This window comes from Leptosomus discolor, chromosome 10, assembly GCF_034619465.1.
Source record: "Leptosomus discolor isolate bLepDis1 chromosome 10, bLepDis1.hap2, whole genome shotgun sequence".
NCBI classification, from domain to species: Eukaryota; Metazoa; Chordata; class Aves; order Leptosomiformes; family Leptosomidae; genus Leptosomus; species Leptosomus discolor.
The window spans coordinates 25,271,468-25,415,646 of NC_141400.1; the positions used below are offsets into that span (position 1 = coordinate 25,271,468).

Sequence of the window (144,179 nt, forward strand, 5' to 3'; positions counted from 1 at the left end):
CCACTTGAAACTTTCCCTTTGTTCCTTTGTACCGGTTATCTGCATGGAGTCAGCTGAGGGCCCAGCCGGACTCCAGGAAATGGGGTTTTAAGGTAAGAGGAAACCAGAAATTCATTTCCACTGTCCTCATGGAGGTGAGATGAGCGTTACTGAAGTTCAGACATTCTTCCACAGAGAACCTTCTCACAGTGAAGTCAAAACCATCGTAGTCAAAATTCACATCTCCCGGGTTCTGCTTCTGCAGGTCTTGGATTTCTTTCTAGCCTGTATCACTGTGTGCCTTACAGTGCCTGGTTGCTTTTGAAGAGCTTTGTAAGGATTTCTGTGTCTGTGGACGTAGTTTGGGCAATGCCTGGTGAGTGCAGCTGGTTCAGCACAACCACTAGCAGCATTCTTGGTGACAGGTCAACTGTGGGGTGAGATAGTCCCAAAACGAGGACCGCAGAAGTGAGACTCCTGTCTGTATCAGGTTTTGTAAATAACAGAGGATGATAGGAGGAAAACAAAACTTAATGTTCATGAAGGTAATCAAACACTTGCTCTTAATGAACACTCAAAAAAATGAAGACTTGCATACAGTTGTCTCATTGAAATAGGAACGTATGCTGTAAAAAACCTGAACAATTATTCTTCTCCCCTGCTCCACCCCACCATCCAGCTCTTTTGTTAAGGAATCTTATTTTTTTTCTCTCTGAAGCCCTATTAGGTATACGTATTTCTGAGTCATCCAATAAAACTGTCATTCTTTGGTTATTGTTTCCAGGACTAGAAAGGAAATAATACAGCCAGCACACACACACACACAAAAAAGAAATGAAATTGTTATTTTTTACTGGTGTAATATCTCTCTTCTATTCGATCTGTATCTGCACCAAAGGGAGGTGTAGAACATCACCCTGAAGGTATCTCTTGCTGTCAGTGGATCATGAATGTCAGCCTTGACAAGCATCCTCTGGTGCTGTTATAAAGCATCTATGGCTTCCTGTAAGCAAAGCTGTCCGTACTTTTGTCTTGTCTTGTTGGAGTATTCCTACTTTTTCCATAGCATCTCTCCCTTGTCGTCCTTACGCTGAGAAATGTCTTGTAAAATCTCGTTAGCTGGTTTTAATTGTCTGCCCTCCTGCTAACTTTTAAAAGCCATTGCGTCTGCCTTAAAAGATACATGGTATTTTTACTCGTACTGTAGAAGAAAAGACTTTTTTTGTGATCTGGTTCATAAATTCCAGTTATTGCAGACTTTGCACTGTGGGTGTTGTGTATCCTTGTCTACATTGAGCCTGTACCCGGGGCTAAGCTGTAACAGTCACTCTGTCACCTGGTGAACCCTCACCAGCCAGGGAGGGGAATTGGGAAAAAGGAGAGCAGACCTGGGGTAGAAGTGCAGCAGATTTAGTGAAAACACCACCAATACCGCCAGTGACGTGCTTAGCCAAGGGAATATGCAGCTGTCCCCATTGGCCAGAGGGCAGTCCTGAGGAGAAGCCAGAGGAACCCCACAGGAGCTCCCTCTCCTCAGCAAACCTTCCCCCTTTAGAATGACCATGCCATCATGGTGTGGGCTACCCCTGGAGCTAACTCAGGTCGGCTGCCCTGGCTGCCCTGGAACTGCCTAGCGTGGCTGGGCTGTGATTCTGTGCCAGCCAAACCGGGACAAGCTTCTATACTTTTAAGCCCCAAATCCTACAAAGACTCTGACTTTCTAGGGAACTATTTAATCGCCAAGCTTAAACGCATGCTTCGGTTCTGGTACAGTCCAGGTCCAGCTCTCTTTCCAAAAGCCTGCTGCTAGGGATGCTTGCCAGCACTCAGGGATCCCTGAGAGGGAGAGCAGGAGTTGGTATTTTGGCTTGCTTCTGTCTGCCAGCTTCCCATCTCCCGTACAAAACAAGCGACTAACATGGTACTGATGATGTGTTGAGGGGAAAAAAAATCAGGTAAACAAATAGAGTCTGAAAAGTCCTCTAAATGGATTCCACTGATGTTTTGCCATTCAAAAAGTAAATAATGCCAGTAAAACTTGTGCTGTCATATAATCATATGTGCATTCACGTGACCATGGAGTGCCTTGTCTAAGTAGTTACGCTGTGTCTTGCCAAAATCTTCCATACAAAAGAAATGAATGCAAGTGTCTGTTAGCTGTGTTATGCATTTGATTTGATTTATTTTTTTTATGGAACAGCTTCTCTCATAATTATATTAATAGTATGTGAATATATCAACAATTATGACAGAAATGCCCATGAAGCGTGGTAGCAATATGGTAGATGAAGCAATCCAAAGGAAAACAAGTTCATCACACTGTGTCAGCATCCCTTTTTCAAAAGGAAAAGTCCTATGCGATGTAATAGAGAATTAGAACATTTTTCATTATGCCAATCCCACATTTGACTGAGAGAGGCATCAGCAACAAGTGAATCCCAAAAAAGTCTCTGAAATGCAGGTCAAAACTTAGAACTTGAATAAGCAAAAATGGAGGAAAAAGATTTGGAAACACAGATTTATTAAAATATGGAGGCTGAAATATTTCACCTGTTCATGTTATGAATGACCCCCCCTGTTTTATAGGAGAGAAGAGAGGGCACAGAGGATAGATTATGTAGCTCGACATACTTAAGGGGCGAGGGGCTTCCAGGCCATGCTGCAAAGGTAAAGTGTGAAGTCAGTCTGTGGCCTCAGTCCTTCCATCAGTGGGGCTAAATCCTGAGGATTTTTGTGGTTGACCATTGCAGAGATTCACTCCAAAGTTGAAGCAAAGAGCGACCGTGTGTCTTCCTGTAGTAAGTGGTGCCTGTGTAACAGCCAGGATCTGACTTACTCTGTGTCTTGGATCTCCTAAATGTGTGTTCAGCCTAGAGGATGATGACCCATCTTGCTAAAAAGCCTCTTTAGAGTAGAACTGCTGCTTCAGGGTGATGACTCAGGTTAAATGGTTCACAATTTAAGAAAACAACCTTCGGAACACCACTTGAATTCTTGGAGCTGAGCATACATTTTTATTTCCGCACTAATGTGCAGTAAGCTTTGGTTCATTTATTTTAGGGGAGAGAGCGGCTTTGCAATGGCATCCGCCAGCTCCCTCAACACTTGTGGGTGCATCCCATCAGGGCCCATGGATTTGTGGGTGTCTAGTTTACCTAGAAGATCCCTAACCCAATCCTTCTCGACCAAGGGGTAGTCTTCCTTTCTTCTGACTTCTTTCCCTAGTGCCAGGGTCAGGGACTCCTGAGGGTCAGCTTTATTAGTAAAGACTGAGGCAAAGGCACCATTCAACAACTCCACCTTCTCCATATCCTCCGTCACCAGGGCACCCGCCTCATTCAGCAATGGGCCCACAGTTTCCCTCGTCTTTCTTTTACTGCCAATGTATTTGAAGAAGCCCTTCTTGTTGTTTTTGACATCCTTGGCTAGCTTTAAGTCCTGGTTGCATCCCTGTGCTCTCTGGCAGTGTTTCTATATCCCTCCCAAGTGACTAGCCCCTTTTTCCACCTGCTGTACATTTCTTTCTTCCCTTTGAGTTCTACCAGAAGCTCCTTGCCCATCCAAGCAGGCCTCCTGCCTCCTTTGCTCCACTTCTTCCTCATAGGAATGCACCCATCTTGAGCTTGGAGGAAGTGCTGCTTGAATAGCAACCAGCTCTCTTGGGCCCCTCTGCTTTCTAGAGCCCCAGCCCACAGGATTCTTCCAAGTAGGTTTTTGAGGAGGCTGAAGTTGGCTCTCCAAGTCCAGGGTTGCCATCCTACTTAGTGCCCTGCTTCTTCCATGCAGGACCCTAAACTCCACCATCTCGTGGTCACTACAGCAAGGGTGCCCCCAACCTTCACATCTCCAACCAATCCTTCTTTGTTTGTCAGTATGAGGTCAAGCAGCGCCCCTCTCCTCATTGGTTCCTCCACCACCTGTGTCAGAAAGTATCCTCAGTGCTCTGTAGGAACCTCTTGGACTGTGGCTCCTTGACTGGGTTGCTTTTCCAGCAAATGTCAGGGTAGTTGAAGTCCCCCATGAGACCCAGAGCCTGTGATTGTGAGGCCACTTTCAGCTGGCTGTAGAAGGCCTCATCAACTTCCTCCTCCTGGTCAGGTGGCCTGTAGTAAACACCCACAATAGTGTCACCCACATTAGCCTGCCCCTTAAGTCTCACCCGTAAGCTCTCAACTTGTTCCTCCCCTAGGCAAAGCTCGATACATTCCAGATCCTTTTTCACAGAGGGCAACTCCCCCACCTCACCTGGCTGGCCTGTCTTTCCTGAAGAGCCCGTAGCCATCCATGACAGTGTTCCCGTCATTGAGCTGTCCCACCATGTCTCCGTTAGTGCTATGAGATCACGGCCCTGCAGCCGCACACAGATCTCTAACTCCTCCTGTTTGCTCCCCGTGCTGTGTGCGTTGGTGTACAGGCATTTTGGGGAGGTAACTGAGCACGCAGGTTTCCCTGGAGGGACGGAGGAGGATCTACCATAGCTAGACATGCCCTGGAGGCAGCTGGCCTTCTGGTTTTCTTCTGGAGAGGCAGCTGTGGGACACTTGTTGTTGCTCTGCTTCGCCTGGTCTATTCCCCAGTCAAATGAAACGGCAGGGGCATTGCCACCCTGGACCCCATGCCTGGGCACATTCAGTTTGAAGCTCTCCTTACCAAGCTAGCCAGCCTTTTACCAAAGATACCCTTGCCTCTGCCAGACAGGTAAACTCCATCCCTCCCCAATAGGTTAATGTCAAAGGATGCCCCACTGTCATACACCCCAAACCCCTCACAACGGCACCATCCGCACAACCAAGAGTTGATGTGCATTATCTGTTGATTTGCGGCTGCCTCTTTCCCCCCCTAACTGGTAAAATGCAGGAAAAGGTAACTCGGGCACCTGAATTTTGCACTGTTGACCCCAGGACTTTGTAGTCTTCTTTGATTCTACACAGGTTGTGACTTGTTAGGTCATTCATGCCCACATGAAAGAGGAACAGTGGGTAGCAGTCCATGCTCTTGACAAGCTGTGGTACCTTCTCAGCTCCGTCTCGGATCTCACCCCTTCCCTTTTGTTGCTGCTAGGTGTCACTCCTTGGCGCAGATGGTTTAGAGCGGGATGCTGATGGAACCGAAGAGAAGTCCTCAGAGCAACGAGCTCGCCGACCAGTGAATGCGTTTTTCTTGTTCTGCAAACACCATTGCGCTCTCGTGCATAAAGAACACCCTTGGCTCAATAGCCGTGATGCAACCAAGGTCCTGACGGGTCGGTGGGCTGTTGTAGAGACAGAAGAAGAGCAGAAATACACTAACATGGCCAAGGAGGTGTGTTCTGCCGGGATGTAAAGGGAGTTCATTACCTATTTGCCTGTTTTCTGTTTCTCTGTGTATTCAATGTTTTCTGTGAGGTCTTTCTCTTCCCTGAGTTCCTCAGCTTCCCCAGTGGGATTCTGGTGGCCAGAGCAGCTGCTGTTCTTGCTTTGAATCACGTGGTCCTTCGGACCAGAATGAAAAGAAATTGGTCTGTGTACACAAACTAACCTGGCTCTAGTAGTCATTGGCACAAATCTACGTATTTTGTGGTAGATATCACCTGGTAATTCCTGCGGTACGAGCATTATCACGGGGACAGTGCATGGGCAGGGGCCACTGAACACAGTAACATACAGTTCAGTGTCAGCTGACCAGTGATCCTTCGCTCAGGCTGTGCATTTGCTATCGGTAATACAGGTTGCTGTTATAATACAGGTGGACAAAAGAAAAAGCGTAGTCAACAAATGTAGTTGCTTTTTACTTTTGATGCTAAAGAATTTAAAAATTCTTAGTGTTTCATGAAGTACTCTCCCTATGTATTGTTCCCCAGTTTCCGACAGAGCAACGTTTCGTGAGGCAGAGTCCGGTGTCTGAATCAGAGAGCAACCCATTGTCAGAGTCCTTTAACTGGGAGCAAGGAAAAGAGATTTATCCCCATATTTCACAAAGTATCTTTAGGTCAACTTCAAATTTAAATGAGGCTTTTTAAGAAATAGCTTGCTTGGTAAGCTGGCCCCAAGAAGGCTGCAGATCTCAGTAGCAGAGTGAGGGGGACACAGCCAGGTACTCAGGCTGATAACATCACCCGAGAACAGATCCCTGTAGTTACCCACGTGATGTAGATTGTGGGTAACCACTGAACTCGATCTTAGGAAAAATGATGGAGGGCCAGTCAGAAGGAAGGACATCTCTCATTTGTCCAGTAAGGGTGGAGCGCTACGAGAAGCACAGAGAGCTGTGAAATGATGGAGAAACCATTCTCTGTACCTGTACCTGTCACCCGAAGTTGTCTGTTACTGTTAACACACGGGTACAAGGTTTGGCGGTTCAGTACTTTGTGTGAGCACGGAAGAGCCCACAGGGAAAATGAAGTGTTCTGCATGGCAGGTCATTTTTGAAGCGGGGTCTGTAATGCCTCTGTAGTTCCCTGTCTGTGACACAGTGTAGAAATACCTGAGTATCAGCTTTGTCCAGCTGTTCCTGGTTTGTTCTGCATTCGCACTCACAAATTGGTGATGCTTTCTGAAAGGTGTGGGAAAAGGGCAGTTAGGAGATCCTTCACTATTTTTCTTAGCCTTTTGTCTTGAATGAAGGAAACTCATTCATTAACAAGGAAAATAATTGCAGGAGTTCTGCATGGAGTGACAGATTTGAAACTATTAATGATACTGCTGTAGAAATCATTGCTCCCGTAGCGATTTATTTCTTTTTCTTGGCATGAAGAACAAATTGCATACTCAAAGCCAAAGCAAAACAATAAAACTAAGTAGTTTGCATCGTTACAACTGGTTCCAAGAACATGTAGAAGAGAGATAGCATATAACTTTTATTTTTTAAACAGGTCTATGTTGCAACAATAATTAGCAGCTATAATGTGCTATTGAATATATTTGGGCCTTCTTCACCACCAGCCCTGTTCCGTGTGTGTGGATCGGTTGCTTTGCTTTCACTCTCCCTTTTGTAGTTGCGCTGACTGCTGAGACTGTCAAAAAGCTGTCAGTGAGCTCTAGTGCGAGCCCTTTATTGGTATTTTTCCTAAGGAGAGCTCATTTAAAAGCCAAGAAGGTGAATGCCTTTGGAAGGCCATAAAAATACCGTAGTACCAGTAATCTTCTGTTGGACTACCTATATGTATAAGCTCACTGAGGTTTAAAATATAGTGGATGAGCTTCTGTAGCTTAAACGTAGCTTTTCAGTGCCCTTTGGCTTCCAGTTTTCAGCGCACAGCCTCGAGCTGCCGTCCTGTCAGGGCACACATCTCCCAAAGGACCCTGTGCCATGTCTGCTACCCCTACAACATGTCTTGTGTACCCTGAGCATCCGGATTGCTCTTCCAGTGATACAAATGGGCCTGACAGAAGTGGTCCCTGCTGCAGTTGGTTTACAGTCTCGAGAATGTTTTCACTACTTGAAGCCATAGCTTACAAAGCCAGTTAGCTTGGATCAAGCAAACAAGCAAGAAGCTTTCAGTTTCTTACCTGCTTAGTACCAGCCAGGATATTATCTCAGCAGTGTGCAAATCAAGGCATTTGTATGTTTACTTACGTGTGTCTAGCTAGATGTAAGACCTAGGATTTTGGAAGATAGCGAGGCACTCAGACTTTTTGCCAAGTGGAATTACAAGAAATTTCCTAGGGGGTTGGACATCTATCCCTGATTCCGACTGAGGGTCTATAGTTCATTTAGGCACTTTTGGAAAATCCCATTCTGTACCTGTCTGCACCTTGGAGTGTCTTAATCACCTAGAAAAACTGGCCCCGTGCTCCCTCTCTTTTCAGTCTTGTGGTTTATGGTCTATTGTAGCTACACCTGCCCTGGAGAGCTCGTGCTGTGCCTGTAGAACTCAGTGTTGGCTTCTGCTGGGGGTTTCCTTAGCAGCAGGCTTTCTAATTGTATCCTGCAGATTCCCTTGATCAACTTAACTTTTAAAGTTCCACGATCTAGGATATAAGCCCATTAGCTGAGAGAATTTATCAAGTGGAACCACAAGCGTTCCTGCCGTTCGTTAGCCTTTCCCTTCACCGAGGGGAAAATGAAATCTGGCCACTCATAAACGTGCTCCAGCGTTTTTAGTTACTCCCATAACAGGGGTAGTGTTCTTCTGTTAACTCTCGCAGGCCTTACTGGGAATATCCAGCTGCCTTGGAAAATCGCCAGCCAGGTTACGGTTGCTCAAGCCCCGTTTCCCTTGCGAGAAAGGCCGTCGTTTATAAACACGGCCGTGCGTCAGCAAGACCCCGGCAGTGGGGATTGTTCCTGCAGGGAGCAGCCTGATGAATCCCGGCTGCTGCTGCTGCTCAGTGACGGAGCTGGACGGGTCTGCCCGTGAGTGCTCGGCCAGCGGGGAGCTCCTGTCCTTGCTGTGCTGCTGCTTTGGCAGCCGCCTGCGGTAAGAGGGGACAAGTGTTGCCCTCCCGCAGTTTGCTCCCTCCCCTTTGGGGAGGGCGGTTAATGTTCAGCCCTGGCTTTGCAGAGCAAATCCATTCATACAGCAGCTCACGTGAACTGCTCCTGTTGGGGACCGACGAAAAGCTGATCGCTGCCTTGTCTGGCGAACGGCAGGCGTTCCGGTTCTCCTGTGATAGACAGCCTGTCAGCTCGTCGAATTTCTCTGTGGAACAGTTCGGTTACTCGAAGCAGCAAGGCTGATATGAAGAGCTCACACACCTCATTGCTAGCGGTTCTGTGCTTTCCACTCTGCAGGCTGGAAACGTGATTCCTGCGTGGGCTGTGGCTTTAGCGAGTGGAGGCAAAGCTGCTTTGCTGTGTATTTCCCTCCCACCTCTTCCCTTACCCCCTTCTCTTCCCTTCCCTCCACCAGGCTATTTTTGTGGCGTACTGAGCTCCCAAACTGAACTGAGGGAAAGGGGAAAGGGGCGAGGTGAGAAGTGTTGCAGTCCTCAGGCTGCAGATTAAAGACACGGGCCCTATTCAGAAAAGGCGGGGGGTGTGGGGGGGTCAGCGGGCCCTGCAGGGTTTTGTTGTTTACAGCCATTCCTGTAAATCCAGGCTTTCACACGGCGGGTTCACTCGGCGCTGAGCTGCTTGGCCATTGAATAGTTTTACCCCTTGCTGCAGCCTGCAGGCAGCAAATGCCGGCTGGCAGGTTCAGATGGAAATGGAAGCAAGCGACGAACGTGCGATGGTGATCCTGCCGCAAGGCGTGCGGGGTGTTGGGCTGGGAACCACTGCAGGGACTTCCATCAGAGGGCCAGGTTCCCGGAGCTGTTTCTGTGTGGGACACCCAAGGGGTTTTCTTCCTTCTACGCGTGTTTCTGTGCAGGCACACGCGTGAAACGTAGGTGCTTCTCTGTGCCGTGGTGGGGCCTGGCGGCAGCTGGTGGGTGGGAACATGTGCAAGCCCAGGAGAACTTCCTGCAGCTGCCCTGCCGTGTGCTTCAGGGTGAAACAGCTCTTCTGGTCCTTTGCTGCCATCGAGAGCTGCTGAGTGCTCGGGAAGGTGTTGGGTGTTGGGTTCCTCCTCCCTGGGGTCAGCACTGGTCCTTGCTGGGTGGCCTCCCACATCAGCCAGTGCTGTACACCCCTGTCAGCCGTCAGGCAGACATCTGCAGCAAGATCAGCAAGATACTTGGAAAACATCACTGTTGCATTTTGTGAACGAAATAGGTCCCCATCCTTCCCCTACTCCCCAAACTGTTGAGAATCCAGAGCTTTTCCCCCACCCTGCTACGTGTAGCCTGGCTTTGTTTTGGTGCCTGCTACCAAGAATATAGCAAACAAGTGAGATGTGTGCTGTGTGCTCTGGGCCAAAGAAAGTTTTAAATGGTCCCAGTTTATTGTATGCAGCCATGCAGCACGGTACATTTGGAAGGAATGCTGGGATCATGTATCAGAAATTACTGAAAACGAAATGATACAGGTAGTGGTTTACATTTGGTGCCTGGTTTGGGAAAGCATATACTCAACTATTCTAAAATACAGATCTCCTAGAGAACAATGAGTGCAAGTTAGGGAGCATCATGCTGCATTTATTGCTAAATGTATGTTTTAATTGCATTCAAACTAGAAAGTAAACCAAGATTGTACCTGCAAAAGAACTGGAATGGTGTCTGTTTCCCAGAGTGAGCGTACAAGCACTAGAGAGCAGCTTGCAGGACCAGAACTTCAGCCTGCTCTGGGTAATAGAGCCTCAGGAGAGGTAAGAGAAAACCCACTTTTTTAAATACAGCTCTACTGATCTTATTATTTCTTCTTATTAAATTGTGTTGTCAGTGAGACTCTCGGCATGTGATTGAACTGTTAAAAATCAAGATATTTAAGGATTATTTACTGTATTAAATCCTCTTACAAGGGGTGCGCTCTGTTGCCCTGTGAATAGTATAATGCCATGACTGGCATAACGGGTCCTTTTCCTTTTCTTTTCTAGCACAAGGATGAATTTATGAAGGCAAATCCCAGGTACAAGTGGTGCCCAACAGCAAACCAACCTGTGAAAACCAAGACATCCGCTGTTAGAAACAGGAAAAAGCTGCGGGCCTTGGCGTCAGACTCTGCAAAAGATTTACCAAGCCAGAGGGAAGTGACAGAAAGTGAAGAAATGCCCCAGTTTAACTTGGGGATGGCAGGTGAGATTTCCATCCATGTTACTCAGACGCAGTGTCCTTGTTTTGTTGGAGGGTGGGTGCGGCATTGAAACGGAACTGTGACACCGCTTTGCCTTACTGCACATGGGACTGCCGTGCAAATACCTTTCCTGTCCCTAATTAAGCTGCCAGGCTCTGGTTAAACCTCTGCATAACAACTTTCTAAAATTTTCCTTCGTGCATGATTGCTGTCGGGTGTCGAGTCCAGATCTATGGCGGCATATCATAACCCACACTGCCTTTGGGGTCCAGATTTGGTTGATTTTTAATCCCAGCTTGTCTGTTAGAGATGTTCATTTTCTCATCAAAAAGGGAAATGCTGGTTGTGTGCATTCTGTTTCACTGTCACAGAGCGGTGTTCTGTCGTTAGGAATTTGCGTTTACGAAAAGAGCTTATGGGTGTCTGTGAAGTTGGAGGTGTTGACATTCTTGTGGATGAATGTACAGGTGGAGCTAACCTTTATTTAACCTGTATTTAAATCAAGAGAAATGTAATTTAATTTCACTTACACTATGCTCTTTTCCCCATTATACCTTGGAGGGGCAGATTCGAACCTTTGAAACATTTAAAAAAAAATAATAATCTGTGAATAAGTGTAGGTGAAGTGCCTGAACTGGTGAAAGGCAGATCATCTCTCACTGATACCCACAAATAGAACTGTTGCAACCACGACCTGGAAATACAGAGACATTAATGTTAAATACTGTCAGCTTAAGAACGTAACGGTCAAGGTAGAATATAATTTTTCCCCCACCATCCTTTTTTCTTTTTTTCTTTTTTTTTTTTTTGTGCTTTAAAGTTTCTAATTTTATAAATACTGATGTATTTGAAACTTTGATGTATCCTGCCCGGTTTATGACAGCTTATGTGGCAGATAGGACATTTCTGCTTAGAGAGGTCATGGGCTGGAGGGTGGAAAATGCTTTTCTGGAATAGGTGTAAAAGGATAAAAAGGCTTGTAAGCCTTTTTGCTAGTATATTGGTTGTGAAAATGCCAGTCATGAAATTCCTTCTGGCTATGAAGGAACTGGGAAATGTGATCAAAATAACGTTTTTCATGATACCTAGTTATGATATATGGGAGACCCATTCTAAAAATCGCAGTCCCCTTCATCAGGCCTGCTTTTGCTCTCAGAGAGTGACATCTATGGTCCTTAAGGTTTATTGGCATAACACAAAGAACAAGGAATAGGTCCTGATCTGCCGGTCTGCCGTTCCCCACTGCTCCTGCTGGGCTATCCCAGTGTAGAGTTTCTGAGTACAGAGAGGTCTTGAATCAAAGTAGAGGACAGAGAACGTCAGAATTAATTAGAAACTAATCTTATCCCTTGTTTTATCTACAGAGCCATTCACTTCTGAAGACGGCCCTTTTGTGCTACATGTGATTTAATTGATTGATTGATTGATTGATTGATTGATTGATTTACTGCAGGCTGAGTCAGTGAGTGTAGTAATTGCCAGGGTCTCACCCCAGCCCTAATGCCAATGAGTGCTGGCTACTGCTTAAGGATAACAACAGCTCCTGAAGTCACAGCAGCTCCTGACAGAGATGTTGGCACATCCAAATCACGACCAGCCTGCCACGCCAAAGGGATGAGTGTTTTGTCAGCTGTGTGCCAGTTCATGCTGAATCTGGTTTGTGGTGTTCTGCTCCCCTCAGCTTCCTGTGATAGTGCAACTCAACGCTGACTCTTCTATCCAGCACAACCTCTTTTAAAACCCAGGCTGTATACCAGCTGATGAGCTAAAAGGTAGCTGAACTACCTCAGAAACACTTTCACCTTTGACATGTCACTGGCTGTCTTGCACCTTCAAGGCATGTAGCTTCCTTAGGACAGGGATTATATGATTCCAGAATAATTCCAGGAAATTTGTTTTACTTGTTGGTAACTGTTAATCCTGTCTTGATTGCTTTTTGCATATTGCATTTCATTTTGTAAAATGGAATAGAGGGAGAGTAAGATCTTGCTTTCTTTTTTTAAAATCCCCCAGAGGCCAGATCTCTCCTCTATTTTGGCATTCCAACAGGAACCACTCCACCTTTAAGTTTCTCATGCTGACTTATCATTGTGTCAAGAACCTGAGGTGTGGCACCAGCACTGGGCTTCTCACCTGCAGACCTGCTGGTGGTGTCCTTGCTCGTCCGGCCCAGGAGTTGTAACTGAGCAGGTTTTCCTCATGACGTGGCTCACCTGTGATGCATTGGGGCAGAAGGCAAAGCCCATTGCTGTTTGCAGGGGGGTGTTATCGGTGCAGCATCTGCCCTCACAGCTGCAGAGCTAAGTGGGCAACAGCTTTCCCATATGAATGTGCAAGATTCCCAGTGCTTTCACATTTCTGCATCAGGAGAAAACCTTCTGGGCCAAAAAGCTTTCTAGTGAGGCAAAGAGTGGAAAAAACACACTTCCCAGAATAGCCAATATCCTGAGAGAGATGCAGTTTTTGTTTGTAGAGAGAAGCTTCATTCTGCTCCCAGGAGGAAGTTAGTTGAAACTGGTACCTGCTGGCCTTCTTTCTGCATAGTTCTTCCTCGGTTCTTTCTTTCCTCTGATGGAAAACCTGCCGTGATGGACAAGCCATCCTGCCGAGTTTCTAACCAGACCAACACTAACCGAGTATGTCATTCCCAAACAGTGAGATGCTTCCAAGCTTCATCAGTAGGAAAAGCTGTTGAGAAAGTCACGAATCATTTACCATTCTGCCACTCAAATTCTTGACTATTTTCTCACTACTGTTGCTTTAACTGTGAATTGCTTTAAAACAGCACTTAAAGCTTGTAATTTTTCATACCAGTAAGTTCTTGGTGCCATAAGAGAAACGTTGTGCTGAGACGGCCCTACAAACAGGTGGCAATGTTGGTATGTATGCGTTTTGTCTTCTCTTAGATGAAGTTACTGTGTCATTTGAAACCTTAGTGGAAGGATGTTTGGTTCTCTCAGGATCAGACATCTAAGTGCCAGCCCTCTGCTACAGCTGCAGCAGAAGTATTCAAGTTGCTTACGCACCAAAATAAACTTTCCCTTTCCACTTAGCTGTCATTTTTTTCTCCCTTCCTCTTAATTTTTATATTTAAATTAACAGTTTAAGTGTTTGCTTACTTGGGGAGACCCCCAGTGCTATCTTTGTCCTGTTACAATAAGCTACTTACTTGAAGGGCAGAGACCCCCGAGAAAACATTTAGAAGGGGGAAAGAATTTTAGAGCCCTAAGCTGGATGTGCTTCAGCTGGCCAGAACAGAGGAGGGGGGAGGAGACCTGCAGGTAGCTGAAGGGAAGCACTTGAGAGCAGCTGGGAGACACCAGTGTGCTGTGGGGATAAGAAAGTGCTGCCCTGCAGTGTGTCAGGGCGAGTGTTTTCAGGAGCCCTTGAGAAGAGTTATTGCCCCTGAACAGCGCCCAGCTGGGCTGATGTGGTTTCCCTGCTGACCCTTCACGTACCAGCAAGACGAACTCCCCCTGGAAAAACTGGAGAGGAGAGCTGCAGGGATCGCTGGGACATGGGGGGTGGACCTGTGTGATGACACCAGGAGTTCTTGATTTGCTTAGGCTAGAAAAGCAAGTGGAAGAAGAGTGGGGTGAGTGCTGTAAATGCAGACGAGGGAAATAACACTTTGGGGAGAACAGTTACTAAGCTGAAAGGTATGGGCACCAGAAAAAATGTGTACCGCCTGGCCCTGAGTGAACTTAAGCTGAAAACTACAAGAAGACTCATAATGGTTAGAAGATTTGGGTTCTGCAACGGCCTTCCAATGGGAATAAAGAAAGGAGAAAGCAACCAGCCAACCCCTTCTTGCTTAATACGGAGTTCAGTAAGTCTATGATGAGCCTGGAGGTCTCTTCCAATCTCTCCTTCCTCCGAAAGAACTGCCTCTTCAGGCATTGTCTTTCAAGATACGTGTTCCCTTTTCACTTTTTCATTGCTCGGATGTCCCTTGTTTGAAGGACTGAACTATTTGCCGATCAAGTATTTTGATGGCAAAAAGTGCTCTGCTGACAGGATCACTTCACTTGTGGATCGTGCTTCGGGACTTGCTGAGCCTTCCCATTTTCTGTCTCTATTTCTTCCATCACTGCTTGTTACTAGATCCTACTCTTCTGACAGTGCCTTGTCTCTTTGTAGACACGTAATACCTTTTGTTCCCTTTTTTATTTAAAAGTAAAAGGTTTAAAAAACCAAACCAAACCAACAAAAACCTGCACACCTTCTACCTGTTCATCACAGCAGCGGTTTGAAGCCAGATGCTCTTTAGGCTGTGTTCTTAAGAGGATGAGCTGCTCTTCTGTCCTTGAGACAATGGATGAGCTTGGGTTACTCACATGGCCTTCCTCTGCTGCTGTTCACCGCTGCTCTAAGAGGGTATGGAAGAACCTACCCAGTGTCTGTGAGCGTGAGGTGCTGTCTGAGGGAGCCCTTTTGGCAGCATCTCTGCTATTGAATTAAACAGCACCAGCGAGTGCTCCCGTGAACTGGACCTTGGTCATCTGCAGTGCTAAATCATTTGGAGGTTTACAGTTACAGGTTTGGCCAATGTCATTTAAAAAGCTCAACAAATTCCCTGGCACCACTGACGAGTGGGAAGGGGCCTGGGGATTTCCCAGGGGGCATTTTCAGCGCAGCTACTCTGCACCCAAATTTTGCACAACAAAATGCCACCAAATGGACAAGAGTAACACCTTCAGGAATGTCAGGCATCACGAGTTGCAGTACTGAAGGGGTACACAAGTTCCTTCTGAGCCCACATTGTCTGGGTGCCTTTTCTAAAGATGAGAAAAAATGTTCTGCCTTCATCCCAGGAAAAAGAAGCTCAGGAAAAGGCAAATCCTCAAATCGTGAAGAAAAGTGGCCTTTTCCACGAAGTGGACCGAGTGGGAACAAAAACCAGGAAAAGCCATTCGGATTCAGTCGAGTTGCGGATTAACACTGTCCGAAGCTTTAGTTAGGTCAGTGTGGTAACTGAAGCGTGAGCTCTCTTCATTGCAGCCGAGGGAACTGCATCCAACACTCAAATAATCACAGTTAGTCAGAATTCCTGAAAATTACCGACCCCACTGGGCTGAGCCATGTTCTGGGTACCTGCTGCTTGTGTACCAAAGTAGTTCCTTTGACAACTTTCCTGGGTTACGCTACCATAAACAGATTTAAATGACATTATTTACTCACTTTTAAAAAAAAAAAAAAGCACAATATTTACCCACTCAAGAGGTGGTGAAGAGGGTTACTTATATTTTGAGAGCACTTTGCAAGCAGCATTTAACGTTCTGTGTAGGTGTTCAGTCATCCTGAACAGAATTAGACTAGAAAGAATGATCTCTCTGCCTGCTTGGAGAGATTGCATATGGAGGAAGAGTAAACAGCTTTCTAATACTGACAAATAATTGTGATAAATATATAATTTTTCCATTGTAGAGACAAGATGTTTAAACTGCTCGCATTCACTGTGAAGAAATTCAATATATTGGAAGAATAATTAATGATTACAAATGCATTAAAACTTAGCAAAGCTCCACAGAATTGCTTTTCCATTATCTAACTTCTCCGGGATGTTAAGTGAATAAAAGCAGAGCCATGTTTTTGTTTGTTGGTTTTGGGGTGGTGTTCCTCGCCGTCCCCCCCAACTAGGTCTGTATGCTTTAGTGTGGTATATTTTGGAGTAAATGGTGCCAGAACAAATACAAAGCTAATTCCCACCCCAAAGCATCAGGTTTTAGAATATCCGCAGAAGATTGAATCATTTGACATTTTCCTTCTGGTTTGAATTGTTGTTTTCTTTCTGGTGTAAGGACTTGTGTGTGAGGTTTATTTACTGGGTTTATTGTTCTTCTTTGTTTGTTTCCCTCGCAGAACAGACACATTTCCTGTATGAATCTGTGCAGCGAACAGAGCTGAAGTCACCAGTCTGACATTGATTTTTTTTTCCCTAATTTTAATGTGTGCAGCTGATGTAATCCATGTGTACTGACTGAGGAAGGCAGAGGCTGCAGTGTACGTTCTCATCACAAAGCTGGATTAACATATACCAGTTTGGTGCTTACAGTGTGTTTGCGCTGCTTCTTTCCCAGACTCATCCCAGAAGGGTTTGGGCTGGAAGGGGCCTCCAAGGCCACCCAGTGCCACCCGCTGCCCTGGGCAGGGACACCTCCCACCAAACCAGTCGCTCCCAGCCCCGTCCAGCCTGGCCTGGAGCCCTGCCAGGCAGGGGCAGCCCCAGCCGCTCCGGGCAGCCTGTGCCAGCGCCTCGCCGCCCTCCCGGGAAGAGTTTCCTCCCCGTATCTCACGGCAGGGAAGCGCCCCGCAGCCCCCGGCCCCGCCGCTGTCCCACAGGGCAAACGCCCCCGCAGCGGCCCCGGCCCCGCGCCCGGCGCCCCGCTCCGGTCCGGGGGGCCGCGGGAAGGGGCTGCCAGGCCGGGCGGCGGTGCCGCCGCGGGGGAACCCCCAGAGCGCCCGGCCCGCCCCCGGCCCCGGCCCGCCCGTGCCTTGGCCGAGCTGGGCTCTGCCCACGGGGCGGGGGGAGAGAGCCCGGGAAGGGGCAGTGTCCTCCTTCCCTCTCACGCCGCTTTCGCCGCTCCTGCTCCTTCCCCCGGCCCCTCCTTGCCCTCCTCCGGAGCGGCAGGACCCGGGCAACAGGGCCAGAGCCCCTTCCCGGAGGGGCCCGGATAGCGGGCACAGCGGAGCGGAGCGGGGAGGTCGGAGCGAGGGGGCGGGGAGCCGCGGGGCCGCCGGCTGCGGCGCGGGGGAGAGGGGAGAGGGGCCCGACTGCTCCCCTCTCCCGCGGGGAAACCAGTGCCGGGGAGACGGGGCGAGGAGGGGAGGGGGGGAGCGTCGCGAGCCCCCGCGAAAATCAAGTCCCGGAGCTGTCTGGGGATCGGGCGCGCAGCAGCCCACCCACCCTCCGCGGCCCGGCCCGGCCCCCGGCCATTGCCCCTCGAGACATTTCCCGAGCCGGCCCAGGGTAATCTGCGGTGGGGCCGGGAAGAGGGGACGAGCGGGCGGGGAAGCGCCGCTGCCGCTAAAGCTCGTCACAGCGGAGCGCCGGGTCGGCACGACAGCGCCGGCGAAGCGCTGCCAGCGGGAGGGGAGAGCTTCGGCCGGCAAGTCGCGGCCGGACGGGATCGGGCCCCTCGCCGGTCCCGGGGAGGCCAGCGGCCGCCCGGCAGCAGTCGCCACTCGCTCGGGTGCACCCGCGCCCGTCCCCGCCGCACCCCCTGCAGAGCTCCGCCTTCTACGGCGGCGCCGGGGGGTCAAAGAAAAGAGGGGGTTTGCGGGGGGTGCAGGGGCGGAGAGCGCACCCGCCCCGGGCACGGCGGGACCGGGGCGCGGCGGGAGCATCCCCGGCACCGGGCAGCCCTGGCGGATGGTGTCCGTCCGTCCGCCCCGCAAACGCCCGGGGAGGGCAGGGTGGGCAGCAGCGGCAGCCCCGAACCCGCCCGCAGCCGTCCCGGGGCGGGCGAGCCCCGCCGGCGCTGACCGGGGATGGGGAGGCGGGGATGGGCGGGTCCCTCCGCGGGAGCTCGGCCGCCGCCGGCCCCGCCGCCCCCCCCCCCCCCCCCCCCCCCCCCCCCGCGGAGCGTGATGTGGATGGATGGAGAGACTCACCCCAAGCCCAAACGAGCCGGTTTATAAACACCACCGCCTGAAGGGCTCCGTTTATACTTTGTCAAAACGAGAAAACGGTGGAGACACGCGGGGACAGCGCGATGGCGGGACCGCAGGAAAGGTCCTGTAAGAGCACGACCGGCTTGTTAATCGATTAACGTTTATTGAGTGTAAATATTTGGTAAAGTTTTTAGGAATACTAGCGATTCTAAATGATTAGACCAGTCAGCAGGGCTTTTGAATAATGCATCCCATTAAATACATCTAAATATCTCTGTAGCGATTGCTTTATTCGCAGGGCATTCCCCACAGATGCATGGGGGATCGCTCCACCACAAACATGAGTTGTTTATGAATGTCTTTATATGTTAGTTGAAGCTTCCTGCGACTGTAATTCCTGTCTTTACTATCAAACTGTCCGGACATTCTGAGTGTATGAGTGAGTGAGACGTACCCTCGGTACGAAGCGAGTGAAAAGCTCTATCCGTGGGTCCGACCTCGGGCGACTGAGGCAGCTGGAGAAGAGCAAAGCGAGTGTAATAACTTGAAGCATGAATAAGGAGTGCCATGCCCATCCTTGATATGTCTGTGTAACATGTGGATATTGATAAGTAGTAAAGTTGGTACGTGGAAAGTAGAGTTGTGCGGAGAAGGAAGGAAAAGATAAGCGAAGGGTTCAGGTTTGAAAAACGAAAGATGGGGGGAGGAAAGAGTAAGCCTTATGAAGAATCCCCTTTAGGATGTGTTCTGATGCATTGGAAAGATAGAGCAGGACAAGGGGGCACAGAAAATAAGAAAAAGTTGATTAAGTATTGCAATCAATGGTGGCCGCTTTATAAGCTGGAAGATGGGGCAAAGTGGCACAAGGAAGGCAGCACATTAGACTGTAACACGCTCTTGCAGTTAATGTTGTTTCTGAGGAGAGAAGGGAAATGGGATGAAGTAACATATGCTGATATGTTCTTTGTTCTCCAGGACAACCCTGAGTGGCAAAGGGATTGCGGATTAGTACCCTCACGAGACCCCATGGTCCTCGCATTAGAGAAAGAAAACAAAAAGAAGAACAAAAATAAACTAAAAAGATGCTGTTTGGCTTGTAGCATTGGCCAAAGGTGTACAGAGAAAAGTCAAACTAACCCTGGATCAGAACAAGATCTAAGTGATCTATTTAGGCCCCCTCAGCAGCCACAAGGGCAAGATGAGGACTTAGAAAGGGTCCGTACCCCTCCACATCCTCCCTCCTCCCCACCAGATAGCCCGATATCTTCCCGAAGCCAGGGAAGGCAGACAACAGAAACAGTTTTCCAAGCTCCTCTCCGGGACGCAGTCAGACCGATGGAGAAACAGCAAGAGTCAAAATACCATTCTCTTATAATGATCTGAAGGAATGGAAAGATGCTGCCCAAAAATATCGCAGTGACCCAGTAGGCGTTACTCAAATTCTCCAGTTCCTAATAAGACAGTACAGCCCTGATTGGAATGACATGCAACTGTTATTGGACTGCTTAACCAGAACGGAAAAACAATAGATTATAAAAACTGCAGGGGATTTGGCAAAGGAATTTTATGAGATAAAAGGGGTTGATGTTAAAGAATACTTTCCCCTGCAGGACCCAAACTGGGACCCTAATCGACCAGCTGATGTGGAGAGATTACGAGCATATCAAGGATGGGTAGTGAAAGGAATGGAGAAAGGAATTTGAAAAACTATAAATTGGGCAGTGCTATATGCAGTGAAACAAGGTGCCTCTGAATCCCCTTCTGAATTTCTGGATAGACTAAGGGACACGATGTGTCATTATACATCACTGGACCCTGGGTCAGAAGTGGTAATACAACACCTGATGTCCCTATTTCTAGGAAAATCCCAGAGTGATATCAGACATAAATTACAAAAATTACGTCCAACAGATAGTTGAAACCTGGAAGTGTTATTGGAAGAGGCTTGGAGGGTGTTTAGCAACAGAGAGGACAATCATAAGCAGAGTCTAGGCAAATTGGTGGCAGTAGTTGGAGAAGAGAGAGAATGGAAACCTAAACCCAGGATGGGACGCGGACCGACGCCCCTGAGCAGGGATCAATGTGTTGTACGTAAAAAGCCTGGTCATTGGAAAAGGGAATGTCTGGAGCGACAGGGTCAGGGGAACGCTAGGTGGCGGGATAACCCAAGAAAAACGATTGCACAAGTGGAAGAGGACTGACTAGAGGATCCATTGATTACAATGAAATTAGGAGAAAAACAAGAAAAAATGGAGTTTCCAGTTGATACGGGGGCAACATACTCAGTTTTGAATCAAGCTTTAACGCCTTTAGGAAATGACTATGTCATGGTAAAAGGAGCGACTGGCCAGAGTGAAAAAGCTTATTTTTTGGAACCATTAAAATATAAACTGGTCAAGCAGGTAGGCATCCATAAATTTTTGTCTATGCCAAACTCCCCGAATTCCCTGTTGGGAAAAGACCTACTGGAACAGCTGGGGGCCACCATAAAATTCAAAAAGGGTGAGATTACTCTGGGTGTAAAAGATGATCAATATATACAAATAATGAGCTTGTCTTTGGTTAATATTCCCATAGAAGGACAAATCGACAAAGAGATCATTGATCAGGTCTACCCCAGGGTTTGGGTGACTGATGTACCAGGACATGCCAAGAATGCCCAACCAATAATAATAAATTTGAAGGATGGACAGAGAGCGGTAAGAATTAAACAATACCCACTAAAGAAAGAAGACAGGGAAAGGATTCGACCGAAAATAGAGCGATTCCTAGAATTGGGCTTATTGAGAGAATGCGAATCGGAGTTCAATACCCCCATTCTCCCGGTCCGAAAACCAGATGGGTCCTATCGAATAGTCCAGGATCTGAGGGACATTAACAAAATAACCGAGGATCTATACCCCGTGGTTGCCAACCCATATACCTCGCTAATCACCTTAACCCCTGATTTAATTTGGTTTACAGTTTTAGATGTAAAAGATGCCTTCTTTTGCCTCCCTCTCCATGAAGCCAGTCAGAAAAGTTTTGCATTCGAGTGGGAAAACCCTAAGAGTGGTCGGAAGACCCAGCTCACGTGGACGGTGTTGCCACAAGGTTTCAAGAACAGCCCTACCATCTTTGGGAACCAACTAGCAAAAGATTTGGGATTATGGGAACCACCATCGGAAGAAGGAAAGGTACTACAGTACGCGGATGACATCCTCATTGCAACTAAACCCAGAGAAGCCTGTGTCACCTGGACTGCAAGTTTATTAAATTTCTTGGGCTTCAGGGGTACCGAGTGTCCCAAACAAGGCACAAGTGACTTTGCAGCAGGTTACATACCTAGGGTATGAGATCAGTGCAGGGCAATGGTCCTTGGGGCAAGCCCGGAAAGAAGCCCTATGCCAGACCCCTTGGCCACAGACTGTAAAAGAACTGCGGACCTTCCTGGGAATGACAGGGTAGTGCCGGCTCTGGATACATGACTATGGCCTGCTGGCCAAACCACTGTATTCCTTGATAACATCCAGCCAAAGTCACCTCCAGTGGGATGCTGAGTCAGATCGGGCATTCCGCCAGCTGAAGAAGGCCCTGATGTCAGCACCTGCACTGGGACTCCCTGATGTGAGTAGACCATTTCTCCTATTTTCCCATGAAAAGCAGGGAATAGCGTTAGGAGTACTGGCACAAGACCTGGGATCATACAGACGAGCTGTGGCGTACTTCTCCAAACAACTGGATGCTGCTGCCAAAGGGTGGCCTGGCTGCCTAAGGGCGGTAGCAGCAGTCATCCTGAATGTTCAGGAAGCTCGGAAGTTTACCCTGGGTCAGAAAATGACTGTTTTAGTATCCCACACAGTGTCTACAGTCCTTGAAGTGAAAGGGGGACATTGGCTCTCCCCACAGAGGTTCCTGAAATATCAAGCTATCATGGTCGAGCAGGATGATGTTGAAATTGTGACCACTAACATTGTCAACCCAGCTTCATTTCTTAGTGGGAAGACTGGAGAACCAGTGGACCACGACTGCCTCGAGACGATTGAGGCCAAGTACTCTAGCCGCATTGACCTCAAAGATGCCCCCATGGATGGGGTAGAGCACTGCTTCACAGATGGGAGCAGCTATGTTCTAGGCGGAAAACAACATTCCGGGTACGCCATCACCACTACTGAAAAGGTAATAGAATCTGGACCACTACCGGCTGACACCTCAGCGCAAAAGGCCGAGATCATAGCCCTCACTCGGGCCCTGGAGAGGGCCGAAGGAAAGGCTGTGAATATTTGGACTGATTCTAAATACACCTTTGGAGTGGTAGATGCCCACGGAGCAATTTGGAAGGAGTGAGGACTGTTGAACTCCCAAGGAAAGACTATCAAGCATGCAAAGGAAATTTTAAGACTTTTAAATGCAGTCCAACTTCCTGAAAAGGTGGCAATTAGGCACATCAGGGCACACCAGAAAGTGAGCACCGAATTGGAAAGAGGAAACGAACTGGCGGACAGAGAGGCAAAACAGGCAGCTAAAGAAATGGTAAAGGTGGGGAGGGAGCACTAGTCCCAGATGGACAGATAACCCTAGAAGGTAAGCCAGAATACACTAAGGAGGATCAAAAGTTAATCACAGATTTGGAAGGAACATCCAATGAGGATGGGTGGGCCGTAACATCACATGGGAAACTCATAGTCCCCTCTTAGATGGTTTGGCCATTGGTCCGGGAGGAACACAAGAAGGGACACTGGGGGGCGGAGGCATTACACAAATACCTTATCAGACACGTGACGGCTCGAAATTTATACACCACTGTCAGACAAGTGACTCAGCAATGCGACCTTTGCCTCCAGACTAATCCAAAAATTGTCCCCAAACCAGAAATGGGCCAAATTGGGAAAGGGAATTGTCCGGGACAACACTGGCAAACTGATTTTGCGGAACTTCCTAGAAAAGGAGGGTGTAAATACTTGCTTGTACTAACTGATACCTTTTCAGGCTGGCCAGAAGCCTTCCCATGCAGAACAGCCAAAGCTCGAGAGGTGACCAAGGTGTTGCTACAAGAAATCATATCCAGGTTTGGAGTCCCAGCAGTGACGTCCTCAGATAGAGGGCTGCACTTTATCTCCAAAATAGTGCAACAAATAAGCCACCATCTAGGGACAGACTGGCAACTACACACTCCATACCGGCCACAATCCAGTGGCCAGGTGGAGAAAATGAATCACTTGATTAAACAACAGATTGTTACATTAGGACAAGAAACCAATTGGGCCTGGCCACAATCTCTACCCCTAGCAATGCTATGGATACGAACTAGACCCCGAGCTAAGGAAGGGCTAAGCCCATTTGAAATTCTATATGGACGACCCTATGCGGTACAAAAGGGAACCTCTTCACAAATTGGTGAAGAACTGATGACTTCCTATATGGTGGCATTAGGGAAACAGCTTTGTAAATCTGGGAAACCGCTGTTTGGAACCCGATGCAGGGGTTTGGATGGGCCAGTGCCTAACATACAGCCTGGAGACTATGTGTGTGTTAAGTTTCTTACAGAGAAAACTTTGGAGCCACAGTGGGAAGGACCATATCAAGTGCTTCTCACCTCTTTCACGGCAATTAGGATCAGAGAACAAAGCGCCTGGATTCACTACAGCTGTGTGAAGAAAGCACCTCCTGGGATTTTTCTAAGCTGTGGGAAAAGCTAACCTCTTGGTTGTCAAATCTAACATGATTAAAGCAATTGTTTGTCACAATGATAACAATTATCCTTTTGTTTATAGTCCTTTGTATAACAGTCTGATGTAGTTTATGGTGTTTTCAAAAGACAGGGGATTCCTACAATGAATTGAAAAAGAACCAATTACGACGGAAATTTGAGTCTAGTCAGTATTTTAAAAATGTTAGATAGAGGAACATTGTGTTCGGCTGTAGTAAAAGAATTCACTTAACAGAAAAGGGGGGAATTGATAGGGGGCCATATAGAAAATATATTTTATAACCAAAGATATATCGAAAATATTAATAGGGAGCTACATAGAAAAAGCTAAAACTATTAAAACTTGCTTCCCAGAACTAACATACAGGCAAGTAAGCAATTAGTCACTAACCCCTGCAAATTGCTTGAGAAAGAAGCTGATAAGGGAAACAGAAAGGACAGAAACAAGGACATAATTCATGGTTTAAAAGCGTCAAAGGCAGGAGGAGCTAAGGGCTAAGGAGGGCTCGCTAACATCCATCTCTAAACAAGAACAAAGAGGAGATAGCCAGGTGTGCACACAAGGACAGACCAGGCTGAAACCGGTCTGGGACTGCAAGCTCAGCCAAATTAGAGATTCCAGGGGAGAGGCGAGGAGTACACAGCGAGGAAGACCTATGGCCTTCATCCCTGAAGACCCCTGCCCAGAACCACCAGGAGGAACTGCGCAAGCGCCCCGAGGAGGAGCCCTAGGCGGAGATTATGGAAATGGAGTGACAGGAAGGAACTGCCTTTTCGGGGATAGATCATGAATATGTACAGGCATTTCGAAATAGGTGATGTTTTAACTGTATAAATCCTGGACAAGCGGCCACAGTGGGTATGCCCGTGTGTGGAGGAGCGATCCCCCGTGCATCTGCGCGCAATAAACACACCTACTGTGTAACCTTGCAGGTTGTAGAGTCTTTTCCGCACGTCATGTATCACTTTCCTTATTATCATTTTAAAAAAAAACAAACCTAAACAGGACTTGCTTATTGATGATCATGAAAGGGACTTAGCCCGGCATTGGCTACGAGCTGCCGTTCAGGACTGCCAGGAACTGCCCCCCCAAGCCCCTCCCAGCTGTGACTGAGCGCAGGTCTCACTGCTGCAAGCTGGGGTGCCCCTGGGGTAACAATGCACGGGCCCAGTGAGGGCAGAGCTCGCTTGCCCTGAGGAGGAGCAGGGGGACAAGGGGAAGGAAGCCAGTGCCTTCTGCCGGGCGAGAGCATGGCATTTCCCAGCACCCACTGCACCGGAGAGCTGGAGCAGACACTGGCAGCAGCACTGAGCTTGTAGGTACTGCAGGAGTTCAGAAGACAGGTCAGCTTCAAAGTGCCCGTGAGGTGGAAGAAGGGTCTGAGCTGAGCTGTGCTGTGCTTCCTCCCCCGTTGCTGAGAAGCTCGGAGCATGAACCTGTCCTCCCGTCTCTCCTGTCCTGGCTCATGAACATAGAAGAGCGGTTGGCAGAGCAGACTTTGGGGGCTGCTAATGCTGTTGCCTCTGAACTCCGAGGGGGAGAGAAAATCAGATGAGGAGGGAAGAAGAATGGCTTGAGGCGAACTGCAGAGGAAGTCAAGCACCAAGTAAACCGACAGCCACACTCTTAAAGCCAGCCCTCTGCTGTGTTTCACCACGGCAGGGATTCCAACAGCACAACCTTTTACCTTGAAGATTCTTTTTTCTTAGATGACTAAAATAAGGTAATCTACCTCAGCTGTTTGATGGATTTTTCACTGACAGCTGAGGATTTGAAACCCCCCTCTAAACTACAGAGCACTGAACTAATAAACTGCTGCTTGAAAGTGGAAATGGGAAAAAGATTAGAAAAGGCTCCGATCGATTAACACTGTGTTGTAGCGCGGTGCTCGACTGCCTTGAGTCATCCACGCCAAGGTGTGAGGCAATGGATGAAGGTTCACAAAGCCTGAATGCTGCCTACAGCAAGGAATCACAGAACTAATTCAGCTCTTTACAAGGTGCTTGTGCCTGGGGCAGCGACAGCCCCAGACGAGCGCTTGCTTGGGGGGGGGGGTCAGGAGTTTGGGGAGCACAAGGGGGACCCAGCATCCCCATGTCCTGGAGGTACCTACAAACCGGACGGAGCAGCCGCTCAGAACGGGGATTTATTCCCACCCCACGCAGCCAGCACTCCACCAGAGTGCAGTACAGCTCGGGGTCAGCTGGGAATATCACACTCCACGGCTTGGCCCAAGAATGCCCAAGTTTCACCATCGATCCTTTTGGCACGATGACCCCACTCACAGAGGGGGAACTGGCCCACGCCCAGTGCCCCGACCCTGCAACCACTCACCGACGGGCGAGGGCTTGCACACGGACAGAATCTGCGGGGTCTCCACTCACCCAAGGCCCCCGGGGGGTGAGGGCCCTCAGCCCCGGGCAGCGTCCTCGGGCACGTCCCAGCCCCCGGGAGAGTCCCTGGCCACAGCCCCGCTGCTCCCCGGAGGCCCAGAGTGGCTCCCAGCACCTCTTGGTTGGGCTCCGGCTGCGCCCCCTCGGCTCGGGCTGGGGTTAGCTCTCATGAGCTGGGGCCAAGTGCCAAAACCGTGAGGTAAACGCCATGATCAGATCTTACCTGCTGAACTCCGATCGTTGTCTTTGGCAAGTCCCTGTCAATGTTGGCTCTTTGCCAGGGTGGGTGCATCTGCCACAACCCACCCATGACCACAGCCGTTACTCAACTGGTTTCCTGGGAGCGGTCGTGCAGCCACCTCTTGCCTCCAGCGTTAAAAGCGAGTGTGACCTCGGGGAGCTTTCGTGCTCGCTGTGGATCGTCATTCCTCAATTATCCTTCTGTCCAACACGGACAGAACAGGTTTCAAGGGGGTGCACTCTACCATTAACAGGTTTCAGTACTGCACGCCTACTCTGGCTTATTACAATACAAATTACAATAATCATAACTGCAGTCACCTATTAAAATCCAAACATGCCAAAACTTTCCCCGACCCATTAGTCCCTGGTACAGCAACAACTGCCTCCCAGCCTTTTACCACTTTCTTCATTTCGTTGGTCTGATCCCGAGGTGGCATCGACACATCTCGGATGTGGATGCAGCCCTATTCCACACACTCCTTCTCCTTTGGTCACACAGCATTGTGTTCCACTGAGCACCACACTCAGCTGTTGCCCTGGGAATGCTGAAACGCAGGGTAGTGCCATTCCAGTCCCCACCCCACGGTGTCATGAGCAGGTAGGAAGGAATAAGTTCATTGCTCAGGTGAATCCCACTGGCATTTTTGCCAACACATGGTCATCCAGGTCCTGGTTGTCACCATGGCCAGCAGGGACACCAGGGCGATCCGCTGTCCCTGTAAGACAACACGGCTGGCCTCAGCTTGGAAACTGGGCTTCAGGGTTAGAAGTCAGGGATTATCCACCGGCACCAATACGGTGGATTTCCCACTCCCATCCAGGGCTTCCCAGGCAAATATGCCTCTGGGTTTCGCCAGGGTCATGGGCACAATGCCGAGGGAGGGCAGCCTCACCATTACAGGTTGGCCCACGTATGTCCACAGTGTCCCTTTTATCATCTGGTACAGGGGCGATGCCCATCAATGGTCCCATAGGACAAAACGCTCAAATTTTGGGGTTTCCATGACGCCCCCAGCGGTTCTTGTCAATAAAGACCGCCTGTGGTGGCTGTACATCCCAGTTACGGTGTCAGACATCGGTACATCTTTCAATCAAACCACGGGTTCATTCGACTGCATGGTCAGCCTGAGTATGAGACCGTGGATGAACACCCACCTGATGCCCTCCCCTCGAGCCCAGTGCTGCACCGCTGTGGCCATAAAGTGTGGCCCATTGTCACTTCGGATGCACTCAGGAGTGGGTAAAATACTAAACCACTTTCTCTGGGCTTGCCCTGCCTGGTCTCCAGAGGCAGTTCTAACAGCTGTAGCCATGGTCAGTCCACACACCACCTCCACTGCTACCAAGAGAGATCCCTTTCCATGCGATGGCTGCAAAGGACCAGTACAACCACCTCTTCTCTTACAGGAATCATAAAAACCAGGTCCTTACCACCCAAAGTGGCCACCCACCAACAGGCAGCGGCCTGTATTGCTGTTACCACTGAGGGTACCCTCAGGATGGAGCTGTCAGGGACGGGCTATTACCGGTCAGTTTGCTATAACCGTTAATTAAACACCACCATCCATCAGGCTTACGGACTGGCCAGACTGGAGCATTACGGGGTGAATGGGTGCAGCTTATGGTCTTTCTCTTCTCCAGGTCGCCAGTCCCTTCAGTGATGCCCTGCTTGGCTGCGGCTGGCAGCGGGCCCTGAGCCGTGCTGGGCACATTCGATTGCAGCAGCGCAGGAGCGAGCTGCAGGGGCCTGATCCACCCCCAGCTCCCGAAACCCCAACGCTGAGAAAAAATGTGGATTAGAAGGAGAGATGTTAATGCCATGTGCGGAGGAAAAGGAGAAAAAGGAAAAGAAACATCTGCCTGGATGTTGTGGGGTGACGAACAAGAGGATGGGCAGTTGTGAGTCCCTTCTTCCCCTCCCCCATGTGACCCCGGTCCAAAGGGGAAGAGAGGCAGGAAAACCCAGACAGAGCAGAAAGGACAGAGAAGAAATGAGGAGTTCGGGGCTGTTTCAAGCGGCACTAGAGGGCACTCAGCACACACACACCCCCACACAGGTGCCGCTGAGCCAGGCTGTCGGGGTGGACGCTGCGGCATCTTTGTTTCTCCCATCCCTGCACCCCAAAATCTGGTTATATTCCCACCTGCACCCCCAAGTCCAGTTAAATCCCCCACCCTGCACCCCTAAATATGGTTAACTCCACAACTTGCACCCCCAAACCAGGGTGTATCTCTCATCCTGCACCCCCACATCCATGGGTGCCTTGGTGCTGGGGGACCACCCAGGCAGGGTGAGACACAAAAGATGACGCGGAGGCCACGGCCTCGCAGGACGCAGCGTTTATTGTTGGCAGGGGAAACTGAGGCACGGGGACGCGGACAGACCTGTGTCCCACCCCCTGCCACCCCAGCCCGGGGGATGCACCCGTGCCTCAGCAGGCAGGGCCACTGCCCCCTTGGGTTAAATAGCTTAAAAAACAACCAACGAAACCAAAACAAGCCCAAACAAAAAAAAAAAAAAAAAAAAGGGAGATTTTAAGGGAAATAAAAGGGTGAGAAGCCCCAGAGCTCAGTGGGGACCAAGGCCGGGGCTCCCAGGAGCCTTGCAGGGGAAACTGAGGCACGCGGCGGTGTCACGGCCAGCACCCCACGGGATGCGGCACCACACCTTCCCTGAGAGCTTGTTTAGTGTTAAACTGGGCAGACCGGAGGCTGCTGGCTGGACCTCCTCAGAATTAGCCCTTGGGGTGGGGTCTGCCCCATGGTCAAGGGGAAACTGAGGCATGGGGTGGGAGGAAAAGTCAGTCCCTCATCCCTGCAAATGGGATCCTACTTTGCTGTCAGCAGGGGAAACTGAGGCACGGACTCATCCTCCACCTCTCCAAGGTGCCTCAAACCAGCTCCCAACTGGAGAAACTGAGGCACGGACCCACTGGTGCTTCCCCCCCAAAACCCCAGCCCTGCTCAGCAGGGGAAACCAAGTCACAGATCCACCTCCCCCTCACCTCCCCGCCCCCTCCCCCAACAACTCCAGCAGCCCCACTTCTCCCAGTCGCGCCTTGGAGTGCTCCCCCCAGCCCCGGCTGGTTTCGGGGCTTGGGCGGGGATGACCCCTCGCCGCGGAGGGCCGGGCCGGCGGCTGCCACTCGCCGTAACGCCCCCGCCCGCCCCCCGAACACCCCCGGCCCGGCCACGTTGGGCGGGGGCAGGTTCGGGCCGCGGAGGCGAGCGGAGAGGCGGGGCGGGGGCCGCAGAAGGGACGGTGCTGGCGGCGGGGGCGGTGGTCGCGGCAGAGGGTCTGGGCAGGGCGGGGCAGGGCCCGCACCGGGCGCTCGGGGGCGGCTTCTTCGCCCCGCGACGGCCCGCGGCCACCTCCGCGCGTGCCAGGCGCCGCCGGAGGGCACCGGCCGGACGGGGGTGGGGGGCGGGGGGGCTGGTGGTCGCCCCCCCGGGCGCGGTTTCTCCTCCCTCATGAGCGGGGGGCAAGTGCCAAACGGGCTACTGAGCCCTGCGATCAGGCTTTTGCAGCCGAGGCCGGTTGGTGGGGGGTTGGCCGCGCTGGGATGACCTGATCTCCGCCACACTTTGGCAACCCCTGGCCGCTGCCGGGGCTTTTCAGGGCAGGGCCACGAGCCACAGCGGGGGATCGGTGAAACCCCCCACTCGATCGCTCTTCCCTTCCGACCAAAGCTCCCGTCATACCGCCGGGTGGGGGGCTGCTCCAGGCGCAGTGATTTGCCACAGAAGAGTAAAATCATTTTGGACATTGATACAACGGGGAGGAGTCGGTCCAGCTCGGCAGTCAGGAGCGCTGACCAGGATGATGCTGGACTCCCAGTTCACGGGGAGCGTGTGAGCAACCACGCTCAGCTCAGTGTGGGCACTTGCATCATTTAAAGGTCAGGCTCGCTGAAACACTTCCCTGAACCGAAGCTGCACTGGGTTGTGCCCTAAAAAGCCCCGGGACCGCCCCGCTGCACCAAGCCCAGGCATCTCCACCGGCGCGCAGTTCCTTGCAGGCTGGCCCGCTCCTGCCAGCGCAAGCCCCGATCCCTGCTGGCTCCTTGGGACGAGGCGGGTCACCCCACTGCCGCCAGCAGCACCTGCCCCAGCAGCGGGGCCGTGTGCCCAAACCTGGTGTTTCCCCGGCCATGGAAGTGCAGCTGGAGTGAGGGCCGAGGGCCAGTGGGGACTGCCAGCGCCCACGACACCCCTCTCGTCCGAAGGGTCTTTGCTGGGGCAGTGCTGAGGGACAGGCTCTACTTAGACCATGCACAAGGTGTATTTATTTTTAATCAACTTCCTTGCTGACAGGTGCACACTTCAGTGAGAAAAGATCATTAAACAGCTTTCTGTACCACGGAAGTCTAACCATGCAAAAGAAAGATTATTCTGTTTTTCCCGGAAGAAAACATAAACTCCGAAAACAAGTCTCAGCACTGAAAGCAAATTATTAATTTAATAGCACTGTAAAACCAGATCACAAAACCACACATGCAAGACATATGATTAGGATGTCTAACTTGGAGTCTCTTTCCCTTGAGAATCAAGACAAAAACAATTTTACTAGAACGGATGGGTTATTTCTGTTACAGCAGCAGTATTTGGACAAGGCAGGTGTTACCATTCTTACAGCTACAAAAGCAGTGCCCTTCAGGCTTGACAGCTCCCCACTACTGTTAAGGCCAGAGGACAAGTTCATAGAAACCTCTAAATTGGGCATTACAAGAACTAAAACCCCTCATATGTGTGATTTTCCCCCTATGCCTATGCAGAAGAATCAAAGCCCAGACAACGACCATCAGAAACAGCAACCGCATTAAACAAGACTTCGTGAGGAATTTGTGAAGTAAAATTCTTCACTTTTTTTTTTTTTTATTTTTTCTTTTGGCAGTATACAAAGAGCCAAACCAAACCAAACCCCAACAGACTTATTTTGAGACCTGACTCTAAGATCTTAAAGTAAAATCAATTATTTTTTCCATTCTCTTTTTTTTTCTTCTTTATTTTAATTTTGCAAGCAAAGGCCTGTAACGTTACACGAACAATCCCTTTTCGATGTGACATCACGTGGCTATGTACTTCCCAGACTAATGCTCAGGAGCAACCACAGCTCAAACACCACCCCGGGGTTTTGTTGGGTTGGTTTGTTTTCAAAAACATTTTATATTCCTCTCCGGTAAGAAAACAACAACAACTTGCCTGGGGTCCTGTGATCAAAACCCCCAAAATTCTGCCAGTGACACAGGGCTCGGAGCCAGGTATTCATCTGATGGCTGTTCCTGTCTCTTCCCTCGTCACTCCCTGCAACTGGAAGGAAAGGAGAACACTACTTGTGTTCCTGATCCCTTCACCGCTCCTCCCAAGACCCTGAAGTCTCTCTTGATTGCCCTTGGACTTCTGGTTACAACTTCATCGCTGCCTACCTGGAAAATCAATCCCGGATAATGTACAGGGTACTAACGGATAGGCACACCCTAGGCCATCCCCCCCGCCCCCAAATACTTATAGTCACGCGAATTGGTGGGGTGAATTTCTGTTAGGCCATGATGCTGAATTTAAAGCAATCACTTAGACGTAAAATACAACTGTAACAGGCAGAAAATGTTCACCTCACTCTACAATGTTCCAGTAATTTAACCTTTGAAGGACAAGGAAGAGATAAATCACCATTGTTCCACCAAGTGAAAATCCAATGACCTATTTTCTGATGATACAAGGTAAGCACCAGACTGCAGTACTGTAATTCTTAAAGTTACCTTTTCAGGGAAACGGTCAGTATTTCTCCGCCCTCACTGAAGAGGGTATTTCAAGCAAGAGTTCATGCAGACAGCTGCAGTGCACAACCATCTGCATCAACAACTCAGCAGCCTTTTGCCACCTTACCCACTGTTTTCTATCACCTAAAACTGTTAGCTGTCCCGCCCTTTTCACCAGCAGGGCGGGACTGCAACATTTCCTGACTGCAACAGATCCAAGATGTTCACAAAACGTACCTCCTCAGGGGACACCACATGGGTGACTCTGACAGGAAAGGGATCTCCTGGACCAGGTAGCGGTGGCAACAGGTACGAAGGCAAACCAGGAACGTCTTCTTCGAGTAGCTCCTAGACCACGAGAGGTTTTGGTCAGGCATCACGTTTAGTAACAAAATGGAAACTAGCTTTGGTATGATTCCTGGCACAAAGGAGTTATCTGAGAATGTAAACAGCGTGTCCTTGATGAAAAAGATATTAATCAACGTTTCCAACAAAAACTTAAGCTAAAAGATAACAGAAGAGAACTAGTTAATTAACACTTTTAAAATAGAAAGCATCTATCTTTGAAATGGTCCTAACACACTGACTTGCTAACTTGGCTGCTGTTAATTCAAAAGTGCACTGAATATGGCATTCCCTTTAAAGAGAGAAAATATTTAGAAAGAAAAACAAAGATAACAGCAATTTATTGGCACGGATTAACCCGAATGCCGTGCCCAAGGCTACTGCAGTTTGCCAGAGCAAGCTATCCCTTACGAGAAAGGCAAAGGATAATTTGACTCCTTAGCCGCCAGCATCATCCCACGTTCAAAACAGATCACAGACTTTGCAGGGTACAGATACCCATTGTCTGGGCAGCACAGCACGCTCCGGTCTGTCATCTTCTAGACCCTCATATTGTACAGGTTCAGCTCTACGTGCCGTGCGCTCACTTGGCTCAGGACAAAATCAACCTTGGCACATTCCATTATGCCTTTAAAGTAAGGATGGATAGCACATAGCTCAGCTGGACCATAGCTCCGGGGTACAGCTCCTGTCCTCTCTCGTACTTTAATGTCATACGTAACAAAAGGCACAATTTCTCTGAAATAATTTATTTTTCACACATCTACTTCTGCCCAAAACAAAAAGTGGAAGCAATCAGATACTGATAACTGCAAAATAAAACAGCTTAAAAAACCCAACAAACCCATCTTGATAAATACCGGTAAAGAAAGGACATCTAACTAGATCACAGACACACACAAAGTGCCAGATTTCTGCCAAACCACCAAGAATATTGTGACGGGCCACCTGACTGCACCTGGCTCTGAAGATTCCTCTGAAATTCCTGCTTGTTCCCAACAGAGCACTGCACATCGCCCAGCCGGGCACCTTGGTCACCTCTCGTGCGCGTCTTTGAAAGAAAAACTGCCCTCGCAGCTCTGCTGTTGTGTTACCAGCCCTTCCTCGCTGCCAGCAGGGTGCTTACTGCCAGATCTGCCACACGGGGGCGTGGACAGCCCAGTTGCAAACACTGACCCTAAAAAGGTGTCCTGCCAAGACCTCTCAAGGAGCTACCCGTTTCAAACGGCTGTCCCTCTGCCTTTCCGCCTTTCCGCCTGTTCTTGAAACACCTGAAAAGGTCTCACATTCCTTAATGCATCTTTGAAGCCACAGCCAAACCCCTGAATGTTTAATAGATAATTCACACATCACCTAACACTGCACACTTAATAAGGCAACACAGGAGCACTTTTCAGCACGAGGAATTCAATCCAAAGAAAGCAAAGGGCAGGCTGCAGGGCAGCGTGTCACCTCGTACCTCCTTCACCACACGCAAAGCTTTGGCCATGAGCAGCCTACATGAGCCCAGCCAGTAGGCTGAGGCATTAAAGACGTCTTTAGGGTGAGGAAGATTGAAGTGACAGTCCGGCAAGTCTCAGATTCTGTACTTCCCCGACACGGACAGGGTACCGTAGACTTCCCTCTCCTGTTGACAAAAGGAAAGCAGAAAGGGCTTTCTACCCAGGTGTTTGCAGAACGCCTTTCCACTGGACTTGTTGCAAACATCAGCCACAGAACAGGTCTTCTTGGTGTCACAGATGGCGGGACCCACGACCCACACAGCTGGCCTTCAGCATACGGCCACAGTCACGTGACAGCCCCGTCCTTCATCCAGGCCTGGCCTGATAAATTTCTAACAAGGAAACAACAGCTCAGGGGATCGGGCAGGTCTTTCAGTCGTACAGATCACCGGTTCCAGAGGGAATTAACTGCCTGTGTAAAAGTGGGGAACAGGGACAGGAGGAATAAGCCTTCCTGCAAGCCGCAGGGCCCAACCACCTCGCAGTCCCAGTGCTGGGATCTGCAACGCTGCCGGCAGTGCTGCAACACCAACTGCAGCATCTGCTCTCCCTTCCATGGAAGCCCACGTGGAATCAGAGGAGAAGGAACCAGCCCTTCGCACGCTGCTGCTTCTGCCTAAAGGGTTCTCCCTCTGCCTGAGGAGACGCTGGTCCCTCCTAGAACGGCTGGTGGCTGAACAGCTCCTGGTGAGGCTGGAAGCGCTCAGACGACTACAAGTCAGTCCCATCACAAACGGCTGTGCGTCAAGTCTGTTCAGCACGGCCTTGGCTGTCATTCAGAAGGCAGGGGCTCACTGAATGAACGTGCCCAGGGTGTCAACAGCAGTTTGAAGCGCAGCTCTCCTCCGACCCGAGCTGACGGACTGTTCCAAAAGCCAGCATTGCCATTTCCAGGGGCAGATTACAAGGGACCAGGCTGGCCAAGGGCTCGCTCAGATCATGAGCTTAAAACCTGCAGACCTCAAGTACCTCCCTACGGAGGGGCTGACAGGCAGCACGGTTAAATACAAAAACAGGCCGTAGGAGGAACTGGGGACTTATTTTGGCTCAGACGCTTGGAAAGGGTTTGTCGTCAACTGCTGTAGAAAAAGTAATTCTAGAAATGACGGTTAGTTAAACCTCAGCTCAGAACAAAGAGATTAAAAACTCGTCTGTCAAATGAAGCAAGGTCACAGTCCCCCAGGCCTGAATCTAGGAGCACAAGGCAGCACCTGTACCTACGCGTATGCACACGAAGACACGTTCATGTGCACACGTTCACCCAGAACGAGACTCGCTGCCGTGAGCTCACCACGCCTGGGGTTCTGGGGTGCTCTCCAACACCCTAGTGCTTGCCAGGGAATCTCCTGGCTAATGACTAAGCTGGGATGGTGCTACGGTAACAAAGACCAGCTCCTGAACTCGCCTGTCAGCTCAGCAGAAGCGCATTTCGCAGACAGGAACACACTCTGAAGCAAGACACCAGTGTAGCGGCTCTGCATAAGCAGCTCATTACCACTGTTAACAGCACGACAACACTCCCAGAACAGACCACAGTCCTTACCAGGTTACCTACCCGAAAACACGCATGTGAAGCAAGGAAGTAAAGTTATTATAAAATAATAACATGGGTAATGGCTGTACTTTACATAGTAACGGTATCCTTCAGCCAACGCAGCGTAGCAGCTGGCTTGTGAGGATGGAGGGCTGCTGAGCCTCTCTGCAGCTAAACCCAGAGCTGATCGCGGCTGAACATTCTCAGAGCTGCAGGCTTCCCCCTTCTGCTGTTCCCAAGGCTCTGCTCCCGGAACCAGCTCGAGCTCTGGACGCCTTGCTCCTTTTCTGGTCCACAAATGAACACCTCCAACACTCATTTTCTTACACATTCTTCTGAACCGCTTATTTCTGGATCGGGTCTGCTTAATGCTACATGCCTTGCGGAGAGCATTCCGGGCTTTCCGAACGCTCCTTGCTTACAACTGCCTTACGCAGCTTGGTGGCTGTTTTCCAAATTTCATTTTTGTTCTAAGGGTACAATCCCATTTCAAGACAGTTTGCAGAAAGTTGCGTGTCACGTGCTGACTTTACCAAAACGCAACAAGAGACTGATTCACCATTGGGGTTTCACCGTTACTCAGTTCTAACGCACGCTGAGAGATTCTTCTAACTGCATCACTGCCATGCACGCCACGATTACATCAGCAGTGACAGCGGCGTCCTCTGAAGGGGAAAACGATCCTCTGAAGCAGAGACGAGCAACTGAGCAGTCTTTTTAATGTCAGAGGGACAGCAGTAAGAGACACACCTACACACACAAAAAAGCTCACCAGCTTTGTTATGTCCTGACCCTCTTCAGCAACACAGAACTTCTGACGTGCCATGAAGGAAGAAAGCGACGTTCCACCAAAACACAGGCTGACGGACAATTTGCCCCACGGGTTATCTGGTAATTCCTACTTAGACAGGACAAAATAAGATTAGAACAGGCACAGTGTGACTGAGGTTTTAGAAACAGCGACCCAGAAGTTCCAACCTGTCAGTCCTACGCGCGCCCCACTCATTCGCCAACAGGACGAAACCCCCAGGGATGGTCGTTAACGTCAGGTAACGACACAAATGGGAACGTGCCCGTCCCTGGAACGGCAGCCCCGACCACTCGGTCCAACACCGAAACACCATCCCACGTTCGCTCACTCAGCGATAAACCCTTCTCTTCCACAATATACCATTAGAAATTAAATTATCTGAAATTGCAGGTTTTCAGACAATACAGATTATCTGTTTCCCTGTAGTGTCATACATTAATTTAAGCATGTCCATACTCGATTACGCCCAATTTTAATAACTTAAAATTGAATTGACAAGAATTTATGCTGTGGTAGGTAGGATGCTTGTCAGAACGACAACACAGAATACAAACAGCACCATAAAGCATTTTTGACCTCTAAAGGACGCATTTCGGGCCTGAAAATTATAACAAAGGTAGTCACGGGAGAAAACTTTAGTTTGGGATTTTGATCTTTCTACGCAACACATTTACTGCTGTACTCCTTCACCTATTATTCCTGATGCAAGTTAAAAGGAAATTAAAGCAAGATAACAGAAAGTAAGCCTCATTCCACACCCGTGAATACATTAAGCTACCTGAACATGGATTTCAACCTCCTCATGTGTAAGTAGTTCTTGAAGGCAATCCACTGCACCTTGCTGCCAAAAACTGCCGATCTGTTGGGTGAAAGCAAGAAATCGCCACACGTTAAGACGCTGACACTAAGCCCCACACCATCCTCAACACAGGGGCATGAAAATAGGTGGCTACCATTGAAAAACTTGGTTGAAAACACCCATCACTGCTTTGATTTGTCTACAACAGTTTAAACGTTACCTGCTCTTTGGGACACTAAAACTTTCCGTGTGACAAAGCCCACCAGCCAGTTCAGACGTTGAAGTGGCTTAGAAAGAGACGCTGCTTGCCAAGGCTGACCTTTACCCCAGGCATAACAAGGTCTGTGTGCACAATCACCCAAAGCAGAACCCAAAGACACAGAATTACACTCGGAGATAACAGACAACAGGAAACACAGGACACTTTAAAGACTTCTGTGTTTCCCTGCAATATCTGTCTGCGTCCCAACCCGCAGGCCGATAAGCCTGTCTGTCTGAATCTATCCGTTGAACTGCTCCCAGCAATAAAAAGGTTTTCTTTAAGAACAAGTTCAAAAGTGACCCAGTCATTTCAGTAATTCACCTTTACTAAATGCACCATTCAAATGGGACTAAGGTGTGATGACACCCGAGAACGTTGTTTACGTACCAATTACCGACTAACAAAACCCCTAAACCACTCACTCCCATGAGTTGAGCAGCGGTAACAGAGGGTTTCCCTCACAGCTACCTGCAGAATGACAGAAACTTTTGCAGGACTTGAAGACTGACAATTTTCTGGCTATTTTGCATTAAGAAATCCAGGCCCCCCTTCTTCTCGCTGCTACTGCAAAACAAACTACCACTCCTGAGTATCATCCTGCCAACTACCGCAGCGTCCCCTCTCACAAAGATTTAATTCCAAGGACAGCTGCTTCTGAAGCATGGTCACTTCATAAAGTAATCCAGCGGCTCCTGGTAAAAGCCTGCCTTGCTGAAACCATCCTCCAGCTGTTCTCCCCATCCTCGCAGGCAAGAAAACACGCCAGCAACTAGCCTCAACCTTGGTGGGACTCAACAGCGTACCAGTTTGAGTAACTATCAGCTAAAACCTCTTCCAAGTCATCGTTGCTCACTGGTACTGTCTTGTGCAGCTCACAGGGTATGCAAAACGCAGGAACACCAGCATACAGTGCAGCTGGATACAGAAGACACGGAATAACCCTCTCCATGTAACCATGGTCTATGTACTGTACCTATAGGAAAAGAAAAGCTTTCCTGAAATAATTCAGTCAAGTTTACTCAGAGAACGCGTTCATTGACAGCATTCACTTCTCTGGGGGAAAAAATAACGGTCTGCTGAGAGCAGGTGATGTGATGAGGTGGAAATGAAGGAAAGGATTAAAAAACTGCTATGGCAGGTCAGAAGTTCACTTTCCAAACTTGTCTTGCAAGAGACCCCACGTGTTGTGCAATAACCCACAGCAGTTTAGAAGTGAAAGACATAAAGAATGCGTGAACCAGGCTGGAGTCAGACTTGCAAATCTACGTTGAAAGAGGGCAAGCAGACTCAAGAGTTTAGGTAGGATTAACTGCTCATTCGAAAAAGGAGCTCTGTACCTGTGCAGCAGAAAGCATTCAAAACACACAGCCAGCCCCGACTCTCTGGGTGGGGGGAAGCTAAACCCAAGTATTTTCAAAGCGTTCCACACATGGTAACACCAACAGCAAAAGAAGAAAAAACCTGCAAGGGATTACTTACAGGGGATCAAGGGGAGCTTTTTACTTAAGAACATTTATCATCACCAGGAAAACTACGGGAAAGATTGTGACAACTGAGATAGGTACGTAGAATTCATCTTTAACAGAAACGTTAACATCCGGACAGTTACCACACTTTTAAGCAGAATGAGCATCTGGATAGTCAGGTCAGCTGAATGAAAAAAAGGTGTGATCATAAACTGACGGTAGACGACTGGATTATTTGCCTTTTTTTTTTTTTTTTAACATACACGTGCGCCTGTTCATACGCACATGCCCCCTCCCCCCATATAATCAAACTTACCTGGAGATAGGCACTGCTGAGTCCTACAACTCTACCTCGATACCACATGGCACCTGGTCCTCTTACAACACAAGCTTCTCCCTTTGCCCAGCAGTACGGTTGCAGAAGACCAAGGCACTGGAAGTTACTTTGTATGTCAGTCATCAATCGGTTTAGTGCCGTTTCTGGGGGTGGGGGGAGGAATAAAAAAAATCAATTAAAAATGGTCTGTAACATAGTAGTGCAAATGATTTCAGTCACCAAACCCCAGCAGATTCAGGTGAAGACCTGTATAAACAGAAACCACACGTGCTGCTCCAAAGAATATTTTCCAACACTGATACAATCTGTATGTTTGACGTCCAGCATATGCAAACACGCTACTGCTCAAAACAAAAAGCAAACTGCATTCTAATTGGGAAGCCATTAGTATTTCTGGACTCTCATCTCAGAGAAGGAGAGTCTGTAAATTTTGCAATCGACACCTTGACAGCACTAGTACAAGAGCCTCTCCATGAGCAATGCAACAGATTGCCAGAGACAGCAGCAGGACACTATGAACCACCACCAAACACATGTCCAGATGACCCTCTGGAGACCGGGAAACTGGGTACTGAGCTCACGCGGAAAGGGGAAAGTCCAGCAGTAGCTGAGAACCAGGCTAACTCCCAAGCATCTTTAGGCCTGCACCTTCCTCAACAGCGGCAAAGCATGCCACCAGCTTCGCGTTCCAAAGCCAAGCACTCGTGGCTGCACCCCAGACTGCCCAGAGAAACATTGTCAAACACATTTGACATTTTTGTCTGCTGCCTGAGCAGCAGTTGCTGATCCTGGGAAGGGAATGCCAGGCCTGTGAGGTCATTGTGCCCCGGACAGAGCAAGGACGAGAGCTGAGCAACTTGTTCATCTGGCAGAAAACAGCAAAAGGATAAGAGATGCTGGTATCTGCTTCTCCCTTCTAGAAACCTTGTGGGGGTAGATAACAGCCAAAGGAGGGAGCCTTGCCGGAGGCAAGAGGGCTCTGTTTGTCTCACGAGTGCTGTGCTGTTTTCCGGTGCCAGGGACGAGCCTGAGAACCGTAATCAAGAAGGATCGATCAGCATCGATGGAGCCAAGAAGAGGCGGAGATATAGAGGAGGAGCAAGGGCTGCTGCTGGACATAAAAAAGGGCTCCTCAGCACCCGAACTTTGGAAGCTCCCCCCACCAAGGATCATGATGATCGTTAGGACCAGCAGGATGCTGTCTGGACCTGGGACCATAGGGACGCCTTGGAACCGTGGTGGTAGCTATCCATCTCTGTCCTCTTTTCACTTTATTTTCCCCTTTCCTTTCACCCTCTTTCCCTATCACACACTACTTTATGGGCAAACAATAAAGTTTCGCTGTCTGATTTTAGCAAACCCCTTTGGCATGGTCACCTTAATTTTGGACTTTCAGATCACAGCAAACGAACCATCACGAGTCCACGGAGTGGACCGTGACACACCAATTGCAGCGAGAGAGAGGAGTGAGAATATGGGAGAGGAACAGCCCTGCAGGCACCAAGGTCAGTGCAGAAGGAGGGGCAGGAGATGCTGCAGGTGCTGGAGCAGTGATTCCCCTGTGGCCTGTGGTGAAGACCACGGTGAGGCAGGCTGTCCCCCTGCAGCCCGTGGGCGGTGGAGCAGATGACTGCCTACACCCCGTGGAGGGCCCCCACGCTGGAGTAGGTGGGTTCCTGAAGGAGGCTGTGACCCCGGGGGAAGCCCTTACCGGAGCAGGCTCCTGGCAGGACCTGTGGCCTGGGGAGAGAGAGAAGCCCACGCTGGAGCAGGTTTGCTGCTGGTGACCCCATGAGGGGGCTCACGCTGGAGCAGTCGGTTCCTGAAGGACGGCACCCCATGGAGGAGACCCACGTTGGAGCAGTTCATGGAGAACTGCAGCCCCTGGGAAGGACTCACGCTGGAGAAGTCATGGAGGACTGTCTGCCGTTGAGAGGGGACCCCACACCGGAGCAGGGGAAGTGTGTGAGGAGTCCTCCCTCTGAGGAGGAAAGAGCAGCAGGAACAACAGTGATGAACTGACCACAACCCCCATTCCCTGTTCCCTCCCGCCCCGTGCCGCTGGGGGGGAGGAGGGAGAGAAATTGGGATCAAAGTTAAGCCCCGGAAAGAAGGGAGGGGTGGGGGGAAGGTGTTTTAAGATTTAGTTTTATTTCTCAGTGCTTCTCTCTGAGTTAATTGGTAATAAGTGACATTCGTTCTCCCATGTCAAGTCTGTTTTGCCCATGAGGGTAAATGCCGAGTGATCTCCCTGTCCTGATCTCAACCCACAAACCTGTTGTTCTATTTTTCTCTCCCCTGTCCAGTTGAGGAGGGGGAGAGTGATAGTGGCTTTGGTGGGCACCTGCCATCTAACCAGGGTCATACCACCCCAGCCAGGCCCTAAGCACGGGCTTGCGTGCCTTAACGCGTGCCCCCACAGCTGTCTGCGTGGCACGTTGTTGTCTCCTGTCCTCTTGCGAGCCTCGGTGACCCATCTTCTCCATCCCATGGGGGCTCCCAGCCTCCTCCCCTCTGTCCAGGCACCGTTTCAGCCCTTTGGTGTGACGCTTCCCCTTTGTGCCCGACTTGTCTGCCCGCAGCCTCCTGCCGCAAGGGCCTGCCGTGGAAGTCCTTGCCTTGCACAGGAGACTGAACTGGACTGAAGCGTGGTCAACTGTGACAACTGGTGACTTTATTTCAAGAACTAAGTCGAGCGCAGCAAGTGTGTGCCCGGAGAGGAGCGTGGGCAGGACAGAGCAGGCCTCTGGCACTGCGGCTGCCTTTGGATCTCAGCAGGCTTTGCCCCGGGAGGAAAGGGTGGTGCTACCCTGCAGTCTGCACTGGCTCCTGTTCCTCCTGCTGCTCAAGCCTTTATCCCCCTTAGGACCTGCAGGAGCTCCTGCAGCAGGTTAAAGAATTCCAGCAGCTTCTGCCGTGGAAACTGACAGGGCCTAAACCTGCCCGACTGGGTTGGGATCGGCCTTGGCCTCTGCACGGGGGCTGAGGTGAAGACTGGCTGTGGCGTTGGAGCAGCCGTTCCTGCTGGGCGCAGTCCCATATGCGCCAGGATCCAGTCGTAGAAGTGCTGCGTGGAGGTGTAGACTCCGGGCCGCTTGGCTCTGGCGCAGCCTTTCCCCCAGCTGGTCACCCCCACGAGCCAGAAGTAGGCAGCGTGCTTGTCTTGGCAGACGAGAGGACCACCGCTGTCCCCCTGCAGCGGAGCGGAGGAGAGAGAGGGGGTTCCAGTGTTGTTGGGTGGCCCCGGCAGCACTGTGGCTGGCCCCTTCTCTCTCCCAGCACCTGCCAGAGCTGTACCCACTGCCCAGAAAGGCTCTGCTCAGGTGCTGGAGCCTGTAGGACCTTGTCTGGGAGGGGCTGGTGGGCCTGCAAGGTCGGGCGCTCTCCTGTCTGCCCCAGTGGATCCTGGAGGTGTGGAAGGGGGACGTTCCAGGACTGGGATCCGGAGCTCTGGGCTGGGGCAAGAGCACTGGGTGGCCTTTCTGGGCAGAGTGCCGGGGCTCTGGGACAAGGCGGGCGCTGGGCAAGGGCCTGCAGACGGGGAAGGGGAGGCAAGCCCCGACAGCGGTGGGGACCCAGCGGCGGGAGGGTGACTTGCCGAGCGCAGCACGCGCCAGGGGACGTTTGGGCGCTGGCGACAGGGCTGCCTGTGCTGCTGGGGGCTGGCGCGGAGCACACTCCTACCTGGCAGGTGTCGATGCCACCCTGCGGATAGCCGGCACACACGTTGTGGGGGTGGATGGCCCCTCTGTACCAGCGGCTGCTGTTGCAGAGCTTGGCATCGATGAGGGGGACCTGGGCCTCCTGCAGGACAGCGGTCGATCCTCCAGCTGTGAGCATAGGAAGGAGTTAGCAGCCAGCAGCCCTTCTGTTCCCACTTCTCCTCCCCTGTGTGGGCGAAGCCCTTCCCTAGGGCTCGCCTTTGCCGCTGCAGAGGCCTTGTGCCGGGCTTGCCCTTCCATCTCGCCTTGGCTAATGGCTCGGGCCCATCTCTCCATGGCCGTACATCCCCACAGCCTGACTCTGGCTTTCGCCGCCACTGCTGCCATAAGCCCAGCCCATCTCCCCAGCGTGCCGAGCTTGCCCTCGGGACACGAGCACTGTTTGGGAACTCACATCTTGCCGTGGTGGCACCCCACCCGCTGACGTAGCAGTTTGTCAGCTCTGACACTCTCAGCGAGGCGTCGGGCACGCAGGCCAGCTGTACGTAGTAGCCGCACTGGACAGGCTGGTCCAGTTCCAGCAAGGCGATGTCGTTCCTCTCCGTGCCGTTACGGTAGTGTTCGTGAACCACCAGCTGCTTGATGTTGCGCACTTGGGTCTCAGGGCCCGGCTGAGCCAAGTGGGTGGCCCCGATCACCACGCGCCACATGGTGACGTGCCTGGAAGGCAGATGGAGAGAGCGGTGAGAGGGAGCGGAGCCACGTGCTGCAGCAGCCCCGCGGTTCCCTGCCTTCTGCTTCCCAAGGCAGGGAGGAAAGCAGCGCTGCGGAGGGTGCCACTGCCCTAGCACGCCTTGGGCACCAGGAATGTGGAGCTGGAGGCTGCTAGGAAGCGGTGGCATGAGCCCAGCCTTCTGCGGAGCAGTCTCTCAGCTGGGCTCACCAGTGCCCTGGCACTGGGCGTACTGCAAGGCACCGGGATGGTAGGAGCTCGTGGGGCTGCGGACACGGCGCCTGCTGGTGCTGTGGGGATAGCCCCCTTCCCTGCTCCTCCTTACCTGGCCCCGACGAAGCAGTGGGCTGCTGTGAGGACCCACTGCGGGCTGATGAGGGACCCGCCGCACACATGGCCCGTGCCCACTTTCCAGGGGTTCTGGATGCTGACGATCCAGGGCCAGGCCCCTGGCTGGGCACCCGTGCCACCCACTACGCGCGACGTGCCGGAGGGAGCCGCCATGGGCCGGAGCCCGCAGGTCCCGCTGTAAGAAGAAACTCATGAGTGTGCTGCTGGATGGCTGTGCTGCTGTTGAGGCTGAAGGTCAGCCGTCTTCCCTCCCCCCGAGGGGCTGCACGGACGGCAGGGCCAGGGAACCCCATGGCTGTGCCTCCAGCCCTCTGTCCACTTCAGCCCCGTAGACGGCTTGTGCCAGCAGCCTGGGTGCTGGCAAGGAGCTGAGGCTCCCACAGGGGTTCGGGAAGCTGTGGGGTGGCCACAGGGCACACGCGGGCCCCCTCCAGCAAAGCCCGTCAAGGGCTGCCCGAGCTCCCTCCCAGAGCCTCGGCCCACTTACCCACAGCTGTCCCACATGCCATGCGCAGGCCGGCACACGGCCAGCAGGATGAGGAGGGCGAGCACTTTCATCGCTGCCAGCGGCACGTGTTAGCTGCAAGAACGAGGTCTTGTTGCCTCCAGCGCAGCCGCCGACGTACTGCCCGCAGCAGTCTCGCTGCCTGAGGTGCCCTTGGCCCTGGGGCTGATGTCACAGAGCTGCCGTTTCTGGGCGTGGGGCACGGTGGCCTCTCGGGGGGGTGGAGGTGGGGGTGTCAGCAACGTGGGGGGTTTCCAAGCAGGAGGGGAGGCAGAAGCTGGGATCGGACCCCCCTGACGGACCCCTGCTGAACACTCTGCCTGCGGGATGAGGGCGTGCAGGCCCCGTGGCAGGCAGTAGCGCCTGCCTCCGAGCGCTGCCTGCTCACAGCCAGCAGGAAAAGAGCAAGCGTGGCAGCATGGCCTCTTTGGGAAGTTCACTGCCACCCTGCTCTCCACAGCCGTTTGCCTCCAGGTCCTTCCCAAAAACCACACACCAGAGAACATAACTGCTCTGGGCAGGACGCACTTGTTGGGTGTTGAAGAACCAGTCCGGTCATTGCCGCGGCGGGCAAGCAGCGATGTGCAGCCAAACAAGCCAAGCATCCCCCACACCAAGCAGGGCCAACTTCCCTGCACAAAGCCCAGTGAAACACAGATGCAGCACAGTCCACGCTGGCTAGGGCATCCACAGCAACACCCTCTGGCAGGCTTCCTGTCCTCGCTGTCTAGGAGGTCTGTCGCCCTTCCGAGCCAACCCTGGCAAGGGCGATGGGGCGCCCGGTTCGTGCGGCCCAGGACGTGCAAGCTGAAGCTCCAGACAGAGAAGAATGCTCCTGCTCTCAGCCGCACATGTCGTTCTCCACGGCTTTGGGAAGCCCTGCACCAGCCTCATCTCACCAGTCCGCCTTCTGCAGCTGTATGGCGGAGCCTTGCCTTGCTCACGTGCTGGAGCGCAGGGCAGTCACGGGAGCACAGCAGCAGCCAGCCACCGTGCGTGGCATTTGCTGAGCAGGGCCGGGTCCCTGGAGGGGAGAGAGCAGCGGCTTGAAGAACGGCAGCCTCCAAGCTCGTGAAAGGTGCGGGAGCTTCCTGCCGTCATCCTGGCTTGGGTGGACAGACAGAAGGCACTGTAACGGGCAAGGTTTTGGTAGCTGAGGGGCTACAGGGGTGGCTTCTGTACGAAGCTGCTAGAAGATTCCCCTATGTCAGATAGAGCCAATAACTAAGTGCGGGAGCTGCATGAGGACACTGACACAATCAATGTGATCTAACAAGTGAACCTTTATTTCCGTGTTTTTCAGTGCAATATATAACCCTCGACCACACCCAATAAATACTGATTGGCTTCATCGCAAATAATCGGCCCATAGTCCAACCCAATTGGCCATATTGCGAGTCATGTTCAAGTCACGTTCACAGATGTTCACACCCATCTTCTTCAGGAATTAAAACTGCGTCATTAATGGCGGCTGTCTCTTCTCCTGCACCTGCAAGATGTTGATGCCCCCTGCACCGGAAGTTGTTTATGCTTTCCGCAGTTCCGGTACGTCCCAGCCCAGGCTCTCTGAAAAGGCTGGATTGTTCACATGTCCCTTATTTCATAAATGTCCTCCCACAACTAAGAGATGGGATTTAGGCAAGAACAAATCAGTCAGTAAAAACATGGTTTTGAGGGAAAGATCCTTGTAAATCTCTAAGCTAACGGATGTAGTTTCTATTTTTTGTTTTAGAAAGCATAACACTTTTTTTCTTTGTTGTTGGTTTTTTTTTCCTTTGTTTTGTTTGGTTTGGTTTTTTTTAGGATAATCATGATTTCACCCAACACACTTGAAGCAAAGTATTTTCCTTTTACCTTTTCACATTTCAGTTCAACAGGTTTGGGGTTTGTTGCTGTTTCTGGACCGGACCGGTCTTAAAAGACTGCTCCTTCGTGGCTCCTGTCAAGAGTACGAACATGCTGTGGGAAATCAGACCCAGGAAACAAGCACAAATCTGTTCCACATAGTTCCTGAAACTTATAAGCTATAGTTTCCTGGTGGCAAGGCAGGGATGTTGTTAGTAATTCTGTTCCCTTCCTTCAGCTGGAAAAGCCCAAAACCTCAGAAACTTCCGTTCAGCATGAGATCAGGAATGCCAGAGGCACGACAAATGCTGTGATTCTCTGGGGAGGCAGAGACATGACTGCTCCCAGTCACTGCAAAACCTGAGTGCCCAGGAGACAACAACTAGAAAGAGCTCTTTTTTTCCACTACAGGCAGCAACAGGATCTTACTTCCTTTCTCCAACATTTTTTTTTTGGTTGTTGAAGCTACTATGAACTTAGTATATTTGAAATTTCAAGTCTTTCAGGAAATCTGGCTGAACTCACTCACTGGATTCACAGGTTATTAAGGAAGGACAGCCAGACAGGCCTTGTTTCCCATGGCTGGAAACTTACCCAAGTCCAACACCAGAGATGGCCATGCCCAGAGTGTATCCTAGACTGAGAGATGGGAGATACTTATATGGATGTCTTTCAGGCCGCCTGATCATCTCGTTGTATGCTCTGGTGGTCGCTTCTGAATTGTGTCCACTTTTGAGGCTTAAAAACAGTGCCTTGCTCTGAGTATCAACATGCAACGCCTACTGGATCATAAATACTCTATTTTCCAAAATAAGAAAATCTCATCAGAAGCAGGCACAAAAATATTAATTCAATAAAGAAGACTTACATTAATTCACACCTGAAAAAAAAAATCCCCCTCTTTCTCTTCCACATAATTTTCAAAGGAAAGGAAACCCTCAAAGTTCTTTCTAAGAGTCCCAAAAGAAACTCCAAGGAAATAAATATTATTTACTTTGCGTATCCTGCAAGACAGTAAGCAACCTCCCAAAGAGGGTCCACAGACTCCTTTCAGTATCAAAAATTTCCCTTGCAGAGACAAAAGAAAAATAGATCTATGAAGAACTACTACGGTTTAAAACGCTGTGAGAGGCAGACCGTTAATGCCTGTCCCTATCACCATACACAAGTGAGCACCCCGGGTTTTGTGTCCTTCACCAGTTTTATCGCGCGCTTCAGCGTTTCTCTGGCTTTGTGGACAGGGTTATCCCCAACCTACAAAATTAAAAATAAACTGAAAATCTTTACTGCTAAACCCAGTACTAGTTCTTGGTAAACAAAGTCCAACTTTGCTTACGAAAATTACTATATTGAGACAATATATTTTATTTAAGGGTTTAAATGCATATAATAAATAAAAAGGTTGCTTACATTACCCCAAAATAGCACAAATTAAAGGAAGGGTGATCACAAATTCTTAAGAATTAAAATAAAGGAAAATTTGGTTTAAACGTCTTTAGGCATGGTAGCAGTGTAAGGAGCATGACAAGATTGCTTAGGATCATTTTATCTGGTTTTTGGATTCTTCTGATTCTTCCTTTTATGAAAACCATGAAACAGCCACTGTTTTATTTTATTTCCGCTCTTACAACTGTAATCTACTTTTGGAGAGAGTTCTACAGAAATGCCAACTCCAAATGCTCTTTTGATGGGAAGAATAAAAAATAAAAGACTTTTTTTTTAAAGAAAGGATTGCAAATAAATCCCAAGTTGCTGATTTTCAGTACTACAAATAAAACCAGCTTTTGTGAAGGTATTTACATTAAACATGTTTCAAATAATACTACTGTGTTATCTGACTATGCTTTATTAACAGTGTCTTTTCCACAGTTTTTCTGCATTTTTACCTGCAAGGCTCACCTCAGTGCAGGGCACTCTTCCAGAACAATTAGCAGCGGAGTCACGACATGTAACACCAGCTGTAAATTCCAGACCCGACTGCCGAGCTGCAGGCATTCCAGTCACAGCCTTGTCAGGCTCATAAGCCTTCACGGGCTGTTTCACCGCCGTCCTCGGCTCCAAGATCCCTCCCAGCACTTCCGCCAGCACACCCTTTCTTCTTGAAGGCTGCCACAAAGGGAACCAAGGAAAAAATCACGTTCAAAAGCCCAACCTAAAGAGTGAGGAGTAAAAGCAAAACCCAGAACTGTTAAGATAATCGCTGTTCAGAGGACAAATTAGTTTGCAAGGTGCCTCAGGCACCAACGGTTTGGCTCTTCCCATAACTACCACGAGCAACCCTGAATGCAGGCAAAGCTCTCAAGGGCAGGGTAAACAGCTTGTTGTTCTTTGTTCTCATCAGCCCCACTCACCCACTGGTTAGATACCCTTGTTAACTGAAACGGGACTTCAAGAGTTAACTGTTCATTCTCCAAATGGTAAATGCTAAAGGAACATTGTCATTTAAAAATCTTGCAAATATTCTTTACTTGAAGTTTGTGGTTTACGTTAAATAGGTGTATGCTGGTGACTGGCTAATTATTTGAAAGAGCTCCAGGCCATATTTATTACTTCCTTTCCAAGCAGCCAGCAGACACCTCATATAAAACGAGAACAACAGAAAGCAGGTCAGGGAGTTTCATCTCCTGAACGACGACTCTTTGTCTAGGAAAACATTCTGCTCTACAGGCAGAGGAAGAATGAAGTGTTACACACAGATAATCACTGTTTGATCCCCAAACTGCACAAGTAAAACACAGTTGAATTATTGATGAAATGAGCCTTCAGGGTACATGAAAGCATAAAGTGTAAATATTTCCTGAACTGCCAGAAGTTCAGCCGTCTGACAAATATCAAAAAACATGGGGAAATGGGAGACTGAACCTCCCTCCCTTCTGTCTGCTCGTAATGCAGCAAAAGAGAAACCACAAGATCAAGTTGAAGTTCAGCTGCTCGGCCAACAGGAAGGGAAAGTGCCTGTCACAGAGCCCTGATATCATCACCTTGACAAAAGCTCCTCCACTGGGTGACACTGGGGTATCATCTCTAATCTGGTACAGTCAGTCAAGAAGGGCTCTGAGAGATGCACAGCCAGATTTGAATGCATCCTGTCTGATAAAGAGGAAAATGAAATATGAAGACAATTCTTTCATTTACAGCCCGAGCAAGGAAACCCACCAACTCACATTAAATGCTGGTAACACTACCAAGGATACAGTCACAATTATAATCTCAGCCATAAACAAACATACTCTCATTCAAAATTTCTTAGCTACGTACAATTACAAATAACATGTTATAATGACCCATGAGATTTCCAATCAACAGAATCGCTGTTAAGCTCCATCAGAGAGGCCACACAGAGTAACTCATTGTATCTTTCCATTTTGCATAGTTAAGACCAGAATGAACTACAACTGTCAAAAGAGAACAACAATCATTTATTAACACACAGCCGAATAATACCAGTCCAGTGTTGAAAACAGGGAGTACATTTATGTGACATTCTAACTTATTCTGAAGCAATAGGAAAAACCGGCCTCACCACAAGAATGGGACAGCTGTACACACATGGACATACAGAGCTGATTTTTTTTTTTTTTTTAACAGAACAGAGTCTAATTCTCTGTTTAATTAAAAATAGATATTGATGTGCATAGGTATATGTGTGTGCATACCCCCCCCCCATTAGATTTTTATCATCTCTATTGTGTAGCAGAAAATGGTGCTATTCACACCTGCCCCTGGTTTCCAATGACACCCAAGGGTTCTCAGTCCCTCTGAAAAGATGCTAAAGTCTCCAGGGAATTCAAGTTTGTGAGAAAACATGAACCACTTACTTCCCTAAGCTTTCAACCTGTCCCAGGCAGGCTGAAAACCAGTAGCTGTGTGCTATCCCAGCGGAAGGCTCTAACGGCTGGAAGGCTCACACGAGAACAGCACTGCCGCAGGAGCGGGATTCTGGCTCCGGTACTGAGGGAGCACGTTGCAGGGCTTTCCCTTGAGCTCGCTGCTGGATGCTGGGTGTCCCAGGAACACAATTCGTTGGCTTTGCAATACGCAGCACCAGGGACTCCACACGATACTGCACAACAGGTTGGATACAGTCACTGTAATTTCAAAAATGCAGAGTAAACACGGCTGTATCCAACTGTGCGAGTACACACTCACATTTCCTGAATTTAAAGTACGGACAACCAGTTTTCCAAAATAAACAGCCACACTCTCGCTTTTAAGGTACATTTTCTATCACATACGGTGGAACTTTTCCATGTGTTTCCTTATCATTTAGCCCTAATAACTGAAAATCAAGTACTTCTAATTTTTACCTATGGAAAAATAAACACCCAACAGGCTGCAACAACATGTGCGGATGGCCATGCTGCAGTCAGGGAACAAGCATTTACTAAACTGTATTTTTGTTGGACTTGCAGAACACTGAAGAAAACACAGTATAACATGCGGCTGGTGAGCATTTTCCCGGTCATCATTCCAGGAAAGAGGCACTGCATTATTATTTCAACATCTGGGAAAACAGAGAAATGACACGGGAGCTGTGTCAGCTGGTAATTGTGCCTCCAAGCTTTTAACCGTGAGGAGTAACTAGAACGTGCTTTGCAGCAAGAGAACTAAGGGGAGAATCCAAGTTAGCCCAGTTCAAAAGTCTGCTGCTTTGCTCTGGGTATCGTGCTTTCTGCCTGAGGATGCCACAAGTAGTACAGGAAGCATAAAACCCCAAAAGTTTAAGAACTGTCACCTTGTTCGAGACATCACAAAATGTTGCATGTGGAGGTAGCAACATGAGAAAAACCAGCCCTATTTATTTATTACTCAATGCTTTAGTAAGGCTTTAAAAGCACTGATAGCCAGGTATTCACTGTGTCCATTCACAAGAAAAATCAAAGTAGCTGAAAATTACACACATGGGTGGCAAAGGACTGAAAATCCCCAAATATCAAAGAACAGCCCCATGTAATCCTGGTTCTGTTCTTTGTAAGCAACTCAATCACTGCTCAAAAGCCCTCTGCCTGACGCACTACACATTCAAGTATTGTACTGAATGGCTTCAGTATAATTTCTTTAACTCTGACGTTATCAATGAACTCAGAGAACCAACAGCTTTAACCAGACCCTGCTACCTCACAAACAGGTTGGGGTTTGAAAGTGTAGCTCTGCAGCAGCATGAGCTGCTGCTGCTGCCTTGCACTAAGCTGTGTCCAGTGCTGAGCTCAGGTGTGTGATGAGGTGCTCAGGGACTGGATCTGGCAAGAGCGAGGGGTTTGGGTTGGTTTTGTTTTCTTTTTTCTAGTGTTCAGCAAGTTCTTCAGTCATCTTGTGACAGGTAGAGACACGGACAATTTAAAGTGTCAAAATCCAATGTGAATTTTATTATATTAGCAAGCGAACAAGAGCAAAGGCAGCGCTGGGCGGCCGGGGAGTCTGCGCTCCGCCAACGGCTCGCAACTTCCCGCCTCGTGTAAGCACATTATATACAGTCTCATTTCCTGCATTTGCGATGTCGCAATCAGGTCGATACTCTGCGCATGTGCCTTCTGTTGCTGGGGGGTCTTTCTCTGCCTCCTGGTGATGGTAAGGATGAAGGCTGAAGGTCTTCCTCGTTGCCCTGTGGGTGGACTTATGCAAGAATGTGACTACTCAACCCCCTCAGCTATGGGTCCTGTTGACTTATGCAATAATGTCCTTCGGTTGGGCTATCAAGCCTTGGGGGCACATAAATCTTCCATCTATACCTTCCCATACAGGCTTAATGAACAAAGCACAATATGTTACTTATTACAATCTGACTAATAATCCCTAGGTCTATGACCATCTCCCTGTTAGATTTGTTTAGTCTACTATGGAATATTCAAGATATCTTAATAAAATAAAAGAAAAGAACACCTTTAAAAAAGGTCTTGTAAAACTTTCAACACTGAGGAAGAGCTGAAAACTTGTTTTTAGCTTTGATTCCATTAATTTCTACTACATGGAAATGACTCAGGTATTCCTTCTTGTCATTGAAGACAAGAGAATGAGTTAAAAAATTTCAACAAAACAAGGAACAAAATCTGAAATAGAAACTAGTTGGATAAACCTATTTTAATGCAGGTTTATTAAATGCAATTCTTCTGTCACAGAACAGATTGACAGAACAGTCGAGGCTGGAAGGAGCTTCTGGAGACCATCCAGTCCAACCTCCCTGCTCAAAGCCTATGACCTCGTCTAGTCTTTCAGTTGGCTTTGGATTTTTTTAATTTGACTCCAGTTTCTACACAAAGGTATGTTTCACAAATTCATTTTCACAAACGTATGATTTTTGTGTACAGGAACTGATGTGTTTTGCTAACCCGTTGGAGCACGGGTGGAAGGAGCCATCCCCCGTGCTGCCCGGCACCGTAATACAGAATCCCTGCTTAATAACACTGAGTTGTTAGTGAGTTTTCTTTGAGTCAGTTACAGCACTGCTTCAGCAAATGCTTCCCAGGCTCTGGAGGTGAAGTGGCCTCACGAAAAACTCAGTTTGGGTAAACATCAAGATTTTAACTATGCAGAGGCAAATTAAGCTTCAAAACACACATTTAAAGAGATACACAGACGCACAAGTCAGCAGAGCGTGTGATTCTGTGATTTTTCTGAACACAAATGGCACTAAACACATGACTAAAACTTTCTTAAAACATACACTTAAACCAAAAAATGGCCCAAGTTTCAGATGCTCAAATGCCTTCAACTTCTACAGCCTAAACTTAAGAACATAATAGGTGTAGAACAAGGCTTGAATTTTCCAAATTTGCCAGAAGTAGGGAGGTACTGAGAAGCTACTATAAGCTGTCTTAAAACAAGAATTTTCACCATAGTGAAAAAAACCCCACTGAAACGCAAAATCCAAACCAGTTTGGGGTTTTGTATGGGGTTTTTTTGGTTGGTTGGTTGGTTTTGGTTGTGGTTTTTGGGTTTGGTTCATTTGTTGGCTGCATTTTTAAATGACAATCAAGTTGAGGACATCAATACCAAGTACAAAAAACCCCCCGCAAACCACTCCTTCTCCCCACTCCCTCTCCCGTAAGTAGAAGTAGGATGAGTTACCTCCTCTTGTTGTCCCACAAATCCAACTCTTCTACAATCCTTTCCTCCATGTATCTAAAGTATAAAACAAGCTCGATCTTGTTTAAAAAGCAGTGACCATCAAGACAGAACACAAAGGCTTACAGCACCGTCAAGACTCAATGGTTGAAACCGTTTCCTCAGTTGCAAGTCGTGCCATCCCCTTACCACTACGTACCTCACAGAAACAGTACTTTCCCCTTCTCTCACAGAGGAAAATAAATTCTAGATTGGAAGGTAAAAAAGAACGGGGGGCGGGGGGTGTGTTTGAAGCGGGTAAGCAGAAGCCTCAGCTCTGACCACGGAGGCGAACATGAGGTTTATCACTCACGACGCTGCTCCTGGATCCCACGCTGCCACCGGGAAGGCGAACTCACCCGGGAAAGTCGAGTTTCAGATTGATTTCTGCCCCAGGGAAGGAACCGCAGGGAGATCCTGCCTACGTCAGCTCCCCAGCCACATCCCCCACGGCGCCACACGAGCCTCCCCAGCTCGCGTGCTCCGTTTTGAGATGAAAAACAGCTAAAAAGGAGCTACAAGGCGCTGGCCCAAGGGCACCTCCTACCTGCCAGCTCTGCAGCCTCGTCAGGGGGGGGGTCAGGCCCCAAGCCCCGGCGGTGGCCGATGACCCTGTGCCCGATCGCGGCTTTGTCTCGGAGCCGCGCGTGCCTCCCGCCCGCCGCCCCGCGAGCGCGTTCATCGCCGCAGCGGGGACCGAAGGCGGAAGCAACCGGCGGGACGCTCGCAGCCCCGGGACCGTTGTCGCGCAGGCGCCGGCACGGCGGGAGACGCGGCCCGGACGCGCCCACCCTCCCCCGGGCAGCGGAGGGGCCGCCCCGGCCCCGCCCCCCGACCCCCCCCCGCCCCGGGCCGCCCTCCCCGCGCCGCGCCGGCGCCTGCGCTCTTGCGCCGCTCGCACTTGCGGTGAGAGCCCCGGGGGAAGAGGCGCTGCTGGGGCCGCCTCGCCGTCCGGTGGCGGGGCCGGCGCTGCGGCTGCGCGACACCAGCCCCGGCCCGGGCCGAGGGAGCTGCAGCCCCGCGGCCGGGAGGCCTCTCCCGGCGGGAGCGCCGCTGCGGGGCCCCGGAGGGGAGCGAGGTAACGCGGCGTCCGCCCGCGGGGCCTCCGGTCCCGCTCTCTGCGTCCCTGCCGCCGGGCCCGCTCCCCTTCCCTGGCCGCCCCGTGCCTTCGGAGAGCCGCCTGCCGGGGACGGCCGCGGCGGGATGGAGGTGAGAGGGTTTCATCTCGGCGCTGCCGGGGGGGGGGGAGGCAGGGAGGGAGGGAGGCAGGGAGGGAGGGAAGTGTTTGACGGCTCTTGCCGTAACTGCAGACCGTGGGGGCTGGGAGCTGAACTGGGAAGCCGCAGCCTTCGGGACTTGTCACCTTGGCCGTGACGCCGTACTCGAGGTCACCTCGCCGGGAAGCGAGGGAGGGCAGAGCTGAATCGTTGGACTCGGAGATGCGGTTGTGTTTAACTGAAGCAAAATGACAATCAATGCCCCTGGTTGTGCTTTCTTACAGCACACAGTGGGTTTTCCTTAGGAGAACCCTCGCTGTTGAAAGCTGCGGGAACGGAGCCGATAGTTTTGAATTCAGGTGGCCTCTTAAGTGGCAAATAAACATGTTCCATGGGAAGATAATGTTCTAGCTTTTGGCTTTGTAGGTGAGGTAAAAATTTCAGCTGTTGAGCTGCAGCAGGCACAGTTCTCTGTAGCTTCAGTAATGCCAGTGTCAGTAACCCTTGCTGCTTGTCGGCGTGGGTTTTGAGGGGAGATGGTATTTTACTTGGTATGAAGGACTCAACACTGTTTTACTGTCTGCAGTCACAATTTGATGTTCTGTTGACCATTTGCAGTGTGTTCAGAAGCGTTCTTAGCCTCACCTTCCTTCAGAGAAGTCCTCTCTGATGTCTCTGGTGTACCTACTGTTCTACAGTTTCCCAAACCTCAACCCAAATCAAAAGGCAGTACCTAGGAATCGTTCCCTTTTGGGTGGAGTTTCTAAACAGTTTTGTGTAGGTGCCTCCAGCAAAGAAGATAAAAATAGCCATTTCAGTTTCTAGGTGCCTTGCCTGAAGTTTCTGCAAAGCTTTAAGCTCGCTCACATCAATCAGTGAGGCTTTAGAATTATCTCTTGTTTTATTTTGTTTTGTGGTTTTGTTTGGATTTTTTTAAACACAACTTTTCCTGTGTCCCTTGAAACAACTCTCCTGGTAGAGGTGGAGGGAGAAGGACTGGGAAGAGTCATGGCTCAGGGGTGACGTAGCCAGGCACGCTGCTGGATGCAAACTCTAACGGACTGAGGCCCGTGGACTGCAATTAGACAGCCCAAACTGCTACAGCCCCCAAAGGTGTTCCTGGTGCTTCTGAGTGTGGCTGTGCTCGAGGCAGGAGTGTTTGACCTTCCTGTGAACCGCCAGTTGAGCCCTGTGTTTGAGGGTGCTGTAACACTGGGTAGTATGATGACTTGGGGAACTTTTCTGCCCAGTTAGAATCCCACAACTTTGCAAAGGCAGTAACTTTTGTAATTACGTCTTTTTTTACGAGATGCTTGGTGGACAAGGAGAAGCTGAGCCTGGAAAGCTGTGGCTGAGCAACCCCGAGGCAATACTTACGGACTGGTCCCACGTGTGGGATTGGAGAGATGGGAGCAGGTCAGTTAACAAACACCTCCATTTCGGGGGGTCATGAAACGAGCTTTTTTTGGCAATGAAGGGGGAGAGAAATGGCTAGCTTCATCTAACTAGAGACAGGCTGATTCAAAGTGTGAAAGTCTCCTCGAAAACAAAGAACCCTGAAGTAGTGGAGAACTTGCTGTGCTTCAGAAGGTTTGGTTAAAATTTAGGCACTCAAGAATAAGAACCTCTAAATACCTGTAGCCTGTGCACGTAAATACAATGTAGGCAGAGAAGTTTCTTGGAAAAGCTTTATGCCTCTACCGTGCTTTACCAGTTCAGCAGTGTCAGCAACTGGAGATTTTAAAAGCTCTGATTCTCAGATCAGAGTTCACGGTACAGGTTTCTAGGTATGCGCTGTGTGTTTTATTCTGGCAGAAGAACAGGCCTGTATGCTGTGACCCCTGCGGTACCTTGTGGGTGTAGCTATCAGTACACCTTCAAGGTGAAGAGTGTGTGTATGTCCAGAGAACCCAGTTATTTCCAGGCCCACCCAGTTTCCTGGAGGATGGTGAGGACTGTGCAAGGACTGAGCTGTGAATGGAAGGAGTTTGCCATCAGCTGAAGTAAAGGTCTGTGGGGTTGTTTTGTGATTAGGAAAGATAATTGGCTGCTGGTCTTCCAGTTCCTCGAGCCCCTTGCTTCTGTCAGGAAAAAGGGCAGCTGTCTGGTACAAGACCAGTTGTGCTGGTGGGTTGCTGGGGAGGTGTTCAAACCAGGGCTCTCTTGCCAAGGGCAGCGTCAGGTGGTGAAGAGGGAGACCCCTGGGTCCGAGTTGCCGGGGCCAGGAGCAGCAGTCGGTCTCTGCCCAGACTTCTGGAATGCCGTGGGGACAGGTTTGCTCGTGCCAGGCTGGGGTCTGTTAGATACAGCCTACGCTCAGCCACGGGGAGTGGAATTTCGGGGTGGGATTACTGTGCAGCACAGGGGGGCACAAATTCCTGTGTTTTCATCTCCCCCTTTAGCGTAAGACTTAAGTTTTTATACGGTGCTGACTCAGCAGCCTATTTCAGCAGCTTAGAATTAGGAAAGGTTGTTTCACAATTAAAGCCACTGAATTTCGTGCTGCTAGTCAGAAGCTGGAGATGTGAAGTAATTCGAATTCAGATGTTTCATGTGGCTGTAAATGATTCCTGGGTTGTCACCTGGGGGGTCAGTCTGTGGGTGTGGGGGTGGAGGCGGCGCAGCAGGAGGTGTGTTCCTGCGGGGCGGGTGGCGAAGGGGTGAGCGTGCGAGGGGAAACCTCTGGGTGTAGTCACAAGGGAGACTTGTGCAGGACTTGCAAAGTGGGGGTTTTATGGTGGTCCTACGCTAGCGTGGTACAAACTGCCTACAACGGCGGGCACTGGTGCTGCGCTGCAGAAGGGAACGTCCTAACCCCTGGCCCGTGTTGCCCCCAGGACTTCCTCATGTCACATCCCACTTCTTCGTTGCCCCTTCTCCATGGGCTCAGGGTTACAGTCTTCCCATGTCTCAAGTGTGTTTCTGACCGTCAGAACAAATTTCTAACGGGTTTAATGTTTAGGAAAATGAATGTAATACTTATTGTAGTTTACTCATGCATTAATTACCAAGTTGGAAAAAAAGCCGTGTTCTTAGAGATGTGAGCCATGTTCAGTGTCCTTGTTGTGATCCATTTTATACTCACGTTGTGTAATGCCGACCTTGGGGATGAAGGTATTTCTGCGTGTTTTATTGACTTACATCTTGAAAGTGAGGTGTTGATATGTATGTTAGATGTTAGGCAGGACAAAAACATAATAGAAAAGCGCAGTAATGGTATCTTTCCCTCTCACCCAGTTATTATGGTAGAGCAGGTTTTTTTGTTGGGGTTTTTGTTGTTGGTGGGTTGGGTTTTTTTTGTATTTAGAATGGTCTGTCTGTTCCTGTTTAGGCACAGAGGCATGTGAGATGTTAAAGCTGTTGTGACCTGATGCATCTACAGCTCCAAATTAAGTGGATGAGTGGGTTAATTGATACAATATTGAAACAGAGGAACCTATTTTATTGTAGTTCTGATTTTGCATACATACGAGATATGATGTAATAATATTTATGCAATGCATGAGTAACTATTCATTATTAAAAACTGTAGAGCCTGAGGTTGTCTGGCAGTTTCTTACATTGAGGTAAAATAAAGCTGGTTTTATAAATACTTGGTATCAACTATTTTGACTTTTAGGCTGTTTGAATTAGCTTTGTAGTACTGAGGCTTAATCATCTTTACTGTTAGGTGTAAACAGCAGCAGGAAAACCAACCCAGTTCTGCTGCGAGTATTATCTGTTCTTCTGTTTCCTACCACAGAAGTGGGTTTTTTACACTCAGATTAATGTTCAGGTTGGAAGGGACCTCTAGAGATCGTTTAGTTGGTCCAGGCGCCCTGCTCCCATCAGGGTCACCTAGACCAGCTCCAGGGATGGAAACGCCACAACCTGTCTGGGTAAGTTCCAGTGTTTGACCACCCTCACAGAAAAACAAAACAAACAGCAAGAGGGGAAAAAAAAAAAAAAAACCACACGAAAGAAAGAAACCAAACCCACCCAAAACTTCCTTTTTAAGTTTCTTGTGTTTCCAGTTGTGCCTGTTGCCTCTTGTCCGTTCACTGGGCACCACTTGGGTGAGTCAGACCCACTCTTTTTTACGGCTTCCCATCAGGTTTTTATACGCATTGATAAGATTCTTTCCCGCCACCCCCCGTCCTTCTTGAGGCTACAAAATCCTGGCTCACACAGCCTTCCCTTGTATGTCCGATGCTCCAAGCCCTTCATTGGGCTCCAGTATGTCCGTGTTTGCCTTGTACTGGGGAGCCTAGACCTGGGCCCAGCACTCCAGATGTGTCTCACCAGTGCTGAGCAGAGGGAAAGGGTCACGTCCCTCGACCTGCTGGTGCTCTTCCTAATGCAGCCCGGGACACTGTTGGCTGCCTTTGTGGCCGAGGCGCGTTGCTGGCTGCTTCACCCAGGACCCCGGGTCCTGTTCTGCAGAGCTGCTTTCCAGACAGTCTGCCTCCAGCCCGCAGTGAGGGACGGGGTTATTCCTCCCCGCGTGAGGACTTTGCATTTCCCCTTGTAGGGCTTCAGGAGATTCCTCTCCGCCCATTTCTCCGGCCTGCCGAGGTCCTGCTGAATGTCAGCGCAACCCTCTGGTGTGTAAGGCACTCCTCCAAATGTTATCATCTGCAGACCTGCTGAGGGTACACCTGTTCGCTGTCCAGGCCGTTAATGAAGGTGTTCAGCAATACTGGCCTCAGTGTTGACCTCTGGAGCACCACTAGTGACTGGCCTCTGTGTTGCATTACCACAAAGCTGCTTCTCCTCACTTCAGTTTCATTTCTCTCTCCGCTGCATAACAGCCAAATCTGGTTTAGAGCTCTCCAGGGTGTGTTTTGTTGTTACCTCTTCCTTTTTTTAACATGCCGTCCTCTGGGGTGAGCGTGTAGGCGCTCCATTTCATTTCTGATTACAGCAAGGCTTGTTTTGTAGCTTTTAGAAAACTTTTATGTAGATATCTTGGGTATGGTATGACTAAAGTAATAGTGACAAATCCTGAGTCTGTATTTTCTGATTTTTGATGGTATGTATTACCTGAACAGAAAACACAGGAATGATCTAAAATAACTGAATATAAGTCGTCATTTGACTAAGAAGGTGTTCTGTACCAGAAATACAGTTTTAAATTGTCCCATGTTTTCTTTACTTCAGAAGAGTGGCATATGTTGTGCATAAAGTAATTTAACTTGCCATGGTAATTCAGGTCATTCTTTATTATGTTTTTTTTTAATGGATGCTTCTTAAGGAATTTGTGCATTCACATGTATGTTTGTGAACCTGCAATGCCCATGCAGAGATGGATTTAGTACCTTTACAGTCTAGATTTCTGTTTTGAGTCTGGTGCTTGAAACACCCCCAAAACCCACCAACAAAACCGCCCACCATAGGATAGATGGGAAGAACAGACTAAAGCTCTGCTAAGCATTTAGAGGTTGTGCCAGCATGTCAGGTTTTGATGAGCTTGTGTTCTTATGCCAGCAGTTGGAAACCTAATCAAGGAAATAAATAGTCGTTTTTAACCACAGCTATATTAAAGATGAAAGACTTCAGAAGCGAGTTGGTTTAGACAGTGTAATGGTGGATAGTCCTCACTCCAAAAGAATTCTGTTCTCTATAAAAGGAGGGATTAAAAGGTGTAGGAAGAGTGATATGTTACGAAAACAGATGGCATAGCAATATTGTTAGTCGTCATTTTGAAGTGAGATTTTGTAGGAGGGATTGCCCGAGTGGACAAACAGGAGGAGGGGAGGGTGTGTTGAAAGGAAGGCTGGGAGTGGAAAGGGAGATGCAGAGCATGTGAGGTGAGGTGGGGGGGAGGGTGGGGGTGGCTGGAGGAAGAGAGTGCTGAGAGCCAGGGCTGCAGAAAATGCTGACGTGGGAGTTGCAACAACAGGGACCAGTGATCCAAGGCTGCTCCCTTTTGGTTTCGCTTGCTTTGGTTCACGGGGCTGACTCATCCCCTGGAATTTCTTATCTCCAGACTTGTGGAAGTAGATGCAGTGTTAGGTGAGGTTGATTGCTCTGTGCAGTGGGAGAGGAGAGAAGGAGAACAAAGTCCCCCTGGCTGAGAAGTGTCCAAGAGGTGTTGAACATAGTGGAGAACTACAGTGTTCTCGTGAGCACTGTGCAGTTTGTGAGCACGTTTTGTGTTGCCTGCTTTCGTGAAAATTTGGGTGGTTATTTTTAGGTTAAGGGATGTGAAAATGTAAATAAAATGAATTCCAGATATCTAGTGTTCATCTTCCCCGTGTATCAGCAGAAATAAACTAAAACCAGCCAGACTTCAAGCCTGACTGCAGGGTGATGCGTGCACAAGAAAATACTTTTGCTGGCGGAGAAAGCTTGGTGGAGCTGCCTAATCTAGGTGCCTATGTGGCAGATTTAAAAAACAGAACAAAACACAAACACAGTGAGAAACAGGTCACTTCTTCAACTGATCATCTCTTCTTTAGGCTCAGGGGGCTTTCTGTAGCCTGTTTGTTTGTCATGTTCTTCAGTTGCTTCCATAAATACCTTACTTGTTTTGTGGGAGCTTGAGTTGTTGAAAGAAAACCTTAGCAACATCTGATTCTTTCCAAGATAGTCTTTGGCTTTTTCAGAATGTCATTCTCTTGTGGAAACCACTAGCAATGCGATATTTTAATTTTATTAATAATCTGGTTTCTGTCAATAGTCATCTGTCTCGTAGTAAACCATTTAATTTCACTGGATGTTTGAATTCTGTAGTTTCTAAAGGTTGAGCGGTTCCATTTTTTTACTTGTAGTACCCTCATGACCAGGGACTTGGTATTTTGATAGCAGAACATTGACGGCGAGAGGCCGAAGCTTATACATTTGACAATAAAATTGTGGAGATAAAATGGTGATGGAAAAGTAACAGTAGATCAGAGTGGCGTTGGCCAAAGACCCTTTAGTAAGAAGTTGGTTTAGGAGAAACCTTGGCGACTAAGATTGCAGCGTAATGCTTTTATTATCTGAAGATAGATAATTTGGTGTAGAAGGGTCAGGAGAAGCACAAGTAATGCTTAAAACTGAGTAGTACAAAACTTTGGCCGTTTTTACAGCTGCTTTGCAGCAGCCATCAGTTGAAACTGGAAGCTTGGTCATACAGTTGAATCTGCACCTGCCTCGAAGGTGGATGGCTGAGTTTTCAAATCCAGTAGCTTGCATTATTTTTCTTTTGTGTTTCGTTAATAATCCTAGATGTTTCGTGGTGTGCAATAGTGAACAGGAGTTTCCTAGTGCGAGGGTTTGATGCAGCAGCCGTCACACGGCGTAAATGTTGCTTTCTGAAGCCGTCTGATTTCATTGGGCTTGTTTGGACAAACGCACGGTGTGGCTATTTGTGAGTGCCTTTAGACTAGAAAGTTACTTAGAATTGTGGGGCAGGGGGAAGCAGAGGGGTAAGCCTGATGTGATTTATTTGCTGAGCTGAGGAGGGCTGGGGGGTGTTTTGGTTCAGGTTTTTTCTTCTGGAGATCGACTCAGTCTGTTGTCCTCAAATGACTGAGTTCTTTGTTAGCACTAATGGAGGTTTGAGTTGTTCTGGAGCTGAAAGAGTTTACTGTTTCAGGGTATTTTGTGAGCTGCCTGTGGATGCTGCGATGAGTAACTAAAGAAGGGCAGGGGATTTCCTACGAGTTGTGTGTCCTGAAATGCTGCACACACTGAAGCTCTGCAGAGGAATTCTGCTGTTTCAGCTCCTCAAACCAGGGTACTGCTAGTACTAGAGGTAGTGTATTCATGTGAGGATTATGTTCTGGAGTTGTCTGTGTTAACAGAGACCTTGATCCCTGGCTATTGACCAGTAGCAGCCACAATAACAGGATGAATGTGTCAAAAATGTCACATTTAAATATTTTTGTTAGCTTGCCGTTGTTGTAGGAAATCATGTCTTAGATCTATCTTTTTAAGACAGTTTCTTAGTAGTTGAGACATGATTAAAATTTCAAGGGGCAATCCTTCCGTTGGGTGCAAGGAAGTTTGTCAGGAGATGATCTGCCTGGTCTGGCTCCATAACACCGAGAACGTGGTTTTTCAAAAGTATAGAATGATCACAATTCCTATAAAGTCAGTGTATGTCTGGCTGCCTCCAGGAGTTCCACCCTTAATCCTTTTTTCCTAGAAATACACTACAAATGTTTTTAGTTAGAAACAATAATTGGAGCCCTGCATTTTTCTAATGCATAATTGTCAAGGAGAGTTACTTATTTGTAGGAGAGAAGCAGCAGAACCCACGGTCTCATTTGTGAGTCGTGTATGGGCTTAAGTTTTTAGTTCTTCAGGATGGTAACTTTTAAGTGATTGCTGTTGTTCATGCAGTCATAACTTCAGGGTTTTGTCTCCCCCACAACTCCCCAGTTCATGTCCTGAACAGAGTTTTGTACCTCAAGACCTGAAAACCTCCTAATAGCAAGAGTAATCAAAAGGCTTGCCGTGTCAAACCCCTGCCCTTTTAAGCAATATCTCTGTTGTTGGGTGCTTTTACTGGAGTTATTTGAAATTGGATTAAACTCTCGCCAGAGGATGATTCCTTCACGTTGGCCTTTCCAGACTGTGTTCAGATTGAAAGCTGAGAATTGTGTGCAGAACCTTTGCAAAGGCTCTTGATTTTTTTCTTGCTTTTAATTCTACTCCTGCAAAGAAATTGTTTTCAGTGTTTATCGCACGTACAGACTGCCTGACTGCATTTGTGTCTGAGTGCCACGTATGCAGTTAGCAAATGATTTAAAAAAATTTAAAATATTCGAGCAATTCTTAATTTGGTATTTTAGATGTGGAATATAGAGCAAGGGATTGGATGACCTGTACAAGGTCGCGAGGGGTTTGAAGGGGGGTTTGTCCTCCTTTTCTTGCTTTTAGGTGCCTTAATCACAAGACCATCATTTAAGATAACAGTGTGCAGCAGTGCTTCTAAGAAACCCTCACCAGATCTGTGCCTTTGTGCTGTAACGCTGTGTGCAGATTTGTACAGCTAAACTGATGGGCAATAGACTGGAAACAGGCGCTGTAGAATTGCATTGAAAAGTCATCAAACCAAAGGTGTTATTAAAAGGTTGTATTTTGAGAGGAGCCAAAGATGTCCGTGTTCATCAATTTCAGCTTGATTTCATTAAAGTTTATGCTTTTTTCATCATGTGTTAAGAACAACTTTGAGTATTCTGTACTGGTAAATGATTTCCAAGACTCACAGCATAGCATTTTGGTTTTTGAAGACTAAAGTTTTGACTGTGCTGTGTCTTGTAATGGTTTTGAACCGTATTCAGATACAAGTCTGCATACGTGCTGGTGCACTTCCACTTTCTGCAAGAACTGTTGGAAGGAGAGTCCCTGACACAGCTTAGCTCACACAGTTCCTTTCTTTTTTTAAAAAAAAAAAAAAAAAAAAAAAGGCCAAACAAAGCCAAGCCAAACCCTGGACAGGGAAACTTGGCAGACAGTCATATTGGAAAATAATAAACAGGCCTCTGCCAGGAGTGTTTGAATTTGTTACGTTTGTCTGGTTGGGACTCGTAGCTGCTTAGAAATCTCTGAATAGCAACAGAGGAGGCAGAGGAACAATTTTTCTACAGGCACAGGGTTGAAATGATTCTTATTTGGAAGTCTGCCTTTGTCACCAAAGAGCTAGAAATAGCGGGTTTTTCTCTTAAAGGTGGTGTTTTGTTTTTTTTTTTCTGAAGAAATGAATATGAAGTTTGCTGGAGCATTCATTTTAGAACAGGACAGTGCAGAAACACCCCGGTGACACTGATGAATGAGTTTCTGACCAAAGCCACGACAAAATAAATAGCCTGACCTGTGGTTTTAGATCTCAAGGTCTTCTGGTGGTTTCGATGGCAATTCTTTTCTGCTTTTCCTAGAAATAAAGGAATTCTTTGTCTCTTAAAGGGCTAGAGCCCCAGGGATTTGAATGGCCAGCTTCTCTGTAGAGTTGCACAAGCCTTAGTCTTACTTTCCATCAATAGGAGGTTTTCAGGTGGTTGTCCCAGCCCCAGCCATCACTATTAATACTATGCTGTGGCGGTCACCTGTGTGAGAAGTTCCCATTGGTTTGTGCTTTGCTCTCAATGCACTTTGTGTTTATTTTACTTTTGATATACTCAAGTTAATTGGCCAGGACTTGCAGTAATCAGTCAAGTGTTGGCCTTAACTATGCAAAATACTTTTAAAGCACAGATTTTTATTCCTGGTTACAGTCTGTTTATTTCAGTTGTCCCAAGTGTTGGAATGACCACTGGAAGAGTAAGTGTTGACTGAAGAGCAGTCTGATGGTTAGGGTGTGAGAGTTCAGATTTTGGTTTTTCCATCAATTTCTACTGAGGCTTTGAAAAATGCTTCTAATATCGATAAAAATGTCAAATGAAGTAGAAGTCCTAATTTATAATTTGGCACAGTGCTGCACTGGTAATCTGATCTGAATGATTTGAATCTACTTTATAGCATTTTCCCTTCTTGGTCTAATTACAAATGAAAAATAGATCCTTTTCTTCATCGTCCTGAACTTTGCTCTCAATACTTCCAGGTTCTTTTGTTCTGGATGCCTGAACAAGTTTGTGTGTGTCAGTTCTTTCTTAAACTCATTGTTGGTAACCTCATCGTTATTGTTCAAAGGACTGATGAAACCTTTCTCTCAAAAGGACCAGGAGCCAGGACAGCAAAATAATAAAATTGGCTAGAACAAAAGGGATGCCATTAGTACTGGAAATAAAATGCAAATACTTCCAAATCTGAAACACGAGAACGGGAATAGTCGTGTTCTGTGGTACTGGTGTTCACAGAGAGTTTTCCAGTCTCAAACTAGAGCCTCTAGTTTAGTACTCTGACTGCTTTACAAAACTGAGTGCGTCCTGACAGTCTTTTTTTTTTTTTTTTATTTTTTTTTTTTTATTTTGAGTGAGAGACAGTTGCAACTTTATAGTTCAACAACCCCAAAACATTTTACTAGTTAGTGATCTTTGTGGACTGTGAGTTCAGTGCAGCGATAACTCTCCAACCGACCTCGGGGACAAAAAACTTGGAGGTATGATTTGTCAGTGTACTTCTGAACTTGTACAACTTCTTGATCTGTCTCCTGACACTGGATGATTAGCATGAAGTTGTTGCACGGCTTCAGAAAGACAGCCTGTCTTCAGTTCTTGGAAATGTCAGTGAGAGTTTCTGAGGAAGACTTAAGTGCTCTTTTGAGGTGTGTCTTCACTAAGCAATGAGCAGTAGGGCTGTTGCAAAGTGTATCACACTGTTGACGTTAACACCCTGCGTGCTTTCGGATCTGGTCACGTCCAGTGACTTTAGGAAAAGTCATAGCTTGGCGTTCAAGTGCATTCCTTATTCAAGCTTGTCATGACGGGGCACGTAAGCTGACATAATGTGCCGGTAAAAGCTCTTAGAGCATCTCACTACAAAAAGTAGAATATACCACTAGAGGCACATGGCTGAACAAAACCAGTATGGAAGGTGCAGAATCACTGAATGGTGTTTTACAAGGTTCACCTGGGTCTTCAGATTTGGTTGTTAATCTTTGGAGTTCTCCATAGGGTAACCAGCTGCAAGGGTATCTAAACACACGGGTATAAAGCAAAGTCTGTTTTGAAAGAGATCGAGACAATCACTTCTCTGACAATGAACAGGAGAATATATTCAGTAGCTTCTAGTCCTTTCTTTTTTTCTTTTAGGGCTAGCTTCTACTATGCCAGTAGCTGTAGCATGGGAAAACAATGGTTTGGGCAGATTACCATGTGTGTATTCTGCCATCAGCGGAAAAAAAAAGACCTAATTAATGCTTATTTCTGTAAGCCCTTGGGTAAAAAGCAATAAAACCACTACAGAAAACCAACTAGTAGGGAATAAACTGGCTTCAAATGTTTACTTTGTAATAGCTTCATCAAAAGTTATATTCATAAGCATAAAATGCATAAAACTCCCTCTCATGGCTAATCTATAGTGTTATCCCCAAGTTTTACCTGTTACTGTGATAAGGAGACTTTGTCCTGTTCACTTACAAAGTGTACAGTGTCCTGGGAGTTAAACGGATTGTATTTTGTTTAGTTTTATCCCCTCTCCATTGCACCTTCCTTTGGTGACTATTTAGTCCAAAAAGTCTCCAGTGTGCTTTATGGTTTTTGGTTTTTTCCAGATCTGTACTACCCCGGCTTTTGTACAGAAACCCTTAGTCCCCATGGACCTTTGAGTAACGCAGTGAGATGTCTGTGTTTTGTTTGGATGTTGTTATTTCAGGTGTCAGGTTGTACTGAGGAGCTTAAGGAAGTCCTGTGGGTATCTTAAATGTGGGAAGTCCTCTGTTCTTTATTAAAGCTCTGTTATTAAATATGGAGCCTTTAAACAGATAACAGATAAAAAGCGAGGACTTACTTTGATCTGACTAAATGATGATGATGGTGGTTATAATTTTTTTTCTCAGTGCATTGGAAATGCAAGTTCTCTTCCATTCTTTAAGCGGTCCTGTTGCTTTTGATGATCCATTCTACTCAAAGGCTTAATACAGTAAGATTTGAAATATTTGTAGTGAACTTGTGTAGCTATTTGATTCCTTTTTCTGAACATGGTGATCAGTAGCCATAAATTTTCACAACCTGAATCAATGAAGTTCTGTTGGTGGAACTTTGTGTGCAGATTTGTGTAATACATGCTGTTCCTTGCCATCTTCAATTTAAGCAGGATTTTGTGTAAAGCCAAACTTCTTAGAATAATAGCAGCAATCCCAGGGGACATAAAAGAAAGTGTCTTGGGAACAGAGGTAGACCTGTGTTTTTGATTTTGTTTTCAAATGAGAACCAGTTGTAGTTGCCAGGAAACATTCAACACCAAAACCAAGTCAATCCAGTAACACACTGTCTGCTTGAGCTGTCAGAGAGCTTAAAACAATAGCTCTGAGGTATGAACTGACCCATTCTTAAAACTGTGCCAGTAGTGATCATAGAATGATGGAATCATTAGGCTGGAGTAGACCTCTAAGATCATCAAGTCCAACTGTTGACCTAACACCACCATGCGCACTAAACCATGTCTAGAAGCACTACATCAACACGTTTTTGAACACCTCCAAGGCTGGTGACTCCACCACTTCCCTTGGCAGCCTGTCCCAATGCTGGATAACCCTTTCGGTAAAGAAATTTATCCTGATGTCCAATCTAAACCTCCCTGGCGCAACATAGAAGAATCATTTTGGTTGGAAAAGACCTTTAAGATCATCAGGTCCAACCGTTATCCTAACACTACCAAGCCCGCCACTAAACCAGGACCCTGAGCACCACATGGGTACGTCTTTGAACACCTCCAGGGATGGTGACTCCACCACCTCCCTGGGCAGCCTGTTCCAATGTCTGACCACTCTTTCAATAAAGAAAATTTTCCTCATGTCCAATCTAAACCTCCCCTGGCACAACTTGAGGACATTTCCTCTTGTCCTATGGCTTGTCACTTGGGACAAGAGACCGACCCCACCTCACTCCAGCCTCCTTTCAGGCAGTTGCAGAGAGCAGTAAGGTCTCCCCTCAGCCTCCTCTTCTCCAGACTAAACCACCCCAGCTCCCTCAGCTGCTCCCCATCAGACCTGCTCTCCAGACCCCTCACCCGCTTTGCTGCCCTTCTCTGGACACGCTCCAGCACCTCCGTGTCTGTCTTGTCCTGAGGGGCCCAAAACCGCACCCAGCATTCGAGGGGCGGCCTCACCAGTGCCCAGTACAGGGGCATGATCACCTCCCTGCTCCTGCTGGCCACCCCATGGCTGACACAGGCCAGGATGCTGTTGGCCGCCTTGCCCGCCTGGGCACACTGCCGGCTCACGTTCAGCCGCCTGTCGACCAGCACCCCCAGGTCCCTCTCTGCCGGGCAGCTTCCCAGCCACTCCTCCCCAGCCTGTAGCGCTGCTGGGGTTGTTGTGGCCGAAGTGCAGGACCCAGCACTTGACCTTGTTGCAACTCATGGAACTGGCCTTGGCCCAGCGATCCAGCCTGTCCAGATCCGTCTGTAGAGCTTCCCTGCCCTCCAGCAGATCGACACTCCCACCCAACGTGGTGTCATCTGCAAGCTCCCTGCAGGAGCACTCGATCCCCTCATCCAGCTCATCCATCAAGATGTGACACCAGAGCGGTCCCAATGCTGAGCCCTGGGGGACACCCCTTGTGACCGGCCGCCAGCTGGATTGAACTCCCTTCACCACCACTCTCTGTGCTTGGCCATCCAGCCAGTTTTTAGCCCAGCTTGGAGTGATGATTGGAAATGTCCGAGTACTTTACTGTGTCACTGTTCATTGAGATAGAAAGTAGGACCATATCTATATAAATCTTGCATTCTGAAAAATGTAGAGCCCAGAGTCAATAAAATGAGTAAAAGAACATGTGTAGGTGGATATTAAACTAAACAGCTGCAAAGTCTTAGATTTGGAATTGTTTTTTCTGAAGTATTGTCAAACTTTAGACTCACTGCTATAATTATTGTCAATTCAGGATGCTTCAGTTGCAGGGCGTACACATGTTAATTGGTGATGTTTAATAATATTTATTGCCTTGAAGAAAAACTACCTTCACTTACCTTTTCTTTTGCTTCTTTGTTGTTGGGCTTAAGGTTAACTGTGATTGGATGGCTTGAACACTTGTCAGAATACCTTTGTGTAGAAACTGGAGTCAAATAAAAAAATCCAAAGCCAACTGAAAGACTAGACAAGGTCATAGGCTTTGAGCAGGGAGGTTGGACTAGATGGTCTCCAGAAGTTCCTTCCAACCTCGACTGTTCTGTCAATCTGTTCTGTGACAGAATAACTGCATTTAATAAACCTGGCTTAACACAGGTTTATCCCAGTAATTTGTATTTCAGACTTTGTTCCTTGTTTTGTTGAAATTTTTTAACTCATTCTGTTTGTGATAAGTAGAGACACGGACAATTTAAAGTGTCAAAATCCAGTGCGAATTTTATTATATTAGCAAGCGAACAAGAGCAAAGGCAGCGCTGGGCGGCCGGGGAGTCTGCGCTCCGCCAATGGCTCGCGCCTTCCCGTCTCGTGTAAGCACATTATGTACAGTCTCATTTCCTGTATTCGCGATGTCGCAATCAGGTCGATACTCTGCGCATGTGCCTTCTGTTGCTGGGGGGTCTTTCTCTGCCTCCTGGTGATGGTAAGGATGAAGGCTGAAGGTCTTCCTCGTTGCCCTGTGGGTGAACTTATGCAAGAATGTGATTGCTTAACCCCCTCAGCTGTGGGTCCTGTTTACTTTGCCAGATGTCCTTTGGTTGGGCTATCAAGCCTTGGGGGCACATAAATCTTCCATCCATACCCTCCCATACAGGTTTAATGAACAAAGTACAATATGTTACTTATTACAATCCCCCCTTTTTCTTTTGTCCATTATTTTGTTCATTGAACCGTTGTAGCTCTTGAGCACTCAAGACAAGGGTTTCTGCTAAATCGGGCTCATCGGGTACCAATTCGTACTTCGCTCGAACAAGTATCAGGTGAGCGGCTTTTAAACGGTTCTTAACTATCGCGATAACTTTATTGAAAATACAAGGTCCAAATGCAAGCGTTAAAGTGAGCAGTATTAATGGTCCCGCCAATGTTGACAATAAAGTAGTAAGCCAAGGAGAATGGTTAAATCATGATTCAGGGTTTGTCCCATTTACACGCTTGGCCTTAGATGTATTTCCCACAGCCTCGTAAAAGGGCGGTCTAATGCCATAACACAGCCAACAGGAGCTGGTCATTTGTGGGTTAGTTTTATTCAATATTTGGTAGCTCGCTTGCATCACTTTCCATAAGGTATTCTCTCCTAAATCTTCTTCCGGGATAGTTATACTAGAGCGAGTATTCTTACTAGTAAACTGGGTATCATTGCTAATTTCAGTATCATTTGTAGGTCCCAGAGTTTGTTCGTGTGCAAGTGTGGAATTTGGTCCAATTGGTTCAGGATCATTTGGAATGGCCTCCTTTTTATCAGTCCTCCTCTATCCGTTCCTGACTCCCAATAACGAATTCCCCAAGTCTTTCCAGTTACCCACCCCGAGTCGTTGGGCTGCGTGATATTGATAAAGATAACATGGGGACTCCAATCGGAAACTTACAATTTCCTCCGGACGCGGAGGGAGATCCCCGGTAAACAGGGTTGTATCGGTACCAGTTGGCACAATGTGGGGGTGAAACTGGGAGACCCAGGAGCAGTTACTGTTTGCACTATGGCTTGATCTTCCCATCTGGATAATGTCCATTTAAAAGGTTGGTGTGCATATGGCTCACAGACAGGGACGCATAATACTACCCAGATTGCCCCTATAAATATGTATTGGGAAAAGTGGTGGGTTTTGTAATATACCAATTGCTTATTCCTACCCCAATTTGATACCCGTACCCGATTTTTGTCGTTTGCACTCCAGGGCTTCGCCTTTTTGCTACCATCCTTGAGGCAGGATCTCAAGCACTGCTTTGCAGTCCCAGTCGTTGGGTTTGTTCCTCCACAGTTTTTTTACTCCTCTGCCTCGCTCGTCGACTCGGTTGCTTCGAGCCACGAGGGGTACCATCTTCTCGGCAGCAGGGGTATTCTTCAGGAGGGCTAGTGCTTACTTTAGCAGCTTGCCTCAGGATGTACAAATTCCAGTTGGTATCTTTAACTTGGGGTGCGTTGCACTTCACCCCTTTCAGGAACTTCCGGCACTGCCCTCTTACTATTTCAGCGACAAAAGGAATCGGTTCGTTCGAATGGTAACAATAATTTTCGGGCTGGATTCCCTTAGCAAATATCTCCCACCATTCCCTTGATTCGGGAATAATCTCTCCCTGTGATTCTTTTAATTTTAGTGCCAGTTCTGTAAGTTCTCTTTCTCACTCCCAGCAGATTTGGCAGACGCCCCTTGGGGGTCTTCTGTTTCGGCAATGGGCCCACTACCGTTCCCGACACACCTTACACACAAAGCACACGAATGGGTAACAGTTAATATACCACACTTGATTTCAGCATCTACATGCCCATCTTCAGTCAGAATTGGATTCTCACTATATTCAATTTTAAAGGTGTTCATTCAGGTCCTTTGAAATTTTATTTTTAGGTCCCCGGGTACACTGGCCACTTGCCACTGTTGATTCTTTACGGGTCCTTTGACTCGGCTGGCGTGAGTCCACCCTCTTTCAGCTGTTCGTATGGAGGTTTCTGTAGTAAGTAAAACAGGATAAGGCCCTTCCCACTATGGGGTTAGTAAGGTCTCTTTACTTTTAGGTCCCAGCTGGCTGAGTATTTGCCACAACTGGGAACCTTGCAAGTGTTCTTTTGTTAATTTCCCGTAGGTCATGGACTAATCTATAGGACCCATCAGTTTTCTTTACGGGTAAGATGGGTGTACTGAAGGGAGACATGCATGGTTCCAGTAGCCTTGGTTTAATTAATCTTTCAATCTCTGGTTTCAACCCCATCCTGCCTTCTCATGAGATTGGGTATTGTTTTATTTTTATTGGAATTTCCGGATCCCTGGTAGTTACAGTGAAGGGTGGGATATTAAATTTGCCCACTGTCTCCGGAGTGTACCAAACCTCGGGGTTAATTTTTACTTCATCCTCACTTCTAAGGGGACATAATTTTACTTGTAACTCATTATTTTTAACTTCCAAATTAATGTCCAGTGTGATGATTATATTTTGTCCCAGTAGGTTATAATCTGCTTCTGGGACCAACAATAGGGATCCCACCCCAAATTTAGATTTTGTTTCAAAAAGAACGTCTTTTATTACTGGAACCCCGAAAGGCTCTCCTTTTGCTCCAATTACTTGCATTGTCTCCGGGGACAAGTGACATCCCCGGGGTAACTCTTGTACTGTGGACCTCTCGGCCCCGGAGTCCACAAGGAACTCTATTTCCTGTTGCTGGGGACCTATTTTAATTTTTATCAAGGGCTCGGTTTTATGTCTAGCCCCCAGCAAATAGAGCCCCTGACATCCCTAATCCTCATTGAATATTTTCTCATCTTGCAGCCGCTTTCTGCATTCCCTTCTCATATGACCCCACAAAGATTACAGGGTTACCGGTTCTCCTTTGCTGCCCCCAGCCAAGTCCCCCCCCCCCGGCCATACCTCCCCCCCTCCCATGCCCCCACTTTGGGCCACCCCCCTCACACCCCCCAGCCATGCCCCCTCCTGGCTATGCCCCCATGTGCCTTGCCCCCACTTTAGGGCATGTGTCTCCGTCCCCTGTCACGCGCCCCCCCCCCCCCCCCCCCCCCCGTGCCTTGCCCCCCTTCAGACCATGCCCCCTGAGCCCCTCCAGCTATGCCCCCCCCCCATTTTGGGCGATGCCCCCTGAGCCCCTCCAGCCATGCCCCTGCACCCCTGCTGGCCCCTCCCCCCGTGCTTTGCCCGCACCCCCGGGCTCCGCTCCCCTGCCCGCGCGCCCGCGCCCCCGCCCCTCCCCATTGGCTCCCGCCGCGCCGCTCCCCTGTTAGTTTTCGAAGATAAATAGGGGAGGCCGCGGGCGCGCGCCCCCCCCCCCCCCCCTCGCGCACCGGACGGCGGAGCATCGGCGCGGCCCCGCTCCGCTCCGCCGGGGCCGGGAACGGTCGCTCCAACGGGTGTAATTAACGCCTCCCTTCCTTTCCTGCACTCGCCATGGCGGCGCAGGGCGGCCCCGGTGGCCGTGGGCTAGCCGGAGTGGCCAGGAGGCGAGCGGGCATGTCGCCGGTCACCCCGCTGACGCTGGATATGGACAAGCTGGTGGGACTGGGAAGGTGAGTGGAGACGGGGGGGCTGCCCCGCACCGCACCCGCCTCCCCCCCACGCGTGAATGCTGCCGGCTCAGGGCAGTGCTGAGCGCGGAGGGGGGACACACCACCCACCGCCCCACCCGAGGGGGGCACCCCGAGGGGTACCGGTGGGTCCCCACGGGCTGATCGCCGCCCCCGCCCTGCCCGCAGCCACTGGGACACCCCGAAGCGGCGGGTGGCGGGGCTGTCCTTGCAGAGGCGCCGGGCCAGCCCGTGCCGGGGGTCGGCAGCCTTGGGCTCCCCCCGCAGCTCCGTCTCCTCCGAGTCCTCGGACGCGGGTGAGCGATGGGTGCTGTTGCCACACCCGCCCCTGCCCCGACCCCCCTCCTCCCCGGGGCTGGGGGTGTGCAGGGGGAGCTGTGCCGAGGGGGTGGGCGTTGGGCAGGGGGTCACTGCATGCGGGGGGGGGGGGGGCTGGGAAGGCAGGGGAGGGGTTTGAGGGTGGGGAAGGGTCTTTCTGGGGGTGCACGTGGGAGCTGGGTCCCCCGCTCTGTCTCAGCTCCTGGTCATGCTCTGAGTCAAACTGGGATTTTAAACTGGGATTTCCTCCCCAGCGCTTCCTTCCCTGTGCTGGATGATGGGTGGGAGCCCCCCCACCCGCCCAGCCCTGCACCCCGGGGGGGGGCTCGGCTGTGGACCACCCCAGTGGGGGTCCCTGGGCAGGGTGATGTGGGACATCTTGGCCAGGATGGGTGGTTCCAGGGTCGTCCCTTTGCCATGCTGGGGGATGGGGGAAGCTTTGGGTGAGGGTCCCGCCTGAGCACACAGCAGATCCCACCCTGTGGCCCCCTCCCCAGCACTAGAAGGGAACACAGCTGGGGTGGGGGGGGCTCCCCTGCACGCTGCCAGCGCCCCACAGGAGCGGGGGGGGACCTGTGCTGGAGCAGGGTCCCGGGGGCACGGCGTGCCTCCCACCCGCCTCCCCCGGTGCTATCCCTGCCCCTTGTTCCCGCAGGAGTGGGGCTGGACTCCCCCACGCAGGAGGACCCCGTGGCACTGGAGGAAGTGTGAGTGTCCCTCGCCCCGCGTCCCCCCACTCCGGGAGGTCTCCACCCTTGCCCACTGTGTCCCCCCTGCTCACCCTCCCCAGGCTGCCTGCAGTGCCCACGCTCGGCCTGTCCCAGCCTTGCTGGGAGGCTGTGCTTCCAGCTGTTCCCTCCACCCCAAAATTGATTTTTGGTGGGGGGTGGTGTGAGAAACCACCTCTAGTGGGGGTGTCGGTGCTGGTGCTCGGCCCAGCCCTGCTGCAGGCAGGGGTCTGGCAGCGGGTGCAGGCAGGAAGCCTCTGCGGTGCTGCCGTGCCAAGTCCTCCTCTGGCAGGGACGGCCGGCAGATGGCTCGCTGCCTCACCACGCAGCGGGGTGAGGGTGCTGAGCACCTCCCTGGGCTCCCAGCACCCCCGCCTCAGCCTCCTTGGGGTGCTGCTGCCCAGGCCTCGCAGATTTGGGGTGCAGGGATCAGCTGAGAGCCGAGCTCTGCGGGGCTGAGGGGCTCTGGGTGCCACGCCGGTGGCTTCGCCCGCTCCCAGGGCCGTTGGCAGAGCCCCTCTCTGGCAGATGTCGGGTGACTGAGTAACTGGGGGCAGATGGTGATGCTGGGGCAGCCGTGGGGCTGGGTGGGCTGGGCTGCAGGGGACACGCCAGTGCCCCCTTCTTCCTGTCGCAGTGTGCAGCTGCATGGCCATCTGGCCGACGGCCAGCATCCCCAGCATCCCCGCTGCCGGATTTACATACAGGTGGAGAGCGGGCGCCACTGCCACCAGCTACATCTGGGCCCCGAGCGGGGTCAGCGGGGTGCCCTGGACCACCCCAGGGTGCTGCTTAATCCCCCAGCCCAGATTGGGGTCCCCCTGTCTGAAACCAGTGATTTCCAGATGGGGTTTTAACCCTTTGTGGGGCTGAAAGCCGCTCAGCTGCTCTCCCCTTGGGGGGGCTGATGACCCCTGCGTGGGGTGGGGGCCTTGTAAGGGCTGCGGCTGCCCATCCCAGGGGCTCCTGGGCTGCTCAGGCTGGGGCACGGGGTGCCATCCCCCCTAACCCTGGCTCCTCTCTTCCCGCAGCTTCGAGACAGCGATCCTAGAATCCAGGAGAGCTCTCAAAGAGTAAGTGAAGGGGCTCTGTCCCGGTGCCCAGACCCGAAAGCCAGGCTGTGCGTCTGCCCTTCCCTGGGGTTTGGATCAAGCTGTCGGTGTTGCTCAGTGGCTAGAGGAATTGCTGCCCTGGGGTCCTCTCCAGGGAGGTCTCACCCCACTGTGGGGACCCAGGGGACAAGGGGATCCATGCCAGCTTCGGGGCAGGGGGGGGGTGGGACGCTGCTGGTCCAGGGTATCTTCTCACTCATTCAATCCTTTTCTTTTTGCAGCAATAAGCTCCTTATCCGGAGGATCCACTCACTGCCAGTAAGTCCCGGGGGCTCTGCAGGGCTGAGCTGAGCTGGATCCTGCTGTGCCCCTGGCTGAGCTGGGAGGAGGAGGAGGAGAAGGAGGAGGATGGAGCTGGGGAGCGCAGGGGCTGTGCAGCACCTCTCACTCCTCCAAACCCGCCCCGCAGCCACAGCTCCTGGGGGCCAGCCCGGTTCTGAAGAACATCTCCCACTGCCGGGAGTTCAACAGCCACGGGGCCAGGGAGCAGAGGGGCCCAAGGAAGCCCGAGGACAAGGTGAGGGGGGACAGCAAGGCTGGGGAGAGGGAGGCAGGACCGGGGAAGGGGCAGGGGGATGCCATGCCCACCCCCCCCTCCCCCACTGCTGCAGGAGGGGTTTGTCTTCAAGAAGCTGCAGAGGCCAAGTCAGCGCAGCCGGCTGCCCGCCGGCGATGGGGCTGCGGGGAGGGACCCCCTCAGCCAGAGACTCGGCTCTGCACCCGGCTTGCTGGTGAGAGGGGCTGGGGGCGCTGAGAGGGGGGCACCGGGGGTGGGTGGTCCTGCTGCAGGGGCTGCTGAGCCGGGACCTGCTGCTCCAGCCTCCCTGTTTGCACTGGAGACCTGTGGGTGTGGGAGCTGGGGGGATTGGGGTCACTGTGTCTGCAAACAGGGCTGGTGTGGGGCTGGCCCCACTCCTGAGCCATGGGCTGTGTCATGTCCCCTCCCCAGTTCGACACCCTCGAGAAGGAAAACGTCGCCCAGGGCGAGAGCCCCATCATCCTGCGCCGGTGCTCCTTGACCTCCTCCATGTCTGAAGAGGAAGATGATGGCTTCGTGGAGATCCTGGATGAGGAGGAGATGAAGGTAGGGAGGGCTCCTCCATCTGGACAGCTGGATGTACCCTGGGCAGGGGCTCCGTCCCTGCCCAGGGGGGTGCGAAGCAGCAGTGGGACTCGTTCCCTTCACGCTCTCCTCTGTCTCGCCCCGTGGCCCCCCCGGGTGCCCTCCCGGCAGAGCAATGCTGACGTGCCGCAGGGGATGGAGAACCTACTGACCGCGCCCCTGGTGAGGAAGGAGGAGGCCGAGCCGGTACATTGGGTGTCTCGGGGGGTGGATGGGGCCCCAGGCTCCCCCTTCCTGGGGTCTCCAAGGTGGGGTCTGAGGGTGAGGGTCACTGGTTGGCGAGCAGCACTCACCCCAGGGCTGTGGGCTTGTCCTGGGTGGTGTGCAGCCACTAGAGAGGGACCCTTTTCCCTTTGTTCTCGTGGTGCTGGGGGGGTGGTATGGGGGGGGAATGCCAGACCCTTGGGCACCAACACGGGCTCTCTCCCCACACAGCGTCCGGTGAAGCGTGGCGAGTGCCGGCAGCTCTTCTGCTCGCCCTCGATGCCCAGCAGCATCACCAGGCCCATCCTGAAGCGGATAGACCGACCCCAGGACCGGGACACCCCCGTCAAGACCAAGCGAGGGAGGAGCGTGGCTGGTAGCCCTGGCGAGGAGGCGGCAGCGGCGGAGCCGGTGGGTGATGGGGAATCCTCGGGGTGAGGCGTCCTTGCCCGTCCCTGGTGGGACTGCCCAGTGCCACGGCTCTGCTGGCGCCCTCGCTAACGCCGAGGGGGGTGTCTCTGGTTCATGTCCCCGCAGAAAGCGTGGCTGCTGTGCTCCAGGTCCTTCTGCCACGAGGAGATGGAGAACCTGCTGGCCAACGACCACCGGGAGCTCATCGGGGACTTCTCCAAGGTAGGGCTGCTGGGGGTGCTGCAGGCTTGGGGGTGCCGCCTGCCCCCCTCTCCTGAAACAAAGGGGGACCATCAGTGGAGCCCTGTGCTGGTGCCAGAGCCCCAATACAGCTGGTGGCCCTTGTTTGGGACCAAGGGGACTTGGGGCTGAGACTTTCCAGCCTGAAGAGCCTGACCCGCTGCTCTTCCAGTGCCGCAGCGCTGTCCCTCTTCGGAGGGAGCAAACGTCGCAGGCGGGGGGTCTTCTGGGCTGGGGGGAGCGGGTGGCAGCCAGGACGTCTCCCCGGGGACAGATCCTGACCCAGCACCCGCCTCTCCTCCAGCCTTACCTTCTGCAGACGGTAGAGGGGAAGCACCCGGACCTGAAGTACATTTCCCCCAAAATGGTAAGGGAGCAGTGACCTCTTCCCCAAAAATACACCTCCACAGGGCTGTCTCCCTGCCCGCCCCCCCCCCGCCCCCCCCTCGGTGATGGGCTCCCCCCACAGATGGTGTCAGTGCTGACGGGGCAGTTCAGCAGCCTCATCGAGAGCTGCGTGATCGTGGACTGCAGGTACCCCTACGAGTACGAGGGAGGCCACATCAAGGTCAGAACCGCCGCTGCGCCCCTCGGGGCTGGGGACAGGGTGGTCATGGGTGGGGGAGACACAAACCTGTCAAACCTCAGAGGGGCTGATGCCCCCCCCAAAGGTGCTGAACCCCCTGGAGGGGTTGAGAGCCTCCCCAAAGGTGCTGAGCACCTCCGGAGGTGCTGAGCCCCAGCTGGAAGGAGGAGGGGGGTGAAGGCATTCCCAGCAGATGGGGCAGAAGGGGGGCAGGGTATGAAGGCCCCCCCCTGCTCCCCGAGATGAAATGGGAGGAGGGGGGGGCTGAAAGGGGCCCCTCTCCCTCGCCAGGGCGCCGTCAACCTGCCGCTGGAGCAGGACGTGGAGGAGTTCCTGCTGAAGAAGCCCATCGTGCCCTTTGACGCCAGCAAGAGGGTGATCGTCATCTTCCACTGCGAGTTCTCCTCCGAGAGGGGGCCCAGGATGTGAGTTTGGGGGGGTTGGGGGAGGTGGGGTGGACGCTGGGTTCTGCCGGACCCCCTGGGCATGGCAGGATCCTATCTGGGTGCCAATCCTGTCCCCTGTTCCGCAGGTGCCGGTTCATCAGGGAGAAGGACCGAGCCTGTAACGAGTACCCCCACCTCCACTACCCCGAGCTCTATGTCCTGAAGGGGGAGTTCTTCCCCCAGTACCAGGTAAGCCCCACTACCCTTCACCCCCTGTGTGGGAGGGGGGGAGGTCCCTGGCAGGAGGGTGAGAGTGCTGGGTGGGGGGAAATCACCCTCTCCGCTCCCCAAAACCCTGCCCTGTGAGGGGAAAGGGTCTGGCTCTGAGCATCCTCCATGAGGGTGGTACCTCCAGGGGAAGGGGGTTGTGCTGGGGGTCCTGGGGGGTGCTGGGTTTGCCCCAGGGGGTGGGGAGGGGGGCCTGCGGGTGCTGACAGAGCTGTGGGTGCCCAGATGCACTGCGAGCCCCAGGACTACCGGCCGATGGACCACGAGGACTTCAAGGAGGACCTGCGCAAGTTCTGCCAGAAGAGCCGCAGCTGGGTGGGCGAGCGCAGCAAGCGGGAGCTCTACAGCCGCCTCAAGAACTTCTGAGGGACCCCCGCAGCCCCCTGCCCACCCCCTACCCAGGGCTGCCGGTGCTCACGGTTGCCCAGCCCAAAACCTGGTTGCCCCCCTCCCCCCACCCCCCCCAGCCTTCCCAGCTCTGTGCTGGGTGCCCTGCCCAGCATCGCCCCCCTCAGCAGCGTGAGAACCGGGGGGTATGGTTGTGGGTTTTTACCCCTTTTTTAACCTAAACAGGGTTTAGGTTTTACCCCAAATGGTGGCTGGGGGCTGTAGCATGTGGGTGGGGAATGCCTAGCGGGGCTCAATCCCTGCCAGGTTCAAACTTCCTCTGGGAGTGGGGGTCAGGCTACCTCCCCTCCCCAGCATCAGGGATGGGGCTCGGGGGCTGTGGGGCAGCCCCCCAAGCCAGTGCCCCCCTTCCCCTTGCACCCTGGGCTGGGTGGGGGGTGGCTTTGCCAGCTTTGGGCAAGCCACGGGGCTGCAGCACATCACACACCCCCCCCCCCCCCCCCCCAGGTGATCCTGTGTCCCCAGGCCCTGTCACACACACCACCACCACCACCCCGTCCCTAAGGGCTGCGACCCCCCGTCAGCAAAGCTTTATTGGCAGAACTCTTATAGAAAAGCACTTAAACCTCCTTTGCAGCCAGGGGGTGCTGCAGGGGGTGGGGCTGGGGGGTGCCACTTGTACTGGTCACTGACTATTTGGGGAGTTCCTTGTTGTTGTGGTGTTTTGCCACCCTGTTGGTTAACTTTGGGGGGGCAGGAGGGGCTTCACCCCCACCCCAGAGTGGCTGCTGCCAGAGCACCACATGCTGGGGAGGGGGGAATGGCCCCTGTGCCCCCATGTCTTGTTTGTTTTTATTGTTTTTTTTTAACATTTCTGTTTAATAACTTTGTGAGGAGGGAAAGCCTTGGCTCTGGTCTGTGACTGCGCTGCGAATCTGAGGGGGGTCAGGGGTCCCCCCCTGCTTTGAGGGTGGGGTTGGGGCGCTTGAAGGAACGGGAGAGCTTTTTAAAGGGGTGATGGCTGCCCTGTGGGGCTGGGGTCACAGCTAGACCAACCCCCTCAGGGCTGTGTGTGGGGCAGGAGGAGGGGTGGGGATGGTGGGGTGACCGTGGGGTCCCACAACTGGGACAGTGGTGTGTGGTGGGGGGACACCCCCAGCTCCGTTGTTGTGCCCCTCATGCTCACCCTGCCACCTACTGCGCCCCCCCCCCCCCCCCAGGGTGATCCTGTGTCCCCAGGCCCTGTCACACACACCACCACCACCCCCCCGCCCCCGGGGTGATCCTGTGTCCCCCAGGCCTGTGACACCCTGACGTGCGGAAAAGACTTTACGACCTGAAAGGTTACACAGTAGGTGTGTTTATTGCGCGCAGATGCACGGGGGATCGCTCCACCACAATCGTGCATCCCCACCGTGGCTGCTTCTCCAGTATTTACCCAGTTAAAACATCACCTATTTCGAAATGTCTAGACATATTCATGACCTGTCCCCAAAAAGGCCATTCCTTCCTGTCACTTGTCATTTCCATAATCTCTGCCTCGGGCTCCTCTTCGGGGCGCTTGCGCAGTTCCTACTGGTGGTCCTGGGCAGGGGTCTTCAGGGATGAAGGCCGTAGATCTTCCTCGCTGTATACTCCTCCCCTCTCCCCTGGAAGCTCTAATTTGGCTGAGCTTGCAGTCCCAGACCAGTTTCAGCCTGGTCTGTCCCTGTGTGCACACCTGGCTATCTCCTCTTTGTTCTTGTTTAGAGATGGATGTTAGCGAGCCCTCCTTAGCCCTTAGCTCCTCCTGCCTTTGACGCTTTTGAACCATGAATTAGGTCCTTGTTTCTGTCTTTTCTGTTTCCCTTATCAGCTTCTTTCTCAAGCAATTTACAGGGGGTAGTGACTAATTGCCTACTTGCATGCATGTTAGGTCTGGGAAGCAAGTTTTAATAGGTTTAGCTTTGTTTTTCTATGTAGCTCCCTATTAATATTTTCGATATATCTTGGGTTATAAAATATATTTTCTATATGTCCCCCTACCAATTCCCCTCTTTTCTATTGAGTTAAGTGAATTCTTTTACTTGGCTATTCTGGTTGGTATAATGCTTCATACATTGAAGTTATTCTTCCAACTATACGCCAAACCCACATATATAGGGTCCCTACTAGAAATAATAAAATAGCGGTAGCTATCAACAACACTACTATTGGATGCATTAGGACGTTGAAAAAGTCCGGTGTCTGAAGGTGACCACCCCAAAAGTGTATCCCACCATTTGTGTTCTCCGCCCTTTTTGACCCTTTTCAAGACCCTACTTACCTCATTTGCCTCATGATGAACAGTTATTAGAGTTTCCGGTCTATTATTCTTGGCTTCCTCTAATATCCGTATTAAGTCTGGGTGTTTCAACAATCTTTTTCTCACTGCTAAGTCTATCCCTATAGTTGTGGGTTCTAGTTCAGAAATCAGTGTATAGTTTGATCTCAGGATTTGATGAGAAACCACAGGAGCAAGGTAGCTAAAGTCACATCCTGTGATGGTGGTAAAATTACAAACACAGAAATTCGAGTGATTCCTGGTGTCTGTTTCTACTCCTCCTACAGACACAAAGCGACATGTTGTTCTTAAACAAGCACAACCTTTTCCTGCATAGACGACAACCGGTTTTGGACTGGCATTCGGGCGAATTTCAAGGTGACAGACCTTTTGGTCGATATCCAGCAAATTTCTTGTGCACTCATGGTATTGCTTTCGCAGAGAAATCCCTGTTGCTCTCGTACAACGCAGGATTCTAAGTCAACTGTTTGCCGTTTGTTCTCTCTCTTTCGGGCCCATGTCCTATGTTCCAAAGGATAAAGCAAATTTTGACCGTGATTTATTCCCATGGCTATTATGGGATGTATTACAGTCACTGATGCATTGTGGATAGTTAACACGAGGGCAGTGACTGTGTGTGTGGTGGGGTTATAGGTAAAGTTTACCATTTCCCACCAGGACTGGAGCTCTCTTTCCCTATCAGTGGCACTATCCCAAACTATCTTCCGTATCTCCGTGGGGAAGACCCCTTCCTCTCCTTCCCTTACAATAGGTGCAGTTATTGATTGCATCCACAGCTGGGCCTGGATACAGCTCAGGGCCAATGAGATATTACTGTGGAGCCCTCCAATTGCAGCTATAATGATATTATGATCCCTTATGTTTGTCCGTTCCCAACCGGGTAGAACTTCCGACACCAACCATTGGTGAGCTCCTAGAGCTAATAGGGAGGATTGTGATGGCTGTTGTAATTTGGACAGATCAACGGTAGAGGCAGCTAATTTGTTCATTATCACTTCTGAATCTGTGGTATTTAGAACCCCAAGTCCTGTCCCTAACACCCCAGCTACATCCCTCGGTATTCGCCTTTGAAAAATACCCGTTCTCCTGCGTAGCCAAGTGGTCCACCCTTCATAGGAAGTCCGTAAGAAAGGGGAACACAATGGTTGTATTTCTGAAACCTTAATTTGCATCATCAGTTCCACCCTTTTTAGAGACCACTCTGGGTTAAATAATACTTGTTGCTGACCTGTATTTCTGATGACATACGGACCAATCTCATAAATCTTAGATTCAAGTTTAGTTTGGGTTCGGACTGTTTGAGTGCTAGTATCAGCTGTATAGGTTGTGCAGGGCCCCGCTGTCGTAGGTGGTACAGCATCTATCTTCAATTTCAATGGTAATCCTATTTCACCATGTGCCCAGACCCAGGTTACAAAGACAGGTTGTGTTAGAGTAAAATTATGCCAACAATCCAAGATACTGCAAGGCTTTCTATTTGTTGTGTTTGTTATTATATTGGATACAGCTATCTGGTTTGCCCTTTTGTAGGAAGTTCCATTAATTCCTCGGCATCCTACGCTTATGTTTTGACCCAGCATTCCCTGCAGTTGGGGCATCATTCTCTGAAGGTCTGTGCTCCAATAACTTTCCGGGTACACTTCATTTTTATGCATAACCACGGTGGCAAGGCTTAAGCTTTTTCTATCAGAGTGCGGTCCCATGTTCCCAGTATATTCAATATGAGCTTGGGTCCATGGCCATTCTGGGGTGTTACCGTTCGACCCTTGGGTTGCTATAACTACAAATACAATGATTTTCCTGGCTAAGTCTTGGCAGACCGGGTTACTAAACACTTCTGGCAGCAATATACTCGTTTAGCTCAGCGAAGCTTTAGTTTCAGTTCATTCTCACCCTGTGTTACTTTTGAGGGAGTTTTTGGAGCTTTCTTCACTTGGGAGTGGTGAATCCAGGCGCTTTGTTCCCCGATCTTGATTGCCATGAAAGAGGTGAGAAGCACTTGGTATGGTCCTTCCCACTGTGGCTCCAAAGTTTTCTCTGTAAGAGACTTCTAAGGTTATCTGTCCGTCTGGGACTAGTGCTCCCTCCACCTCTACCGTTTCTTTAGCTGCCTGTTTTGCCTCTCTGTCCGCCAGTTTGTTTCCTCTTTCCAATTCGGTGCTCACTTTCTGGTGTGCCCTGATGTGCATAATTGCCACCTTTTCAGGAAGTTGGATTGCATTTAGAAGTCTTAAAATTTCCTTTGCACGCTTGATAGTCTTTCCTTGGGAGTTCAACAGTCCTCACTCCTTCCAAATTGCTCCGTGGGCATCTACCACTCCAAAGGTGTATTTAGAATCAGTCCAAATATTCACAGCCTTTCCTTCGGCCCTCTCCAGGGCCCGAGTGAGGGCTATGATCTCGGCCTTTTGTGCTGAGGTGTCAGCCGGTAGTGGTCCAGATTCTATTACCTTTTCAGTAGTGGTGATGGCGTACCCGGAATGTTGTTTTCCGCCTAGAACATAGCTGCTCCCATCTGTGAAGCAGTGCTCTACTCCATCCATGGGGGCATCTTTGAGGTCAATGCGGCTAGAGTACTTGGCCTCAATCGTCTCGAGGCAGTCGTGGTCCACTGGTTCTCCAGTCTTCCCACTAAGAAATGAAGCTGGGTTGACAATGTTAGTGGTCACAATTTCAACATCGTCCTGCTCGACCATGATAGCTTGATATTTCAGGAATCTCTGTGGGGAGAGCCAATGTCCCCCTTTCACTTCAAGGACTGTAGACACTGTGTGAGATAGGAAACGAGTCATTTTCTGACCCAGGGTAGACTTCTGAGGTTCCTGAACATTCAGGATGATTGCTGCTACCGCCCTTAGGCAGCCAGGCCACCCTTTGGCAGCAGCGTCCAGTTGTTTGGAGAAGTACGCCACAGCTCGTCTGTATGGTCCCAGGTCTTGTGCCAGTACTCCTAACGCTATTCCCTGCTTTTCATGGGAAAATAGGAGAAATGGTCTACTCACATCAGGGAGTCCCAGTGCTGGTGCTGACATCAGGGCCTTCTTCAGCTGATGGAATGCCCGATCTGACTCAGCATCCCATTGGAGGTGACTTTGACTGGATTTTATCAGGGAATACAGTGGTTTGGCCAGCAGGCCATAGTCATGTATCCAGAGCCGGCACCACGCCGTCATTCCCAGGAAGGTCCGCAGTTCTTTTACAGTCTGTGGCCGAGGGGTCTGGCATAGGGCTTCTTTCCGGGCTTGCCCCAAGGACCGTTGCCCTGCACTGATCTCATACCCTAAGTATGTAACCTGCTGCAAAGTCACTTGCTTCGGGACACTCAGTACGCCTGAAGCCCAAGAAATTTAATAAACTTACAGTCCATGTGACACAGGCTTCTCTGGGTTTAGTTGCAATGAGGATGTCATCCACGTATTGTATTTTTCCTTCTTCCGATGGTGGTTCCCGTAATTCCAAATCTTTCGCTAGTTGGTTCCCAAAGATGGTAGGGCTGTTCTTGAAACCTTGTGGCAACACCGTCCCTGTGAGCTGGGTCTTCCGACCACTCTTAAGGATTTCCCACTTGAATGCAAAACTTTTCTGACTGGCTTCATGGAGAGGGAGGCAAAAGAAGGCATCTTTTACATCTAAAACTGTAAACCAAATTTGTGGGAGGACATTTATGAAATAAGGGACATGTGAACAATCTAGCCTTTTCAGAGAGCCTGGGCTGGGACGTACCGGAACTGCTGAAAGCATAAACAACTTCCGGTGCAGGGAGCATGAACATCTTACAGGTGCAGGAGAAGAGACAGCTGCCATTAATGACACAATTTTAATTCTTGAAGAAGATGGGTGTGAACATCTGTGAACGTGACTTGAACATGACTCACAATGTAGCCAATCGGGTTGGACTATGGGCTGTTATTTGCGATGAAGCCAATCAGTATTTATTGGGTGTGGTCAAGGGTTATAAATTGCACTGGAAACACGGAAATAAAGGTTCACTTGTTAGATCACATTGATCGTGTCAGTGTCCTCACGCAGCTCCCGCAAGTGGCGCCCGAACAGGGCCCCTCAGATTCCTCAGAACAAAGTTGCAAGACTTGGAGAGGAAGAGGGTGGAAGGCCGACCGAAAGAGATCCGCTGCCCCGTCGGAGTAATAAAGAAAAAAGAGATAAAAAGAGTATCAGCGATCCACCCAGTCGCTAAGCGGTGACTCACATAGTTACCAGGAAGGAGGAGAGAAAAGGAAGGTGCGCACCTCATCGTGAAACGATTACGGAATCTCACCCTGATCAGGTGAGCGGTCGGGGAGACAGATGGGGTTGGACAAGCAACAGGAGGCTGTCCTAAATCTGCTCCAACACATACTCTCAGTGAGAGGACTCAAGTATGAATCCTCGGCTCTTAAAGGGCTGTTATTATGGGCATGGAATAGAAGTTTAATCTCTTCTGTGGGAGTTGCTTTTGAACTCGCTACGTGGGAGGCCATAGATAAAGAGTTATTGGAAGATATAAGCTCGGGGGGAGCGAGAGCAAAAGAAGCAGGCAAGTACGCCACGTTATGGAAATTGCTTATGGAGATGTTGCATAGTATGAATGCTGAAAGAGCTGCTGCAGCTTCTGCCTTTGCTGCCTTTACCCCCTCCTCTGGCGATTCCTCGCCAACAACTACTACTTCTATTTTTTCTACGCAAATTTCTGTTCCTGTTCCACCTCCCTTTACCCCTGCTAATCAGACACAGACCACGAGTTCGGGGGCTGGTGGGGCCACCGGGGGGACAGCACCCTCGGAGGAGGAGGTGCGCCATAATGGTGCCGACCCGATCGTAGTAAGAAGGGACTCGGAAGAGAATGCGGAAAAACTACAAGGGGGTGTGGGCAAAGAAGAGGGGGAAGTACGTGAACCAGCAGACCCACCCAAATCCCACCCCTATCCTGAATACACAGCGACCCACCCAACATCCCGCCCTTATGGCAATGTCACAACGACCCGCCCAAAATCCCGCCCTTATCCCACAGTCACAACGGCCCGCCTACAGGAAGACTCTCTTTCTCCAGGGATCATGTTGAAACAAAAGCAGAAAAAGGAGCTGCTTGATGAAGTCCTACAGCAACTCATAAACAAACTATCGGCACTCAATACGGCAGCGGACAGCAACAAGAAGACTCCAGAAAATGCTGCGACTCATAATCCTTTTGCTGTACCGTCATCACTACCAGTGCCTTTGTCGTAAATGCCTGTGCCAACTACTTCATTGTCAAATACACTATTAAGTGAACAAGAAGCAGGACGAAGATGGAAAGGAGTTATTCGTGATGCCCTAATTGAAGGAAATTTTCTTCCTTCTGCCTTTCCTATCGTTACAGATCAGGCAGGAGGTGGAAAATGGGAACCGTTTGATTGGAAAATCCTTGAAACATTCAGCAGTATCACAATATGGGCTTCAATCTAGTTATACTCAACAATTATTACAATTTATTTTTACAGCAGATGTTCTGTTACCATATGATTCACAACAGGTTGCTAACATTCTTTTGTCCCCTTCTCAACAGCTTATGTTTACCAAGGCATGGCAACAGCTCTGTGACCGCGAAGCTGCACGACCTCGGCAGCAGGGAGATCCATTGTATGGTATACAAGCCCAAATGTTAATGGGCCAAGGTCCTTTTGCAAATACAGGCTTACAACACGGTTTTATAGGAGAGGTATTACAATTGTCACAGCAGTTAGCTTACCAAGCAATGATTTCAATCAGGGAACCAGGAAAGATATGTTCCTTTGCCAGCATTCAGCAGGGTCCACAAGAAAGTTTTCCTTCTTTTATTGATCATTTAGATCAGGTTATTAAAAGTCATCCAGATTTGGATGAGGGAATGAAGAAAAAGGTTTTTAAAATGTTTGCCTTTGAGAATGCTAATGATACAACAAAAAGAGCTTTAAGTACCCTACCCAGAGATGCACAAGTAGCTGATATGCTTAAAGTTATAGAACGCACCAATGGTATCGTGTCCTTACTTGCTGCTGCTGTATACAGTGCTGTTCGACCCCTCATAGATAGAAAGCAGGGAGGCAAGCAAAAGAGATGCTTCAATTACGGGACAATGGGTCACCTTATGAGCCAATGTAAACTCATTTCAGTCCCTCTGTAAATCAAACTTCCGCAGTTACACGGCGTACCAAATTCTAATCGCACTGTAGGTTTGTGCTTGCCAGGCAGGTTTAAGAAGTGCTTAATTTTTCAGTCATTGCGATAGGGTCAAAGCAGGTCCTTGTTTTAAAACTGGTTTTTTTGAACTGTCTTATGATCTGTATGTGTCTGGTCAAAGATAAAGCTTCATAATGCTATTTTTATTCATGATGTTAACTGGCTGTAAAATATGAGACATTTTATCTAAAGCAGGCAAAGAAATTCAGGATTCATTTACAGGTTGCCTATAAAGTTGTGTAATTTGAAAAGCAGTGTTCATTATGAAAGAGCTCAAGTTGCTTGTAAAGATAATCTAATTAAAAAAGATGATGGAAAAAGGAGGATCTGCATAAAACATATAAAAGCCTTTGACAGATTTCTTGAAGTGCAATGGAGAATGGAAAATACCTGCTTGATAACACGTAGTTGTTATTGAGTTTTCTCAGATTCAGTTGACAACCCAGAGGCGACAATCTCTGTCCGGCTGCAGGAGCCGCTGAGGACCGGGACTCCCTAGGCGTGCCCCGGGACCCTTTCTCGGAGGGGCTCCCTGACTCATCTGGCTCGCTGCAGGGGCAGACACGGTCCATCTACGGAAAAAGGTATTCTTTCTGGTCTGTTTCTGTAATTTGCTAAATGTTCACACTGTGCACCGATCGGCATTGATGTCAACGTGTATTTTCACCCCTCGCACTGATATTTAACTACGTGAATGGGGTTAGTCTGCTTAATGCTATAGTTGCTATTGTAGTAATCATATTTGCAAGCGTCTTCTGATGTCTTTTGTGTGAATGGTGTAAAGGAGCTCCTTGTGTGATAGTGTAAAACTGGTTATCAATATTTGAATGTGTGAGTGAGTGAGACACAGTGTTATTGTTATCATTATATAGAAGATATTTTGTTAACCGCACTTTGCCGCTTTTCACAAAAAAAAAAAAAAAAAAAAAAAAAAAAGACACGTGGGACAGGTACCGCACAGACTGGTGAAATTACACGACATGTTGAGCGACAGCTTTATGCATGCTTTGCTGTTTTAGGCATTCCACTTGAAATTAAGACAAACAACGCACCTGCTTGTGCTTCGCTTCGCTTTGCACGTTTTTGAAATCTTTGGGGTATTTACCATCATACAGGTATACCTCACTCTCCTACTGTCAGGCAATTGTTGAGCACTCTCACCAGACACTAAAAGCAACATTGTTAAAACAAAAAAGGGGAACCCAGGGTTGGTTGCCTAATGATCAACTGATGAAAGCATTGTATGTTTTGAATTTTTTAAGTCTAGCAGGTAACAGTGAGGAGCCACCAATGTTAATACACAGCAAAGGAATGGGTTCATTCTGGGAAGGGCTTCTAGAATTGCTTTATCATTATTTTTGCCAGGAGCTGTTGGGGACAATGCCTTGCGTGAACTATTGCATTTAGCATGCTGGACTGCTAAGAAAATTAATCTGACTTCAAGCATACTAACAGAATTGCTGGAAGATGTAGATAGTGTTAGACACGCAGTATTACAGAATAGAGCTGCTATAGATTTTTTGTTATTGGTATTAGGTCATGGGTGTGAAGATTTTGAGGGATTGTGTTGCATGAATCTTTCTGATCATTTCACAAGCATATATAAAATCTGCAAAAGAATATTAAAAAGATTGGCATTGATCATTCTCCGCTGGACGCGTGGTTGAGTTCTTGGGGTATAAGTGAATGGTTACTACACTGGGTAAAGTATGGTATCCTTATTGTTATCATGATATGAATTGTACTGCTGATGCTACCTTGTATCCTACGGTACATAAGCTCAATGATCGAGCGGGCTGTAAAACAAGTCTGGATTGTTCAAAAAAAAAGAAGGGGGCTGTGTGGGAGGACATTTATGAAATAAGGGACATGTGAACAATCCAGCCTTTCCAGAGAATCCGAGCTGGGACGTACCGGAACTGCTGAAAGCATAAACAACTTCCGGTGCAGGGGGCATCAACATCTTACAGGTGCAGGAGAAGAGACAGCCGCCATTAATGACGCAGTTTTAATTTCTTGAAGAAGATGGGTGTGAACATCTGTGAACGTGACTTGAACATGACTCGCAATGTGGCCAGTCGGGTTGGACTATGGGCTGTTATTTGCGATGAAGCCAATCAGTATTTATTGGGTGTGGTCAAGGGTTATAAATTGCACTGGAAACACGGAAATAAACGTTCACTTGTTAGATCACATTGATCGTGTCAGTGTCCTCACGCAGCTCCCACACAGCTCCAAGAATTCAAGTGCTGTTCTGTAGCTTGTTTTCTTAAATTGTGACCCATTTAACCTGAGTCATCACCCTGAAGCAGCAGTTCTACTCTAAAGAGGCTTTTTAGCAAGATGGGTCATCATCCTCTAGGCTGAACACACATTTAGGAGATCCGAGACACAGAGTAAATCAGATCCTGGCTGTTACACAGGCACCACTTACTACAGGAAGACACACGGTCGCTCTCTGCTTCAACTTCGGAGTGAATCTGCAATGGTCAACAACAAAAATCCTCAGGATTTAGCCCCACTGATGGAAGGACTGAGGCCACAGACTGACTTCAAACTTTACCTTTGCAGCATGGCCTGGAAGCCCCCCACCCTTTAAGTATATCGAGCTACATAATCTATCCTCTGTGCCCTCTCTTCTCTCCTATAAAACAGGGGGTCATTCAGAACATGAACAGGTGAAATATTTCAGCCCCCATATTTTAATAAATCTGTGTTTCCAAATCTTTTTCCTTCATTTTTGCTTATTCAAGTTCTCCTAAGTTTTTACCTGCATTTGAGAGACTTTTGGTATTCACTTGTTGCTGATGCCTCTCTCAGTCAAATGTAGGATTGGCATAATGAAAAATGCTCTAATTCTCTATTATATTGCATAGGACTTTTCCTCTTAAAAAAGGGATGCTGACACAGTGTGATGAACTTGTTTTCCTTTGGATTGCTTCATCTACCATATTGCTACCACGCTTCATGGGCATGTCTGTCACAATTGTTGATATATTCACATACTATTATATAACTATGAGAGAAGCTGTCCCATCAAAAAAATTAAATCCAATCAAATGCAAAAGCAGCTAACATGGAGACTTTCATTCATTTTTTTTGTATATGGAAGGTTTTGGCAAGACATAGCGTAACTACTTAGACAAGGCACTCCATGGTTACGTGAATGCACATATGATTATATAACAGCACAAGTTTTACTGGCATTATTTACTTTTTGAATGGCAAAACATCAGTGGAATCCATTTAGAGGACTTTTCAGATTCTATTTATTTACCTGATTTTTTTTCCCCTCAACACATCATCAGTACCATGTTAGTTGCTTGTTTTGTATGGGAGATGGGAAGCTGGCAGACAGAAGCAAGCCAAAATACCGACTCCTGCTCTCCCTCTCAGGGATCCCTGAGTGCTGGCAAGCACCCTACCAGCAGGCTTTTGGGAAGAGAGCTGGACCTGGACTGTACCAGAACTGAAGCATGCGTTTAAGCTTGGCTGTTAAATAGTTCCCTGGAAAGTCACAGTCTTTGCAGGATTTGGGGCTTAAAAGTATAGAAGCTTGTCCCGGTTTGGCTGGCACAGAATCACAGCCCAGCCACGCTAGGCAGTTCCAGGGCAGCCAGGGCAGCTGACCTGAGTTAGCTCCTGGGGTAGCCCACACCATGATGGCATGGTCATTCTAAAGGGGGAAGGTTTGCTGAGGAGAGGGAGCTCCTGTGGGGTTCCTCTGGCTTCTCCTCAGGACTGCCCTCTGGCCAATGGGGACAGCTGCATATTCCCTTGGCTAAGCACATCTCTGTTGGTATTGGTGGTGTTTTCACTAAATCTGCTGCACTTCTACCCCAGGTCTGCTCTCCTTTTTCCCAATTCCCCTCCCTGGCTGGTGAGGGTTCACCAGGTGACAGAGTGACTGTTACAGCTTAGCCCCGGGTACAGGCTCAATGTAGACAAGGATACACGACACCCACAGTGCAAAGTCTGCAATAACTGGAATTTATGAACCAGATTACAAAAAAAGTCTTTTCTTCTAAAGTACGAGTAAAAATACCATGTATCTTTTAAGGAAGACGCAATGGCTTTTAAAAGTTAGCATGAGGGCAGACAATTAAAACAAGCTAATAAAATTTTACAAGACATTTCTCAGCATAAGGATGACAAGGGAGAGATGCTATGGAAAAAGTAGGAATACTCCAACAAGACAAGACAAAAGTACGGACAGCTTTGCTTACAGGAAGCCATAGATGCTTTATAACATCACCAGAGGATGCTTGTCAAGGCTGACATTCATGATCCACTGACAGCAAGAGATACTTTCAGGGTGATGTTCTACACCTCCCTTTGGTGCAGATACAGATCGAATAGAAGAGAGATATTACACCAGTAAAAAAAATTAACAATTCCATTTCTTTTTGTGTGTGTGTGTGTGTGTGCTGGCTGTATTATTTCCTTTCTAGTCCTTGAAACATTAACCAAAGAATGACAGTTTTATTGGATGACTAAGAAATACGTACACCTAATAGGGATTCAGAGACAAAAAAATAGATTCCTTAAGAAAAGAGCTGGATGATGGGGTGGAGCAGGGGAGAAGGATAATTGTTCAGGTTTTTTACAGCATATGTTTCTATTTCAATGAGACAACTGTATGCAGGTCTTCTTTTTTTTGAGTGTTCATTAAAAACAAGTGTTTGATTACCTTCATGAACATTAAGTTTTGTTTTCCTCCTATCATCCTCTGTTATTTAAAAAACCTGATAACAGACAGCAGACTGACTTCTGCGGTCCTCGTTTTGGGACTATCTCACCCCACAGTTGACCTGTCACCAAGAATGCTGCTAGTGGTTGTGCTGAACCAGCTGCACTCACCAGGCGTTGCCCAAACTACGTCCACAGACACAGAAATCCTTACAAAGCTCTTCAAAAGCAACCAGGCGCTGTAAGGCACGCAGTGATACAGGCTAGAAAGAAATCCAACACCTGCAGAAGCAGAACCCTGGAGATGTGAATTTTGACTACGGTGGTTTTGACTTCCCTGTGGGAAGGTTCTCTGTGGAAGAATGTCTGAACTTCAGCAACGCTCATCTCACCTCCATGAGGACAGTGGAAATGAATTTCTGGTTTCCTCTTACCTTAAAACCCCATTTCCTGGAGTCCAGCTGGGCCCTCAGCTGACTCCATGCAGATAACCGGTAAAAAGGAACAAAGGGAAAGTTTCAAGTGGATTTCCCACACCTTCTGCTCTGTTTTACACAATCTAATTCTCTACTACCTTATAAAAACAAATACCAAAGAGAGAAAAGGGGACCAAACTATGGCACTAATGGCTTGGTGTACTGGGGGTGACCGAGTCAGTGACCTGAGCTGTTCCAACAAAGAAGCAGGCGACTGGGACATGAGTTCATGTTCTCACAGGTCTAGTGGGCTGAAGAGGTATTTGAATTTTCAAATAAATGCAAAAGGAGATTGCTGACAGTAAAATACACCTACATAATGCAACAAGTTTTTTTAAAATAAATTTCTTTTCACTCTGGAATAACTGAACCAGAATATTTCTATAATGAAGACCAAGAACTGGTTGATGCTAATTACTGACTAGTCAGTGAATATATTCTTTATTGTTGCACAGCCGAAAGCCATTAATGAGCTTTCTAATTTTCAGCAATGTGATGGTTTAATGGAGGATGTGGTGGAGCCCTGTTTGCTAGCAGAGGTTTGGGACAGACTGTCACGACATGAAATGCTTGGCAACACAGCAACAGGTCTCACTTAATTTTTAATGACATGCTCTTCCATCTTCAGAAATTATTTTAAACTGACTTAAAACTCAGATCTGAGTTGCTTGCTTTCTTTGTTCTCTAACACGTAAAATTAAGCCCCAAGATCAAAAGGATGTCAACAGCACTTTTAAAATTATTTTAAGTGAATCTTTCGTACCTAATAATCTAAAGGGCGTTTCAAGTGCTGGCTCTCTCCAAATCTGCTTTTAAAATGGAAACCACACAGACAGCGAGTGCACAGGATGGCACAAGAACCGAACAAGAACACCTCATCCATTCAATGCATAGAAAAAGCTTGCTTATTCTGTGCAAGGAATACTCTACCCAGATGTGCTTGTGTCACCATTTCAGGCAACTGTACTCAATGAACATGAATCTTTCCATAAGACTTAACCATAATACAAAAAAAATAAAGCTTGAAAACTCAGGAGAAGATACGTAATCTACTGCAAAGTCTTTTAATGATAGCTGATTTAAAACAAAGATTTCTTTTTTGTTTTTCTTTCTATTTCTCTTCTTTTAAAGAAGACAACATGAAGAAATATAATAAAACAATATTTTACCTTGTAGGGATTTCTTCAGCCTTCAGGAATGTCCTCATTGAAATAAGTGGCAGACAGGCAAATCCTGCCTGCTACAAAATTGCCCTCAAAAGACACACTTAGGAACTGGATCCTATTGTTACAGTGCATGAGCACAGCAATCAGGAAATTAAAAAGACAAAACTTAGCATAGATCTCGACTATCGGGTCTTCCTTACGCCCCTGCCAGAGAACACACACAGATGACTGGACCTGAATTCCGCATTTAACCCAAATTTGTGAGTGCCACATTAGGTATGGTACTGGAAAACCAAGGTAAGAGTGTACCATCATCAGGCTGCCAGCAAGTGCTTGTTGTCAGTAGGGCAAACTACTTGGCAGCTGTAATCTAGAAAATACACTAAAAAAAATAAAAAAAAAAAAAAAGAAAGGAAAGAGAAAACAGTAGAAAGTCAGGGAAAGATGACGGAAGCAAAAAGAGTAAAAAAAGGGCAAAGGAAAAGAAAAGAATGAAGAAATAGGGCAAAGAAAAATAAAGGAAAAGCTCTGTGAAAGCTCATCATTTAGCTTGACAGAGACAAAATAACGGGCTTTGAATACAAAAAAAAGACATCAGCAATTAGCCTTATTTTCCACATCCTTAACGCAGAGCACAAGTGGGTGGCTCTGCTGAGGGGAAGGCAACCGGAGGCCGAGCCCGTGGGAGCACTCACTCGCAGGCAGCGGCACAGGAGCAGCGGAAGGGAAGTGTCTGTCAGGGGTCACCCAGCGCCCCGGGACCCCCGTGGCTGGGGCACGCAGGGCAACGTCACTGCTGGACAAACCACCCAGGTCATCATGGGTCATTGTCCCTACTCCATAGGCAAAACATAGAAAAAATTAATCTCATTATGAAAACTAAGTGGTGCATGACATTGCAAATATGTAACTAAAAAAGTATTTTTAAAAAGGACTCAAAATGTCCTGAACACAAGTAGGACAGGAGTTTGGACAAGCTTTATAAATACAACCACCGCCCCAGTTCTCTGAAGTCTTTCATTATGTTGCTGTTTGCCGTCTTTTTCCCTCCATTTGAATGGTCGTTCCCCAGGCTGAATGCCAACAGCCACTTATTAGGTAAAACAAATCAGTACGTTTATCTTAAACCTGTCAGTGCTGGAAGGTACCAGCTCCCAGCCTTGTGGGAGTCGGCTCCTGGACCTACAGAAATAACCTTTATAAAGTGAGATATGGTTTAGGATATGGTTAAGCCTTTATTTTCTACTATGTTTTATCCTAAGTACACCCAATCCCTGAAAAAAGTCAGGACCTCAAACACTAATTATTCATTTTGTAAAAATAACAAAGTGACCAGCACTTTCCCAATGGAGTTGCTGAGGCTGGGCACAGCAGGTTTGGCTCTACTTTGAACCAAGCTTTAAGGAACCTCTCGCGGATGAAATGGCAAGCCACCGACCCCGCAGGAAACGCTCGCTCTGCCCGGGCAATGCAGCTGCTGCTTGGCAGAAACACACCGCTTCCACACCAAAACAAAACACCGACGCCACTCCAACACGATACACGTCCCCCAGCCCAGCAGCTCCGCAGTAGGTGAGCATTAAGTGCGGAAGGGAAGGAGGTGGCACGGGAAACAAGCCTACCCAAATGGCACAGCAGTGTGGGAGCAGGAGGGATTGGCACGCCGTGGGCGATGGGTCGGGGAAAAGGAGGAGGAGGCAGCAGAAATGCGGCCGCTACCCAGTGCCAAAGGTGACCCGTGCCGGGGCTGCGATGAAATGGCCAGTAACCGCATCACGGCACTGGTGCCCGCACTGGATACAGCAGTGCCGAAAGGGAGCAGCTGGGGTGCTGGCCCCAGGCAGGCAGGCAGGGAGGAGCAGGCAGGCAAGGGCTGCAGAGCAGCCCAGGGCAGGGCACCCCACCGGCTGGCTGCCCCCCAGGCTGGCAGTGCTCCCGGGCACAGCGAGGGGCACGGCTGGGCGCCAGCTGGTGCAGCTGCTGGGGTGCGGGGGGACAGGTCCCATTGGCCAGCCAGGCACCGCTCCTGCTGTCCCCAACCCCCGAGTGAGGGGTTGGGCACGTTGGCTGCTTTGGGGCTCCTGCACCCCCGGGTCACCTCTTCAGCCATATCGAGCCACCACCCAGTGTTTTGGGAAGAGGGAAATGACAAGGAAGAGAAGCCACGCTGGCGTTCAGCAGCTCTGCTGAGCCCCATGCCCTCACAGGAGACCTTCGCAGGCCCAGAGGAAAGCCAACGAGGTGCTCGAGGCTTACTCAGAGCAGGCTCCCTGTGAGCTCGAGGTTGGAGGAGAGGGAGGACACAGAGCAGAGGCCAAGCCTGGGCAGCAGGGGAAGGGGTTGGAGGTGCTTACTTCTAAAGTGGCTTTGGAACCCAGCCCTAGGGGTTCCAGGTGCCAGCCCAGGGGGAGCAGGCAAGGGTGGGGCGGGCAGGGAGGCAAAGGGAAGCTTACACCGAAGGCTCACCCTTTTAAAAGTAAACTTAAAACAAAACCCCAACCACAAGCAGCATGCACCATGGAAACAGAACACCAGCCAACCTGCCCAAATGATTGCATGCAACTGTCTGCAGAGCGGCTCACTGGTGCAGCTGAGGGGAACACTGCTCACCACAGAAGGACGCCATCTAAAGAGTCTGAAGTAGCCAGTCATAACCCTTTTGCATTGACTTTTTTTTCAGATTGTGTGGCTTTCTTCCACAGTCACTTGAAAAAAAGCAGTTGGCCGAAGACTCATGTCTTAAGCAAAACAGGCCACCTGCTATTGCAGGGCTCATTGCAGCCTTCAGCAGCTGCAGAGGCAGGAACAACAAGAAACCCAGCAAGTCACAGGCCACAGCTACACTTATTGCACTGAAACGTTAACGAGACTCCAGTCAAAATTCTGGGTCATAAAGCACAGAAGACAGCTGCTTCTTGGAGTGAGAGCTGCCTTTCCAGACACCAGTGGCAATGCCAAGGAGATGGGCACTGGAGAGCAGCACCAAGCCCCCCACAAGAGGTCAGTCACCCCGGGGATGGATACACTGGGACACCTGCGCTACTAAACCTGGCCCTGCTCCTAGGTGAAGGAGGCAGGACCCACCCAGCCAGAAAGCTTTGTCATCCTTTTGCTCCAAAGCAGCGGTTCTTTTCGCTCCTATGTCTGCTGCCACAACAGGAGAGAGTGCCAAGAACCCCGGGAGGGTGAGCAGAACAAACGTCCGAAATCTCAAATGCAGGGAGGCAGAGTCAGTGCTTTGCAGGGCTTCCTCCCAGAGCCGTTTCTCAATAGCGCACTTCTCCTCCAGAACACAGAGCAGGCTGTGAAATGCATCCACCTCTCAGACAGGAGACAAGCGCTTGTCTGCAGAGCAGTACAGAGCACAGTAGCAGCACAACCCAAAACCCACTGACTTTTAGCAGGTTAAAGTAAGGGAGAAATTTTGACAGACTAAATAGTTGCATGACAGCAATGAAAACAGGGGTCCAGAACTGAGGAAGCACTCACATACAGACTCTGAAACATTGTCCACATAGATCAGTAATACCTGTATTTCTCTTTTTTCTGAAGGCAGCATTTTAAGCATCAGGAATGAGCTTTTACTGTAGATTAGATTCCTTAGTGCAGGGTTTAATTTGATCACAGAAGAAGGAGTTACAGCTAAAGGAACTTTGACTCTGTTTTTGGAAACACCACCATCTCTCAGAACTATGCAGATCCACTTAAAATCCTTTTGGGTCTATCAAAATTTGTAATGATTTTGAAAACAGATGTACTATCTCATTACACAGGTTTCAAGTGTCATCTAGTGGCTATTTTCTCTTTTATTTCAATTTGGCATTTAAAAATAACTTTCCCCCCTTTTTAAATTTTAAAACGTTTGTTATTTCTATCATTACTGTTATTTTATTATGCGACTCTGGCTCCTGCAATGGTAAGTAGATGCCTAAGTTTAAGCATTCAGATGGACTGAATCTGAGCCATAAGACAGCTGATTTCAGGACTAAAAAATTAAAAGAGAAAAAAATCTTATCCATCTTGTCTATAGAAACAAAACAAGGCACAAATGTCAGTTTGTGATTTAGAGCTTTTTCAGTACAACTTAATCACTTCTTACAATGAGAAAATTCTGGCACGTTAAAGTCCGTAATAAAGCGTATTCTAAGCATTCCTCACACCAGATAAAGCCAAAAATCCACAGTGCCGTGTCAAGAGGTTTGTGTTTTACACTAACCCAACTGGTGATCTTACACAGGCCTAAAACTTTGATACTCAGCTCAGGTTGGTGATTTATCGTATCACTCTCATAATGGGAACAATTAGTTCAGGTCTTCTGTCTCCCACCTCAAACATCCTCTTATTCTCCAAGAATAAGGAACGAAGCTAACTAGACATCCAGAAAAATGGCTAAACATGCACATGCAATGCAGCGTGCCCAAACAGGCATCAGACCTGCACTGCATGCCAGGCAGACATGGCGTGAAACATGCAAAGCACATCAAATCCGGAATTCCATGTGTCACAAAGACATGTAAGTCCATTTGTGCTGCAGCCTGCTAGAGCTCAGTGACACGACGCGCTGTACATAAGCCCTACACCAAATTAGAAGCCAGTTACATCCCTCAGTGAGTGTTTGATATTTGACATTTTGCTTTCCCCAGATCACCTCTGTCGTGTAACTTTTCACAGGCTGTTACAGAAATTCAACTCTGCAGGCTTCTAAAATTTCCTGCTTGTTTAGGCCATGGAAGTTACACTACATATACAAGAACAAGCCCTTCTTTACACAGGAGCTCACATTAGTAAATCAAAACCAACTCAGCAGCCTCCAATTCTTATTTCAGTCTCAGAGCTGTTGATTCTCAGTTAGCTTAGGCTGCTTCCTCAACACCACGAAGCTCAGAGGATGCCAGGGAAATAAAGCTGTACTGAATGTTGATATTGATTGACAGGTAGCTGAAAATGAGTCAGCGGTGTGCCCAGGTGGCCAAAAAAGCCGATGGCATCCTGGCTTGTATTAGAAATAGTGCGGCCAGCAGGAGTAGAGAGGTGATTGTCCCTGTCTACTCAGCACTGGTGAGGCCACACCTCGAGCACTGTGTCCAGTTCTGGGCACCTCAATAAAGAAGGTCATTGGGGTGCTGGAAAGAGAGCAGAGAAGGGCAACAAAGCTGGTGAAGGGCCTAGAGAACAAGTCTTATGAAGAGCTGCTGAGGGAACTGGGGCTGTTTAGTCTTAAGTGAAGGAGTCTGAGGGGAGACCTTACTGCTCTCTACAACTGCCTGAGAGGACATTGTAGAGAGGCAGGTGCTGGTCTCTTCTCATGGGTAATTAATGGCAGAACAAGAGGAAACAGGCTCAAGCTGCACCAGGGTAGGTTTAGGCTTGACATTAGGAAAAAATTGTTCACTGAAAGGGTGTCAGACATTGGAATAGGCTGCCCAGGGAGGAGGTCGAGTCACCATCCCTCAATGTGTTTAAAGGTCGTTTAGATGTGGTGCTTGGAGATATGGTTTAGGGGTGTCCTTGGTACAGTAGGGTTGATGGTTGGACTCGATGATCTCAAAGGTCTTTTCCAACCTGAATAATTCTAATGTTAGAATTTACATCCATGACATATGTGGCTGCCAGTGTGTCACAAAACCCAGACTGATTTCAGATGAAAGAAACCACGAAGCTGAAGCCTCACAAGGCAAATCATTCACTACTTCGATTTAGGTTAAACAGATTTATGAGCTTAGAAACAGGACTAAGTTACTGCAATTTGAGTAGCTGAGCTGTACAGCACTTCAGCCTACAGCAAAAGCCAGGTCAAGCACATTTTTGGCTTATGAAAGGCAAACGATCGGAGATTTGAATGCAGAAGATTCAGTGGAGGAGGTTTGCGGAATATATCCACTTTACCTCACCACTGGGACAAGAGTATTCCCTGCGGAAGCTGCAGATACTCAGTTATCAAAACTGTCTGCTGAACCATATCCTCAACCATGGTCTGCTGCAAGGTCCATCCCATCAGTGCCAGACTGACGTTCACACCACAACACTCACCAGGTGTCCACATTCCAAAGACCACCATGACCACAGAGAGGCCTCCATGTGTGAAAACAATGTGCATGGTGTGTCCCACCACACACCTGGTCATGCACCCAGCATGTAACGGCCAGCTCTTCATACATCTCTGACAACACAAAGGGGGTCACAGCAGTAGCTGGCAAGTGACTGCAGTGGGCTATCCCACTACAGCCCCCATTTGAGATACAGGCTTGCAGTGACATTACCCAACCTTAGTGTTCACAGCTGAACACACCGTTAAAAGGCTCAGACACAGAATCAGATGCTGGCCAGACACTGGTTATCCAACTCACTCTAACATAGAGTTATGTCAACCACCATAGACGTTGGGAGAGGGCAGGTTTAGACCAGATACAAGGAAGAAGTTCTTCACCCTAAGAGTGGTGAGACACTGGCACAGGTTGCCTAAGGAATCTGTGGCTGCTCCATCCCTGGCAGTGTTCAAGGCCAGGTTGGATGGAGCCTTGAGCAGCCTGGTCTGGTGGGAGGTGTCCCTGCCATGGCAGGGGGTTGGAACTAGATGATCTTGAGGCCCCTTCCACCCAAACCAGTCTATGATTCTAACCCAAGAAAGCTGCTGCCCAGAGTCAAAAGCAAACAAGGATTGCCTGGAGCTCAACATGTACCCTGCACTCCTCAATTACTGCATGAAGGAAATACAATACTGGATTCACGGAGGCTTATTCTAAAATGGGATTAAAGATAGAAATATCAGCTTGAGTTGGAGGAAAATGAGGAAGCAGGCATCTTCCGGAACAGTGCAGTAGTACTAGATGCCACAGCTAACCACCACACTCTTCAATCTTGTTACCTACTTTAAGTCACAGGTCACAACCTCAGCAAGGCCCTTTCTTCAGCTGACTACACCGATTCACAGTACGTATACAATCTGCCCCATGTTATCAATAAACAACTTGCATCCCCTGAGCTCTATAAACTATTACCTCTGGCTTGAGAGGAGTAAAATTTACCCACCTTCTTCCTACCAGGACTCCTTGATAAATGGCAACTGCTGCTCAAACCAACGCTAACTAGAGATTAAATACTTCAAGATTTTGAAGTATTCACCTAACCTCTAGCAAAGAGATTATTCCTGGTGAAGATGTTACAGTCTGGAAGAGCTACAGGCTGGAGGTACCCACCTGAGCCTGAGGACATGGGCTCAGGAACCCCCAGGACCCAGGAGGCCACCATCTCCATGGGAAACAGAAGCACCACGGAGACCCAAGTAAATGAAAAGAGAATGGCCGCTCCCGGTGCTCATCAGGATGCTGCTTCCCCGTTTGCTTAGGACCTGCCAACACTTCAAATGTCCTTTTGAAGGGACCAAGTTTAAGAAGTGCTGTCCAGCAAGTGGGAACTGCGAGCAAACCTGCCTGTGTATCCCTACAGCTCACAGCAGCCAGCTTCACTTTCATTTACCAACTCACTCAGAGCCACTGATGCAACAAACTTCATCCCCTAGTAAAAAGCTTTTTCAGGAGCTGTATGATACCAAAGTATTCCAAACACTCCAGCAACATAACCCTTTGCCTAAGGACCTCACAGCTTAAAGAGTATCTGATACACAAAGCTACACAAAACAGTAACCAGCTTCCAAATTGGAAAAGGCTCCTAAAGGTGCTAGAGATCTGAGAACTATCCCAGCTAATCACATTAGATGTTATGATCCTGGCTATAGTTCAGAATTACACAAACCGAAAATGCAATCCCCCTCCAATTTGTCAGGGGCTTATCCACATGGACTCTGTCTGAAAATACCATACAGGTATGGTAAGTGCTTTTCACTGTCACCTCCTGATGGATCCCAAGTCTTGCCTCCTAACTCCTAAGAGACTTTAATTCTAAGAAGTGAGGGGACAGGGGCGGCCAGGGGGGAGAAAATAACACAGAGGCATCTCACCTGAATACCTGACATGCCCATGCATCCACCAGAATTAGGACAGGTTTCTGCCACCTGCTCCACGCTAGATGAAGAGAGAGAGAGGGAGATAGGGCTGAGAAGAGAATGGGTTTATCCTGAGTTTCAAAAGAAATTTTCCTCCTTCTTTCTACACAGCTTTCCCTTTGGGTGGAACAGGGTGAGCGCTGAAAGGGCTGATCTGGTGATATCCAACAGATTATGAATTTCAAAAGGAAAAACCTGACTTTCCTAGGTTAATTCAGCTTATGCTCTCAAATAAAGTCATGCAACTGAATTTCTCATTACGACAAAGCTTGGCATAAGGCATAATGTTTCCTAACATTATCCATATGAGCAGAAGCTGCTTTCACTTGGATGTTTACACAGCTTGCACAAGTTTGCAAACATGGCTGTGACAAGATAGTTGAAAAAAAACAGTGGTTATTTCCTTCCTTAGGTGTGCTCCTGGGCCCTTTCAGACCACTCTGAACTACTGGGGACCAGCCTCTTTGCCTTGCCAAGCTCTTCCAAGCCAGCATCTGGGACCTGCTCCCAGAAGTGAGGAAATGTTCTGCAGAGGAAAGAGGTGGTTGGCAGTGCACATGCTTGCCTGTAGAGTGGGCACAGCAGAGTCACAGCATTGCTGTACGTACTGCTACTGCTATGCAACAACTGCTGGGAGAGAACAGCAAGAGCTCCCGGTTACCCGTGTGGGAACACAGGAACCATCAAACAAGGACCTGCACAGTGGCCATGAACTTACTGAGACCAGGAAGATGCCTGTGCACAGACACCTGAAGCTTGGGAAGACAGGTTCTGAAGGTGTGTACATCAAATTCCAACATATCAAAACTGTTCGTTTTAATGTCCTCCCCAGCCTAAAATAGCTCTGTAATCTTGCTGCAGTACCCGATACTTATTTAGTACCACATATACAATACATCACTGTTCAATGAAAAGCTTCTGGGCACTATAAACAGATAACTGTCCACCAGAATAAGGCCAATTTTAATTCCACTTAGCCAGTTCTCTTTAATTCTCCAAGCGTTCTCAAAAAGGCCTCCAGAGCTAGCAGCTGTAGATCATCAGCATAATCCATAGTCCAACACATTTTGCACGGAAAAAATGTTAACCTAGAGCATGAAATGTTTACTGCAAATGAAAGTTAATCATCTGATGATATCAGAACACCTTAATGTAGTGATATTGCTTGTTTCCCTGAGCATCATTTCTTAATAGTGCATTAAACAGGTAAGAAAAGAAACTGTTCTTTTATTTTCAGCTGTGATTCACCCAAGTTTCATCACTCCTCAGAAATATTCACGAAACTAGAAAAAGAAATTAAGCAAAACATTAAAGCAAAGTCTTCAATAAGGAGGAGAGAAGCATACATCCAGCTTCTTGTGGCTAGAGAGAGGGCAGTCAGAGCAAGGTGAGTGAACACAACCATCAAAAAAGCAAGAGCTGAGCAGTCCAGGAACCGCAAAGCAGAGCAAAAAGGGAAGGCAGGGGGTCGGAGGTAGAAAGAGAGACAAGGAGACCCAGAAAAGACAACTTGAAATACAAGTGTCAACTAGTCTTCAAAAGCCTTTGTGACTTCTCAAGTGTTTGTTCAAAGGAAGGTGTCTTCATATGTCTTGCAGCAATCAACCTCTCCAGCAAACACCTCCTGAAGGCTGCCGCGGCAGCTCTGCTCAGCCAAGCACAACGCTGCAGTCCAGTATCACCTTCACGTATCATAATTTTGATCTGAGTGTGCTGTACCTGCTGTTGTTACAGGCAGCTGGTAACATACTTGTAAGTGAGAAGGGGTGAGAAAATATCTTCTGTTTGCATATATTCTTCTTAACTGTTACTCATCTCACCTCTTAGCCCTTATCGAAGAGCCACACAAATTTAGTGTCCGACCACCCAAGCTGCAGGAATGATTCAGCTAAGAAACAAAACCAGAAAACAGAGGATGTTGAAAGAGTTGTTTGTATGAAAAGGAGGAAATCCTACTGCATTTTAAATCTCATGTGTAAGCAGCATACATGGCCTTCGCTTCGGCTCTGCTGAACGTTGCATCTCACAACAGGTCTTTGCCAAATGGAGAGGTACGGCTGTGCATAACCGAGGTCACTGCTCTTTGCCCAGGGCCTGCACAGGAGGATGTTTACCAGCCTTCACACCAGAACAGCTGACAATGAAGAGGCACCAATACAGAGGGAGCTCAGGGAAAAAGAAAGATAAAGAAAGGCCCTTTCGGTGTTTTTCATCTATCAAGATACTTGAACTATTTATAAGGTAGGTAGAAGATAGAATCTTACAGAGAGAACGTCTTAAGACCAGAGGAGATTCCAGGACTGAGTCAACAATTGTATGGTTTCAAATAAAAGCCATTATGAACTCCGCAGTTTTGTGTCTAACTCTGAAGCTTCAAGGACTTGCAAGGTATTTTTTGGGTTTCAAATAAGAGAACCATCGGGCGGTTACTTTAATTAAAGTCAAGAATTTTAAAATCAAGAATTTAAACAAACATAATTTTAAGAGCTGAATCTTTAAATCAGTCATTAGATAGCACGAACTCGTGAAAAGAGGAGCTGTTAATAGCAACACTTCTTTGAAGGCTATTTTCATAAATTCTTGTGTATGAAAAGGAATTTTATTACAAATAGCTGATAATCCACACCCCCCCAGCACTCTTATGCTAGGCCTCAGCACACTTAATGTCTCTATCAACTAATTCAACTGCTAACACCATTACTAAATGAGCTTTTTACTACAATGTAGGTACATCCCAGATGTTCTCTTGCTAGGTTTGAAATCTGAGATAACAAGCAATAAAACAGAGTTATGTTTATGATCCACAAGACAATGTTGAGCAAATCAATTCCGTTACTGTATTTCATTAACATATCTGCTATGGGGGAATTTAAAAGGGAAAGCACAGCCAAGACAAGTAGGCAGGCATGAAATTCTAAGATTGAGAGAGGGCTGCTTTTCATTAATCTCAATGTCATTTAAAAGAAAATGACTAAAGCCATTAATTGTAAACTATTTCCAGTGTCATGCCTCTGCTGGTGCATGTCAACTCTTCATACCAGTGCAAAATACTTCCCACCTACATGGTAGAACAGTTTTCAAGCTCCATACTGGGAAAAGAATTACAGAGATGTAGTGCAATAACGGTGATTTTGGCCTCAAATATCAGGCAACTTATTTCTATCTCAATACTCTTTTGTTAGTTCACTGAATGGAATATATAGTGGACTTAGTAGACTTTGAGCACAGAACGTATGCAAAGACACAGTTTCTATGAGGTAATGTACATACAAAGGGGGAGATGGAAGGGAATCAAGCTTGCCCACTAATCCTGTCAATGTTGTTTCAAATAATTGAGAGCAAGCAAATTTCAGAGCAGTGAAGCAATTCAGAAAACACAGCAACAATGAAATCCACAATGAAGCATCTTTAAGTAAAATGAAAATGGTAATGTTTCTATTTGCTTTATTTCAAAAAAGCATAAAAATGTTTTCATTTAGCAACTATTTCTGCTTCTTCAGCTCTAATTACTAGCTTGCAGTTACTACTTTACCCAGTGAAGTACAAGTCTGACCTCTAGTGACTGCAATATGCAGATTGAGTGGGATTAACGTCGTAACTTCGCCCCTCCCCACCTTTTGACCAATGAAATATTTGATTCCTGATGATTCCTGCTTGCAAGATAAGGTGGGACAGACAAAAATCATGTAAGAAGGTTGGATTCATACCATAAAGAGAAGTTGATCATTGGAGTTTATTAAAGGGGTTCTCACCAAGAACAAACTCAAGCCACTCCAATTTGGATTTCTTTGGTATCGTGGAAGCCACATGGTTTGCTAGAGGAAAGCAAACAAACAAAAACCCCTGCATCTTACAGGGCTGCATGGAATGCTGAAGACAGGCAAACTGCTCCAGGTAAGACAGAGACAGTAAATGACAACAACAACAACCACCCAAACAAAAAGCCAACCAAACAAATAACCCCAAACATACACACACACCAAACCCATAAATAAAGCCCACCAACCTGCAAGTGGGATTTGCTCTTTCTTAGGATCTGAAAGGAAACACAGAAATTTAAACAGCAAAAAAGGAGATCGGAGGAACTAGATTTTCAAAGGGAGTGTGTGTTCAATCTGAGGTTGAATCAACTGGGGAAAAGGAATCCCTCTCTTCACAAATTGTAACTATGTATTGCAAAAGCAAACATTTGGCACCCCGCAGTTACAGGTTAGGGCCAAGAACGTTAAAGCACTGTTGGATGAGTCATTTCTTCAGGTGCCCTGCAGATGACTGAGGAAACGGGTCCCCAACGCTGATCCTCTTAACGATCCTCCTCAGGCCATGGAATACACTTGGAAGGCTGAAAAGCCCCCCTGGGAATGGAAAGAGAATCACCTCCACCACGCTGTCAGGTCAGACAGCTTTCTAGCTCGCTGCATGGTACTTGGGGAAGCAGCCTTTCATACCTCCAAATTATATTCTATGTTCATCTCAGGCACACAGACATGGAAAGTTACACAGTATGATTATTCCATTAGCATGTTGCAAATTCTTGGAATCCAGTGGTTTCTGCTTTCCTTCAGAGCAAAAGATGACAAAACTCCTAAGTGCAGAGGAATGTTTAAAAACCTAAGTCGCATGCATGGGGACAAAAACCCACAAAGTTGAAAAAGCCTCCTTGTCCAGCTTCATTAAAAAGAGGGACACATCAGTAAGTAACCACTGCTCTTGGATGCCTGTGTTATGTGGGTTTTTTTTCAGTGGCTGGAATTGGCCCTGTGCAAGCAGGGACTCTCATAGAGAGGCTGCCTTCTCAATAACCCCTCTCCAGTCCCATTTTGTCTCAAAATGGGAGGCACTGCATTTAAATTAAGGAAAGAAAGATACTCTAGGTATGAACACAAGTCCACAAAGACGTATTTAAAAACAGACTTACAAGAGTGCTAGAACAAAGCTGTTTTTTTAAAGGTAAAAAATAATCCTAGTTGCTCTTGCTGTTTCATCTCAAGAACACAACATTAAAACTATAGCATGGTACCAAGTTTTACACACAGGTTACATAAACTTGCTATGAATGTATAGATTTGCAGTGCTCTCTGATAATTTTCATCCAAGTGTGCCTTCAGCTACATTTTCAGTCTTTTCCTTCCTCTTCAGGGACATAGGTTTAGGTCAAGAAAATTCTAGTCCTGGTTTGCAAAGACTCACCTTAATCCAGAATTGCATTTTTGGGAGCTAACTCAGAAGGGGTTTTGCACCTATCAACAGGTCTTAAGTATCTAAGAGAGAAAAAGCAAAACTACAGCTGAAGAAAATTTCCAAACATAAAATGGTTTGGGTTGGAAGGACCTTAAAGATCATCTAGTTCCAACCCCCTGCCATGGGCAGGGGCACCTTCCACTAGACCAGGCTGCTCAAAGTCCCATCCAACCTAGTCTTGAACACTGCCAGGGAGGGCACTCACAACTTCTCTTGACCACAACATGATAGAAGCAGAAAGGCTGATACACCTGACCCTTACTTCAAAGATAGACACTCTTATTGTGTATTAAGTTTAAAACCAGGACTAGCACTATGCTCACCATGAACACTGAAGCTGTAATGTTTGAATGCTTCCAAGAGTACCATAAAATCTTCACAGGTCAAGCCATAGTTCAGGGCCAAATCTCTATGGGATTCTTGGCTGATGAAAACAATTATGAAAAAGAAATACCATCAGCCTTGGGCACCACCGTTTTACCCAGCACATACTTTGCACCAGGAAGTGGTCACATTTAATGGCAACTAAGGATTCATTATTACATCTCAGAAATAAAAATGGATGTCAGAGAAACACATGGAGCAACAGCAGGACCACCTCATCGTCTAAATACCTTGATAAAGTGACTACATGCTTAGTACAGACACTGGCAAACACATGGTTATGAAACTGAAGCATCATTTACGCTGTCTTTAAATGACAGGAAGACTATTTACTCCCGAGCATCTCAGGGTGAGTGGACCCTCTGAGTACGCAGGGAAATCCGTAGGGAGTTTGTGGAAATTCTGCCTGGGCCTTAATTTCAGTAGAGTCTGTTGAAATTTTTTCCAGCCTAACAGGATTCATCCATCCATCTACCTACAAGACGCAAAGCAGTGGCAAAGATAGTATTATGTTGCTGCTGATTTGGGTGGGGTCTTTTGTGAGTCTTCTTGTTTTGTAAGCTCGCAAAAGAAGAGTTCTAACAGCAGAGCTCGACATAAAACCAGGCATCATTTGCAATCTAGTCACCCAGTAGTACAACCTGTAAAATTAGCTTCTTCACATGTTCATTGCCTCAGAAAATCCACCCTGACCTTAGGGAGGTCTAGACCGTTGTTTTGCAAATGCTTTCAAAGGACATATTAACAAACCTCACCAACTTGTGATCTGTAAAGGTATACTTCCCTGTAGCTACTTCAACTCAAACTACAAACCACGTTAACACTTCCTTCAGTTGCAAGACACATCAACCATGTATTTTGGTGCCTCTCCTTCAGTACAGACTAAGAACAGCCCTCTCCTTCCCACACCAGCTCTTCACTTCCACAGCTTTCCTCAGCTTTACCTACCAGCAGGCCAAAGGAGTCATCTAGTGCCCACAGATAATTCCCGCAGCCTCACCCGCTTCTTCAGTCCAGCTGTCAGGGCAAGACACCAGAGCTGTGAACCCTTCAAGTACACGCAGCCCTGACAAGATCCGGGCGGTGAGCCGCTGCGTCCCACGTCACTCGCTGTATGTATTATCTCATTAGTATTGTTGTTGTTACCGTTGTTTCTTCTCTCTTCGTGCTGTTCCATTAAAACTGTTCTTATCTCAACCCGCGGGGTTTGACCCTTTTCTCCCCATTCTCCTCCCCACCCCGCCACAGTGGGAGGGGTGAGTGAGTGGCTGTGTGGTGCCTGCTACCAGCCGGGGCCAAACCACGACGGCCTTTTTTGGTGCCCAACACGGGGCACGAGGGGTTGAGATAACGGCAGATCTGGCCAGAGCACATTGAAAGGTCTGTCACACCCCTCTGTGATGTCAGTTAAATCACCGCTGGTCACGCTGGTTCGTCTGCTCACACGGCGGTGCTGTGTCAACTCGTACAGGCACTGTGTGCTCCCTGCGCTGATGGTTGGGACCTCTGGGAGGGGGATCAGGACTAGCATCTTGCTGCACCGGCTGATGTCAACTTAGGGTCTGATTGCATCCCTGGCCACTGCATCACTGGCCACGAGGTTAAGCTGGTATTTTTATGTGGCATTGCTGTCATGCCCATCCCCCAGGCATCTTCTCATGGCATTTGTTACTCATCGCACCCGCACCCAGCCCACAGGAGGGACAAAGGAGGACACTTTCTCCCACTCTTCCACCGCTCCTTCCACATTCAGGCTCATTATAGCAGCTTTTGAGAATTCCAAATATCCCTGGGATGCCCAAGCCAGCATGTTCTTCTTGCTCTATCTCCTGAATGTGTCCCAGGTTGTTATTCACGGTTAAACAAACTTTTACTAAGAACACCACCCGGAGATCTGCCCTGAGGCTGGATAATTATGAGTGGCAGGGTGTGTGGGAGAGTACGGGCAAGTGCCTGGGACAGTGGTTACCCTCAGTGTTTTGGAATTTCACCCCTGAACAAATACAGAATCCCGAAAAACTAGTAAAACACTTGGAAAAGGTATGCTGTCACTCTGGCAGTTCCAGAGAGACACAAATGACTGCAATATGCTGGGGCCTGGCCCACGCCTACTGAGCCCTCCTCAGAAATGCTCAGTGCCCTCAAGGGGAAGAGAAGGTCTCTGGACCTTCTAAGTAATTTTCACAAGGAGTGATTCTGATGAGGATTAGAGGGGCCCTGCCTCCAGCCAAGGGGAGGAAAGAGACAACCGGGTTTACTGGACTGCGTGGGCCCGATGGCCTGGCATGTCAGACCCACAGGAGTCTAAGGCTCCAGTAGACGCTGGTGCACACTGTACCCTAATGCCATCAAGCTATAGAGGGGCAGAACCCATTTGTCTTTCTGGAGTGACAGGGGCATCCCAACAGCTAACTGTACTGGAAGCTGACCTGAGTCTAACTGGGAATGAGTGGCATAAACACCCCATTGTAACTGGCCCAGAGGCTCCGCACATCCTTGGCAGAGATTACCTCAGGAGGGGGTATTTCAAGGACCCAAGAGAATACCCATGGGCTTTTGGTATAGCTGCCTTGGAGACGGAGGAAGCTGAATAGTTGTCCACCTTGCCTGGTCTCTCGGAGGACCCTTCTGTGGTGGAGCTGCTGAAGGTTGAAGAATAAAGGGTGCCAATCACTACCACAACGGTACATCGGCGGCAATATCGCACCGACCAAGACTCTCTGATTCCCACCCATGAGCTGATTCATCAACTGGAGAGTCAAGGGGTGATCGGCACAACTCGCTCACCCTTTAACAGCCCCACGTGGCCAGTGTGAAAATCTAATGGAGAGTGGAGACTAACAGTAGACTATGGTGGCCTGAATGAAGTCATGCCACCACTGAGTGCTGCCGTGCCAGCCATGCTAGAACTTCCAATACCAATTGGAGTCAAAGGCAGCCAAGGCGTACGCCACAACTGGTATCGCTCATGCATTTTTCTCAATCCCTTTGGCAGCAGAGTGAAGGGCACCATCTGCTTTCACTTGGAGGGGTGTCCAGTACACCTGGAATCAACTGCCCTGGGGTGGAAACACAGTCCCACCATTTGCCATGGACTGATTCAGACTACACTGCAACAGGTGAAGCTCCAGAACACCTGCAATACATTGATGATATCATCATGATGGCCAAACCATCTGGTTCCTGACATCTGGATACCAGTATCTGCACAAAGCACCTCTGACCAGTGCAACTGGTGCAGCAGCTGCCCCTGGGACTCAGCTGGAACCACAACTGGTAGCAGGCGCTGTGCTGGGCCATCTCTGTGGCTCACTAGCCCATGCAAGACATGAAATTAAGCGTCTCTGCAGCGAGTCTGCAGCGAGTCTCTGACTGACCCCTTCCTGCTGTGTAGGCTACAGCACGTCCACGCATGTATCTGAACCTCATCTTCCAAAGTCGGACGGTTACCAGAGGGAAATACACTGACCAGGTGCTGCTTTCTCCGAAGCTATCGGGATTTCCTTTGGAACTTGGGAGGTTTTTTGGGAATAGCTCCCTATTCTAGCTTTCTACTTCCTTCTTTGACAACATTAACAGAAAGTAAGAAGGTAAATGTCACACGAATAAAATACTGAAAATGCATTCTTACTCTGTAAAGTCAGCAAAGCTGGACTACTCACCCCTGGGATGCCAGCTAGGAATCAGCCTGGGATCCAGCCGAGGAGTTGGAAAAGCCCTCCCGGTGGCCGCATCTGCAACCAAACACCCACGAGAAGTTACTGTCACGTGTTCTGACCCACGTGGCCATAACTGAACAGCAGAACATAGAAAGAGTTCACGTCAAGACACGGTACAGGTGAGCAGGGCTGCGTTCTCACCCCCGCAGAGGCGCCTGGCTGACTTTGGGCTTTGAGCTGGCAGCTCCCGAAGGTTTAAGGACAAGGCCATGACGCACCCGCGCAACCTCTCTGCAGCTCAGCCCTGGAACCCAGCCGGGAAGATGGACAGCCCTCGCCTGCAACCGTGTCCGGGAATGAACACAGGACAGACCAGCTCCTGTGAAATATTTCAATGTGCTGCTTCAGGTCTGATTGCCAGCGAACGCAGCTCAGACACAGGACTGCTCCAGAGCGCTCCTCTCGCCTTCTGCTCGGGTGCCTCTTGCAGATATTTACCGGCTGCCTGCAGTGGCATGGAGCTGTCAGCTCCCTGGAACTCCCAAGGCTCATAGTCAGGCTCCAGCTGAGAAGCTCGATAAGCCAGGCCAAGGCCATCACCTGCAATCCAGCAGAGCTCAGAGAAGTTTGCACACACACAGAGGAAGCCCACCCCTGGAACTGGAGGAAAAAGCAACAACAGACTGTGACAGGTGGCAGCAGAGCTACCCCTGCCTGTTCCTGCAGGCTGGGGACCTGCAGTTCGTCCGAGGGGAGCAGGACTGCAGGACTGGAGCAGAAATGCTCCTGTTTTCCTGAGCAGACTTCTCCTGAGCGTGCCCTTCTGCAGTGGCCCCGAGGATGACAGCCGGGATCCAGCCAGGGAGTGGCAGAGCCACAGCCAGCCCGGGGAGAAACGCTGCCGTGGGCTGTTGTCTGGCTCCCGCGGTGCCACGCGCTCACCCGCCCTGGCACACAGCGGGGGCAGGCTGCCCTGGGGCAGGGCAGTGTGTCACGGGGCCGGGTGTCCCCACAGAGACTTAGTGCTGGGTTTCTTACCTTGCACAGCTGCTCCCACCAGAAAATGCCCCCAAAGCAGCCACAGCCCCTCTACAGCTCCCTGCAGGGTGTCTGACCCCTCTGCCCACACCGCGGTGTCTGCCTGGCTTGCCCAGCCTGGACCAGCTGCTCTCCCAGACTCAGCCTTAGCCTTGGCCCCGCCGCCACCCCACTGAGGCGCACTGGATGCCACACCACACTCCTCGGGGCTGGGTGCTGGCCCTCTGCCTGCCTACCTGCTCCCTGTGCTCATCTTGGAGCAGCCTGCGGGCTTGCAGGACCACCAGGAGGAGGAGAAGGAGGCGGGTAAGGACCCAGGCCCCACACGCTCACACTATGCTGCTACCAGCTGCTGCTGCTGCTGCAGCCGCTGATGGAGTGTTGCCCACAGCTGGCGTGGCACAGCACAGCAGGGCAGGGCTCTGTCACCTCAGAGACCTGTCAGGCCCCACGCTCCACCAAGCCCCTCCAGCGTACACCCGGTGCCATTGAGTTACCGAGTCTGCACACTCTTGTGTTTCCTCGTTCTCCGTGCATGGGGAAGAAGCAGAAGCGGAGAAGGGTGGATGGACCCATTTTGGGAGGTGTCACGTCTCTAGTAGCTCACCTGTCGTGCTTCTAGGATAGAGCTCTTGCGTGAATATATTTGAAAACATCTTTCTCTGTCTTTGAGATGAGAGGGAGAGTTACATACCCTGTTTGCTTTCTGGGTTAAGAAATGAAGGAAAACAAGGCCTATCTTCTCAAGTGTGGCTTCAGAAACCCACTGGTGAAAGAGCCTGAAAGGCTGGAGCAGATGGTGAGCCTCCGAGGACAGTGATCTGTCTAACTGCAGTGCACTTCAAAGTTAATGGCTGAAATATGTGACTGAAATATTTTGTGCTTTTCCTAGGGAGCCAAATGCAGTATGTCTGACCTCACAGGCACGCTGGTTCTCCAGATGCCCGCAGGCTATACCCAGGCGGGTCCGGAAGAGCAGTCCAGGGTCACTTCTGCTGTCCGCTCCACGTGGGCACCAGATACGTCAGTGTGCTCAGAGGTGCAGGTCCCACCCTGTCCAGCGACCGGTAGTTGTTATCACCTGATACAAAACAGTACCTAAGCGCGTGGACTGAGCACCGGTTTGGTGTCAGGAAGGGCTGTTGAGGCCTCTTCCATTCGGTACCAAAGCCCATTACCGGCCTGCAAGTACAGACCAGGCTGTATGAGGGGGCTCCATCTGATGCCTTCGAGTTCAGCTGATGACAAAACCATGACACAGTGCAGCTCTTTCACCTGCAGCCGCTTCGCGTTTTACCTGCAGAAGGTCCTGGGCAGACCCTCGCCTGCCCACGTCCACCTCCAGGCAGCAGCTCCAAAAGGCCCGAAACTCAGCGGACAGTTGCTCGGGGTTCTGCAGCTCTGGTGTCCCGTTGGTCGCTATCAGATCCATCGCCTAGAGAGACAAGAAACATGAGACTCCACCTGTTTCTTTCTTACCCAGAACTGCTCACAGAGAGCCCATTTTTTAACGTCCAGCCTCCAGTGCCAGTTTCCTCCCTGGCAGAGGGTTAGAGATGATTTTTCTATACCTACAAAAAAAAAAGCCTGATGCAGCCAAAGCTACTCCAACATCAACGTGATCTTGCCTTGACAGCTGATTGCAGTGGCTGACCTAGTTAGGACGAACTCCATCAGCAAAAGCACATTTGGCTTCTCTGTACATCGACACCAGCTTTACCAGCTATTTTAAAGAGTGAACTTGGTCCAGCTGTATTATTTCAAAGGATTCGGACATAAAATGCATCCCTGCAGTGCTCACTGCTCCCTAAAGTACAGCTTCCTTAAAACAAAGGCAGTCCAGATTTTTGCTCTGTTCTAGATAAAAATGATAACTAGAGGAAAAAAAGAAGTAGATCCATCAGCTTATTCCTTGGCTAAACAGAAACATTTGGAACCTCATTTTCAACACAGACATGTTAGCTGCGTGCACAAATACATTATGAAGAAAACACATAACTGGGCAGACAGGAGCCACCTGCAACTCTGTCTTTCAGCAGTCTCCAAATTCCAGATCAGCAAGTCTTCCTGACAGACCTCATGCCAAGGAATTAGAACGTAATTTTGCAAAACATCGGGCGAGCATTATCCAGGGCGGTTCACTTGGAACCAAGGTCTAACACGCTGCGAAGCTGGACAGATGAGTTCATTCTGCTTTTGTAAAACGTTCTTCAGAACAGCAAGACAAATGTTTTGAACTGTTTGCACCTAAACTTGCAGAATATGTCTCAAATATACAGCAATAATAATAGAAATAGGTCTAGGAGTCTTCCATAAAAATATCTGCCAAGACAAGAACAGCTCTGCGCTACTGGCATTTAAAGAGACAGTGGCCGAAGGGACTTTGCTCTTATCCTCTTCAACACAGAGGAAAATTTCCAGGCCTAACAAGGCAAGTGAACCATCCTAGAGTAAAAACAACAAAAGAAAGTTTCTCTACTCTTCCCACAAGAGAAGGGTCACAAAATCAGCCTTGTCCCACCCATCTGCAGCTGACCTCAGGCACCAGGCACAGCGGTGAGCCGGAGGGCCTGTCCTCACTGCGGTTAAATGGTGCTGCCCCAGGGACGTCCCTTCTCCTGCAGTAAAGGAACACAGCACCCATGTCAGCCTTGGGAATTTTATTCCGGCTCCATTCACCTGGCTGTGAAACAGGAGTGCCGGGACAAATGGAGCTCTTTCAGCTGCTCCTTTCTTCACAGAACTCCAATCAACAGAGTCATCTGTAGCTGGGTACTGCACCTTTTAAATAGTTCTACGACCACAGCAAAAGCTCTAGGGGAAGCTCAAGTACCTTCTTGTCACGTCTCTTTTGCTTTCCTGTGATCCAGCTGGCAGAGAAAAGCAAGTACAGTCCAAAGGAAATGAGTGTTTGCAGTAGCTGCAAAGGGGCAATAAGCTCCTCAATTTCTTCAATGTACCCAGAAACAAGAAGGGATTTGGCATACAGCTGCAGCTGTAGTCTGTGAAAATGAGACCCTCAAGTTATCCAGGGCTCCCACATACATGACAGAACAACATACAGATGATTTAGCAGCCTGAAACTGTAGAAGATCTACAGCATTTGGAAAATTGATACAGTTTTGAGGAACACTGATGCACTGTGGTTAATAAATGAAAAAGCAAACAGAAATGCCTAGGATTTGGTTTGTTGGGTTTTCTTAAAACTGAAACTGGGGAGGTCCAACCGGCATTTCAAAGGATATTTATTGCACCAATACTTGTCCCTCAGGCCCCAGGCCTACGCCTGCTGGAAGGAAATCCCAGTGAGAGAAAACAAACACCGTCACAGAAATATCCAGGACACTCTTGGCTGGAAAATGATTCATTCCTGGGAGTTCTGCATCGGTTGGGAAGAACCTGAGCACCAGGGGATGCGTTTGCTCTACACGTGGAAAACAATAAACACATCGACATTCAGGCGGTGTTAACTCTACCATCAATGATCCTTTAATGCCTTATAGTATATTTTGGTATTTCAATTCAGGTCAGTAACGGAAGCTGCTACGTTCCTTGCACTATTAAAACAAGAAATCACAAAAATGTGAAAGAACATCCTTTGGTTTCCAGGCTTCGCAGAACTCCCTGGATGGGGTCTAAATGTGACTATTAAACCCAAGAGCTACTGTGTGCCATCAGCTAAAAACCTGACCTGCAAACACAGGTCTTGCTTATCAGCTCTCATGTCTGGGTGCAGCTGAGAGCTCTCGCTGCACTCTGTGATTCCACACACAACAGCAGAAGGATCCTGTCCCTGTTGGGGATGATTCACTTTCATAAAACCAGCTGGGAGCTGGGGAACTTCAGGCGGTCCATCACAAGCTGTTCACTGTCCCCAGCTCAGAGACAACAGCCTCTGCCCAAGACTCCAAGAAGTGAACACAGACGGGACTAACTCCAGGTGCCTGGTTTTAACCTCCTGCAGTTTTCCTCAGACACCTGAAGACGCCTTGAAGCTCTGAGTGCTCAAGCTGATCCCAACTCCCGCAGCAGATGAGGCATGTATGGAGAAAAAGAGCATCTCTAGTAATCTGGGCAAGGGCAGGAATCACTGAATGTGAATTTGATCAGGGGTAAGAAATCCAGTTCCCTTCCTCACAGTTGACCTGAGGCTTCTTGAGGAGCCTCAACAGTTGAGGTTAAGGAAGCTGGGAATTTTCAGCCTCCAAACCAGGGACACAGGCCTACTGCCACCCTGCCAGCTGCAGTGCACTCAGCTTACTCAGCATCAGGCTGAACCCAAACCTGTTTGTATATTCTGAGCTAAAAGCCGAACCAAAAAGCTCACCCTGAAACAGGCAGGTCAGATCCAAACTCAAACGCTGAACCCAAACCTGTTTGGTTCTTCTGGGCTAAAAGCCAAACCCAAACGCCGAACAAAAACCTGTTTGCTTCTTCTGAGCTAAAAGCCAAACCCAAACGCCAAATCCAAATGCCAAACCCAAACGCCAAACCGAAAACTGTTTGTTTCTTCTGAGATAAAAGCCAAACCCAAACGCCAAAAACAAACGCCAAGCCAAATAGAGAAACCCAAACGCCAAACCCCAACGACAAACTCCAACGCAAAATAAAACGTCAAACCCCAACGCGATTCCTTCTCCTGACCCAAATGCCAAACCCCAACGTCAAAGCCAAACGCCAAACCCCAACGCCAAAGCCCAATGCGTTTGTTCTTCTGACCCCAATGCCAAAACCCAAGGCGTTTGCTTCTTCTGACCCCAACGCCAAACACCAATGCAAAACCCCAACGCGTTTGCTTCTTCTGACTCCAACGCCAAAACCAACGCCAAACACCAACGCGTTTGCATCTTCTGATCCCAACGCCAAAACCCAAAGAGTTTGCGTATTCTGACCCCGTTGCCAAACCCCAACACATAACACCAACGCGTTTGCTTCTTCTGAACCCAACACCAAAGACTAACGCCAAACGCCAAAGCGTTTGCGTCTTCTAACTCCAATGCCGAACCCCAACGCCAAAATCCAATGCCAAACCCCAACGCGTTTGCTTCTGCTGACCCCAACGCCAAAACCCAACGCCAAACCCCAACGCGTTTGCGTCTTCTGAACCCAACGCCAAACCCCAACGCCAAACCCCAAAGCGTTTGCCTCCTCTGAACCCCAACGCCAAACCCCAACGCCAAACCCAACGCCACACCCCAACGCCAAACCCCAACTCCAAACCCCAACACGTTTGCGTCTTCTGAACCCAACGCCAAACCCCGCCATACTCCAACACCAAACCCCAATGCGTTTGTGTCTTCTGACCCCAACGCCAAACCCCAACGCCAAATCCCAACGCGTTTGCGTCTTCTGACCCCAACGCCAAACCCCAACGCCAAACCCCAACGTGTTTGCGTCTTCTGACCCCAACGCTAAACCCCAACACAAAATCCCAACGCCAAACCCGAACCCGTTTGTGTCTTCTGACCCCAACGCCAAAGCCCAAAACCAAGCCCTGACTCATTTGCGTCTTCTGACCCCAACGCTAAACCTCAACGCCAAACCCCAACGCATTTGCGTCTTCTGACCCCAACGCCAAACCCCAACGCCAAACCCCAACCCGTTTGCGTCTTCTGACCCCAACGCCAAACCCCAACGCCAAACCCCAACGCGTTTGCTTCTTCTGACCAAAACGCCAAACCCCAAAGTCAAACCCCAACGCCAAACCCCAACGTCAAACCCCAACGCGTTTGATTCTTCTGACCCCAACACCAAATCCGAACACCAAACCCCAAAGCCAAACCCCAACGCGTTTGATTCTTCTGAACCCAACGCCAAACCCCAACGCCAAACCCCAACGCGTTTGATTCTTCTGACCCCAACGCCAAACCCCAACGCCAAACCCCAAAGCGTTTGCGTCTTCTAAAACCAACGTCAAACCCCAACGCCAAACCCCAACGCCAAACCCCAAAGCGTTTGCCTCCTCTGAACCCAACGCCAAACCCCAACGCCAAACCCCAATGCCACACCCCAACGCGTTTGCGTCTTCTGACCCCAATGCCAAACCCCAACACCAAAACCCAATGCCAAACCCGAACCCGTTTGCATCTTCTGACCTCAACGCCAAAGCCCAACGCCAAGCCCCAACTCGTTTGCGTCTTCTGACCCCAACGCCAAACCCCAACGCCAAAAGCAAACGCCAAACCTCAACGCCAAACCCCAACGCGTTTGCGTCTACTGACACCAACTCCAAAGCCCAACGCCAAAGCCCAACCCCAAACCCCAACCCGTTTGCGTCTTCTGACCCAACGCCAAACCCCAATGCCAAACCCCAACTCGTTTGCCTCTTCTGACCCCAACGCCAAACCCCAACCCGTTTGCGTCTTCTGACCCCAACGCCAAACCGCAACACCAAATCCCAACGCCAAACCCGAAACCCTTTGCGTCTTCTGACCCCAACGCCAAAGCCCAACGCCAAAACCCAACGCGTTGGCGTCTTCTGACCCCAACGCCAAACCCCAACGCCAAACCCCAACGCGTTTGATTCTTCTGACCCCAACACCGAATCCGAACACCAAACCCCAAAGCCAAACCCCAACGCGTTTGATTCTTCTGAACCCCACGCCAAACCCCAACGCCAAAACCCAACGCGTTTGATTCTACTGACCCCAACGCCAAACCCCAACGCCAAATCCCAAAGCGTTTGCGTCTTCTAAAACCAACGTCAAACCCCAACGCCAAACCCCAACGCCAAACCCCAAAGCGTTTGCGTCTTCTGACCCCAATGCCAAACCCCAACACCAAAACCCAACGCCAAACCCGAACCCGTTTGCGTCTTCTGACCTCAACGCCAAAGCCCAACGCCAAACCCCAACTCGTTTGCCTCTTCTGACCCCAACGCCAAACCCCAACCCGTTTGCGTCTTCTGACCCCAACGCCAAACCGCAACACCAAATCCCAACGCCAAACCCGAAACCCTTTGCGTCTTCTGACCCCAACGCCAAAGCCCAACGCCAAAACCCAACGCCAAACCCTAACGTGTTTGCTTCTTCTGACCCCAACGCCAAACCCCAACGCATTTGCTTCTTCTGACCCCAATGCCAAAACCCAACGCCAAACCCCAATGCCAAACCCCAACACCAAACCCCAACACATTTGCTTCTTCTGACCCCAACGCCAAACCCCAACGCCAAACCCCAACGCGTTTGCTTCTTCTGACCCCAATGCCAAACCCCAACGCCAAACTCCAGTGCAAAACTCCAAAGCTTTTGCTTCTTCTGAACCCAATGCCAAACTCCAACGCCAAATACCAAAGCCAAAACCCAACGCGTTTGCTTACTCTGACCCCAACACCAAACCCCAACGCATCTGGTTCTTCAGACCCCAAAGCGAAACCCCAAGGGCAAACCCCAAGGGCAAACCCCAACGCATTTGCTTCTTCTGACCCCAATGCCAAAGCCTAACGCGTTTGCTTCTTCTGACCACAACGCCAAAACGCAACGCCAAACCCCAATGCCAAATCCCAAAGCCAAACCCCAGCGCTTTTGCTTTATCTGAACCCAACACCAAACCCCAACGTCAAACCCCAACGCGTTTGCTTCATCTGACCCAAACCCCAAACCCCAACGCGTTTGCTTCTTCTGGCCCCAACGCCAAACCCCAACGCCAAACCCCAACGCCAAACCCCTACGCCAAACCCCAACGCGTTTGCTTCTTCTGACCCCAAAGTCAAACCCCAACGCCAAACCCCAACGCCAAACTCCAAGTTCAAACCTCAAGGCGTTTTCTTCTTCTGACCCCAACGCCAAACCCCAAGGCCAAACACCAAGGCCAAACCCCAACGCCAAACCCCAACGCCAAACCCCAAAGCGTTTGCTTCTTCTGATCACAATGCCAAACCCCAACGCTAAACCCAATGCCAAAACCCAAGGACAAACTCCAGCGCCAAACCCCAACGCATTTGCTTCTTCTGACACCAACGCCAAACCCCAACTCCAAAATACAACACCAAACACCAATGCCAAAACCCAACGGCAAACCGCAACGCGTTTGCTTCTTCTGACCCCAACGCCAAACCCCAACGCCAAACCGCAATGCGTTTGCATCTTCTGACCCAAATGCCAAAGTCCAACGCCAAAGCCCAACACGTTTGCGTCTTCTGAACCCAACGCCAAACCCCAACGCCAAACTGCAACGCGTTTGCATCTTCTGACCTCAACGCCAAAACCGAACGCTAAACTGCAACGCCAAACCCGAACGCGTTTGCTTCTTCTGACCCCAATGCCAAACCCCAACGCCAAACCCCAACGCCAAACCCCAATGCGTTTGATTCTTCTGACCGCAACGCCAAACCCCAACGCCAAACCCCAAAGCGTTTGCGTCTTCTAAAACCAACGTCAAACCCCAACGCCAAACCCCAACGCCAAACCCCAAAGCGTTTGCCTCCTCTGAACCCAACGGCACACCCCAACGCCAAACCCCAATGCCACACCCCAACGCATTTGCGTCTTCTGACCCCAACGCAAACCCCTACACCAAAACCCAACGCCAAACCTCAACGCCAAACCCCAACGTGTTTGCGTCTACTGACCCCAACTCCAAAGCCCAACGCCAAAGCCCAACGCCAAACCCCAACCCATTTGCGTCTTCTGACCCAACGCCAAACCCCAACGCCAAACTCTAACGCGTTTGCCTCTTCTGACCTCAACGCCGAAGCCCAACGCCAAACCCCAACCCGTTTGCGTCTTCTGACATCAACGCCAAACCCCAACCCATTTGCGTCTTCTGACATCAACGCCAAACCGCAACACCAAATCCCAACGCCAAACCTGAACCCCTTTGCGTCTTCTGACCCCAAAGCCAAAGCCCAACGCCAAACCCCAACGACAAAATCCAAGGTCAAACCTCAAGGCGTTTGCTTCTTCTGACCCCAAGGCAAACCCCAAGGCCAAACACCAAGGCCAAACCCCAACGCCAAACCCCAACGCCAAACCCCAAAGCGTTTGCTTCTTCTGATCACAATGCCAAACCCCAACGCTAAACTCAATGCCAAAACCCAAGGACAAACTCCAGCGCCAAACCTCAACGCATTTGCTTCTTCTGACCCCAATGCCAAACCCCACCTACAAAATACAACGCCAAACACCAATGCCAAACCCCAATGCCAAACCGCAACGTGTTTGCTTCTTCTGACCCCAACGCCAAACCAGAAAGCCAAACCCCAAGGCGTTTGCTTCTTCTGACCCCAACGCCAAATCCCAACGACAAACCCCAATGCGTTTGCTTCTTATGACCCAACGCCAAACACCAACGCGTTTGCTTCTTCTGACCCCAATGCCAAACCCCAACACCAAACTCCAACGCCAAACCCCAACGCCAAACCCCAACGCCAAACCCCACGCCACACACCAACGCCAAACCCCAACGCCAAACCCAACGCCAAACTCCAAAGCCAAACTTCAGCACCAAAACCCAACGCGTTTACTTCTTCTGACCCCAACGCCAAACCCCAAAGACAAAACACAAGGTGTTTGCTTCTTCTGACCCCAACGCACCACACCAACGCAAAACCCTAACGCGTTTGCTTCTTCTGACTCCAACGCCAACCCCAACGCCAAAACCCAATGTCAAACCCCAACGCCAAAACCCAACGCGTTTGCTTCTGCTGACCCGAACGCCAAAAGCCAATGGCAAACCCCACGCATTTGCTTCTTCTGACCCCAACGCCAAACCCCAACGCCAAACCTCAACGCGTTTGCTTCTTCTGACCGCAACGCCAAACCCCAACGCCAAACCCAAACGCCAAACCCCAATGCGTTTGATTCTTCTGACGCCAACGCCAAACCCCAATTCCAAACCCCAACGCGTTTGAGTCTTCTGACCCCAACGCGAAATCCCAAGACATTTGCAACTTCTGAACCCAACGCCAAACCCCAACGCCAAACCCCAACGCGTTTGCGTCTTCTGACCCCAACGCCAAAGCCCAACGCCAAGGTTCAACTCATTTGCGTCTTCTGACCCCAACGCTAAACCCCAATGCCAAAACCCAAAGCCAAAACTCAACGCAAATCCAACGCATTTGCGTCTTCTGACCCCAAGGCCAAAGCCCAACGCCAAAACCCAACCCGTTTGCGTCTTCTGACCCCAACGCCAAACCCCAACGCCAAAACCCAACGCGTTTGATACTTCTGACCCCAACACCAAATCCCAACACCAAACCCCAAAGCCAAACCCCAGTGCGTTTGCTTCTTCTAACCCCAACGCCAAACCCCAACGGCAAACCCCAACGCGTTTGATTCTTCTGACCCCAACGCCAAACCCCAACGCCAAACCCCAACACCACACGCCAACGCGTTTGCGTTTTCTGACCCCAACCCCAAACCGCAACGCCAAAACCCAACGCGTTTGTGTCTTCTGACCCCAACGCCAAACCCCAACGCTAAACCGCAACGCCAAATCCCAACGCCCTTGCGTATTCTGACTGCAACGCCAAACCCCAACGCTAAACTGCAACGCCAAACTCCAAAGCTCTTGCGTCTTCTGATCCCAACGCCAAACCCCAACGGCAAACTCCAACGCCAAACCTCAACGCCAAACCCCAACGCGTTTGCGTCTACTGACCCCAACTCCAAAGCCCAACGCCAAAGCCCAACGCCAAACCCCAAAGCGTTTGCTTCTTCTGATCACAATGCCAAACCCCAACGCTAAACCCAACGCCAAAACCCAAGGACAAACTCCAGCGCCAAACCCCAACGCGTTTGCTTCTTCTGACCCCAATGCCAAACCCCACCTACAAAATACAACGCCAAACACCAATGCCAAACCCCAATGCCAAACCGCAACGTGTTTGCTTCTTCTGACCCCAACGCCAAACCAGAAAGCCAAACCCCAAGGCGTTTGCTTCTTCTGACCCCAACGCCAAATCCCAACGACAAACCCCAATGCGTTTGCTTCTTATGACCCAACGCCAAACACCAACGCGTTTGCTTCTTCTGACCCCAATGCCAAACCCCAACACCAAACTCCAACGCCAAACCCCAACGCCAAACCCCAACGCCAAACCCCACGCCACACACCAACGCCAAACCCCAACGCCAAACCCAACGCCAAACTCCAAAGCCAAACTTCAGCACCAAAACCCAACGCGTTTACTTCTTCTGACCCCAACGCCAAACCCCAAAGACAAAACACAAGGTGTTTGCTTCTTCTGACCCCAACGCACCACACCAACGCAAAACCCTAACGCGTTTGCTTCTTCTGACTCCAACGCCAACCCCAACGCCAAAACCCAATGTCAAACCCCAACGCCAAAACCCAACGCGTTTGCTTCTGCTGACCCGAACGCCAAAAGCCAATGGCAAACCCCACGCATTTGCTTCTTCTGACCCCAACGCCAAACCCCAACGCCAAACCTCAACGCGTTTGCTTCTTCTGACCGCAACGCCAAACCCCAACGCCAAACCCAAACGCCAAACCCCAATGCGTTTGATTCTTCTGACGCCAACGCCAAACCCCAATTCCAAACCCCAACGCGTTTGAGTCTTCTGACCCCAACGCGAAATCCCAAGACATTTGCAACTTCTGAACCCAACGCCAAACCCCAACGCCAAACCCCAACGCGTTTGCGTCTTCTGACCCCAACGCCAAAGCCCAACGCCAAGGTTCAACTCATTTGCGTCTTCTGACCCCAACGCTAAACCCCAATGCCAAAACCCAAAGCCAAAACTCAACGCAAATCCAACGCATTTGCGTCTTCTGACCCCAAGGCCAAAGCCCAACGCCAAAACCCAACCCGTTTGCGTCTTCTGACCCCAACGCCAAACCCCAACGCCAAAACCCAACGCGTTTGATACTTCTGACCCCAACACCAAATCCCAACACCAAACCCCAAAGCCAAACCCCAGTGCGTTTGCTTCTTCTAACCCCAACGCCAAACCCCAACGGCAAACCCCAACGCGTTTGATTCTTCTGACCCCAACGCCAAACCCCAACGCCAAACCCCAACACCACACGCCAACGCGTTTGCGTTTTCTGACCCCAACCCCAAACCGCAACGCCAAAACCCAACGCGTTTGTGTCTTCTGACCCCAACGCCAAACCCCAACGCTAAACCGCAACGCCAAATCCCAACGCCCTTGCGTATTCTGACTGCAACGCCAAACCCCAACGCTAAACTGCAACGCCAAACTCCAAAGCTCTTGCGTCTTCTGATCCCAACGCCAAACCCCAACGGCAAACTCCAACGCCAAACCTCAACGCCAAACCCCAACGCGTTTGCGTCTACTGACCCCAACTCCAAAGCCCAACGCCAAAGCCCAACGCCAAACCCCAAAGCGTTTGCTTCTTCTGATCACAATGCCAAACCCCAACGCTAAACCCAACGCCAAAACCCAAGGACAAACTCCAGCGCCAAACCCCAACGCGTTTGCTTCTTCTGACCCCAACGCCAAACCCCAACTCCAAAATACAACGCCAAACACCAATGCCAAACCCCAACGCCAAACCACAATGCGTTTGCTTCTTCTGACCCCAACGCCAAACCAGAAAGCCAAACCCCAAGGCGTTTGCTTCTTCTGACCCCAACGCCAAACCCCAAGGCGTTTGCTTCTTCTGACCCCAACGCCAAACCCCAACGACAAACCCCAACGCATTTTCTTCTTCTGACCCAACGCCAAACACCAACGTGTTTGCTTCTTCTGACCCCAACGCCAAACCCCAACACCAAACTCCAACGCCAAACGCCAACGCCAAACCCCAACGCCAAAGCCCAGTGCCAAACCCCAACGCCACACACCAACGCCAAACCCCAACGCCAAACCCCCTGGCCAAACTCCAAAGCCAAACTCCAGCACCAAAACCCAACGCGTTTGCTTCTTCTGAGCCCAACGCCAAACCCTAACGCCAAACCCCATCGCCAAACTTCAACGCGTTTGATTCTTCTGACCCCAACACCAAATCCCAACGCCAAACCCCAACGCCAAACCCCAACACGTTTGATACTTCTGACCCAAACATCAAACCCCAACGCCAAACCCCAACGCGTTTGACTCTTCTGACGCCAACGCCAAACCCCAAAGCCAAACCCCAACGCATTTGATTCTTCTGACGACAACGCCAAACCTCAATGCCAAACCCCAATGCCAAACCCCAACGCGTTTGCATCTTCTGTACCCAACGCCAAACTCCGCCATACCCCAACGCCAAACCCCAACGCGTTTGAGTCTTCTGACCCCAACGCCAAACCCCAACGCCAAACCCCAACGCCAAGCCCCATCGCCAAAATTCAACGCGTGTGATTATTCTGACCCCAACACCAAATCCCAACACCAAACCCCAAAGCCAAACCCCAGTGCGTTTGCTTCTTCTAACCTCAACGCCAAACCCCAACACGTTTGATTCTTCTGACCCAAACGTCAAACCCCAACGCCAAACCCCAACGCGTTTGATTCTTCTGACGCCAACGCCAAACCCCAACGCCAAACCCAACGCGTTTGCATCTTCTGACCCCAACGTCAAACCCCAACGCCAAACCCCAACGCGTTTGATTCTTCTGACCCCAACGTCAAACCCCAACGCCAAACCCCAACGCGTTTGATTCTTCTGACGCCAACGCCAAACCCCAATTCCAAACACCAATGCGTTTGCATCTTCTGAACCCAACGCCAAACTCTGCTATACCCCAACGCCAAACCCCAACACGTTTGAGTCTTCTGACCCCAACGCGAAATCCCAAGACGTTTGCAACTTCTGAACCCAACGCCAAACCCCAACGCCAAACCCCAACGCGTTTGCTTCTTCTGACCCCAAAGTCAAACCCAAAAGCCAAACACCAACGCCAAACTCCAAGGTCAAACCTCAAGGCGTTTGCTTCTTCTGACCCCAACGCCAAACCCCAAGGCCAAACACCAAGGCCAAACCCCAACGACAAACCCCAACGCCAAACCCCAATGCGTTTGCTTCTTCTGACCCCAACGCAAAAGCCCAATGCCAAACCCCAGCGCCAAACCCCAACGCGTCTGCTTCTTCTGACCCCAACGCCAAACCCTAACAGCAAACCCCAATGCCAAACCGTAACCCGTTTGTGTCTTCTGACACCAACGCCAAACCCCAACGCCAAAACCCAACGCTGAACCTCAACGCGAACCCCAATGCAGAACCCAAACGCTTTTGCGTCTTCTGACCCCAACGCCAAACCTCAACGCCAAACCCGAACGTGTTAGCGTCTTCTGACCCCAACGCCAAACTACAGTGCCAAACCCCAACACCATAACGCGTTTGCGTCTTTTCCCCAACGCCAAACCCCAACTCCAAACCGCAACACGTTTGAGCCTTCTGACCCCAACGCCAAAACCGAACGCCAGACCCCAAGGCATTAGCGTCTTCTGACCCCAACGCCAAACCGCAAACAGTTTTCTGTCTTTAGACCACAACGCCAAAAACCAACGCCAAATCCCAACATTTTTGTGTCTTCTGACCCCAAGGCCAAAACCCAACGCCAAAACCCAAAGCTGAACCTCAATTCGAAACCCAACAGAACCCCAACGCGTTTGCTTCTTCTGACCCCAACGCAAAAGCCAAACGCAAAACCGCAAGGCGTTTGCGTCTTCTGACCCCAACGCCAAATCCCAACGACAAACCCCAACGCTTTTGCTTCTTCTGACCCAACGCCAAACACCAACGCGTTTGCTTCTTCTGACCCCAACGCCAAACCCCAACACCAAACTCCAACTCCAAACCCCAACGCCAAACCCCAACGCCAAACCCCAGTGCCAAACCCCAACGCCACACACCAACGCCAAACCCCAACGCCAAACCCAACGCCAAACTCCAAAGCCAAACTCCAGCACCAAAACCCAACGCATTTACTTCTTCTGACCCCAACGCCAAACCCCAAAGACAAAACACAAGGCGTTTGCTTCTTCTGACCCCAACGCACCACACCAACGCAAAACCCTAACGTGTTTGCTTCTTCTGACTCCAATGCCAACCCCAACGCCAAAACCCAATGTCAAACCCCAATGCCAAAATCCAACGCGTTTGCTTCTGCTGACCTGAACGCCAAAAGCCAACGCCAAACCCCACGCATTTGCTTCTTCTGACCCCAACGCCAAACCCCAACGCGAAACCTCAACACGTTTGCTTCTTCTGACCCCAACGCCAAACCCCAACGCCAAACCCCAACGCGTTTGATTATTCTGACGCCAACGCCAAACCCCAATTCCAAACCCCAACGCGTTTGCATCTTCTGAACCCAACGCCAAACTCCGCCATACCCCAACGCCAAACCCCAACACGTTTGAGTCTTCTGACCCCAACGCGAAATCCCAAGACGTTTGCAACTTCTGAACCCAACGCCAAACCCCAACGCCAAACCCCAACGCGTTTGCGTCTTCTGACACCAACGCCAAACCCCAACACCAAATCCCAATGCCAAACCTGAACCCGTTTGTGTCTTCTGACCCCAACGCCAAACCCAACGCCAAGGTTCAACTCATTTGCGTCTTCTGACCCCAACGCTAAACCCCAATGCCAAAACCCAAAGCCAAAACTCAACGCAAATCCAACGCATTTGCGTCTTCTGACCCCAAGGCCAAAGCCCAACGCCAAAACCCAACGCGTTTGATTCTTCTGACCCCAACACCAAATCCCAACACCAAACCCCAAAGCCAAACCCCAACGCGTTTGATTCTTCTGACCCCAACGCCAAACCCCAACGCCACACGCCAACGCGTTTGCGTTTTCTGACCCCAACCCCAAACCGCAACGCCAAAACCCAACGCGTTTGTGTCTTCTGACCCCAACGCCAAACCCCAACGCTAAACCGCAACGCCAAATCCCAACGCCCTTGCGTATTCTGACCCCAACGCCAAACCCCAACTCTAAACTGCAACGCCAAACTCCAAAGCTCTTGCGTCTTCTGATCCCAACGCCAAACCCCAACGGCAAACTCCAACACCAAACCTCAACGCCAAACCCCAACGCGTTTGCGTCTACTGACCCCAACTCCAAAGCCCAACGCCAAACCCCAACGCCAAACCCCAAAGCGTTTGCTTCTTCTGATCACAATGCCAAACCCCAACGCTAAACCCAACGCCAAAACCCAAGGACAAACTCCAGCGCCAAACCCCAACGCGTTTGCTTCTTCTGACCCCAACGCCAAACCCCAACTCCAAAATACAACGCCAAACACCAATGCCAGACCCCAACGCCAAACCACAATGCGTTTGCTTCTTCTGACCCCAACGCCAAACCAGAAAGCCAAACCCCAAGGCGTTTGCTTCTTCTGACCCCAACGCCAAATCCCAACGACAAACCCCAACGCATTTTCTTCTTCTGACCCAACGCCAAACACCAACGCGTTTGCTTCTTCTGACCCCAACGCCAAACCCCAACACCAAACTCCAACGCCAAACCCCAACGCCAAACCCCAACGCCAAACCCCAACGCCACACACCAACGCCAAACCCCAACGCCAAATCCCAACACCAAACTCCAAAGCCAAACTCCAGCACCAAAACCCAACGCGTTTGCTTCTTCTGAGCCCAACGCCAAACCCCAACGCCAAACCCCAACACGTTTGATACTTCTGACCCAAACATCAAACCCCAACGCCAAACCCCAACGCGTTTGACTCTTCTGACGCCAACGCCAAACCCCAAAGCCAAACCCCAACGCATTTGATTCTTCTGACGACAACGCCAAACCTCAATGCCAAACCCCAATGCCAAACCCCAACGCGTTTGCATCTTCTGTACCCAACGCCAAACTCCGCCATACCCCAACGCCAAACCCCAACGCGTTTGAGTCTTCTGACCCCAACGCCAAACCCCAACGCCAAACCCCAACGCCAAGCCCCATCGCCAAAATTCAACGCGTGTGATTATTCTGACCCCAACACCAAATCCCAACACCAAACCCCAAAGCCAAACCCCAGTGCGTTTGCTTCTTCTAACCTCAACGCCAAACCCCAACACGTTTGATTCTTCTGACCCAAACGTCAAACCCCAACGCCAAACCCCAACGCGTTTGATTCTTCTGACGCCAACGCCAAACCCCAACGCCAAACCCCAACGCGTTTGCATCTTCTGAACCCAACGCCAAACTCCGCCATACCCCAACGCCAAACCCCAACACGTTTGAGTCTTCTGACCCCAACGCGAAATCCCAAGACGTTTGCAACTTCTGAACCCAACGCCAAACGCCAAAGCCAAACCCCAACGCGCGTGAGTCTTCTGACCCCAACGCCAAAACCCAACGCCAAAACCCAACGCCAAACCCCAACGCGTTTGCATCTTCTGACCCCAACGCCAAATTCCAAGGACAAACCCCAAAGCGTTTGCGTCTTCTGACCCCAACGCCAAACCTGAACGCCAAACTCCAAAGTCAAAACCCCAACGCGTTTGCGTCTCCTGACCCCAACATCAAACCCCAAAGCCAAACCCCAAACCGTTTGCGTCTTCTGACCCCAACGCCAAAACACAACGCCAAAACCCAACGCCAAACCCCAACGCGTTTGCATCTTCTGACCCCAACGCCAAATTCCAAGGACAAACCCCAAAGCGTTTGCGTCTTCTGACCCCAACGCCAAACCTGAACGCCAAACTCCAAAGTCAAAACCCCAACGCGTTTGCGTCTCCTGAACCCAACGCCAAACACCAACGCCAAACCCCAAAGCGTTTGCGCATTCTGACCCCAACGCCAAAGCCCAACGACAAACCCCAAAGCGTTTGCGTTTTCTGACCCCAACGCGAAAGCCCAACGCCAAACCCGAACCCGTTTGCATCTTCTGACCCCAACGCCAAAACCCAACGCCAAAACCCAACGCGTTTGCGTCTTCTGACTACAACGCCAAACGCCAAAGCCAAACCCCAACGCGTGTGCGTCTTCTGACCCCAACACCAAACCTCCACACGAACCCCAACGCAGAACCCCAACGCGTTTGAGTCTTCTGACCCCAACGCCAAACCCCAACGCCAAACTGCAAAGCCAAACCCCAACGAGTTTGCGTCTTCTGAACCCAACACCAAAGCCGAACGCCAAACCCCAACGCCAAACCCCAATGCGTTTGTGTATTTTGACCTTAACGCCAAACCCCGAAGGCAAACATCAACGCCAAACTCCAACCCGTTTGTGTCTTCAGACCCCAACGTGAAACACCAATGCCAAATCCCAACGCGTTTGAGTATTCTGACCCCAACGCCAAACCCCAGCGCCAAACCCCAACGCGTCTGCGTCTTCTGACCCCAACGCAAAAGCCCAATGCCAAATCCCAGCGCCAAACCCCAATGCCAAACCGCAACCCGTTTGTGTCTTCTGACCCCAAGGCCAAACCCCAACGCCAAAACCCAACGCTGAACCTCAACGCAAACCCCAACGCAGAACCCCAACGCTTTTGCATCTTCTGACCCCAACGCCAAACCTCAACGCCAAACCCCAACACCGAACCGCAAAGCGTTTGATTCTTCTGACTCCAACGCCAAACCCGAACGCCAAACCCCAAGGCGTTAGCGTCTTCTGACTCCAACGCCAAACCCTAACACCAAACCCCAACGACAAACTGCAAACCGTTTGTTACTTCAGACCACAACGCCAAACACCAACGCCAAATCCCAACATGTTTGTGTCTTCTGACCCGAAGGCCAAACCCCAACATCAAAACCCAAAGCTGAACCTCAATTCGAAACCCAACAGAACCCCAATGCGTTTGCTTCTTCTGACCCCAACGCAAAAGTAAAACGCAAAACCCCAAGGCGTTTGCGTCTTCTGACACCAACGCCAAACCCCAACGCCAAACCCCAAAACGTTTGAGTATTCTGACCCCAACGCCGAACCTCAACGCGAACCCCAGCGCAGAACCCCAACGCGTTTGCGTCTTCTGAACCCAACGCCAAACCCGAATACCAAACCCCAACGCGTTTGCATTTTCTGACCCCAACGCAAAACCCCAACGCCAAAGCCCAACGCCAAACCCCAACGCGTTTGCGTCTTCTGACCCCAACGCCAAAGCCCAACGCCAAATCCCAGCGCGAAACCCCAACGCTTTTGCGTCTTCTGACCCCAACGCCAAACCCCAACGCCAAACCCTAACACGTTTGCGTCTTCTGACCCCAACGCCAAACCCCAACGCCAAACCCTAAGATGTTTGCGTCTTCTGACCCCAACGCCAAACCCCAACGGCAAAACCGAATGCTGAACCTCAACACGAACCCCAACTCAGAACCCCAACGATTTTGCATCTTCTGACCCCAACGCCAAACCCCAACGCCAAACCCCAACACGTTTGCGTCTTCTGACCCCAACGCCAAACACCAACGCGTTAGCGTCTTCTATCCCCAACGTCAAACCCCAACATCAAACCCCAAAGCCAAACCCCAAACCGTTTGCGTCTTCTGACCCCAACGCCAAAACCCAACGCCAAAACCCAACGCCAAACCCCAACGCGTTTGCATCTTCTGACCCCAACGCCAAATTCCAAGGACAAACCCCAAAGCGTTTGCGTCTTCTGACCCCAACGCCAAAACCCAACGCCAAACCCCAACGATTTTGCATCTTCTGACCCCAACGCCAAAACCCAACGCCAAACCCCAACGCGTTTGCGTCTTCTGACCCCAACGCCAAACCCCAACGCCAAACCCTAACGTGTTTGCATCTTCTGACCCCAATGCCAAACCCCAACGCAAAACCCCAACACCAAACCTCAACGCGGTTGCGTCTTCTGACCCCAACACGAAACCCAACGCCAAACCCCAACGCGTATGCGTTTTCTGACCCCAACGCCGAACCCCAATGCCGAACCCCAACGCCGAACCCCAACGCCGAACCCCAACTCCGAACCCCAACGCGTTTGCGTCTTCTGACCACAACCCCAAACCCCAACGACAAACCCCAACACCAAACCCCAACGCCAAAGCCCAACGCCAAACCCCAACGCGTTTGCATCTTTTGACCCGAACGCCGAACCCCAATGCCGAACCTTATCGCCGAACCCCAATGCGTTTGCATCTTCTTCCCCATCGCAAACCCCAACGTCAAACACAACCCATTTGCGTCTTCTGAACCCAACGCCAAACCCCCACGCCAAACCCCAACGCTTTTGCTTCTTCTGACCCCAACGCCGAACCCCAATGCCGAAATCCAACTCCGAACCTCAACGCGAACCCCAATGCCTAAATCCAACGCATTTGCGTCTTCTGACCCCAACGCCAAAATCCAACGCCAAAACCCAACGCCAAACCACAACACCAAACACCAAAGCGTTTACGTCTTCTGACCCCAACACCAAACCCCAACGCCAAACTCAAACCCTTTTGTGTCTTCTGACCCCAACGCCAAACCCCAACGCCAAACCCCAACGCGTTTGCGTCTTCTGATCCCCACGCCAAACGCCAACGCCAAACCCTAATGTGTTTGCATCTTCTGACCCTAACGCCAAACTCCAATGTCAAACCCCAACGCCAAACCCCAACGCCGTACCCCAATGCGTTTGCGTCTTCTTCCCCAACGCCAAACCCCAACGCCAAATCCCAACGCGTTTGCGTATTCTGACCACAACGCCAAAACCCAACGCCAAACCCCAACGCGTTTGCGTCTTCTGACCCCAGCGCCATACCCCAACGCAAAACCCCAATGCCAAACCTCAACGCGGTTGCGTCTTCTGACCCCAACGCCAAAGCCCAATGCCAAAGCCCAACGCGTTTGCGTCTTCTGACCCCAACGCCAAAGCGCAACGCTAAAATACAACGCGCTTGCGTCTTCTGACCCCAACGCTAGACCAACACGCCAAACCCAAACGCCAAATCAAAATGCCAAATCCCAACGCGTTTGCTTCTTCTGACCCCAATGCCAAACCCCAACGCTGAACCTCAACGCGAACCACAACGCAGAAACCCAACGCGTTTGCGTCTACTGACCCCAATGCCAAACCCCAGCGACAAAGCCCAATGCCAAACCCCAACGCCAAACCACAACGCGTTTGCGTCTTCTTACACAAACGCCAAAACCCAACGCCAAACCCCAACGCCAAACCCCAAGGCGTTTGCGTCTTCTAACCCCAACGCGAAAGTCCAACGCCAAAGCCCAACGCGTTAGCCTCTTCTGACCCCAACGCCAAACCCCAACGCAGAATCCCAACGCATTTGCGTCTTCTGACCGCAACGCCAAACACCAACGCAAAACCCCAACGCGTTTGCGTCTTCTGACCCTAACGCCAAATCCCAATGCCAAACTCCAACGCCAAACCCCAACGCCGTACACCAATGCGTTTGCATCTTCTTCCCCATCGCAAACCCCAACGTCAAACACAACCCATTTGCGTCTTCTGAACCCAACGCCAAACCCCCACGCCAAACCCCAACGCTTTTGCTTCTTCTGACCCCAACGCCGAACCCCAATGCCGAAATCCAACTCCGAACCTCAACGCGAACCCCAATGCCTAAATCCAACGCATTTGCGTCTTCTGACCCCAACGCCAAAATCCAACGCCAAAACCCAACGCCAAACCACAACACCAAACACCAAAGCGTTTACGTCTTCTGACCCCAACACCAAACCCCAACGCCAAACTCAAACCCTTTTGTGTCTTCTGACCCCAACGCCAAACCCCAACGCCAAATCCCAACGCATTTGCGTCTTCTGACCCCAACGCCAAACCCCAAACTCAAACCCCAACGAGTTTGCGTCTTCTGACCCCTACGGCAAACCCCAAAGCAAAAACCCAACGACAAAATTCAACGCCAAACACCAACGCGTTTGCGTCTTCTGTCCCCAACGTATACCCCAAAGCTTTTGTGTCTTCCGATCCCAACGCCAAACGCCAACGCCAAACGCCAACGCAAACGCCAACGCCAAACCCCAACGCCATACCTCAATGCGTTTGCGTCTTCTTCCCCAACACCAAAACCCAACGCCAAACCCCAACGCGTTTGCGTCTTCTGACCCCAACGCCGAACCCCAATGCCAATACCCAACTCCGAACTTCAACGCGAACCCCAATGGTGAAACCCAACGTGTTTGCATCTTCTGACCCCAACGCCATACGCCAACGCCGAACCCCAATGCCAAACCCCAACGCGAACCACAAGGCAGAAGCCAAACACGTTTGCGTCTTCTGACCCCAATGACAAACCCCAGCGACAAAGCCCAACGCCAAACCCCAACGCCAAACCACAACGCGTTTGCGTCTTCTGACCCCAACGCCAAACACCAATATCAAACCCTAACGCCAAACCTCAAACCGTTTGCGTCTTCTGACCTCAACGCCGAAGCCCAACGTGAAACCCCAACGCGTTTGCGTCTTCTGACCTCAACGCCAAAGCCCAACGCGAAACCCCAACGCGTTTGCGTCTTCTGACCACAACGCCAGACCAAAACGCCAAACCCAAACGCCAAATCCCAACCCCAAACCCCAAAGCGTTTGCTTCTTCTGACCCCAACACCAAACCCCAACGCCAAACCTCAACGCGAACCACAATGCAGAACCCCAACGCGTTTGAGTCTTCTGACCCCAATGCCAAACCCCAACGCCAAACCCTAACGCTAAACCCCAATCCGTTTGCGTCTTCTGACCGCAACGCCAAAGCCCAACACCAAACCCCAAAGCGTTTGCGTCTTCTCATCCCAACGCCAAAAGCCAATGCCAAACTGCAACGTGTTTGCGTCTTCTGACCCCAACGCCAAAGCCCAACGCCAAACCCCAACGCGTTTGCTTCTTCTGATCCTAACGCTAAACCCCAACCCCAAAACCCAACGTCAAAATTCAATGCCAAACCCCAAAGCGTTTGCGTCTTCTGACGCAACGCAAACCATAATGCGTTTGCGTATTCAGACCACAATGCCAAATCTCAACGCCAATCCCCAACCTGTTTGCGTCTTCTTCCCCAACGCCAAACCCCAACGCCAAACCCGAACGCGTTTTCGTCTTCTGACACCAACGCCAAACACCAACGCCAAACCCTAACGCCAAACCTCAATCTGTTTGCGTCTTCTGACCCCAACGCCAAAGCCCAACGCCAAACCACAACACCAAACCCCAACCTGTTTGCGTCTGCTGACCCCAACGCGAAAGCCCAACGCCAAAGCCGAACGCCACACCCCAACGCGTTTGCGTCTTCTGACCCCAACGCCAAACCCCAACGCCAAACCCCAACGCGTTTGCGTCTTCTGACCCCAACGCCAAAACCCAACGCCAAACCCCAACGCCAAAGCCCAACGCCAAACCCCAATGCGTGTCAGTCTTCTGACCCCAATGCCAGAATAAGAAACGTCAAACCCAAACGCCAAATCCCAACGCCAAACCCCAAAGCATTTGCTTCTTCTCACTCCAAGGCCAAACCCCAACGCCGAATCTCAATGCACACCCCAATGCAGAACCACAACGCGTTTGCTTGTTCTGACCCCAAGGCCAAACCCCAACGCCGAATCTCAACGCGCACCACAATGCAGAAACCCAACGCGTTTGCGTCTTCTGACCCCAATGCCAAACCCCAGCGACAAAGCCCAACGCCAAACCAAACGCGTTTGCGTATTCTGACACGAACGACAAAACCCAACGCGAAAGCCAAACGCCAAACCCCAACGCGTTTGTGTCTTCTGACCCCAACTCCAAACCCCAACGCCAAACCCCAACGCAAACCCCAACGCCAAACCCCAACACCTTTGCGTCTTCTGACCCCAATGCAAACCCCAACACCAAACTCCAATGCTAAACCCCAACCCTTTTTCGTCTTCTGACCCCAACGCCAATGCCCAACGCCAAACCCCAACGCCAAACCCCAATGCGTTTGCGTCTTCTGGCCCCAACGCTAAACCCCAAAGCCAAAACCCAACGACAACATTCAACGCCAAACACCAACGCGTTTGCGTCTTCTGTCCCCAACGCATACACCAATGCGTTTGTGTCTTCCGATCCCAACGCCAAACGCCAACGCCAAACCCCAACGCCGTACCTCAATGCGTTTGCGTCTTATTCCCCAACGCCAAAACCCAATGCCAAACCCCAACGCCAAAACACAACGCCAAACCCCAACGCGTTTGCGTCTTTTTCCCAAACGCCAAACCCCAATGCTAAACCCCAATGCGTTTGCATCTTCTGACCCCAACGCCGAACCCCAATGCTGAACCCCAACTCCGAACCTCAACGCGAACCCCAATGCCGAAACCCAACGCGTTTGCGTCTTCTGACACAAACGCCAAAATCCAACGCCAAACCCCAACGCCAAACCCCAACGCCAAAACCCAACGCGTTTGCGTCTTCTGACCCCAACGCCAAACCCCAACACCAAACCCCAACGCGTTTGCGTCTTCTGACCCCAATGCCAAACCCCAACGCCAAACCCCAACACCGTACCCCAATGCGTTTGCGTCTTCTGACCACAACGCCAAACCCCAATGACAAAACCCAACGGCAAACCTAAGCTTCAAACCCCAAAGCGTTTGCGTCTTCTGATTCCAACTCCAAAATCGAAAGCCAAAGCCTAACGCCAAACCCCAACGCGTTTGCGTCTTCTGACCCCAACACCAAACCCCAAAGCCAAACCCCAACACGTTTGCGTCTTCTGACCACAACGCCAAACCTCAACGCCAAACCCCAACGCCAAAACCCAATGCCAAAATTCAACGCGTTTGCATCTTCTGACCGCAACGCCGAACCCAAATTTTGAACCCCAACTCCGAACCTCAACGCGAACCCCAAAGCCGAAACCCAACCCGTTTGCGTCTTCTGACCCCAACGCCAAACCCGAACGCCAAACTCCAAAGCCAAAACCCAACGCGTGTGCGTCTTCTGACCCCAACGCTAAAGCCCAACGCCAAACCCCAACGCGATAGCGTCTTCTGACCCCAACGCCAAACCCCAACACCATACCCCAAAGCCAAACCCGAATCCGTTTGCATCTTCTGACCCCAACGCCAAACACCAAAGCCAAACCCCAACGCGTGTGCGTCTTCTGAACCCAACGCCAAACCTCAACGCCAAACTCCAACCCATTTCCGTCTTCTGACCCCAACGGCAAAGCACAACGCCAAACCCCAACGCGTTTGAGTCTTCTGACCCCAACGCCAAACACCAACGCCAAACAACAACGCCGAACCTCAATGCGAACCCGAACGCAGAACCCCAACGTGTTTCCGTCTTCTGACCCCAACGCCAAACCCCAACGTCAAACCCCAAAGCGTTTGCGTCTTCTGACCCCAACGCCAAAGCCGAACGCCAAACCCCAAGGCCAAACCGCAAAGCGTTTGCGTATTCTGACCTTAACGCCAAACGCCAAAGCCAAACCCCAACAGCAAACGCCAACCCGTTTGCGTCTTCTGACCCCAACGCCAAACCCCAACACCAAACACAAACGCGTTAGCGTCTTCTGACCCCAACGCCAGAAACCAGTGCCAAAATCCAATGCGTTTGCGACTACTGACCCCAACGCCAAACCCCAACGCCTACCTCCAACACCATACCCCAACGCGTTTGAGTCTTCTGACCCCAACGCCAAACCCCAACATCAAACCCCAAGACCATACCCCAACGTGTTTGCGTCTTCTTCCCCAACGCCAAGCCCCAACGCCAAACCCCAAAGTGTTTGCGTCTTCTGACCACAACGCCAAACCCCAATGCCAAACCCCAACGCCGAACCTCAACGCGAACCCTAACGCAGAACCCCAACGCGTTTGCGTCTTCTAACCCCAACGCCAAACCCCAACGCCAAATCCCAACGCGTTTGCGTCTTCTGACCCCAACGCCAAAACTCTACGCCAAACCCCAACGCTGAACCCCAACGAGTTTGCGTCTTCTGAACTCAACGCCAAACCCCAATGCCAAACCCCAACACGTTTGCGTCTTCTGACCCCAACACCAAACCCCAACGCCAAACCGCAACCCGTTTGTGTCTTCTGACCCCAACGCCAAACCCCAACCCGTTTGCGTCTTCTGACCCCAAAGCCAAAGCCCAATGCCAAAGACCAACGCTGAACTTCAACGCGAACCCCAACGCAGAACCCAAATGCGTTTGCGTCTTCTGACCCCACCACCAAACCCCACCACCAAACTCCAAAGCCAAACCCCAACGCGTTTGCGTCTTCTGACCCCAACGCCAAAGCCGAACGCCAAACCCCCTGCCAAACCGCAAAGATTTTGCGTATTCTGACCTCAACGCCAAACCCCAAAGCCAAACATCAACGCCAGACTCCAACCCGTTTGCGTCTTCTGACCCCAACGCCAAACCCCAACACCAAACCCCAACGCATTTGAGTCTTCTGACCCCAACGCCAAAACCCAATGCCAAAACCCAATGCCTTTGCGTCTTCTGACCCCAACGGCAAAGCACAACGCCAAACCCCAACGCGTTTGAGTCTTCTGACCCCAACGCCAAACCCCAACGCATTTGCTTCTTCTGACACCAACGCCAAACCCCAACGCCGAACCTCAACGTGAACCACAACGCAGAACCTCAACGCGTTTGCGTCTTCTGACCCCAATGACAAACGCCAGCGACAAAGCCCAACGCCAAACCCCAACGCCAAATCCCAACGCGTTTGCGTCTTCTGACCCCAACGCCAAACCCCAGCACCAAACCCCAATGCGTTTGAGTCTTCTGACCCCAATCCCAAACCCCAACGCAAAACCCCAACCCCAAAGCCCAATCCGTTTGCGTCTTCTGACCGCAACGCCAAAGCCCAAAGCCAAACCCCGACGCGTTGCGTCTTCTGACCCCAACGCCAAACGCCAACTCCAAGCCCCAACGTGTTGGCATCTTCTGACCCCAATGCCAAACCCCAACGCAAAACCCCAACACCAAACATCAACGCGGTTGCGTCTTCTGACCCCAACGCCAAACCCAACGCCAAACCCCAACTCGTATGCGTTTTCTGACCCCAACGCCGAACCCCAACGCCAAACCCCAACTCCGAACCCCAACGCGTTTGCGTCTTCTGACCACAACCCCAAACCCCAACGCCAAACCCCAACACCAAACCCCAACGCCAAAGCCCAACGCCAAACCCCAACGCGTTTGCGTCTTCTGACCCCAACGCCAGACGAAAACGCCAAACCCAAATGCCAAATCCGAATGCCAAAACCCAACGCATTTGCTTCTTCTGAGCCTAACGCCAAACCCCAACGTCAAAGCCAACGCCAAACCCCAACGCCGTACCCCAATGCGTTTGCGTCTTCTTCCACAACACCAAACCCCAACGCCAAATCCCAACGCGTTTGCGTATTCTGACCACAACACCAAACCCCAACGCCAAACCCCAACGCGTTTGCGTCTTCTGACCCCAACGCCAACCCCAACGCAAAACCCCAACGCCAAACCTCAACGCGGTTGTGTCTTCTGACCCCAACGCCAAACCCCAACGCCAAACCCCAACGCGTTTGCGTCTTCTGACCCCAAAGCCAAACAGCAACGCCAATCCCTAACGCCAAACCCCAATCCGTTTGCTTCAACTCACCCGAACGCCAAAGCGCAACGCCAAACCCCAACGCGTTTGCGTCTTTTGACCCGAACGCCGAACCCCAATGCCGAACCCCATCGCCGAACCCCAAAGCGTTTGCGTCTTCTGACCCCAACGCCAAACCCCATCACAAAACCCCAACGCCAAATCCCAATCCATTTCCGTATTCTGACCCCAATGCCAAACCCCAACGCCAAACCCCAACGCATTTGCGTCTTCTGACCCTAACGCCAAACCCCAATGCCAAACTCCAACGGCAAACCCCAACGCCGTAACCCAATGCGTTTGCGTCTTCTTCCCCAACGCAAACCCCAACGTCAAACCCCAACCCATTTGCGTCTTCTGACCCCAACGCCAAACCCCAAACTCAAACCCCAACGAGTTTGCGTCTTCTGACCCCAACGCCAAACCCCAAAGCCAAACCCCAACGCCGAACTTCAACGCGAACCACAACGCAGAACCCCAACGCGTTTGCGTCTTCTGACCCCAACGCCAAAATCCAACGCCTAACACCAACGCCAAACCACAACACCAAACCCAAAGCGTTTGCGTCTTCTGACCCCAACACCAAACCCCAACGCCAAACTGATACCCATTTGTGTCTTCTGACCCCAACGCCAAACCCCAACGCCAAACCCCAACGCCGAACTTCAACGCGAACCACAACGCAGAACCCCAACGCGTTTGAGTCTTCTGACCCCAACGGCAAACCCCAACGCCTAACCCCAACGCGTTTGCGTCTTGTGACCCCGACGCCAAACCCCAAGGCAAAACCCCTACGGCAAACACCAACAGGGTTGCGTCTACTGACCCCAACGCCAAACCCCAACGCGAAACCCTAACGCGTTTGCGTATTCTGAACACAATGCCAAATTTCAACACCAAACCCGAACCTGTTTGCGTCTTATGATCCAACGCCAAACCCCAACGCCAAATCCCAACGCGTCTGCGTCTTCTGACCCCAACCCCAAACACCAACGCCAAACCCCAATACGTTTGCGTCTTCTGACCCCAACGCCAAAATTGAATGCCAAACACCAACGCGTTTGCGTCTTCTGACCCCAACGCCAAACCCCAACACCATACCCCAACGCCAAAGCCCAATGCCAAACCCCAACGCGTTTGCTTCTTCTGACCCCAACACCATACCCCAACGCTAAACCCCAATCCGTTTGCGTCTTCTGACCCCAACCCCAAACACCAACGCCAAACCCCAATACGTTTGCGTCTTCTGACCCCAACGCCAAAATTGAATGCCAAACACCAACGCGTTTGCGTCTTCTGACCCCAACGCCAAACCCCAACACCATACCCCAACGCCAAAGCCCAATGCCAAACCCCAACGCGTTTGCTTCTTCTGACCCCAACACCATACCCCAACGCTAAACCCCAACGCGTTTGCGTCTTCTGACCCCAACGCCAAACCCCAACGCGTTTGCATCTTCTGACCCCAACGCCAAACCCTAACGCTAAACCCCAATCCGTTTGCGTCTTCTGACCCCAACGCCAAACCCCAACGCCAAACCCCAACGCGTTTGCGCCTTCTGATTCCAACGTCAAACGCCAACGCCAAACCCCAACGTGTTTGCGTCTTCTGACCCTAACGCCAAACCCCAATGCCAAACCCCAAAGCCAAACCCCAACGCCGTACCCCAACGCGTTTGCGTATTCTGACCACAACGCCAAACCCCAACGACAAACCCCAACACCAAACCCCAACCCGTTTGCGTCTTCTGAACCCAACGACAAACCCCAACGCCAAACCCCAACGCTTTTGCGTCTTCTGACCCCAACGCCGAACCCCAATGCCGAAATCCAACTCCGAACCTCAACGCGAACCCCATTGCCTAAACCCAACGCGTTTGCATCTTCTGACCCCAACGCCAAAATCCAACGCCTAACACCAACGCCAAACCACAACACCAAACCCCAAAGCGTTTGCGTCTTCTGACCACAACGCCAAACTCCAACGCCAAACCCCAACTTCAAACCCCAATGCGTTTGCGTCTTCTGACCGAAACGCCAAACCCCAACGCCAAACCCCAATGCCAAAGCCCTACGCCAAACCCCAACGCTTTTGCGTCTACTGACCCCAACGCTAAACCCCAACGCCAAAACCCAACGCCAAACCCCAATGCCAAACCCCAATGCCAAAATCCAACGCCAAACCCCAACGCGTTTGCGTCTTCTGACGAAAACGCCAAACCCCAACGCTAAACCCCAACGCCAAACCCCAACTCCAAACCCCAACGCCTTTGCGTCTTCTGACCCCAACGCTAAAACCCAAAGCCAAACCCCAACGGAAAAGCCCAACGCAAAAGCCCAACGAGTTTGAGTCTTCTGAACCCAACACCAAACCCCAACACCAAACCCTAATGCAAAAGCCCAACGCCAAACCCCAAAGCCAAACCACAATGCGTGTGCGTCTTCTGACCCCAACGCCAAAACCTAATGCCAAAACCCAATGCGTTTGTGAATTCTGACCCCAAATCCAAACCCCAATGCCAAACCCCAACCTGTTTGCGTCTTTTGACCGCAACGCCAAAGCCCAACGCCAAAAACCAACGCGTTTGCGTCTTCTGACCCCAACACCACACCCCAATGCCGAAGCCCAACTCCGAACCTCAACGCGAACCCCAATGCCGAAACCCAACCCGTTTGTGTCTTCTGACCCCAACGCCAAAACCCAACGCCAAACCCCAACGCCAAACCACAACGCCAAACCCCAACGCGTTTGCGTCTTCTGACCCCAACGCCAAACCCCAACGCCAAACACCAACGCGTTTAAGTCTTCTGACCCCAAGGCCAAACCCCAAGGCCAAACCCCAACGACAAACCTCAACGCCAAACCCCAACGCCAAACCCCAACGTCAAACCCCAACGTGTTTGCCTCATCTGACCCTAACGCCAAACCCCAACGCCAAACGCCAACGCCAAACCCCAATCCGTTTGCGTCTTCTGACCCCAACGCCAAAACCCAATGCCAAAAACCAACGTGTTTGCGTCTTCTGACCCCAACGCCACACCCCAATGCCGAAGCCCAACTCCGAACGTCAACGCGAATCCCAATGCCGAAACCCAACCCGTTTGCGTCTTCTGACCCCAACGCCAAAACCCAACGCCAAACCCCAATGCCAAACTACAACGCCAAACCCCAATGCGTTTGCGTCTTCTGACCACAACGCCAAACCGCAACGCCAAACCCCATTGCGTTTGTGTCTTCTGACCTCAATGCCAAACTCCAACGCCAAACCCCAACGCCAAACCCCAACCCGTTTGCATCTTCTGACCCCATCGCAAAACCCCAACGCCAAACACCAACGCCATACCCCATTGCGTTTGCGTATTCTGACCACAACGCCAAACCCCAACGACAAACCCCAACGACAAACCCAAACCCGTTTGCGTCTTCTGACCTGAACACCAAACCCCAACGCCAAAAACCAACGCGTTTGCGTCTTCTGACCACAACGCCGAACCCCACTGCCGAACCCCAACTCCGAACCTCAACGCGAACCCCCTATGACGAAACCCATCCCGTTTGCGTCTTCTGACCCCAACGCCAAACCCCAAAGCCAAACCCCAACCCGTTTGCGTCTTCTGATCCTAATGCCAAAATCCAACGCCAAAACCTAACGCGTTTGCGTCTTCTGCCCACAACGCCATACACCAACGCCAAAACCCCAACGCCAAACCCCAACCCGTTTGCGTCTTCTGACCCTAACGCCAAACCTCAACGCCAAAAACCAACGCGTTTGCATGTTCTGACACCAACGTCGAACCCCAATGCCGAACCCCAACTCCGAACTTCAACGCGAACCCCATTGCCGAAACCCAACCCATTTGCATCTTCTGACCCCAACGCCAAAATCCAACGCCAAAACCCAACGCGTTTGCGTCTTCTGACCCCAATGCCAAACCCCAAAGCCAAATCCCAACAGGTTTGCGTCTTCTGACCACAACGCTAAACCCCAAAGCCAAAAACCAACCGCAAACCTCAGCTTCAAACCCCAACGCGTTTGCATCTTCTGACCCCAACGCAAAACCCAACGCGTTTGCATCTTCTGACCACAATGCCAAACCCTAACGCCAAAACCCAAGGCGTTTGCGTCTTCTGACCACAACGCCATACGGCAACGCCGAACCCCAATGCCAAACCCCAACGCGTTTGCGTCTTCTGACCCCAACGCCACACCCCAATGCCGAAGCCCAACTCCGAACCTCAACGCGAACCCCAGTGCCGAAACAAAACCCGTTTGCGTCTACTGACACCAACGCCAAAACTCAACGCCAAACCCCAACGCCAAACCCCAACGCCAAACCCCAACGCGTTTGCGTCTTCTGACCTCAAAGCCAAACTCCAACGCCAAACCCCAAC

At 50.0% G+C, this 144,179-nt stretch overlaps 2 protein-coding genes across 2 annotated transcripts; one reads left to right on the plus strand and one right to left on the minus strand.

Annotated features, from left to right (window-relative positions):
• Nucleotides 1-37,041: 37,041 nt before the first annotated feature.
• Nucleotides 37,042-44,643, minus strand: LOC147414827 (acrosin-like). The gene is made up of 6 exons (XM_086470862.1): nucleotides 44,561-44,643; nucleotides 44,048-44,248; nucleotides 43,444-43,709; nucleotides 43,012-43,157; nucleotides 42,271-42,520; nucleotides 37,042-37,061 (listed from the first exon to the last, which is right to left on the minus strand). Exons 1-6 carry the CDS (start codon nucleotides 44,629-44,631, stop codon nucleotides 37,042-37,044), a joined length of 954 nt encoding a protein of 317 aa, XP_086326988.1. The 5' UTR covers nucleotides 44,632-44,643.
• A 705-nt stretch (nucleotides 44,644-45,348) lies between these two features.
• On the plus strand, nucleotides 45,349-79,226 carry LOC147414828 (M-phase inducer phosphatase 2-like). Its single transcript, XM_086470863.1, has 11 exons — nucleotides 45,349-45,570; nucleotides 75,542-75,583; nucleotides 76,572-76,706; nucleotides 76,857-76,931; nucleotides 77,181-77,360; nucleotides 77,487-77,582; nucleotides 77,905-77,967; nucleotides 78,070-78,168; nucleotides 78,478-78,611; nucleotides 78,719-78,821; nucleotides 79,086-79,226. The coding sequence occupies exons 1-11, from the start codon at nucleotides 45,349-45,351 to the stop codon at nucleotides 79,224-79,226; spliced, it is 1,290 nt and encodes a 429-aa protein (XP_086326989.1).
• The last annotated feature ends 64,953 nt before the right edge of the window (nucleotides 79,227-144,179 follow it).

Coding starts and splice junctions, on each gene's coding strand:
- LOC147414827 (XM_086470862.1), bottom strand. CDS start 44,631: ATGAAAGTGCTCGCCCTCCTCATCCTGCTGGCCGTGTGCCGGCCTGCG. Junction 44,249..44,560: donor GGCATGTGGGACAGCTGTGG/GTAAGTGGGCCG, acceptor TTCTTCTTACAG/CGGGACCTGCGGGCTCCGGC. Junction 43,158..43,443: donor GGGTGCCACCACGGCAAGAT/GTGAGTTCCCAA, acceptor CTATGCTCACAG/CTGGAGGATCGACCGCTGTC.
- LOC147414828 (XM_086470863.1), top strand. CDS start 45,349: ATGGGGCGCCCGGTTCGTGCGGCCCAGGACGTGCAAGCTGAAGCTCCA. Junction 77,968..78,069: donor AGTACATTTCCCCCAAAATG/GTAAGGGAGCAG, acceptor CTCCCCCCACAG/ATGGTGTCAGTGCTGACGGG. Junction 78,822..79,085: donor AGTTCTTCCCCCAGTACCAG/GTAAGCCCCACT, acceptor GTGGGTGCCCAG/ATGCACTGCGAGCCCCAGGA.